This window comes from Eleutherodactylus coqui, chromosome 8, assembly GCF_035609145.1.
Source record: "Eleutherodactylus coqui strain aEleCoq1 chromosome 8, aEleCoq1.hap1, whole genome shotgun sequence".
NCBI lineage: Eukaryota > Metazoa > Chordata > Amphibia > Anura > Eleutherodactylidae > Eleutherodactylus > Eleutherodactylus coqui.
In genome coordinates, this window is record NC_089844.1 from 172371182 (window position 1) to 172515360 (window position 144179).

General features: G+C 47.3%; 1 protein-coding gene across 1 annotated transcript; it reads right to left on the bottom strand.

Annotated features, from left to right (window-relative positions):
* Window positions 1–22940: 22940 nt before the first annotated feature.
* On the bottom strand, window positions 22941–118035 carry LOC136577191 (collagen alpha-1(I) chain-like). Its single transcript, XM_066576990.1, has 5 exons — window positions 117964–118035; window positions 88868–88949; window positions 86699–87006; window positions 27074–27197; window positions 22941–26581 (listed from the first exon to the last, which is right to left on the bottom strand). Exons 3-5 carry the CDS (start codon window positions 86982–86984, stop codon window positions 24502–24504), a joined length of 2490 nt encoding a protein of 829 aa, XP_066433087.1. The 5' UTR covers window positions 86985–87006; window positions 88868–88949; window positions 117964–118035; the 3' UTR covers window positions 22941–24501.
* Between the last annotated feature and the right edge of the window lie 26144 nt (window positions 118036–144179).

The following is a 144179-nucleotide window of genomic DNA, read 5'->3' on the forward strand; positions in this document are numbered from 1 at the left end:
TACGTGATTACGTCTTGTACGTCGTGCCGTCAGAGAGACGTGCTCCAGCCACGTCCCCTACGGACTGGATTGAACCGCAAGCACGCTCCGTTACGTGGTTACACCACACGCATGATTGCCGCCCCTCTGGCAACGTCATGCGCTTCTGGTACGCCCATAATCTTCGTCCTTGCACCTATCTGCTACGATCTACAATCGGCAATAAAGGATCGCTTTACTGCGACCAGGTACCAACATATAGTGACATAATACTTACCCTTTGATGTACATAGATGCAATTAAGCATCATTAGGATGATCATTTTATAGCACATGGCTATTGTTTATAGACTTCAGCGACCCAATTGGAGGTACTTGCTAAGACCAACCCATAATGGGAGGAGTTACCCTATATATAACTGACTCAGGAAATGACCACCTTCATTCCCTAGCCTACCATCAAGGCGACGGGTTATTCTCTCCATTATGCTCCTGCTGGAGCTCTCTTTTTTTCTTTTGGATTAGGGCACTAACCATTATCTGAGGGCGCTCTGAACTAACTTGTTGGCCTTAAAATCTACTATTGAGATTTGGGATACAGATTTTGCTGCATTCCCTTGGTCCATTTTTATAAAGAAGAAGCACTTGTCTTGTTGGCATACAACTAAGACTGGGGTTAAAAGACACACATTGCTGTCTTCCCCCATAGTGCTTCAATCTCCTTTATGTTAGTGTCAGGTTGCTGCATACTTCTAATCGCATGACTATTGTGTCATAGTCCCTCAGATCTAGAAGCAGCCCGCTGAGCTTCACTAGAAGAGCAGTAGCTATTTGCATTTATAGCTAGGATTTATCTCCTTGGACTTTTAAAATAGGTCACCGATTTATCTTGGGCGACCTGTTTTGCTTTATAATCAAAGCTGAGATCCCACTGTTTACTTTAGTTTGTAAACCTATTATGATACTCTGGCATTATATCCAACCTTGTCATCTTAAGTCCTTGAGTACTATATCTCCTGATGATCCACAAAGACCGTGTGGTGAAACGCGTAGAGTCTAAAGTACTATTTTTACGTATCAACTGTGAAAAGCAGATACCATCACTGCACCATTATCCTACAGCTGTTTTCAGCAAATAGAGGAGAAAGTACAACTGTATATATATTCTCTCCTGGCTACCTACAGTTCTGAATCTGATACCTGGAGAAAATACACTCCTACTACAATATATCGAGTTCTAACCGACCCGTAGTAGCTCTGTCATAAATCGTGTATTTTGGGTGTTCCATAAAGTATCGGTGCCTGGTACCGTGTTACAGCACCTTATTAAAGATCATCCATATAGGACCTACAGAATTTATGTATTTACATAAAACTACAATTGTCCGATGTGGATCATGAAATAGATACTCACCAGACACAATTTGTATAGGGGCCGTTTGGGAATTAAAGAACCCAAAGGATCTTAATAGGCTCATACATAATTATAATCAAAAGAGCCTTCATAATTTTCTTTCTTGTACCTCTGGGTTCTTTTTTGATCCTTGTCTCAGTGGAGTGTCTGTCATTTTAGACAAAAATTACCCATTGAGTGTCATAATCCAGGTTACCACAGGTACCACGACGATCAATAAGTGGTCTACTATACCTGGTCTATGTATGTTTGTCAGTGTTGTGCCCTTATTCCGCATTTTTTAATCTTATCTTAATAAAATTATAGTTTTAGTATAAGTCACGTCTGTGAATTGGGCCTTATTCTATTAGTTTGACTTTAACTGCCTACCCTCTGAGAATTCGTTAATTGACCATTCATGGCAGGTTTCCTCTCACGAAATATTTGCACGTCTGAATGGGTATCCGAAGCAAATTCTGTCTTCTCCGAAGAAGGCTACACCCCCAGTCCTGATAACATCTCTATTAAACCCACTTTCAAAGAGCTAACAAAAGTATACAAAGAATACGTTAGATGTTGGTGGGAGATACAAGGTTTGTCCAAATATGAAGAACACAAGATCGTACCAAGAGGTTTGAGAGTTTCTGTGTTGCCTCCAGTTCGCTGCCGCAGCCCTGAATTTCTCAAAAAATGGGAGACTGAAGCAACTAATTCATCGCTCAGACTCATCAACCTCTTACTAGAAGAGGAGAAAATCACCCTCGTTAAAAATCAGAAACAATTAGAGGATCTTATAGAAAAATCAAAAATTTTTTTTACAGACCCTGAGTATTCTTCTCTAGAAAAAACCCTACAAGATAACATCTCGAGGTATACTCAACACATAAAGGACAGAAAACATTCCTTGTTTATGAGAGACCTTGCAGACTTTAGGGAGAATCGGGCTTATTTTGGTACAAACAAATACTCGGGAACAGAGCCAAGTTCCTCAGAGACGGAACAGTCTGATACTGAAGGCACTAGATCTCGCATACTAAATTATTCACGTCCCAATCGAGTTCGTAACAAAGGTCGAGGTAGGGGACGATCACATCAACAACCATCTCAAGATCTTCCTATCTCACAATATTTTTTACGGGGGCGCAGAGATCAACCCCCGAATTACTGACGGTATCCGATATGCCTGAAAATAATCGGGCTATTGCCGGTAATTCATCAGTTGACGACAAAATGAAAATTGTCAATCTATCTACTCATGTACTCACCAGTCACGAAACCACAGTACTGAAGAGGGGGCTGTCCTTTGTCCCGACGACCCGCTTCCAACCGTTCGTCTGGGCAAAGGACATCTCCCTCTTCGTTAGTAAACTACGCTTGAAAAAATACTTTTCTATCCAAGATGAGAAATTAGCTAATGATCTTGGTCTTGACAAATCTGATATGCCAGCAGTTAGAATCCTTCAGAGTCTTGAGGATGAGATGACGATGCCTTTAACAAATACCGACTGTAAACTCCGCAATAAATCCAATCCACCCGCCATCAATTGTCCAGAATTGGATTTATTTGAAAAATTGGTTCTGAGGGACTTGAAGAAAATTAAGCCTGAATACAGTAAAGCCCTAAATATGACGAAATCAGAAAAGTCAGCTTTGAGAGATCTTGAAAGTAATGAAAATTTGGTGATCAAACAATCCGATAAAGGGGGCAACGTAGTCCTATTAGACAGGAGTAAGTACATCCAAATGTGTATGGATCTTCTAGGTGACAACTCCACATATGCCATACTTAGAGATGATCCAACACATGCGTTTCAAACAGCCCTTAACAGAATTCTGCTTAGGGGTAAAGAATTGAAGTGCATTAGTGATGCAGAATTTAAATTTATGACTCCAGCAACTCCGAGAATAGCAGTCTTTTATGCTCTACCTAAGATCCATAAGGGCACCAGCCCACTGAAAGGACGTCCAATCGTATCCGGCATTGATAATATCACCCAGAATTCCAGTGTTTATTTGGATCGCATGCTGAGACCATTTGTCTCAGCACTCCCATCATTTGCACAGGATACGATGGACGTCCTACGTCAAATTGAAGGAATCACAGTTAGTCCGGGTACATGGTTGGCAAGTCTTGATGTCGAGGCACTTTACAGCTCGATCCCTCATCAGGTGGGATTACAAGCTATCACTCATTTTTTATCCCAGAGAGGGATACACTTTCAGGTCCAAAAGGAATTCATTCTACAACTGTTAGAATTCGTGCTGACACATAACTACTTCCTTTTTAACAGGAAGTTTTTCCACCAGCTCAGGGGAACCGCGATGGGGACGCCATGTGCCCCCTCTTATGCCAACTTGCTCCTGGGCCGGTGGGAAGAAAAGTGTGTCTTCTCCACCGAAAATTGTGCTTGGTCGACATATATCCTGTCTTGGATAAGATATATTGACGACATACTTATTCTATGGACTGGTTCTGAAACACAATTTTTTGAGTTCGTCACCTGGCTTAACAACAACGATCTCAATTTGAGATTTACAGCTGACATTAATAAAACGTCCATGACTTTCCTCGACATAACTATTGAAATCCAACCAGATGGCAAGGTCTCAACCAACCTGTACCGTAAAAGTACAGCTACCAATAGCCTACTTTCTTGGAACAGCTTCCACCCACAACCCCTTAAAAAAGGTATCCCCAAGGGGCAGTTCCTGAGAATCAGACGGAATTGCTCGGAAGAAAGTACCTTTAATATTGAATGCCAAAAACTAAGGGGTAGGTTCCTACAAAGAGGCTATCCCACCCATATTTTGGATCAAGCAGAACATTTTGCACGCAATTGCAATAGAAATGAGCTGCTAATTCCAAAAACAAGGAATGAGACGGCAGAAATGCGGATTGTGGGAACCTACAATACTAGAAGTAAAAAGATACTAGAGATACTGCAAACTTACTGGGATGTCCTCCAAAATGACAAGGATATTAGCACCTTTATTCCAACATACCCGAGAGTGACTTATCGCCAGGGTCGTAATATCAAGGACCACGTAGTTAAAAGCTTTCTAAAACCGTCAATACCCCAAAGTAACTGGCTTTCGCGTTCTATCCCTAACAGCACCTTCACATGTGCCAAATGTCTAGCATGCAAATTCATCAAAAAAGGAAGTACCTTCATGTCAACTACAACAGGGACAGAATACACTATACGAGATTTTATTAACTGTCTCTCTACCAATGTTGTCTATATCATCACCTGTGTTTGCCAGAAACAATATATCGGGAAAACGAGGCAGCAATTCTGCCGAAGGATCCTGGCACACGTAGGCAACATTGGTAGAAAAGAAGCAACTTCAGTCTCCACTCATGTTCTGGAACAACATGATGGTGACGCTAATTGCTTGAAGTTTCAGGGGATGGAAACTGTGAAGTCGGACGGTAGAAGAGGCGATATAGACTCACTGCTTCTGCAAAAAGAAGCGGGTTGGATTTATAGGTGCAATACTGTCCAACCTGCTGGTCTCAATGAACAACTTTTGTTCAACTGCTTTCTCTGAGGAAGATCGCTGTCGCTATATTGCGTAGCTTCGGCCTATATATTCCACTCATGCATGTGCAAATGTTTCATTATCGGTGCATCATAACATCATACGCTTTAATTGAGCCTTCATCCTTTATCATGCATCAATGTGCATCCTTAAGCAAATTTAAATATGTGTGTACAATATCTGTCTATAGTAAAAGGCAAGACACTAGAACATACTCATAATTATTGCTTTAATATGAGATCTCAGTGTGCTAACGATTCGTTGTTTCAATAAAGACTGAGTCTTTATACACCATATAAAGATATGAACTTTTTTCATCAGTATATACTCTCTATCAATTCTCCCCCTAGGGGGCTTTTACAAGCTACTTTAGCAAAACAAATGCCTACCTTGAAGGTCGCTATTTATACACCTTATGTACAATTCAAAGCTGAATATGTCACTAGGATCAAATAGCCATTTATATCTGGTTCCGTAGTTATTCTACACTATTATGCCGCACTACCGGCAATAGTCCTGACGTATATCAAGTTCTGGCAGTAGCGCAGTAACATAGGCACGTCTACTGACGTAATGGCGTCACAGGCACCCCTCCACCATGCCTGTATTGAGACGCACCGCAACCACGTCCCCTACGGACTGGATTGAACCACAAGCACGCTCCGTTACGTGGTTACACCACACGCATGATTGCCGCCCCTCTGGCAACGTCATGCGCTTCTGGTACGCCCATAATCTTCGTCCTTGCACCTATCTGCTACGATCTACAATCGGCAATAAAGGATCGCTTTACTGCGACCAGGTACCAACATATAGTGACATAATACTTACCCTTTGATGTACATAGATGCAATTAAGCATCATTAGGATGATCATTTTATAGCACATGGCTATTGTTTATAGACTTCAGCGACCCAATTGGAGGCACTTGCTAAGACCAACCCACAATGGGAGGAGTTACCCTATATATAACTGACTCAGGAAATGACCACCTTCATTCCCTAGCCTACCATCAAGGCGACGGGTTATTCTCTCCATTATGCTCCTGCTGGAGCTCTCTTTTTTTCTTTTGGATTAGGGCACTAACCATTATCTGAGGGCGCTCTGAACTAACTTGTTGGCCTTAAAATCTACTATTGAGATTTGGGATACAGATTTTGCTGCATTCCCTTGGTCCATTTTTATAAAGAAGAAGCACTTGTCTTGTTGGCATACAACTAAGACTGGGGTTAAAAGACACACATTGCTGTCTTCCCCCATAGTGCTTCAATCTCCTTTATGTTAGTGTCAGGTTGCTGCATACTTCTAATCGCATGACTATTGTGTCATAGTCCCTCAGATCTAGAAGCAGCCCGCTGAGCTTCACTAGAAGAGCAGTAGCTATTTGCATTTATAGCTAGGATTTATCTCCTTGGACTTTTAAAATAGGTCACCGATTTATCTTGGGCGACCTGTTTTGCTTTATAATCAAAGCTGAGATCCCACCGTTTACTTTAGTTTGTAAACCTATTATGATACTCTGGCATTATATCCAACCTTGTCATCTTAAGTCCTTGAGTACTATATCTCCTGATGATCCACAAAGACCGTGTGGTGAAACGCGTAGAGTCTAAAGTACTATTTTTACGTATCAACTGTGAAAAGCAGATACCATCACTGCACCACTATCCTACAGCTGTTTTCAGCAAATAGAGGAGAAAGTACAACTGTATATATATTCTCTCCTGGCTACCTACAGTTCTGAATCTGATACCTGGAGAAAATACACTCCTACTACAATATATCGAGTTCTAACCGACCCGTAGTAGCTCTGTCATAAATTGTGTATTTTGGGTGTTCCATAAAGTATCGGTGCCTGGTACCGTGTTACAGCACCTTATTAAAGATCATCCATATAGGACCTACAGAATTTATGTATTTACATCAAACTACAATTGTCCGATGTGGATCATAAAATAGATACTCACCAGACACGATTTGTATAGGGGCCGTTTGGGAATTAAAGAACCCAAAGGATCTTAATTAGAGATGAGCGAACACCAAAATGTTCGGGTGTTCGTTATTCGGAACGAACTTCCCGCGATGCTCGAGGGTTCGTTTCGAACAACGAACCCCATTGAAGTCAATGGGCGACCAGAGCATTTTTGTATTTCGCCGATGCTCGCTAAGGTTTTCATGTGTGAAAATCTGGGCAATTCAACAAAGTGATGGGAACGACACAGCAACGGATAGGGCAGGCGAGGGGCTACATGTTGGGCTGCATCTCAAGTTCACAGGTCCCACTATTAAGCCACAATACCGGCAAGAGTGCCCCCCCCCCCTCCTAACAACTTTTACTTCTGAAAAGCCCTCATTAACATGGCATACCTTTGCTAAGCACCACACTAGCTACAACAAAGCACAATCACTGCCTGGATGACACTCCACTGCCACTTCTCCTGGGTTACATGCTGCCCAACCGCCCCCCCTCCCCCCCACAGCGCACACCAAAGTGTCCCTGCGCAGCCTTCAGCTGCCCTCATGCCACGCCACACTCATGTCTATTTAGAAGTGCGTCTGCCATGAGGAGGAACCGCAGGCACACACTGCAGAGGGTTGGCACGGCTAGGCAGCGACCCTCTTTAATAGGGGCGGGGCGATAGCCCACAATGCTGTACAGAAGCAATGAGAAATAGAATCCTGTGCCACCGCCATCAGGAGCTGCACACGTGGGCATAGCAATGGGGAAGCTATGTGCCACACACTATTCATTCTGTCAAGGTGTCTGCATGCCCCAGTCAGACTGGTAATATGCACCTTAACAGTAACCGCGTTGGTGGTAATGTGGTGGTGACTGCGGACCTAGTAGTACGGTTGTATTTTGTTGGTTTTCGGAATGTGGCCAGGATTAAGTGGGCCGTGGCGGGGGGATGGTGTGGGGGCTCTCTTGTTGTGTCGGTAAAGGTGAAATTCTTGGACTGCCACCAGACGAACCAATGCAAAGGCATTTGCCAACAATGTTTTCCCTGTTGGAGGAGGAGGGGGATGTTTTTGAGGCACTACGTGTCCTCTCCACGTGTCCGTGGTTATATGCACCTTAACAGTAACCGCGTTGGTGGTAATGTGGTGGTGACTGCGGACCTAGTAGCACGGTTGTATTTTGTTGGTTTTCGGAATGTGGCCAGGATTAAGTGGGCCGTGGCGGGGGGATGGTGTGGGGGCTCTCTTGTTGTGTCGGTAAAGGTGAAATTCTTGGACTGCCACCAGACGAACCAATGCAAAGGCATTTGCCAACAATGTTTTCCCTGTTGGAGGAGGAGGGGGATGTTTTTGAGGCACTACGTGTCCTCTCCACGTGTCCGTTCCATGTCAGCAATAGTAGCACTCAAGACAGGCCCCAGTAACAATTCCGAAGCAGCAGTATAGCGGGAGCGCAGTCTTCGTTCCATGTCAGCAATAGTAGCACTCAAGACAGGCCCCAGTAACAATTCTGAAGCAGCAGTATAGCGGGAGCGCAGTCTTCGTTCCATGTAAGCAATAGTAGCACTCAGGACAGGCCCCATTAACAATTCTGAAGCAGCAGTATAGCGGGAGCGCAGTCTTCGTTCCATGTAAGCAATAGTAGCACTCAGGACAGGCCCCATTAACAATTCTGAAGCAGCAGTATAGCGGGAGCGCAGTCTTCGTTCCATGTAAGCAATAGTAGCACTCAGGACAGGCCCCATTAACAATTCTGAAGCAGCAGTATAGCGGGAGCGCAGTCTTCGTTCCATGTAAGCAATAGTAGCACTCAGGACAGGCCCCATTAACAATTCTGAAGCAGCAGTATAGCGGGAGCGCAGTCTTCGTTCCATGTAAGCAATAGTAGCACTCAGGACAGGCCCCATTAACAATTCTGAAGCAGCAGTATAGCGGGAGCGCAGTCTTCGTTCCATTTCAGTAGCCTTAGTATAGCCAAGGCACAAGTTACATTTATGTAGCTAAACTGTAGGCCAACCCCACACACCTTTCTGTACCATGAGTGCAGGCGAAGAACATAGAAATTACTATGATTACACTGTAGGTGAGGGCCCCAAAAAATTGGTGTACCAACAGTACTAATGTACCTCAGTAAAAATTGGCCATGCCCAACCAAGATGGCAGGTGAATCGCTTTGGTTAATGTGGCTTAAGTGGTAACTAGGCCTGGAAGCAGCCCAGTGAACTTGAAATTGGTTCAAGTTAAAGTTCCAACGCTTTTAAGCGCATTGAAACTTATAAAAATTGTTCTGAAAAATTATTTGAGTGAGCCTTGTGGCCCTAAGAAAAATTGCCCGTTCAGCGTGATTACGTGAGGTTTCAGGAGGAGGAGCAGGAGGAGGAGGAGGAGGAATATTAGACACAGATTGATGAAGCAGAAATGTCCCCGTTTTGGATGGTGAGAGAGAACGTAGCTTCCATCCGCGGGTGCAGCCTACGTATTGCTTACGTATCGCTGCTGTCCGCTGGTGGAGAACAGAAGTCTGGGGAAATCCAGGCTTTGTTCATCTTGATGAGTGTTAGCCTGTCGGCACTGTCGGTTGACAAGCGGCTACGCTTATCTGTGATGATTCCCCCAGCCGCACTAAACACCCTCTCCGACAAGACGCTAGCCGCAGGACAAGCAAGCACCTCCAGGGCATACAGCGCGAGTTCAGGCCACGTGTCCAGCTTCGACACCCAGTAGTTGTAGGGGGCAGAGGCGTCACCAAGGATGGTCGTGCGATCCGCTACGTACTCCCTCACCATCCTTTTACAGTGCTCCCGCCGACTCAGCCGTGACTGGGGAGCGGTGACACAGTCTTGGTGGGGAGCCATAAAGCTGGCCAGGCCCTTAAAGACTGTTGCACTGCCTGGGATGTACATGCTGCTCGATCCACGCACATCCCCTGCTACCTTGCCCTCGGTACTGCGCCTTCTGCCACTAGCGTTGTCGGCTGGGAATTTTACCATCAGCTTGTCCGCAAGGGTCCTGTGGTATAGCAACACTCTCGAACCCCTTTCCTCTTCGGGAATCAGAGTGGGCAGGTTCTCCTTATACCGTGGATCGAGCAGTGTGTACACCCAGTAATCCGTCGTGGCCAGAATGCGTGCAACGCGAGGGTCACGAGAAAGGCATCCTAACATGAAGTCAGCCATGTGTGCCAGGGTACCTGTACGCAACACATGGCTGTCTTCACTAGGAAGATCACTTTCAGGATCCTCCTCCTCCTCCTCCTCCTCCTCCTCCTCCTCAGGCCATACACGCTGAAAGGATGACAGGCAATCAGCCGGTGTACCGTCAGCAGCGGCCCAAGCTGTCTCTTCCCCCTCCTCCTCATCCTCCTCATGCTCCTCCTCCTCCTCCTGTACGCGCTGAGAAATAGACAGGAGGGTGCCCTGACTATCCAGCGGCATACTGTCTTCCCCCGCCCCCGTTTCCGAGCGCAAAGCAGCTGCCTTTATGGTTTGCAGGGAATTTCTCAAGATGCATAGCAGAGGAATGGTGACGCTAATGATTGTAGCATCGCCGCTCACCACCTGGGTAGACTCCTCAAAATTACCAAGGACATGGCAGATGTCTGCCAACCAGGCCCACTCTTCTGAAAGGAATTGAGGAGGCTGACTCCCACTGCGCCGCCCATGTTGGAGTTGGTATTCGACTATAGCTCTACGTTGTTCATAGAGCCTGGCCAACATGTGGAGCGTAGAGTTCCACCGTGTGGGCACGTCGCACAGCCGTCGGTGCACTGGCAGCTTAAAGTGATGTTGCAGGGTGCGCAGGGTGCGCAGGGTGGCAGCGTCCGTGTGGGACTTGCGGAAATGTGCGCAGAGCCGGCGCGCCTTAACGAGCAGGTCTGACAAGCGTGGGTAGCTTTTCAGAAACCGCTGAACCACCAAATTAAAGACGTGGGCCAGGCATGGCACGTGCGTGAGGCTGCCGAGCTGCAGAGCCGCCACCAGGTTACGGCCGTTGTCACACACGACCATGCCCGGTTGGAGGCTCAGCGGCGCAAGCCAGCGGTCGGTCTGCTCTGTCAGACCCTGCAGCAGTTCGTGGGCCGTGTGCCTCTTATCGCCTAAGCTGAGTAGTTTCAGCACGGCCTGCTGACGCTTGCCCACCGCTGTGCTGCCACACCGCGCGACACCGACTGCTTGCGACATGCTGCTGCTAACACATCTTGATTGCGAGACAGAGGAGGAGGAGGAGGAGGAGGAGGGTGCTTTAGTGGAGGAAGCATACACCTCCACAGATACCAGCACAGAGCTGGGGCCCGCAATTCTGGGGGTGGGTAGGACGTGAGCGGTCCCAGGCTCTGACTCTGTCCCAGCCTCCACTAAATTCACCCAATGTGCCGTCAGGGAGATGTAGTGGCCCTGCCCGCCTGTGCTTGTCCACGTGTCCGTAGTTAAGTGGACCGTGGCAGTAACCGCGTTGGTGAGGGCGCGTACAATGTTGCGGGAGACGTGGTCGTGCAGGGCTGGGACGGCACATCGGGAAAAGTAGTGGCGACTGGGAACTGAGTAGCGCGGGGCCGCCGCCTCCATGATACTTTTAAAGGACTCCGTTTCCACAACCCTATACGGCAGCATCTCAAGGCTGATGAATTTTGCGATGCGGACGGTTAACGTTTGAGCGTGCGGGTGCGTGGCGGCGTACTTGCGCTTGCGCTCCAACAGTTGCGCTAGCGACGGCTGGACTGTGCGGTGCGAGACATTGGTGGATGGGGCCGAGGACAGCGGAGGTGAGGGTGTGGGTGCAGGCCATGAGACGGTCGTGCCTGTGTCCTGAGAGGGGGGTTGCATCTCAGTGGCAGGTTGGGGCACAGGGGGAGAGGCAGGGGTGCAAACCGGAGGCGCTGAACGGCCTTCGTCCCACCTTGCGGGGTGCTTGGCCATCATATGTCTGCGCATGGTGGTGGTGGTGAGGCTGTTGGTGTTGGCTCCCCGGCTGAGCTTTGCGCGACAAAGGTTGCACACCACTGTTCGTCGGTCGTCAGGCGTCTCTGTGAAAAACTGCCAGACCTTAGAGCACCTCGGCCTCTGCAGGGTGGCATGGCGCGAGGGGGCGCTTTGGGAAACACTTGGTGGATTATTCGGTCTGGCCCTGCCTCTACTCCTGGCCACCGCACTGCCTCTTGCAACCTGCCCTGCTGATGCCCTTGACTCCCCCTCTGAAGACCTGTCCTCCTGAGTAAGCGTTGCACACCAGGTGGGGTCAGTCACCTCATCGTCCTGCTGCTCTTCCTCCGAATCCTCTGTGCGCTGCTCCCTCGGACTTACTGCCCTTACTACTACCTCACTGCAAGACAACTGTGTCTGATCGTCATCTTCCTCCTCACCCACAGAAAGTTGTTGAGACAGTTGGCGTAAGTCCCCAGCCTCTTCCCCCGGACCCCGGGAACTTTCGAATGGTTGGGCATCAGTGACGATAAACTCCTCTGGTGGGAGAGGAACCGCTGCTGCCCAATCTAAGCAGGGGCCCGAGAACAGTTCCTGGGAGTGTTCCCGCTCCTGAGCAGGTGTTATTGTAGTGGAGTGAGGAGGCTGGGAGGAAGGAGGAGCAGCAGACAGAGGATTCGGATTGGCAGCAGTGGACGGCGCAGAACTGCGGGTAGACGATAGGTTGCTCGAAGCACTTTCTGCCATCCAGGACAGGACCTGCTCACACTGCTCATTTTCTAATAACCGTCTCCCGCGTGGACCCATTAATTGGGCGATGAATGTGGGGACGCCAGAAACGTGCCTCTCTCCTAATCGCGCAGCAGTCGGCTGCGACACACCGGGATCAGGAGCTCGGCCTGTGCCCACACCCTGACTTGGCCCTCCGCGTCCTCGGCCGCGTCCACGTCCTCTAGGCCTACCCCTACCCCTCAGCATGCTGTATTACCAGTGATTTGATTTCACAGGCAGGAAATAAATTGGCGCAAGACTGCAGGCCAAATATAATTTTTGCCCTTTTTGGAAAACGAAAGGCCCCACTGCCTCTAGTGAATGAATTATCTAAGTTTAATAACTGTGCTGTGTCCCTGCTAATGTGTCACAGAACGTGAGGGTAGCAGAGTTATTATAACTCTTGGAGAGCAGGTATTTTTTTCCCAATTAAGGAAAGCAAATGGCGAAGCCAGCAGTAAAGCGTAGCTGGGTGCGTATGATTTAGCACTGTTCTTCACGCAGCTCACACGTCTCCACAGCCCTTAGGACGGACAGAGGCTGGACAAATATATTTGTTTTCAGTTTTTTTCCACCAAAAGGCAGCACTGCGTATATTCAATGAACATGAGAAGTTTAATAACTCTGCTGTGTCCCTGCTTATGTGTCACAGAACGTGAGGGTAGCAGAGTTATTATTACTCTTGGACAGCAGGTATTTTTTTTCCCAATTAAGGAAAGCAAATGGCGAAGCCAGCAGTAAAGCGTAGCTGGGTGCGTCTGATTTAGCAATGCTGTTCACGCAGCTCACACGTGTCCACAGCCCTTAGGACGGACAGAGGCTGGACAAATAGATTTGTTTTCAGTTTTTTTCCACCAAAAGGCAGCACTGCGTATATTCAATGAATAATAACTGTGTTGTCGCCCTGCCTATACAATTCTTTCCCTGCAGTATCAATGGAGGGTGCAATGGTCTGCAGAGGCGATTTTGAGAAGCAAAAAAAAATGCAGCACAGCTAACAGCAGCCTGGACAGTACTGCACACGGATAAATATGGCCCTAGAAAGGACCGTTGAGGTTCTTGAAGGCTACACTCACTCCTAACACTCTCCCTGCCTATGCAGCACTTCTGTCCCTAATGCCAGGTGCAACGGTCTGCAGAGGTGATTTTGAGAAAAAAAAAATTGCCACTGCTAACAGCAGCCAACACACAGCTATCAGTGGCCCTAATAAGGACCTTTGGGGGGTCTTGAAGCCTACACTAACTACCAATTCTTTCCCTACAGCAGCTCCGGTACAAACAGCACTGTCCCTCATCTAACTCACACGGCATCTGAGCCGAACCGCGGGAGGGGCCGACTTTTATGTTCGGGTGACACCTGATCTTCCCAGCCACTCACAGCAGGGGGGTGGTATAGGGCTTGAACGTCACAGGGGGAAGTTGTAATGCCTTCCCTGTCTTTCAATTGGCCAGAAAAGCGCGCTAACGTCTCAGGGAAGGAAGTGAAAATAACCAGAACACCGCATGGTGTTCGTTACGAATAACGAACATCCCGAACACCCTAATATTCGCACGAATATCAAGCTCGGAAGAACACGTTCGCTCATCTCTAATCTTAATAGGCTCATACATAATTATAATCAAAAGAGCCTTCATAATTTTCTTTCTTGTACCTCTGGGTTCTTTTTTGATCCTTGTCTCAGTGGAGTGTCTGTCATTTTAGACAAAAATTACCCATTGAGTGTCATAATCCAGGTTACCACAGGTACCACGACGATCAATAAGTGGTCTACTATACCTGGTCTATGTATGTTTGTCAGTGTTGTGCCCTTATTCCGCATTTTTTAATCTTATCTTAATAAAATTATAGTTTTAGTATAAGTCACGTCTGTGAATTGCACATGACCGGATAGGAATTACGGATTCCGCATGCGTCTGATCCGCGCTAATATGCAGATCAATCGCATTGGATTACACAATTCCGCCCACATTAGCGGGTTGGAATTGCGTAATCCACTTGCAGAAAAGAGAACGCAGCAGGTTCTATTTTACCGCGGCTATCCCCAACATAGAGCCCATTGTGCTCCATGGTCGCGGATATACCCGCAGCCCATACGCAACTACGTTGTATACGGGCTGCTGGTACCCGCGTCATCGCTAAGCGAGGGTTCGGGAAATTCAAACAACAAAAAAGGTGTACTGCGCATGACCGCCTGTGTGAGTACGCAGTTATGCGCAGTACATTACGCAGCCATACGCAGGGTCACAGCCCCGGGAACGCTTGCCTTCATGCATTTCCAGGAGCAGCTTGTTGAGCGCCTTCTGTGTGAGACCGCCAGCTTACGGAGACTCACGGAACGCCACTTTTTACACCCCATACCCGCTATTGAGGTCACTAAATACCCCCAAAAAGCATGAGAGGAGGGGGGATACACGGTTTTATTGCCCCATGGGCCCATTTCAACCAGCCTCCGTAATTACCCCTGTCTTCGGAAATACTACACAGTTCACATTATTACTTTTATCTAAGATTTGCGAACGCCGAAAAGGGCGCGGAGTGTGTGTGTGTGGGTTTAAGGAGTCAATTTTTATTCCGTACAAATAAGCAATGGGGCCTGCAATTTATTCAGTTGTGCCCTGAAATCCAACGGGTGTTCCCTCCTTTATAGGCCTTGCCATGGGTCCTGTAAGTAAATTAGGGCCACAATGGGTATGTTTCTGAACACGAGACAAACGAGGGTATCCATTTTGGGGTGAACGTCTTCATTCCTATGTACACTGTACAAAAAAACTGTTTTTAAATTTAAAAAATTGCCAAAAAAATTGAAAATCGTTACTTTTTCCTTCTGCTTTGCTTAGATTCATTCAAATACTGTGGGGTCACAATACACAGTACACCCCTAGATGAATTCGTTAAGGAGTCTAGTTTTCAAAATGGGGTCATTTGTGGAGGTTCTTTATAGTTTTGGCCGCTCAATGGCTCTATAAGTGGGCAATGGGGCCTGGAATTTATTCCGTTGTAGCCTGAAATCCAACGGTATTCCTTTCATTGTAGGCCTAGCCATGGGTCCTGTAAGTCTATTAGGGCCACAATGGGTATGTTTCTGAACACGGGACAAACAGAGGTATCCATTTTGGGGTGAAAGCCTTCATTTATATGTGTGCTGTACAAAAAAAACTGTTTTTATATTGACGCAATAGCCCAAAAAATGAAAATCGTAATTTTTTCCTACTGCTTTGCTTAGATCTATTCAAAAATTCTAGGGTTAAAATACACAGTACACCCCTAGATAAATTCGTTAAGGGGTCTAGTTTTCAAAATGGGGTCATTTGTGGGGGTTCTCTATGGTTTTGGCCGCTCAAGAGCTCTACAAGTGGGCAATGGTGCCTAAAAGGACTTCAAGCAAAATCTATGTTCTGAAAGCCACTGATTACTCCTTTCATTTTGGGCTCCGTTGTGCATCCAGACATAAGATTAGGGCCACAATGGATATGTCTCTGAACACGGGACAAACAGGGGTATCCATTTTTGGGTGCAAGTCTTCATTCATATGTGTGCTGTACAAAAAAAGCTGTTTTTAAAATGACAGAATTGCCGAAAAAACAAAAATCACAATTTTTTCCTTTTGCTTGGCTTGAATTCATTCAAAAACTGTGGTGTCAGAATATGCAGTACACCCCTAGATAAATTCCTTAAGGGGTCTAGTTTTCAAAATGGGGTCATTTGTGGGGGTTTTCTATGGTTTTGGGCACTCAAGAACTCTACATGTGTGCTATGGGGCCTAAAAGGACTTCAAGCTAAATTTCTGTTTTGAAAGACACTGACTACTCCTTTCATTTTGGGCCCCTTTGTGGACTCAGATATAAGATTAGGGCCACAATTGGTATATTTCTGAACACGGGAGAAATAGGGGTATCCATTTTAAGGTGTAAATCCTCATTTTCATGTAAACTATAGGAAAAAAATATGTCTTTAAAATGACAGATTTGCAAAAATATGAAAGTTAACTTTTTTCTCCTCTAAATTGAATTAATTCCTGATAAAAAACTGTGGGGTCAAAATACTCATGACACCCCTCAGTGAATACACTAAGGGGAGTAGTTTTTAAAATGGGGTCATTTGTGGGGTTATCTATTATTCTGACACTCATGAGCCTTTCCAATCTTGGCTTGGTGTAGGAAAACAAAGTGTTCCTCAAAATGCTAAAAAGTAATGTTAAATTTGTACGTCTCCTAAATGGTTAAAAAAACCGAAAGTTTTTCCAATGTTCGCCCAAAATAAAGTAAACGGGTGAAAATATAAATCTTAGCAAAATGTTCTATATTATGTTTGTACATATTTAAGATATTGCAGTTGGAAATGTGAAAAAAATGACGATTTTTTCAAAATTTTCCCAGTTTTGGCGCTTTTAATAAATAAACACAAATTCTATCGGTCTATTTTTTCCGCCTAAATGAAGTACAACATGTGGCGAAAAAACAATGTCAGAATCGCTTGGATATGCAAAACCTTTCTGGTGTTTTTCCATGTTAAAGTGACACATGTCAGATTTGCAAAATTTGGCCTGGTCATTAAGGCGCAAACAGGCTTGGTCACTAAGGAGTTAAGCCCAAAACCAGGCACCGTATATTTACAGTGTCTAGTCCTAAATGGGTTTAAAGAACATTTGATTTGAGTAGGGGCTAAGCTGCCGGATCTGAAAAGGCTATGTCAAACTCATGGACAGTCAGTTCAGTCTTTGTTTCTGTCTCAACTGGGAAAGATATAGTTTTTGGGAATGTCTGTAGGAGTTTTGTCTAGGAAGCAAGTCTTAAATTTATTTCTGTGGACTAGTTTTGGGTCTTTTTCATCCTGAGCAATTCAGTATAAGTCTTTGTCAGGGAACTGAAGATCCATAATTGTATAGGGTACATCTTCCCAGTGAGTATCTCATTTTCTCAACTGTTGCTTTTTCTTGAGCCATACTTTTGATCCCTTCTCTATGGGTTCTCCCTTGGCATGATGATTAAAGTCTTGTTCTTGTTTCCTTCTAATGTCCTCCATAGAGGTATCTACTATTTCTGGGGCCTCCTTTAAATGCCTCTGATGGTCATGAACCCAGTCAGTAGTGTGCAAGGGATTTAGATCATCCATTACTTATATTCCTAAGGACAGGTCAGCAGTAAGTTTTCTTCATCGCCTGAACATTATACCTCGTGTATCCAGTCAAACAATGTTCCGTGTTGTTATAGTGTAAATTAACTTAGGCAGAATATTAGGCCAATCACTTTTCTTGGATGTCCCATAGACCCCTGCATAAAAAAATGCTGCGAATTTCGCAGTGAAAAAAAAACTGTAGTGGGTAGTCACCCTCAGGCTTATGGAGTAGATCTGAAGATAGGTAGAGGAGTAAAAGGCAATTTCAAATCTCTACATCACAGGAGAATTTGGGAGTACAAAATGTTTAACTACCTTTGGCATTTTCCAGAATTAAGTGAATGTCAGAGGGGACTTTCTACACCAGTGGAGAATAAAAAAAAATCTGTAGCAGAGATAACACGCTGGCCTGGTGACCCCCTAACACAAATTCAGAGGCCATAAAAGGGCTCAAGTGCCTGCTCATATATATGTATACATGCATGTTTTTTCAGATCTACTCCATAAGTCTGAGGAAGAACTCTACGTAGGTTTGAAAGCTCGCTATAACAACATGGATTTTGCTAGCCATTAAAAAGGTATCATATCTACAAAATTACTTGGTTTCTCTTGCTGAGAACAATCACACTCTGCTCTATTGGCTAACATGGTACCAAACTTTTTTTTGTTTTGAGTAGTATTTTAAACACTTCAGCGAAATGTTTTAGATGATCCTCATCGCTTTTTGATTATGACATCTTGATATAAGAGCACTGTCTCAAAGTTCTTGTGCCCAAAGCACCTCTCTATTAGGCACTGGAAAGTGCCAGGAGCATTACAAAGTCTAAAAGGCATGCTGTTAAACAGCCCCATTGTTGTCATTAAGGTTGTTTTCTCCTTGTCTTCCTGGTCTATTGTCACTTGCCAATATCCACTAGTAGGTTCAGGGTCAAGAAATAAGCAATTGAACCTAAGGCCGTAAAGGACTCCTCAATTCTAAGTAGCGGGTCACCATATTTATGGGTGAGGTTGTTTAACTTTTACTAGTCCATGCAGAACCTGATGCTTCCATCTTTTTTCTTTACAAGTACTAATGATGCTGCCCACAGGCTATGACTTTCTCTTATGACATTGGCTTCTTTCATCTCTTTAATTAGTTTCTCAGCTGGCTGGTACATGGCTTGTGGTATAGGTCTGTAATTTTTCTTTATGGGGGGGATTAGATCCAGTTAGAATGTTATGACAGACATCTTTAGCTCTCTCAAAATCTGAGCCACTCTTACTACTACTCCTACCATTGGAGTTGATGTACAAGCATCCCCAATTTGTAGTTCTGTCCACCACGGGGCATTAGGTTCGTTACTGGTCCTTTGGGTATGCTGTGTGGTTTGTAGGACCTCTGCACTCAAGGGGATCAAGACATCCTCAGCGAGTAGGAGTGAGATCTGCGCCACTGGGTAGTACTTCTTCAACTGTACTGTGTATTTGCCAGTATTCAGCATATGGATGGGGACTCTTCCGGCAGAGACCATCCCCACACTTCTGGCTGCCATGATAAAAGGGTACTCCTCCAATTTGATTGGCTCCACAAGTGCTTGGTAAACTTTTCCCTGTAAACCTGGTTTGGCACTATATCAAGGTCTCAGTCCTAGGTTGCAGGATTACGGGTCGTCTGTCACATACCCATGAATGTCCGACTTGACCCATCATATTTGTAAACTGCTGCTGAGCGGACAGGGCCTTTTGGCCTTTTGTAGAGCTCTTTGCTGTGCTTGAGAGGTAGATGGTACAAAACTCTGTAGGGTTTCCAGCATCTCATTATAACAGTTCCTGAGAACATTCATGCCTAGGATTACAGCTGGATCATCTTTTTCTAAACGTCCCCTAAGAGGATCGCTTGATTGGGTAACTCTGCTCTCCTGGCCAATACAGTGGCCTCCAAGTATCCTTCAAGGGGACAGCTTGTCTGTTGGTAGCTAATACATCTAATATTTTTTCTGGTAGTTGCATCAATTCCTTAGCAAACCAATATTTTTGGAATATGTCTCTTCGAATGGTGGTGACTTGAGATCGAGTATCCAGTAGGGCTGGATCTGGTATGCCATTAAAGTATACGGTAACCTCTGGGAATGGTCCCTTATACATAGAGAGTCATCTGGGTGTTTCTGGACCTAATCTTCGTGCACCCGAGGGACTTCTAGCAGTTTTTCTTGATATGCCCTCTCTTTTGGCAAAACTTGCAGATCCTGGGTCCTGGCCCATCTTGTCGTACTTCAGTTTGTCTTTTTGCTGGAGGGGTTTGTGATCTCTGCGGGTGGAAGGTGGGTATCTTGTTAGATCAACAGTCAGTCTTCACTTTCAGTTCTTTCACTTTCTGGCATGTTCTTCTGTACTGATTGCTAAAGGAGTCATCCATGTCAGTTTGAGACTGACCCGACTGCAAAGCTAGAACATGCTTTAGGGGTTTAACTTGAGTGTGATCTTCTCGCCAATAAAAGGGGATTTCTGATGCCTCTTCTATCTTGGCCAGAACCTCGTGGCCCAGAACCTGGATGGACAATTCTTTGAGGGTCCAAGAAAAATGCATCTGCATTTTGGACAGACAGCATCCTTAATTGTCTTCTCGCTTCATCTGTGGATGCTCTTTCCACAAATTGCTCACGGAGCATCTGATCTGCCCCTGTGGCTTCTGTAGGGTTAGCCTGTATCACCACCTTCATGCTCTCTTGTAAGGATTGTGCATATTCCCTCAGGGTCTCGTGTGGCCTCTGCTTTTTGTCAAAGAATTGCTTTTTCACCCCTGAGGCTCAACTGGTCTCAAACATACTCTGCAGCCTGTCAAAAAAAAAATGGTCCACTGTTTTTATGTTTTTTTGGCCATGATTTGACTTCAGAAGCTGCAACTCCTTCAAGTTGGCCCACCAACATTTCTAATATTTACTTGTTGGTAATTGAACACAAACGATACTTCGCCTTCATCCGATGCTTAAATTCACAGAGGTTGTGTATTTTTGCTGTAAAAGGGCATGGTGATTGCCATCATGGGAGGTGGAGCAGTTGTAGAAGATTCAGCAGCACTACTCTTCTTGTTATCACTTGAGTCAGACATTTTCTTTACTACATCTGTGAAGAGACATTTCTTCCATGTACATAGAAAATGGCAGTTTCAATTTAATATGGCAGTCAGCAAAGTTACAGAGTCCCTATATCCTGTTCATGATGCCACTTTTTGTAGAAATGGCGGTTGGTTATGGCGACGCGGGTCTGCTTTCTTCCTTCTATACTGTTGGCTATTTCCCAGCATCTACCTGGCAGCTTCTGTAAAAATGGCCTCATAAATGGATGTTGCGGAATATGTTTACTATACCCATTAATGTGTTCATGACGCCAGCGCTTTACAGTGCAAAATGCAGTGGGTGATGAAAATGATGAATAAATCACACCAAGCCAGGGATCAGTAAAATATACATAATTAATTATTCTCTTTTGTTTTTCCTCTTTTGTACTGGAGATGATAACCGTAATTATATGTGAGTACAGTACATTCAATCCACAGCAATTATACACTTTTAACAGATCCACAAACTGGTAATCTATATGTATGGACTTTACTTTTACAGCCCTGCAAATGGGGGTCTCCTGACATAAATAGTCTCCAAGGAAATCCCAATAAGGAATGTTGTATAGCAAGGGGGTGTTGATGGTACTTATCCCTCTTCAGTGATTGCTTGGTCTCTTTCCCTCCAGGGCTCAGCACAATTACTCCACTGAAGGGAACTGTAAATCACTGCAGGGTGTGGTAGCTCTCCTGTCTGGTTTCTGTCCCAACAACAGCTACCACTGCCACTAACTCTCTTCCCTATCCGACAACTGCATCCCTATGACAACTCTTACAGGCACTCGCTACTATACTTCTATTTCACCCTATTACAGACTACCGAGCTATCATTATTCTATTGACACTCTCTCCTATACGATCATCGATTCTCTGCTGCACACACTGACTGACAGCTGACTGTACATTCACTAACCGATCTATTTCACTATGTCTCATCTAACTCTCTCTCTCTATTCTCCTGCTGGCTCCTTCACACTGCACTCTCTGGTACATTAACTATCTTCCTCTCTGTCTAGCAGTCGACTAACTGACATTAGTTTCTATCTTTTCACAGGGATGACAAACCTAACTCCTCTCTCTGTTCTCCTCTGACTGGACTAACTGACACCCTCAGCATATGCACACTTCTTATTTCTCCTCCAGTTCAGGCTCTGGTGTCTGCAGGCAATGGGCTCTCCCATGATAGGTGTTGGGTATAGTCCAGGAACCCCAAAGGATATGTTGCCGAGTTCCAAATTATTATTGTATATCCGTCCAGAAGGAATCAATGAGACACAGACCATTCTCTGTATTCCCAAGAATTCTAAAATTTATTGTAAGACATAGACCTTTATGGAAAAAGAAAGAGAATGGCTTTATGCCAAAGCTGTATACAAGTCATTTCTCATTGATAGAAAGTGTAATTATGACAACTAAACATTTGATTGAAAAACAGACAAACAATACATTTTCTCACTAAACTTCAAGACATAACAACTGATACATGAGCCTGAGAATCCTCTGTACTAGTGATGCTGGCTGCACGCCTAGAAAATTTGTAAAAGGGAATAGATCTAAAAGGGCAATAACATTCCTAAAGGAAACACTAGATAGTTTGCAAAGAGAATTAATCTGAAGCTTATAAGATGGCTGACTGGAGACAAGATGGATAGTTGAAGACCAAATTCCTAACATAGGCATCCACACTCCTGTTGCCTCACCGTTTAGAGACATCGACTAATCAGAGCCCGAAGCTCATTCCTGCATCTGACCAATCAGAGCTAGAGATGAGCGAACATGCTTTTCCGAGTTTGATGCTCGTTCGAGTAGTAGCATACTAGATGGTGCTCGTTACTTTAGCAAGCACCACGCCGTGTTCGAGAAAAATGCTAGAGTCTCCATTGACTTCAATGGGGTTCGTTACTCGAACAGAGCTCTCGAATATTACGAAAGGCTTGGCTCAAATAACGAGCACCCGAGCATTTTGGTGCTCGCTCATCTCTAATCAAAGCTATATCTGTCAGCAGCAAATGAGGTATAATGGGTTTCCAGGCAGACTATAACTAGCTCTCTGTAAGGGTGACTACCCACTACAGTTTTTTTTTCACTGCGAGATTCGCAGCGTTTTTTTTTCTGCAGGGGTCTATGGGACTTGTAATGTTAAATCGCGGTAAATTGTGACTTTGCGCAATCGCGATTTTAACATTACAAGTCCCATAGACCCCTGCTGAAAAAAAACGCTGCAAATTTCGCTGTGAAAAAAAAACTGAAGTGGGTAGTCACCGTGACAGGGCTTATTAACCTGCCATTTAACCCCTGCTTGCCCAGGGATTTTTGCATATGTTGCAAAATAGAACAAACGCTCTGTAGGATCCATTTTTGGGCCACTACATGTGTAATCTCGGCTGAACCAGATGAGAGTATTTGGTATACTTTTTGTGCCTTAAAGCAAGCACTTTGGCATACACATTAAACAAAGGGCACAAATTGTGGTGAAATGTGGTGAAATGTGGTGAAATGTCTTCCATACCTTGGGCCCAAAAATGGTCCACCTTATGAGCTCAGGTTGAGCGAAGTACAGTAATCTCTTCCGAATTCACTCAAGAACCATTAACATTTTTAATCCTCAGTGCGTGTAAATAAAGCCTGCCATGGCAAGCAAACCAAGTCAACCATGTGAAGGGTTTAACAAAAAGCCTGTAAGCTAATATGAGGCCCCGTTGTTGGAGTCCCGCCAGGCATCAACAAGCACAGTCTTTATTTCTAGAAGTGCAGCCTTCTTTGGCCACCCTATAGTTAAAATCCCTGTAGCATGAAACCCAGGGTGTATAGTAACCAAATGCAATTGACAACCCGACCTTTAACCAGAATCATTGGACTATGGTTGTCCCTAAACCACCCATACACCACGTTTCAGACAACAACATTATCCTACTTTAAGTAACGGACCTTTGTCCAAAAAAAAAGGCAAAGTCCTGAAACCTATAAAAAAAACTTTGACCCCTCAAAAAATTTACACCACAGAGAACATTAAAGTCTGGACACAACAATTTTGAACTGAATTTTTTTTATTCAGAAAAGATCTGAACAAAATAATGGGCATCATGGCCAACTCTTCAAAGGCTAAATTAAAATAATGGATGCGGCCTGCACTTTTACAGTCCTACCCCAACTGGCCAGGCCTCTGGCTGCTGGATAGCTGCAAGCCCTGGCCAGTTCGATGTGGGGCAAGCCTCTAGGCTTGCAGGTTCCGCAGGCTAAATGGCCCCGCTTGTCTCCTGGCCCTCTGTGATAGGCCTCCTGTGCCCATCATTATCTGCGGGTGCCCTGTATACTCCAAGCCTGTGCTGGTGAATGGCATACCCTAAGCTTGGGCTGGGGTACAGCATACCCCAACTGGCACTGGGGGACTCCTTGCCCCAGCTAGGGCAAAGGGACGCCATTCCTCAGCTGGGGCTGAGGGACGCCATTCCTCAGCTGGGGCTGAGGGACGCCATTCCCCAGCTGGGCCTGAGGGATGCCATTTCCCTGCTGGCCTGAGGAACGCCATTCCCCTGCTGGGCCTGAGGAATGCCATTCCCCAGCTGGGCCTGAGGAACGCCATTCCCCAGCTGGGCCTGAGGAACGCCATTCCCCTGCTGGGCATGAGGAACGCCATTCTCCTGCTGAGCCTGAGGGATGCCATTCCCCAGCTGGGTCTGAGGGATGCCATTCCCAAGCTGGGCCTGAGGGATGCCATTCCCAAGCTAAGCCTGAGGGACGCCCTGCCCCAGCTGGGGCTGAGGGACGCCATTCCCTAGGTGGAGCTGGGGGACGCCATTCCCCAGCTGGGCCTGAGGGACGCCATTCCCCAGGTGGTGCTGAGGGACCCATTCCCCAGGTGGGGCTGAGGGACGCCATTCCCCAGCTGGGGCGGAGGGACACCATTCCCCAGCTGGGGCGGAGGGATGCCATTCCCCAGCTGGGGCTGAGGGATGCCATTCCCCAGCTGGGGCTGAGGGACGCCATTCGCCACCTGGGGCTGAGGGACGCCATTCCCCAGCTGGGGTTGAGGGACGCCATTCCCCAGCTGGGGTTGAGGGACGCCATTCCCCAGCTGGGGTTGAGGGACGCCATTCCCCAGCTGGGGTTGAGGGACGCCATTCCCCAGCTGGGGCTGAGGGACGCCTTTCCCCAGCTGGGGCTGAGGGACGCCATTCCCCAGCTGGAGCTGAAGGATGACATTCCCCAGCTGGGGCAGATGAATGCCATTCCCCGGCTCGGGCTGAGGGATGCCATTCCCCAGCTCGGGCTGAGGGACGCCACACCCAAGCTGGGGCTGAGGGATGCCACACCCAAGCTGGGGCTGAGGGATGCCACACCCAAGCTGGGGCTGAGGGATGCCACACCCAAGCTGGGGCTGAGGGGTTTCCATACCCAAGCTGGGGCTGAGGGATGCCATTCCCCAGCTGGGGATGAGGGACGCCACTTCCCAGCTGGGGCTGAGGGACGCCATTCCGCAGCTGGGGCTGAGGGACGCCTTTCCGCAGCTGGGGCTGAGGGACGCCACTTCCCAGCTGGGGCTGAGGGACGCCATTCCGCAGCTGGGGCTGAGGGATGCCATTCCCCAGCTGGGGCTGAGGGACGCCATTCCCCAGCTGGGGTTGAGGGACGCAATTCCCCAGATGGTGCTGAGGGACACAATTCCCAAGCTCGGGCTGAGGGACGCCACTTCCCAGCTGGGGCTGAGGGACGCCATTCCGCAGCTGGGGCTGAGGGACGCCATTCCCCAGCTGGGGCTGAGGGACGCCATTCCCCAGCTGGGGTTGAGGGACGCAATTCCCCAGATGGTGCTGAGGGACGCAATTCCCAAGCTCGGGCTGAGGGACGCCATTCCCAAGCTCGGGCTGAGGGACTCTATTCCCAAGCTGGGGCTGAGGGACGCCAATCCCCAGCTGGGGCTGAAGGACGCCAATCTCCAGCTGGGGCTGAAGGACGCCATTCCCCAGCTGGGGCTGGGGGTCGCCATTCTCCAGCTGGGGCTGAGGGACGCCATTCCCCAGCTGGGGCTGAGGGACACTGTTCCCCAGCTGGGGCTGAAGGACGCCAATCTCCAGCTGGGGCTGAAGGACGCCATTCCCCAGCTGGGGCTGAGGGATGCCATTCCCCAGCTGGGGCTGAGGGATGCCATTCCCCAGCTGGGGCTGGGGGATGCCATAGACTATTTGGGGGCTGGTGTACTCCAGCTGATGGTAGGGATGAGCAGCATCAGCCACAGGGAGGTGGGGGTGGGCACCAACAGCGACAGGGGATGGAGTGGTAGCATGAGAATTGGGACTGGTAGGAGGTTCCTGAGCGCCACTGCAGATTTGGGGGAGGGGTGTGTAAGTATCCCACAGCGGGGAGGAGAGGGAATGTCGGCTGGTGAGCATACCCAATGCCTGCTCAGCTCCGGCTAAACTCTGGGGCTCTGGCTGCTGGACTGCTTCAAATAGCATCTCAATGGCCACCCTCATTTTTGAGATGAGACGCTCAGGCAATTTGCGGAAATTGTCCGCAAGTCCCCGGCAGAAGCGGTCTGCCCAATCCTCTTCACTCCTTGTCCGTAGGTAGCCCAAGATAGCCAGCTCTGCCTGCAGATTAGGAGGAGGAGTGGGCAGGACTGGCAAGTTTGCTTGAGGGGGGGCACTGGGTTCGAGCTGTGTCGGTGATGAGCCAGCCAGTTTCTCCTCCTCCGCTGCCCCCTGCAGAGGAGCCTGACCTGACTCCACCCCCACAGTGATGCCCACCCCCAGCTCCTGCTCCTCTGTGACATCTGGACTGGACTCTGAGATATTGCTGGATGACCTAATGGGAAAATGGAAAAAATGAACAATATTAAAGTTTCACCAAAAAAAAAAAGAGAGTCAAGCAAGCAAATAGTTCACCAAGTGGAAAATATAATTATTTGGCATGGGTAGACTAGCCATGCTAGCTGGCGGATTATCATTTTTCAAACACGTGAGCTATTAAATGGATAGTATATAAGAAAGGTATGAATGTGGCTGTTTATATTCACACCATTTGCAGGAGCTAGTTCAGAGGCCACAAATCGGCACATAATGTGACCGATTACTTTCAGTGGCTGCACGCACGGCTTGCCTACTTGCAGCAGCCAAAAATATCAACCAAACCAATGAAACTTTTTATCCTTTAGTTTTTACAGGGATATGTGGAGACAACAGTGGAAGTGCCTGCAAGAGACATTCGGACATGTACAGATTAGAATGACGACAACAGTGTGCAAAAGAGTCACCTTCCAAAGCCCCCCCCCCCACCCAAATTCCCTATTATACTTACGGGGACGGATTGTCGATCAGGGGAAAGAATGACGGAGGTTTTCTGTTTCTTCTGCGCTTGGCTCTATCCTGCGATTGGAAAAAACGATGTTTCTTTTTTTCCGAGTACAAGATCCTCATGTAAGCTACAATCAGGTGTGCATTTGTTCCCCACAAAAAAAGACAACACATTATTAGTCAAAAAATGAAACATTAATACCGGTCTATGTTTTAATATACTTTAGCAAAAAATAATATTCCAACAAAGAAACCAAACATCAACCTTCAGGGGTAAGGTAAAGAGCAAGTGCATATAGGTGCTGGCGACAATGAGAAAAGGCACACCAAAAAGGTTCCCGGAGCACTAATAAATTGGAGTGACAACCGAATGCGAGTACAAAGTGGCCCAAGTGCAGCCACGCAATAGATGTAGTAAACACTGTTTGGGTCACAGAGGTGCTTTCTAGATGTCAGACACTGCAATAGGTTAATCATATACTGATCATGGGAAAAGACATCACCCAAAATATACTCACCATACTTTTTGCGGATGTGCCAGTCTCCTAGCGGGAACTACACATGCTTTGGCGCACCTGCTTCCATAAGGCTGGGTGCACACGGGGTGGAATTTCCATATCATGTTTTCATGGGGATGTTATTTTTTGGTCTTTTGCAGGAATGCTCTGGCACTATAAATGTCTGCCGGGCCAGAGGAGACATTCACTGGAGACTTTTAAACATCCTTCACACAAGCGTGAAAATCACACAAAAGTTTTGCGCACAAAAAAATAGCGAGAATCACTGCCGAAAAATCGTATGAATGGATGATTTTCCGTGATCAAGTTCCAACCTGCAGCCGCGTTTTTTCACCCATTCAAATGGCCTGCTGTGAAGTTTTGTCAAAACTGCTGATCAGAATTCCCAGGGTCGACAGAAATCCTTCTAATGATTTATAATGGCTTAAATGAGGCACCTGTCTTTTTTCCTCAGCCTTGGACGCAGCTAAACGCCCTTCCCATCAAAGATCCAAAGATAGGGCAAAACATATATTTTGGCAAAGCAGGGAATTTTGGTCGCAAACTTCAGTTGCTGGTGTTCTATCTTTTTAGGCACAATTTTTTTTGCGCGACTGAAAATTGTTCGTCTGAATTAGAGATGAGCGAACTTGATATCCGTGCGGATATTAGGGTGTTCGGGATGTTCGTTATTCGTAACGAACACCATGCGGTGTTCGGGTTACTTTCACTTCCTTCCCTGAGACGTTAGCGCGCTTTTCTGGCCAATTGAAAGACAGGGAAGGCATTACAACTTCCCACTGCGTCGTTCAAGCCCTATACCACCCCCCTGCAGTGAGTGGCTGGGGAGATCAGGTGTCCGCCTGATATAAAAGTCGGCCCCTCCCGCAGCTCGCCTCAGATGCCTGGTGAGTTAGATGAGGGACAGTGCTGTTTGTACCGGAGCTGCTGTAGGGAAAGAATTGGTAGTTAGTGTAGGCTTCAAGACCCCCAAAGGTCCTTATTAGGGCCACTGATAGCTGTGTGTTGGCTGCTGTTAGCAGTGGAAATTTTTTTTCTTTCTCAAAATCGCCTCTGCAGACCGTTGCACCCGGCATTAGGGACAGAAGTGCTGCATAGGCAGGGAGAGTGTTAGGAGTGAGTGTAGCCTTCAAGAACCTCAACGGTCCTTTCTAGGGCCATATTTAACCGTGTGCAGTACTGTCCAGGCTGCTGTTAGCTGTGCTGCATTTTTTTTTTGCTTCTCAAAATCGCCTCTGCAGAGCATTGCACCCTCCATTGATACTGCAGGGAAAGAATTGTATAGGCAGGGCCACAACACAGTTATTATTCATTGAATATACGCAGTGCTGCCTTTTGCTTGTAAAACAAGTGAAAATAATTCTATTTGTCCGGCCTCTGTCCGTCCTAAGGGCTGTGGACACGTGTCGGCTGCGTGTGCAACGTTTAAAAATCAGACGCACCCAGCTACGTTTTACTGCTGGCTTCGCCATTTGCTTTCCTTAATTGGGAAAAAAAATACCTGCTCTGCCAGAGTTATAATAACTCTGCTACCCTCACGTTCTGTGACACATTAGCAGGGCCACAGCACAGTTATTAAACTTCTCATGTTCATTGAATATATGCAGTGCTGCCTTTTGGTGGAAAAAAACTGAAAAAAATTGTATTTGTCCTGCCTCTGTCCGTCCTAAGGGCGGTGGACACGTGTCGGCTGCGTGTGCAACGTTTAAAAATCAGACGCACCCAGCTACGTTTTACTGCTGGCTTCGCCATTTGCTTTCCTTAATTTGGAAAAAAAATACCTGCTCTGCCAGAGTTAATAACTCTGCTACCCTCAAGTTCTGTGACACATTAGCAGGGCCACAGCACAGTTATTAAACTTCTCATGTTCATTGAATATACGCAGTGCTGCCTTTTGGTGGAAAAAAACTGAAAACAAATCTATTTGTCCTGCCTCTGTCCGTCCTAAGGGCTGTGTGTACGTGTCGGCTGCGTGTGCAACGTTTAAAAATCAGACGCACCCAGCTACGTTTTACTGCTGGCTTCGCCATTTGCTTTCCTTAATTTGGAAAAAAAATACCTGCTCTGCCAGAGTTATAATAACTCTGCTACCCTCAAGTTCTGTGCCACATTAGCAGGGCCACAGCACAGTTATTAAACTTCTCATGTTCATTGAATATACGCAGTGCTGCCTTTTGGTGGAAAAAAACTGAAAAAAATTGTATTTGTCCTGCCTCTGTCCGTCCTAAGGGCGGTGGACACGTGTCGGCTGCGTGTGCAACGTTTAAAAATCAGACGCACCCAGCTACGTTTTACTGCTGGCTTCGCCATTTGCTTTCCTTAATTTGGAAAAAAAATACCTGCTCTGCCAGAGTTAATAACTCTGCTACCCTCAAGTTCTGTGACACATTAGCAGGGCCACAGCACAGTTATTAAACTTCTCATGTTCATTGAATATACGCAGTGCTGCCTTTTGGTGGAAAAAAACTGAAAACAAATCTATTTGTCCTGCCTCTGTCCGTCCTAAGGGCTGTGTGTACGTGTCGGCTGCGTGTGCAGCGTTTAAAAATCAGACGCACCCAGCTACGTTTTACTGCTGGCTTCGCCATTTGCTTTCCTTAATTTGGAAAAAAAATACCTGCTCTGCCAGAGTTATAATAACTCTGCTACCCTCAAGTTCTGTGCCACATTAGCAGGGCCACAGCACAGTTATTAAACTTCTCATGTTCATTGAATATACGCAGTGCTGCCTTTTGGTGGAAAAAAACTGAAAAAAATTGTATTTGTCCTGCCTCTGTCCGTCCTAAGGGCGGTGGACACGTGTCGGCTGCGTGTGCAACGTTTAAAAATCAGACGCACCCAGCTACGTTTTACTGCTGGCTTCGCCATTTGCTTTCCTTAATTGGGAAAAAAATACCTGCTCTGCCAGAGTTAATAACTCTGCTACCCTCACGTTCTGTGACACATTAGCAGAGACACAGCACAGTTATTAAACTTAGATTATTCATTCACTAGAGGCAGTGGGGCCTTTCGTTTTCAAAAAAGGGAAAAAATTATATTTGGCCTGCAGTCTTGCGCCAATTTATTTCCTGCCTGTGAAATCAAATCACTGGTAATACAGCATGCTGAGGGGTAGGGGTAGGCCTAGAGGATGTGGACGCGGCCGAGGACGCGGAGGGCCAAGTCAGGGTGTGGGCACAGGCTGAGCTCCTGATCCAGGTGTGTCGCAGCCGACTGCTGCGCGATTAGGAGAGAGGCCCGTTTCTGGCGTCCCCACATTCATCGCCCAATTAATGGGTCCACGCGGGAGACGGTTATTAGAAAATGAGCAGTGTGAGCAGGTCCTGTCCTGGATGGCAGAAAGTGCTTCGAGCAACCTATCGTCAACACGCAGTTCTGCGCCGTCCACTGCTGCAAATCCGAATCCTCTGTCTGCTGCTCCTCCTTCCTCTCAGCCTCCTCACTCCACTACAATGACACCTGCTCAGGAGCGGGAACACTCCCAGGAACTGTTCTCGGGCCCCTGCTTAGATTGGGCAGCAGCGGTTCCTCTCCCACCAGAGGAGTTTATCGTCACTGATGCCCAACCATTCGAAAGTTCCCGGGGTCCGGGGGAAGAGGCTGGGGACTTCCGCCAACTGTCTCAACAACTTTCTGTGGGTGAGGAGGACGATGACGATCAGACACAGCTGTCTTGCAGTGAGGTAGTAGTAAGGGCAGTAAGTCCGAGGGAGCAGCGCACAGAGGATTCGGAGGAAGAGCAGCAGGACGATGAGGTGACTGACCCCACCTGGTGTGCAACGCTTACTCAGGAGGACAGGTCTTCAGAGGGGGAGTCAAGGGCATCAGCAGGGCAGGTTGCAAGAGGCAGTGCGGTGGCCAGGGGTAGAGGCAGGGCCAGACCGAATAATCCACCAACTGTTTCCCAAAGCGCACCCTCGCGCCATGCCACCCTGCAGAGGCCGAGGTGCTCTAAGGTCTGGCAGTTTTTCACAGAGACGCCTGATGACCGACGAACAGTGGTGTGCAACCTTTGTCGCGCAGAGCTCAGCCGGGGAGCCAACACCAACAGCCTCATCACCACCACCATGCGCAGACATATGATGGCCAAGCACCCCACAAGGTGGGACGAAGGCCGTTCAGCGCCTCCGGTTTGCACCGCTGCCTCTCCCCCTGTGCCCCAACCTGCCACTGAGATGCAACCCCCCTCTCAGGACACAGGCACTACCGCCTCATGGCCTGCACCCACACCCTCATCTCCGCTGTCCTCGGCCCCATCCAGCAGTGTAGTTCAGCGCACCGTCCAGCCGTCGCTTGCGCAACTGTTGGAGCGCAAGCGCAAGTACGCCGCCACGCACCCGCACGCTCAAACGTTAACCGTCCGCATAGCAAAATTCATCAGCCTTGAGATGCTGCCGTATAGGGTTGTGGAAACTGAGTCCTTCAAAAGTATCATGGAGGCGGCGGCCCCGCGCTACTCAGTTCCCAGTCGCCACTACTTTTCCCGATGTGCCGCCCCAGCCCTGCACGACCACGTCTCCCGCAACATTGTACGCGCCCTCACCAACGCGGTTACTGCCACGGTCCACTTAACAACGGACACGTGGACAAGCACAGGCGGGCAGGGCCACTACATCTCCCTGACGGCACATTGGGTGAATTTAGTGGAGGCTGGGACAGAGTCAGAGCCTGGGACCGCTCACGTCCTACCCACCCCCAGAATTGCGGGCCCCAGCTCGGTGCTGGTATCTGCGGAGGTGCATGCTTCCTCCACTAAAGCACCCTCCTCCTCCTCCTCTGTCTCGCAATCAAGATGTGTTAGCAGCAGCATGTCGCCAGCAGTCGGTGTCGCGCGGTGTGGCAGCACAGCGGTGGGCAAGCGTCAGCAGGCCGTGCTGAAACTACTCAGCTTAGGCGATAAGAGGCACACGGCCCACGAACTGCTGCAGGGTCTGACACAGCAGACCGACCGCTGGCTTGTGCCGCTGAGCCTCCAACCGGGCATGGTCGTGTGTGACAACGGCCGTAACCTGGTGGCAGCTCTGCAGCTCGGCAGCCTCACGCACGTGCCATGCCTGGCCCACGTCTTTAATTTGGTGGTTCAGCGCTTTCTGAAAAGCTACCCACGCTTGTCAGACCTGCTCGTAAAGGCGCGCCGGCTCTGCGCACATTTCCGCAAGTCCCACACGGACGCTGCCACCCTGTGCACCCTGCAACATCACTTTAAGCTGCCAGTGCACCGACTGCTGTGCGACGTGCCCACACGGTGGAACTCTACGCTCCACATGTTGGCCAGGCTCTATGAACAGCGTAGAGCTATAGTCGAATACCAACTCCAACATGGGCGGCGCAGTGGGAGTCAGCCTCCTCAATTCCTTTCAGAAGAGTGGGCCTGGTTGGCAGACATCTGCCATGTCCTTGGTAATTTTGAGGAGTCTACCCAGGTGGTGAGCGGCGATGCTACAATCATTAGCGTCACCATTCCTCTGCTATGCATCTTGAGAAATTCCCTGCAAACCATAAAGGCAGCTGCTTTGCGCTCGGAAACGGGGGCGGGGGAAGACAGTATGCCGCTGGATAGTCAGGGCACCCTCCTGTCTATTTCTCAGCGCGTACAGGAGGAGGACGAGGAGCATGAGGAGGATGAGGAGGAGGGGGAAGAGACAGCTTGGCCCGCTGCTGACGGTACACCGGCTGATTGCCTGTCATCCTTTCAGCGTGTATGGCCTGAGGAGGAGGAGGAGGAGAATCCTGAAAGTGATCTTCCTAGTGAAAACAGCCATGTGTTGCGTACTGGTACCCTGGCACACATGGCGGACTTCATGTTAGGATGCCTTTCTCGTGACCCTCGCGTTGCACGCATTCTGGCCACAACGGATTACTGGGTGTACACACTGCTCGACCCACGCTATAAGGAGAACCTGCCCACTCTCATTCCCGAAGAGGAAAGGGGTTCGAGAGTGTTGCTATACCACAGGACCCTTGCGGACAAGCTGATGGTAAAATTCCCAGCCGACAGCGCTAGTGGCGGAAGGCGCAGTACCGAGGGCAAGGTAGCAGGGGAGGTGCGGAGATCGAGCAGCATGTACATCCCAGGCAGTGCAACAGTCTTTAAGGGCCTGGACAGCTTTATGGCTCCCCACCAAGACTGTGTCACCGCTCCCCAGTCAAGGCTGAGTCGGCGGGAGCACTGTAAAAGGATGGTGAGGGAGTACGTAGCCGATCGCACGACCGTCCTCCGTGACGCCTCTGCCACCTACAACTACTGGGTGTCGAAGCTGGACACGTGGCCTGAACTAGCGCTGTATGCCCTGGAGGTGCTTGCTTGTCCTGCGGCTAGCGTCTTGTCGGAGAGGGTGTTTAGTGCGGCTGGGGGAATCATCACAGATAAGCGTACCCGCTTGTCAACCGACAGTGCCGACAGGCTAACACTCATCAAGATGAACAAAGCCTGGATTTCGCCAGACTTCTCTTCTCCACCAGCGGACAGCAGCGATACGTAAGCAATACGTAGGCTGCACCCGCGGATGGAAGCTACGTTCTCTCTCACCATCCAAAACGGGGACATTTCTGCTTCATCAATCAGTGTCTAATATTCCTCCTCCTCCTCCTCCTCCTGCTACTCCTCCTGAAACCTCACGTAATCACGCTGAACGGGCAATTTTTCTTAGGGCCACAAGGCTCACTCAAATAATTTTTCTAAACAATTCTTAAAAGTTTCAATGCGCTTAAAAGCGTTGGAACTGTAACTTGAACCAATTTTTCGTTACACTGGGCTGCCTCCAGGCCTAGTTACCACTTAAGCCACATTAACCAAAGCGATTAATGGGTTTCACCTGCCCTCTTGGCTGGCCATGGCCAATTTTTGGGATGTACATTAGTACTGTTGATACAGCAATTTTTGTGGGCCCTCGCCTACAGTGTAATCAAATTAATTTTTAGCCCACCTGCATTAAGCACGACATTACTACCTCAGCTGTGTTGGGCAATGCAATGGGATATTTTTGTGTACCGTCGGTGGGTTCCAGGGAGCCACCCATGCTGTAGGTGCACACGGAGTGTAACCTACATGTGTCCACTTGTAAAGAACCCCAGTCTGACTGGGGCATGCAGTGTGGGCCGAAGCCCACCTGCATTAAGCACGACATTACTACCTCAGCTGTGTTGGGCAATGCAATGGGATATTTCTATGTACCGCCGGTGGCTTCCTGGCACCCACCCATGCTGTCGGTCGACAGGGACTTCACAATAGGGAGTTGTACCTGCCTGTGTCTATGAATTAAAAAGCCCGGTCTAACTGGGGCATACAGACACCTTGACAGAATGAATAGTGTGTGGCACATAGGTTCCCCATTGCTATGCCCACGTGTGCAGCTCCTGATGGCGGTGGCACAGGATTCTATTTCTCATTGCTTCTGTACAGCATTGTGGGCTATCGCCCCGCCCCTTTTAAAGAGGGTCGCTGCCTAGCCGTGCCAACCCTCTGCAGTGTGTGCCTGCGGTCCCTCGTCATGGCAGACGCACTTCTAAATAGACATGAGGGTGGTGTGGCATGAGGGCAGCTGAAGGCTGCGCAGGGACACTTTGGTGTGCGCTGTGGGGGGGAGGGGGGGGCGATTGGGCAGCATGTAACCCAGTAGAAGTGGCAGTGGAGTGTCATGCAGGCGGGGATTGTGCTTTGTTGGAGGTAGTGTGGTGCTTAGCAAAGGTATGCCATGCTAATGATGGCTTTTCAGAAGTAAAAGGTGTTGGGAGGGGGGGGGGGCACTCTTGCCGGTATTCTGGCTTAATAGTGGGACCTGTGTACTTGAGATGCAGCCCAACATGTAGCCCCTCGCCTGCCCTATCCGTTGCTGTGTCGTTCCCATCACTTTCTTGAATTGCCCAGATTTTCACACATGAAAACCTTAGCGAGCATCGGCGAAATACAAAAATGTTCTGGTCGCCCATTGACTTCAATGGGGTTCGTTGTTCGAAACGAACCCTCGAGCATCGCGGGAAGTTCGTTACGAATAACGAACACCCGAACATTTTGGTGTTCGCTCATCTCTAGTCTGAATGTTTCCAAAAGAAACCATTGGTTCTCATAGTTGCGGTTTTTTCGTGCGGGTAATTTAGCCTCGCAAAATTGCTCATATGAGCAAGGCTTTATAGTGGACGTCAAGAAAGGCGCAGCTGTGCGTATAACTATGCAGAGTAACTTTAGCCAAAAGATCATTTTGTTTTTGGAAAACCAGAGCAAAATATGGGGGCGTAGTAGCTGTCAAAACACCTGCGAAATACAGCGCAAGACAGATTTTCACTGTGCTGCTTTTTTTGCGATGAAAAAGCCGATTCACGCTTGCATCTAGCACCCTTCCCATGGCTTAGAATGGCAATTAAATGCCTAATTATGGCGAGCTCTGTTGTTTCCCCAGTGTTGGAGGCAGCAAAACACACTCCCTTTTCTTGCAGCTCCCATAGCAGCCACCAGTGTTTTTCTGTGAAAAGATAGGGCAAGACCTATCTTTTTGACAGCGTCAAATTTCGGTTGCCGATTTTGGTCACACATGTGCTGTTTTTCCAGTCCAACGTTTTTGCACTGCTAACGATCATTTGTTTGAATGAAAGCATTAGAATCCAATGCTTTGGATAGTCACAATTTTCAGCCGATGATTTTTCATGGCTAATTAGACACATAAAATCGCTCATGTGAATAAGGCCCTAGGCCTCGTTCAGACAAACAATTTTGCATTGCTAAGTTACCCACCCAATAATATTGCGACTATTAGAACCAATGGATTCCTGTGGAAGCATTCAGAATAGAGATGAGCGAGCATACTCGTCCGAGCTTGATGCTCGTTACTCGAGACGAGCACCACGCGGTACTCGAGTCAATTCCATTTCCTTCCCTGCATGTTTAGCGCCATTTTCGGGCCAATAGAAATGCAGGGAACATAGTAACATAGTTCGTTAGGGCGAATGAAGACAATGTCCATCTAGTCCAGCTTGTCTATCCTCCTATGTTGATCCAGAGGAAGGCAAAAAAGGCATTACAACTTCCTCCTGTGACGTTCCAGCCCTATCCTACCCCCCTGCAGTGAGTGGCTGGTGAGATCAAGTGACCGCCGAGTACTTAAAGCTGTCCTGCCAACGGCTCGCCTCAGACACACACTGGGAGAGATCAGGGACAGTGCTGCTGCTGCTGCTATAGGGAAAGTGGTAGTGTAGGTTCCTGTCTTCAAGAACCCCAACAGTCCTTCTTAGGGCCACATCTGACCATGTGCATTACTGTTGTGGCTGCTGGGAGCAGTTTTGCACCCAAATTGTTTTTTCCATCTCAGGCTGTGCAGGCTATTACAGCTATAGCGTTCTCAGTCTGCAGTCAATTATACAGAGTATAGGAACAGTGCCGGTGAGACAGGGACAGTGGTAGTGTAGAATCCAGTCTACAAGAATCCCATCGGTCCTTCTTAAGGCTACCTCTCACCGTGTGCATTCTACAGGGTGTCTGGTGGGAGTTGTAGTGCATCACTATTGCAGAACCAGACGTTTTTGCAGCCTTCCATATAATTTTTTTCTGGATGCAGTTTGCGTTACAGTACTGCTGTCAGCCTCCAACTGTACGCCCATAATTCCATAATTTTTTACACCGGTCTGTATCTGCCGTGAACTTCACGCACAGCGTATGGCCACAGCCACTAATAGAGGGAAAGTCATATACACGCTATATAGCCTGTATTCTTTTTCAAAAAAATGTTAAAAAAAGCTCCTTCGTTGGGCTACCTCTGACTGTCTGAAATTTACTGGGTGTCTGGTGGGAGTTGTAGTGCATCACTATTGCACGGCTAGACCTGTTTGCAGCCTTCCGTATTCTTTGTTTCTGCCTGGAGTTAGCATTACATAACCGCTGTCAGCCTCCAACAGTACGATAATAATTCCATAATTATTTATACCGCTCTGTGTCTGCCATCAACTTCACGCACAGCGTACGGCCATAGCCACAGATAGAGGGAAAGTCATATGCACGCTATATAGCCTGTATTCTTTTTCAAAAATTTTTTTAAAAAAGCTCCTTCTTATGGCTACCTCTGACCGTCTGCATTTTACAGGTTGTCTGGTGGGAGTTGTAGTGCATCACTATTGCAGAGCCAGACCTTTTTGCAGCCTTCCGTATAATTTCTTTCTGGCTGCAGTTTGCGTTACATTACCGCTGTCAGCCTCCAACTGTACGCCAATAATTCCATAATTTTTTTCCACCGGTCTGTGTCTGCTCTATTTGTTATCCACCATGCTGAGGGGTAGGGGTAGGGCTAGAGGACTTGGCGAGCGAAGATGCGGAGGTCCAAGTCAGGGTGTGGGCACAGGCCGAATTACTGGTCCAGGTGAATCACAGCCGGCTGTTGCTGGATTAGGAGAGAGGCAAGTTTCTGGGGTCCCCAGCTTCATATCACAATTTATGGGTCCACGTGGTAGACCTTTATTACAAAGAGAGCAGTGTGAGCAGGTCCTGTCATGGATGGCAGAAAATGCATCCAGCAATGTATCGACCACCCAGTCTTCTATGCCGTCCACTGCTGCAACTCTGAATCCTCTCGCTGCTGCTCCTCCTTCCTCCCAGCCTCCTCACTCCATGAAAATGACACATTCTGAGGAGCAGGCAGAGGTGACTGACCCCACCTGGTTTGCTAAGCCAACTGAGGACAGGTCTTCAGAGAGGGAGGCAAGTGCAGCAGCAGGACAGGTTGGAAGAGGCAGTGGGGTGGCCAGGGGTAGAGGCAGGGCCAGAGCGAAGAATCCCCCAACTGTTTCCCAAAGCACCCCCTCGCGCCAAGCCACCGTGCAGAGGCCTAGGTGTTCAAAGGTGTGGATGTTTTTCAGTGAGAGCACGAACGACCGACGAACAGTGGTGTGCAACCTGTGTCGCGCCAAGATCAGCCGGGGAGCCATCACTACCAGCCTCACCACCACCAGCATGCGCAGGCATATGATGGCCAAGCACCCCACATGGTGGGACGAAGCCCGTTCACCGCCTCCGGGTCTCACCACTGCCTCTCCCCCTGTGCCCCAACCTGCCATTCAGATCCAACCCCCCTCTCAGGACACAGGCACAAGCGCCTCCCGGCCTGCACCCACACCCTCACCTCCACTGTCTTCGACCCCATCCAGCAATGTCTCTCAGCGCAGCGTCCAGCTGTCGCTAGCGCAAGCGTTGGAGTGAAAGCGCAAATACGCTGCCATGCACCCGCACACTCAAGCTTTAAACGTGCACATTGCCAAATTGATCAGCCTGGAGATGCTGCCGTACAGGCTTGTGGAAACTGAGGCTTTCAAAAACATGATGGCGGCGGCGCTCCCACGCTACTTGGTCCCCAGTCCCCACTATTTTTCCCGGTGTGCCGTCCCAGCCCTACACCAGCACGTCTCCCGCAACATCAAACGTGCCCTCACCAACGCGGTTACTGGGAAGGTCCACTTAACCACGGACACGTGGACAAATACTTGCGGGCAGTGCCACTATATCTCCCTGAGGGCACATTGGGTGAATTTGGTGGAGGCTGGGACCGAGGCAGAGCCTGGGACCGCACAAGTCCTACCTTGACCAAGAATAGCGGCTTCTACCTCGGTGCTGGTATCTGCGGCGTTTTATGCCACCTCCTCTAAACCCTCCCTCTCCTCCTCCTCCTACGCAACCTCTACCTCTCAATTAAGAAATTTGAGCAGCTCGGCAGCCCTACACACGTACCATGCCTGGCCCACGTCTTCAATCTGGTGGTTCAGCGGTTTCTGAAAAACTACCCGCACTTGTCTGACCTGCTCGGCAAGGTGCGCCGCGTCTGCGCACATTTCCGCAAGTCCACCACGGACGCTGCCACCCTAAGGACCCTGCAAGATCGGTTTCATCTGCCAGAGCACCGACTGCTGTGCGACGTGCCCACATGGTGGAATTCTACGCTGCAAATGTTGGCCAGGCTCTATGAGCAGCGTAGAGCAATAGTGGAATACCAACTCCAACATGGGCGGCGTAGTGGTAGTCAGCCTCCCCAATTCTTTACCAAGGAGTGAGCCTGGATGGCAGACATCTGCCAGGTCCTCGGAAACTTTGAGGAGTCTACCCAGATGGTGAGCGGCGACGCTGCAATCATTAGCGTAACCATCCCACTGCTGAGGAGTTCGCTGCAAGGCATAAAGGTTGGCGCTTTGTGGTTGGAACAGGAGACGGGGGATGACAGTATGTCGCTTGATAGCCAGACCACCCTCATGTCTATATCTCAGCGCGTTTTGGAGGAGGAGGAGGAGGGGGAGGAGCAGGACGAGGAGAAGGGGAAGAGACAGCTGGGCGCACTGCAGAGGTTTTCCATGTTGCTTGCCTCTCATCTGTTCAGCGTGTATGGCCTGTGGAGGAGGAGGAGGAGCCTGAAAGTGATCTTCCTAGTGAGGACAGCCATGTCTTGCGTACTGGCACCCCGGCTGACTTCATGTTAGGCTGCCTTTCTCGTGACCCTCGCGTTAGACACATTCTGGCCAACACGGATTACTGGGTGTACACTCTTCTTGACCCACGGTACAAGGAGAACCTTTCCACTCTTATTCCCGAAGAGGAAAGGGGTACGAGAGTGATGCAATACCACAGGCCCTGGTGGACAAAGTGATGCTAAATTTTCCATCTGACAGCGCTAGCGGCGGAAGGCGCAGTTCCAAGGGCCAAGTAGCAGGGGAGGCGCGGAGATCAGGCAGCATGTTCAGCGCAGGCAGATGAACACTGTACAAGGCCTTTGCCAGCTTTATGGCTCCCCAGCAAGACTGCGTCACCCCTCCCCAGTCAAGGCTGAGTTGGAGGGAGCACTGTAAAAAGATGGTGAGGGAGTACATAGCCGATCGTACATAGCCACCGTCCTCCGTTATGCCTCTGCTCCATACAACTATTGGGTGTCAAAGCTGGACACGTGGAACGAACTTGCTCTGTATGCCCTGGAGGTGCTGGCTTGCCCTGCCACTAATGTCTTGTCAGAGAGGGTGTTTAGTGCAGCTGGGGGAATCATCATGGACAAGCGTACCCGCCTGTCAACTGCCAGTGCCGACATGCTTACAGTCATAGAGAGGAACAAAGCCTGGATTTCCCCACACTTAGCAGCGGAACCTAAGGAATCTTTTCGCTGCAACCGGAGAAAAAAACATTCTCTATCACCGTAAAAAAAAAGGGGGAATTAGCTTTGTCAATCTGTCTCTGACATTAGTCCTCCTCCTGCTACTCCTCCTCCAGAAACAACATGTCATCGCGCTGAACGGCCAATTTTTCTGTGGCCCAAAAGGCTCATCTACCAAAATTTTTTTACAATTTTTTCAACAGGGCTGCCTCCAGGCTCTGTTACAAATTAAGCAGCAGTGTGGAGCCTGGCTGCTGAGCTAGATGGTGGTCTGAGTACAGAGCTCCCTCTCAGCGGTGCCTTCCAGGGCTAAATACAGCAGCTACAAGCAGCGCAGATGGGGAAGATTACAAGGGAGAGAGGAGGGGAACCCTCAGGAACACCCCGATCGCAAAAGGGACAAACAGATATGCAGAAATACCTTAAAGAACGGAGCGCACCCTCCCCCCCGCTCCCAGCTAAAGATGGTGTCGGCCCGGGAACCTGCAGCATCTGCAGCAGCTCACAGTAAGGCAGAGGAGGAGGGGGGGTCATCAGAGGAGGAAGAGGGAGAGAATGTCTCTAGAGCTTTTATGAGAGACTTATTCTCCCAAGCCCTACTTCCACTCAAGTCAGATCTCACAGAGATCAAGGAGGACCTGAAGCAAATGGGGTGACGTGTAGAGGACTTAGAATCCACCTCTGCCTCCATTATCTCACACTCATGTGAGATGGAGAAAATCATAAAAGAACAGCATGAGCAGCTTAACAAAACCCTGATAATGCAGGAAGATCTGGAGAACAGGAGCAGGCGCAGCAACGTGCGCATCAAAGGGCTCCCTGAATCCTGGGCTACTGACTGCCTCCACAAAGTTGCAACAGAGATTTTCACCTCATTATTAGGAGCAGAAAGAGCCGCAGCTATTAACATTGAGCAGATACACAAAGCCCTGCGCCCTTTACCCCCTGCATCAGACCCCCCCAAGGGACGTGGTCTGCAAACTGCTCATGTTTCCAGATGCTGTAGCAATACTGAGAGCAGCAAGACAGCAAAAAGATCTTCGCTATGCCGACACCCCTATACAGCTATACCAGGACTTAGCGCCCTCAACCCTGGCGAAGCGCTGGGCACTGCGTCCGCTCCTGGAAATATTAAGAGAGAACGGCATAAAATATGCCTGGTTGTTCCCGTTTGGGCTGGGAGTTACTTACAAAGGTTGCAGGCTCAATGTACGAACCCCAGAAGATCTGCAACAGCTATGGCAACTAATAGAGGTAGAACCCGTACAGCTTCAAGGATGGTTACCTTTGCCCGATTTACCAAGATTCCCCAGCCTAGCTGTGCAGGAGAATTAGCAGACTGTGAGCAATCCGAAATCGCCGAAGAATAGAAGGAAAAAATCACAAATTAAGCAGCAGTGAGCTGCATCTTTCAAAAAATATTTATGTGTTTCACCTGCCCTCTCGGTTGATAAATTTTTCAGAGATACACTGGTACTCTTGGTACACTAATTTTTCAGGCCCACGCCTACACTCGTATCCAACTAATTTTTCCAGCCTTCGCCTATGCTCATGGTACCCCAATGTTTCAGAGGTTGGCCTATACTATTACTAGAGAAATTTTACTGGGGTCTGCCTGCCTATGCTTAGGCGACAAAAAAGATAGAGGGGTCTGCCTATACAGCTGCCAATTAAATGTTACAGGGGTCTGCCTATACTGCTGCCACTTAAATGTTACAGGGGTCTGCCTATACTTCTACCACGTAAATGTTACAGGGGTCTGCCTATACTGCTGCCACTTAAATGCTACAGGGGTCTGCGCATACTGCCGCTACAAGAATATCACTGGGGTCTGCCAATACTGCTGCTACAAGAATGTTACTGGGGTCTGCCTATACTGCTGCCACTTAAATGTTACAGGGGTCTGGCTATACTTTTGCCACGTAAATGTTTTAAGGGTTCTCCTATACTGCTGCCACAAGGATGTTACTGGGGTCTGCCTATACTGCTGCCACTTAAATGTTACAGGGGTCTGCCTATACTGCTGCCACTTAAATGTTACAGGGGTCTGCCTATACTTCTGTCACTTAAATGTTACAGGGGTCTGCCTATACTGCTGCCACAAGGATGTTACTAGGGTCTGCCTATACTGCTGCCAGTTAAAAGTTACAGGGGTCTACCAATACTGCTGTCACAAGGATTTTACTGTGGTCTGCCTATACTACTGCCACGGAAATGTTACAGGGGTCTGCCTATACTGCTGCCAAAAGGATGTCACTGCGGTCTGCCTATACTGCTGCCACAAGGATGTTACAGGGGTCTGCCTATACTTCTTCCACATAAATGTTACAGGGGTCTGCGCATACTGCCGCTACAAGAATATTACTGGTGTCTGCCAATACTGCTGCTACAAGAATGTTACTGGGGTCTGCCTATACTGCTGCCACTTAAATGTTACAGGGGTCTGCCTATACTTTTGCCACGTAAATGTTTTAAGGGTCTTCCTATACTGCTGCCACAAGGATGTTACAGGGGTCTGCCTATACTTCTGCCACGTAAATGTTTCAGGGGTCTTCCTTTGCTGCTGCCACAAGGATGTTACTGGGGTCTGCACTTACTGCTGCTACAAAAATGTTACTGGGGTCTGCCTATACTTCTGCCAGTTAAATGTTATAGGGGTATGCCTATACTTCTGCCACGTAAATGTTACAGGAGTCTGCCTATACTGCTGCCACAAGGATGTTACTAGGGTCTGCCTACACTGCTGCCAGTTAAAAGTTAGAGGGGTCTGCCTATACTGCTGCGACAAGGAAGTTACTGGGTTCTGCCTATACTGTTGCCATGTAAATGTTATAAGGGTCTGCCTATACTGCTGCCAAAAAGATGTTACTGGGGTCTGCCTATACTGCTGCCACGTAAATGTTACATGGGTCTGCCTATACTGCTGCCACTTAAATGTTACAGGGGTCTGCCTATAATTCTGCCACGTAAATGTTACAGGGATCTGCCTATACTGCCGCTACAGGAATGTTACTGGGTTCTACCAATACTGCTGCTACAAGAATGTTACTGGGGTCTGCCTATACTGCCTGTTCAAGAATGTTACTGGGGTCTACCAATACTGCTGCTACAAGAATGTTACTGGGGTCTGCCTATACTGCTGCCACTTAAATGTTACAGGGGTCTGCCTATAATTCTGCCACGTAAATGTTACAGGGGTCTGCCTATACTGCCGCTACAGGAATGTTACTGGGGTCTACCAATACTGCTGCTACAAGAATGTTACTGGGGTCTGCCTATACTGCCTGTTCAAGAATGTTACTGGGGTCTACCAATACTGCTGCTACAAGAATGTTACTGGGGTCTGCCTATACTGCTGCCACTAAAATGTTACAGGGGTCTGCCTATACTTCTGCCACGTAAATGTTATAGAGGTCTGCCTATAATGCTGCCACAAGGATGTTACTGGGGTCTGTCCTTACTGCTGCAACAAGAATGTTACTCGGGTCTGCCTATACTGATGCCACTTAAATGTTACAGGTGTCTGCCTATACTGCTGCCACATGGATATTACTAGGGTCTGCCTGTACTGCTGCCGGTTAAAAGTTACAGGGGTCTGCCCTTACTGCTGCCACAGGGATGTTACTGGGGTCTGCCTATACTTCTGTGACATAATTGTACAGGAGTCTTCCTATACTGCTGCCACAAGGATATTACTAGGGTATGCCTATACTGCTGTCACTTAAAAGTTACAGGGGTCTCCCTATACTTCTGCCACGTAATTGTTACAGGGGTCTGCCTATACTGCTGCCACAAGGATGTTACTGGGGTCTGTCCATACTGCTGCCACTTAAACGTTACAGGGGTCTGCCAATACTGCTGCTACAAGAATGTTACTGGGGTCTGCCTATACTGCTGCCACAAGGATATTACTGGGGTCTGCCTTTACTGCTGCCACTTAAATGTTACAGGGGTCTGCCTACAATTCTGCCACGTAAATGTTACAGAGGTCTGCCTATACTGCCTGTACAAGAATGTTACTGGGGTCTGCCAATACTGCTGCTACAAGAATGTTACTGGGGTCTGCCTATACTGCTGCCACTTAAATGTTACAGGGGTCTGCCTATACTTCTGCCACGTAAATGTTACAGAGGTCTGCCTACACTGCTGCCACAAGGATGTTACTGGGGTTTGTCTTTACTGCTGCTACAAGAATGGTACTCGGGTCTGCCTATGCTGATGCCACTTAAATGTTACTGGAGTCTGCCTATACTTCTGCCACGTAAATGTTACAGGGGTCTGCCTATACTGCTGCCACATGGATGTTACTAGGGTCTGCCTGTACTGCTGCCAGTTAAAAATTACAGGGGTCTGCCTTTACTGCTGCCACAGGGATGTTACTGGGGTCTGCCTATACTTCTGCCACATAATTGTACAGGAGTCTTCCTATACTGCTACCACAAGGATGTTACTAGGGTCTGCCCATACTGCTGTCACTTAAATGTTACAGGGGTCTGCCTATACTTCTGCCACGTAAATGTTACAGGGGTCTGCCTATACTGCTGCTACAAGAATTTTACTGAGGTCTGCCTATATCGCTGCCACTAAAATGTTACAGGGTTCTGCCTATACTTCTGCAACAGAAATGTTACTGGGATCTGTCTATACCATTACTACAAAAATGTTACAGGGTCTGCATATACCTCTGCTACAAAAATCGCTCTTGGGTCCGCCTTGCTTCTGCTACATAAATGTTACAGGGGTCTGCTTATACTTCTGCTACAGAAATGTTACTGGGGTCTGCCTATACTTCTCCAGAAATGGTACTGGGGTCTGCCTATACTGCTGCTAAAAAAATGGTACTGGGGTCTGCCTATGCTTTTGCTACATAAATGTTACAGGGGTCTGCTTATACTGCTGCTACAGAAATGTTACTGGGGTCTGCCTATATTGCTGCTACAAAAATTGTACTGGGGTCTGCCTATGCTTCTCCTACCTAAATGTTAGAGGTGTCTGCTTATACTGCTGCTACAGAAATGTTACTGGGGTCTGCCTATACTTCTACTACAGACATGTTACAGGGGTCTGCCTATGCTACTGCTACATAAATGTTACAGGGGTCTTCTTATACTGCTGCTACAGAAATGTTGCAGGGGTCTGCATATAGTTCAGCTAAAGAAATGTTACTGGGATCTGTCTATACTGTTACTATAGAAATGTTACAGGGGTCTGCCTATACTTCTTCCACATAAATGTTACAGGGGTCTGCGCATACTGCCGCTACAAGAATATTACTGGTGTCTGCCAATACTGCTGCTACAAGAATGTTACTGGGGTCTGCCTATACTGCTGCCACTAAAATGTTACAGGGGTCTGCCTATACTGCTGCCACGTAAATGTTTCAGGGGTCTTCCTTTGCTGCTGCCACAAGGATGTTACTGGGGTCTGCACTTACTGCTGCTACAAAAATGTTACTGGGTCTGCCTATACTTCTGCCACTTAAATGTTACAGGGGTATGCCTATACTTCTGCCACGTAAATGTTACAGGGGTCTGCCTATACTGCTGCTACAAGGATGTTACTAGGGTCTGCCTACACTGCTGCCAGTTAAAAGTTACAGGGGTCTGCCTATACTGCTGCGACAAGGAAGTTACTGGGTTCTGCCTATACTGCTGCCATGTAAATGTTATAGGGGTCTGCCTATACTGCTGCCAAAAAGATGTTACTGGGGTCTGCCTATACTGCTGCCACTTAAATGTTACAGGGGTCTGCCTATACTTCTACCACGTAAATGTTACAGGGGTCTGCCCATACTGCGGCCACAAGGATGTTACAGGGGTCTGCCTATTCTGCTGCCACTTAAATGTTACAGGGGTCTGCCTATAATTCTGCCACGTAAATGTTACAGGGGTCTGCCTATACTGCCGCTACAGGAATGTTACTGGGTTCTACCAATACTGCTGCTACAAGAATGTTACTGGGGTCTGCCTATACTGCGTGTACAAGAATGTTACTGGGGTCTACCCATACTGCTGCTACAAGAATGTTACTGGGGTCTGCCTATACTGCTGCCACTTAAATGTTACAGGGGTCTGCCTATACTTCTGCCACGTAAATGTTATAGAGGTCTGCCTATAATGCTGCCACAAGGATGTTACTGGGGTCTGTCCTTACTGCTGCAACAAGAATGTTACTCGGGTCTGCCTATACTGATGCCACTTAAATGTTACAGGTGTCTGCCTATACTGCTGCCACATGGATGTTACTAGGGCCTGCCTGTACCGCTGCCAGTTAAAAGTTACAGGGGTCTGCCCTTACTGCTGCCACAGGGATGTTACTGGGGTCTGCCTATACTTCTGCGACATAATTGTACAGGAGTCTTCCTATACTGCTGCCACAAGGATATCACTAGGGTTTGCCTATACTGCTGTCACTTAAATGTTACAGGGGTCTCCCTATACTTCTGCCACGTAAATGTTACAGGGGTCTGCCTATACTGCTGCCACAAGGATGTTACTGGGGTCTGTCTATACTGCTGCCACTTAAACGTTACAGGGGTCTGCCTATACTGCTGCTACAAGAATGTTACTGGGGTCTGCCTATACTGCTGCCACAAGGATATTACTGGGGTCTGCCTTTACTGCTGCCACTTAAATGTTACAGGGGTTTGCCAACAATTCTGCCACGTAAATGTTACAGAGGTCTGCCTATACGGCCTGTACAAGAATGTTACTGGGGTCTGCCAATACTGCTGCTACAAGAATGTTACTGGGGTCTGCCTATACTGCTGCCACTTAAATGTTACAGGGGTCTGCCTATACTTCTGCTACGTAAATGTTACAGAGGTCTGCCTATACTGCTGCCACAAGGATGTTACTGGCGTCTGTCCTTACTGCTGCTACAAGAATGTTACTCGGGTCTGCCTATACTGATGCCACTTAAATGTTACAGGAGTCTGCCTATACTTCTGCCACGTAAATGTTACAGGGGTCTGCCTATACTGCTGCCACATGGATGTTACTAGGGTCTGCCTGTACTGCTGCCAGTTAAAAATTACAGGGGTCTGCCCTTACTGCTGCCAAAGGATGTTACTGGGGTCTGCCTATACTTCTGCCACATAATTGTACAGGAGTCTTCCTATACTGCTACCACAAGGATGTTACTAGGGTCTGCCCATACTGCTGTCACTTAAATGTTACAGGGGTCTGCCTATACTTCTGCCACGTAAATGTTACAGGGGTCTGCCTATACTGCTGCCACAAGGATGTTACTGGGGTCTGTCTATACTGCTGCCACTTAAATGTTACAGGGGTCTGCCTATACTTCTGCCACGTAAATGTTACAGGGGTCTGCCTATACTGCTGCTACAAGAATTTTACTGAGGTCTGCCTATATCGCTGCCACTACAATGTTACAGGGTTCTGCCTATACTTCTGCAACAGAAATGTTACTGGGATCTGTCTATACCATTACTACAAAAATGTTACAGGGTCTGCGTATACCTCTGCTACAAAAATCGCTCTTGGGTCTGCCTTGCTTCTGCTACATAAATGTTACAGGGGTCTGCTTATACTTCTGCTACAGAAATGTTACTGGGGTCTGCCTATACTTTTCCAGAAATGGTACTGGGGTCTGCCTATACTGCTGCTAAAAAAAATGCTACTGGGATCTGCCTATGCTTTTGCTACATAAATGTTACAGGGGTCTGCTTATACTGCTGCTACAGAAATGTTGCTGGGGTCTGCCTATCTTGCTGCTACAAAAATTGTACTGGGGTCTGCCTATGCTTCTGCTACCTAAATGTTAGAGGTGTCTGCTTATACTGCTGCTACAGAAATGTTACTGGGGTCTGCCTATACTTCTACTACAGACATGTTACAGGGGTCTGCCTATGCTACTGCTACATAAATGTTACAGGGGTCTTCTTATACTGCTGCTACAGAAATGTTGCAGGGGTCTGCCTATAGTTCAGCTAAAGGAATGTTACTGGGATCTGTCTATACTGTTACTATAGAAATGTTACAGGGGTCTGCGTATACTTATGCTACAAAAATGTTACTGGGGTCTGCCTATACTTCTACAGAAATGGTAATGGGGTCTACGTATACTGCGCCTACAAAAATGGTACTTGGGTCGGTCTATACTTCTGCTACATAAATGTTGTAGGGCTCTGCCTATACTGCTGCTTCAACAATGTTAGAGGGGTCTGCGTATAAATAATAAAACATTGAACAGTATTTAAAAACACACTAACGAAAAAATATAGAAACAATCTTTAAAAATGTACACATGTTAATTTTAAATAGGTGCCTTCCGGCGAAAGGAAAACAAGTGTTTAAATCAAGAACTTTGGATTATTATTATTACTTTTTTTTAACACTGTAGATATGAATGCCCTTCATTAAGGACATAACGCTACAATTATTTTGTTTTTAAAACGTATAAAGGTTAAAAGCAGATGGATTATAAATGGTCGATGGATTAAACATGGCAGCTGGGTTATTATCATAAGAGACAGGAGCCTGAAAACTGGGTTGCAAAGGATATGATGGTCAAACAGGGGCTGTTCCTTGTATGGGGTTTGGCTGGTTATCTGGGGGCACACTATGAAAATTATTGTTGTTCTGGATTGCAATCTCCTGCTGGTTATTTGACAGTAAACACATAAGGTTTATCAGCTCTGGCATACCCACTTCTGCCAACACAGTGCTCTGCTGCCCTACAGCTGGAAGGCATTGTTCTGCCATCAGGTTCTCCTCTCTTTGGACATCTTCTAATATAGATAAGAATTTGTCATCTGGAACATCCAGCTCCTTCTGTCTTTGTATCTTGCGGACTTTTCTGGGACAAGAAGACCAACATGGATGGTTTGGAAGAAGTAGGACCAATAAAATATTAGGATGATGATCATCTAGACCTGGCCCCCCCTAAGGGTTGAAGTTTGGAAGGTAATGGTTGGCATGCTGCCAGTGGAATAATGAAGGCTTCCATCTTATTGGTACTGATAATTACATATTTTAGTTTACAGCTGAGGTAGGATTAAAGCCGACTATAGAACACAGCATCCCTGGAGGTCTGGGGACAGAGTTACAGCAGGCACATATCCTTGGTGGAAGCAGGCCAGATGAGATCCACATACTCCCAGACTGATTCTGGACTGATGAAGCCTTTACTTGTGATCATCTTTGGTAATTCCTGACAAAGATGAGTGGTATAGCCAGAAACTTGCATTGCAAACACTTTGAAATGCTTAATAGAAAACATATGTGGGGGGGCGTGGCCTGGACGGCTCTAATGGCGGCTGCTTTTTGCTGAGCTCCGTTTGGAACATCAACCCAAGCAACTTCTAAGCTACAAGGAAGATCCCAGAGGATCTCAAACTTACAGAAAAGGTGCCGGAGGAGCTGCTGCACGCACCGATGAGCAGGAGAAGACAAGCCAGAACGGGACCCAAGAGGCTGACTGACTTATTCCCGGCGCGCGGCGCTGAAGGGGAGCCGTCAACGGAGGACAGAGCACTGAGCGGTGAGGAGGCAGGGGCGGCGGGAGGGGGGGACCTTGCTCCTGACAGCGGCGGGAAGCGGGCTTCCCCCGGCCCCTCGCCCCAACAGCATTCCAAAATGAATAAGAAGAATAAAAATCAGTGCACACACACAGCTCCACAAGAGCAAGCTCCTGCGGAGCGGCAGGAGCAGGAGAGGGACATGTCAACTCTGCAGAGCGCAGTGGAGGGGGAAGGGGGGGCTCACCGGCTCAGCGCCATCTTCCTCCTATTCCCCACTGTGTAAGCAGCACCAACAACCCCTCCAAGTTGCCCTAGAGGAGGAAAATGTTAACACAGACTCCCCTAGTACAAGCCCAGAAAAGAGGAGACCAAGGAGAGAGGAGCCTGGCCAGAATACGCCTATGTATCATAAAATCACTGGAGAAGCTGCATTAGACCCCATACTAAATATAGCTTGCTCCAGTCAAGCCACTTCTGAATTTTTTATCAGAGACATGGTACTTGCATTAATGGGATCCCTCAAAAATGACTTATCAGCGCTCAACACACAAGTAAGCTCAGCAATTAACGGCCTGGGTGAGAGAGTTGATCATTTAGAAAACAAGACAGGCGAGATAACAAACTCTCACAATGAACTCATCAACGCCCATTATAAATTAGAGGAAGAGGTGGAGATGCTGAAAAACAAAATGGCCGACATGGAAGACCACAATAGGCGCAACAATATTAAGTTCAGAGGGATCCCTGAAGAAGTGAGTCCAGAGAAACTTAATAGCTATGCACAAGATATTATTAAGGCGCTATTGCCAAATTCCACACCAGAAGAAATCATACTAGATAGAATACATAGGCTCCCCAATCCCAAAAGTCTACCAGACAACATCCCCAGAGATGTGATAGCCAGAGTGCATTTTTATCACATTAAAGATGAACTGATGCGAGTCTCCAGGAACCTAAGAGAACTCCCGCAACCTTTTAACAACATTAAATTGTTCTCGGACTTTTCACAAATTACTATGCAAGCTCGGAAAAAACTCTCCCCTATAACGGCAATACTGAGAGACAATAAGATCCCATACAGGTGGGGCTTTCCAACAAAGCTATATGTAAACAAGGAGGGCTCCCCCAACATCATTACTTCATTCGAAGAAGGCGCATCTTTGCTAAAAAAATGGGGCCTTCCAGCACCACAAGGAAATGCTCCCTCCCATGTACCCAGGGACTGGTCACATAAACAAGCCTCCAGACCCGAAAGACAGCCTCCGGCCCACCGCTAGGGCATCCGGCATAACATTACCTCGGATAGAGGTCTTCAGAAAATTGAAGGGGTGCCATCCGTCCAGAGGCCGAAACTCAAACAAACCCTTTCAATGGCCTTTATTTGCAGGGCCATGGCAGGCCCTAAGATCTACAAAGGTCCTTTTTTGTTATACTCTCACGGGAATTCAACCCAAACATTGAGAATCCAAAGCATTATTTCGTTGATAAACCTTATCCTTTCCCACAACCTACTTCCCACCAAGATCCTACCACAAGAACCACAACTCACCAAGTCTTCATCCAACCTAAACAAACCTAACCAGCCAAGAAACGTCTGGGGAATTCACAAGACACCACCAGCTTACAAATCCATGCATAAATGGAGTTAAATCTTCTATCAATAAACGCCAGAGGCCTCAACTCCCCCTATAAGAGATCCGCACTATGGAGAGAAGCATTGGCCTCCAGGGCGGACATACTTTGTGTCCAGGAGACCCATTTTGCAAACGACAGGGCCCCCAGCGCGTCACATCGCAAATTCCCGAAGATTTTTCATGCTAACGCCACCAGGAAAAAAGCAGGAGTACTAGTCGCAGTTAGAGACTCTGTGGACTTTCATCTTATAAAAGAAATAGCAGACGAAGAAGGAAGATATCTAATTTTGATCTGCAAAATAAGAGACATTCTTATCACTCTGGTTAACATCTACGCCCCAAATTTTAAACAACTCAGATTCCTTAACAGAGTGATGAGGAAGATCAAGAATGAGCAGAAAGGTGATTTGATCATATGCGGGGACTTCAATCTTATTGCAGATAAGAAGGTGGACACCAGCTCTTCAGATAGACGAAGAGGCCCTACTCTATTGCCTTGGATCCAGAAGACAGATATGTATGACTCATTTAGATGTTGCAATGCAGGCTCAAGGGAATACACCTACTATTCATCTTGTCATAGATCCTTCTCCAGGATCGACATGTTCCTGGTGGATTTTCAAATTCTTAAGAGAGTGCAAAAAGCAAATATAGGCGTAACATCCTGGTCGGATCATGCACCGTTCACATTAAAATTAAAACTAGACACCCAGGTTCCCCTCTACGGAAACTGGAGAAACAACACATTTTTAATGAAAATGCCAAAATTTCAGGAGAAAATACACAACGCACTCAAAGAATATTTCGAGTTCAACGATTCCCCAAGAGCATGTCGATTCAATTTATGGAACGCTCATAAATCTGTGATTAGGGGTGTGATGATCCAGCAGGGGTCCATTTACAAAAAAAGAACAGGAAAAATTACTTAAAGATACCCTTTCAAAACTAGCCACATTAGAAAAAGAACTCCAAGATTCACCATCCCCGGGTAAACATGACATGCTAATAGAAACAAGATTAAAGGTTAGAAACATTCTTACAGACAAGCATGAAAAAAATCTGAAACACTTAAGATCCACATACTACATGAGTAACAACAAATTCACGCGCGTAACGGCCAACAGAGTCAAACAAAAAAGGATTAAAACAAAGATCCCCTACATAATAGACCCATCCTCAGGTAACAAAATATCCAACCCGCTAGAAATAGCGGAAATATTTAGGAAGTTTTATGAATCACTGTATAACCTTGACAGGGAGTCTTCCACTTCGCAACCTACAGAGGAGGAAATAAATTGTTTTCTGTCCTCCATCCAGCTGCCAAAACTGAGCGAGTCCCAACAGGATAAACTAAACGCACCTATTTCCCTACAAGAAGTATTACAAGTTATTAATAAATCCAAAAGGGATAAAGCCCCGGGACCGGATGGTTTTTCATCCGAGTACTACAAAACATTCCAAAAACAATTGGCACCCCACATGCATGACGTCTTTAATCAAGCTATGCAAAAAGGCCATCTCCCCCAAGAGATGTTGCAAGCAAATATAGTCACATTACCAAAGCCAGGCAAGGATACCTCATCTCCTGTCAATTTTAGACCGATATCATTACTTAATAATGATACCAAATACTACGCATAAATTTTAGCCCTACGACTCCTTGAGGTAATCCCAGACCTAATTCATAGTGACCAATCGGGGTTTGTGAAGGGAAGACAGACATCGGACGCCACTAGGAGACTGCTGGACGTGTTGGGGGAGGTGGAGGCCTGTCAGACGCCTTGTCTGCTCCTTACTTTGGACGCGGAGAAGGCGTTCGACAGGATCCACTGGGGTTACGCCTTTTCGGTGTTGAGGAGGTTAGGTTTCGGGGGAACATTTTTTGGGGCGATCCAAGCCTTGTACGGAAACCCCACAGCAAAAATTCTTATCAATGGAGTTATATCAAACACATTTACGATTACGAATGGAACTAGGCAGGGGTGTCCTCTTTCCGCCGCCTTATTTGTATTATCAATGGAACCCCTGGCCGAGGCAATTCGCATGGAGGCCAACATCAGGGGCGTCCCCTTGTCCTCCAGACAGCATAAGGTGAGCTTATTCGCAGATGATGTCATCTTAATGCTAACCTCCCCCATTGAGTCTCTAAGAATAGCTTACGACCTACTACAAAAATTTGGGAAGATCTCATATTATAAAATAAACCCTACAAAATCCAAGATATTAGCCTTTAATATACACCCAGAACTCCAGTCCCAACTTAAGAAGGAATTCCCATTCGCGATGGAATCCAAAGATATACAATACTTAGGTATATCAGTGACATCGCCGGTGAGGAACATAATGAAATCTAACATTACGTCCTTGATAGAGGAGATTCAGGGCGACCTCCGGAAATATGGTGGGGCGGAATTCGCCTGGGTAGGGAGAATTGTACTATATAAGATGCTAGTCTTGCCAAAAATATTGTATAAGTTCCGCACACTAGCAATTAATTGTCCCTCCAATCTTCTTAAGGAGCTACAAAAGCAGATGATGACGTTCATTTGGGGAGGAAAAAGACCAAGAGTAGCGGCATCTATTATGTACAGTCCTAGAAGACACGGAGGAATGGGAGTTCCCAACTTAACTGCATATTATAAAGCAAACATAATCTCCCAACTAAGAGCACGGTGCATACCACAACCAGGGATTAGCTGGCCAAACGTAGAGCAAAGCATAATGGGGAAGAAATCCCTTAAAAACCTTCTTCTAGCGACAAGTTTAAATCCCAATATCAGACCAACAAAAAACCTTTCGATCAACACAGCATTAACCACATGGAAACTTTTGATACAAAAATCTGGGAAGCACGCCCCCAGAAGATTAGTTCCCCTCCCGATAGACATACTAGAATATTGGTCAAAAAACCTATGCGTACGTACGTGGTCAAATAAAGGCATTAAAATAATTTCAGATTTAATGGAGGAAAATGGAACAACCATGAAACCATTTTTATCTTTACAAAAAGAATTTGGTCTCGCAGAGAGCGAGTTCCTAACATACTCCCAAATCCGTGGAATCCTAGCATCAGTAACCTCTTGGAAACTATATTTACCATCCTATCTATATAGCTTTATTTTCAATCCCCCACCGTATAAATTAAAGCTTAAAAACATTTACGAAGTGTTCTGCGGGGAGGCAGAATGCGACCCCAACCCACAAAAGAAAATCCACATTCTGAACTGGGAGAGAGAACTGGGCCAATCGTTTCCAACAGAAAAATGGAACATTGCTCACCAGTGGGCCATTAAAGCATCCTCAAGCGCATCATTGTTAGAGGTCCATAATAAGGTGATAACCAGATGGTATAGAACACCAGTTAGGCTTTCGGACTTCTTTGCAGAAGTGTCTGACAGATGTTGGAGAGGATGCGGAGGCCGTGGTTCGCTCCTCCACATCTTTTAGGATTGCCCCAGTATCCAAACATTATGGAAGGAGTATTTCACTCTTTTCAAAAGAGTCACAGGAGTGGGAATGCCACCCATACCTGAATTGGCAATCCTACTACTGGGAATAAATGAGATCCCAAGGGAAGTTATAAAATTGGCGTCGCACAGTCTTCTTTCCATTAAACTATTAATCACGAGGAACTGGAGAACGGCCCACGTACCTTCAGTAACTCAGCTAACCCAACTACTCTCCGAACATTGCATTTATGAAAAAATATTTGCTTACAGAAACGATAAAGTCAAACAATACGGGGAGCCTTGGAAACCCTGGCTGAACCATACCCAATTAAATAACTTCCAGCCTCAATATACAACATGCTAACACCCGGGAGGTTCATGAATCATCAGCACAACAGGATACACCAGAAAAATTCTTGGCTTCAACATATAATAGCTAGACGCTGAGTTGTGGATCAAATCACCTGACAGCACCCCCCCCACACACTTCCCCCCCCCCCTTTTTTCCTACTCCACCCCCTTAGCATTTATCTCTAATGTTCTATTATGTTCCAGTTTTTTTTCAGTAGATGTAACACAATACTAGAATCAAGAGACATATCTACGAATAAAGCTTATAGCATTTTGATTGTTAAACGCAAGGAACTTTATGTTAAAAGATTTGCATATGTTTGAATGTAAAGTCATGTTGATATCCAATAAAAAACTTATTGAACACTAGAAAACATATGTGTCATGTACCGGACACAGAAGAGGGAGAGGGGGGACGACACCTATCGATCCCACCTTAGTCCTTGATCACTCTAGCGGTATTGTAAGCCTGGAGTCGTTAGAATTCAGGCTGATTTGTACCTGGCTTTCTCGGGGTTTCTGCACGCATACGAAGCAAAAGCTCAAATCACCACCTGATCCGTTCCAACGCACTCCAGAGCTGTACAATACCCATAAACAGCTGCCACCACCACCAATGCTCACGGACATTGGATCTGATCTATAAATTATTAACACAATCTTCGGAGTATTGTGGTTCGTTGTTAAAACGGACAAGGCTTGAATAATAAATTGTAGTTTTATTCTAGAAAAGGGCTAGCAGTGCAATATATACAGAATGTACAAAGGTATACAAAGAAAAAGGTTGTTACATGGGAGAATAAGGAATACAGTATGAATACACACTCAGCAGATTTAAAATAAAACAGGAGAAATTAAAAGAAAGTTACCAGATTTTGGGATACACGGCCCAAGGGGGTCTGGGCGGCGGAGAGCCAGAACATAGGAAAGTCCATATACCACAGTATAGCTCCGTGGATCGACAAATGGGACCTGAGGGGGCCCACATTTTAAAGAGTCCCTAGTACACACCTCCTCTCCGCCCCTACTGAGGTCATACAGAGAATGGAGGGTTGGTCTTGTAGGAACTCTGAGGAATCATATTTATTTATGTTTGGTCATATCTCGTCAGGAGAGCCTCTGATCGTGAGGACATGCCCGCCATATTTCCGTTTATGATTTTAGCTACGTGTGAGTACCAAACGGACAGGCGCAATCCCAACCAGTGATGGGGTTATGTAATTTGAAAGGGTTCCTGAGCACTTAACGCACCGTGAGTGGATGCGTTTTGTCCGTCTGGGACACACGATTTTGAAAATCTAAATCCGTCTGGGACCTTCACACGACCAAATGTTCTTATTAAAGATTTCCTTAATATGGATTCTTTCGGCCCCGGCTTGTCTGGAAGAGGAAATTAATACAAGAAGGGTTTTCCTAAACCTAATTAACACCTGCTGAGTCAGCATCCTCATGCTAATACCACCCAACACATACAGGTGGGAGAGAGAGAATGTGGGGGTTATTTACAGCACAGCACAGCTCTTGTCCAGGCAGGTGAGACAAGGCTTTTCCTACATGCACATATTGACAGGCTGGGGAAAAAGCTGCAAAACCTGTCGCTCCTTTCCACCTATTCAGGGATTATCTAGTAGATACCAAATGGATTGCTGAATATAAGGCAAGGTACATAGAACAAAATGGCTGATGGCCTAACGACTCTGGGTACAAAATCTGATACCTCATCACACCTCCCCTTTTTAGATGGGCCACGGTAACTGATCTTTACAGATCACTTCCAGATCCCGTCTCTGTCACTTCATCTCGACGGGACAGTCCGTCCGCGTTGCCATGTTCACTTTCCTTCTTGTGCTGGATAGTGAAGTCGTAGGACTGCAGTGCCAGGCTCCAGCGGAGAAGCTTGCCATTTTCTCCGGCCACACGGTTCAACCAGCTGAGTGGATTGTGATCTGTGATTACCGTGAAGTTTCGCCCGTACAGATATGGTTGTAACTTCTGGAGGGCCCAAACAATGGCTAAACATTCCTTCTAGACCGTGGCATATGCCACCTCTCTAGGCAGGAGCTTACGGCTGAGGTAAAGCACAGGGTGTTCTTTTCCCTGAGCATTGATTTGGCTGAGGACAGCCCCAAGGCCATAAACTCTGGCATCAGTTTGCACCACAAACCTCCGGGTGAAGTCTGGGGCCTGCAGGACCGGAGAGCTGGACAGAGCAGTCTTTAGGGCTGCAAAACGACCGCTCGGATTCTGAGGTCCATATTTCAGATTGAGATGAGGAGGAGTTCTGACTTTTAGTGCCTAGAATATCCTTTTCATTGCTAGCAAATACCCTTCTTGTCTCAAAAAATAGTAGCTTTTCCACATAGCTGTTGTCACTTCCACTTTTGTTCTGTGGCTTTACTTTTGTCTATTGGCTCATATTCGTATTTGAAGGTTTGATTTTGCCCATGAAGGCAAAATTCAAGGTGGAGGCGCGGAACCGAGCCTGACCCTGGGCCCACTAACGTGCTTCCCACACAGACTATAGCGGGTCCTGGTCATGGTCTCTTGGCCTTGTAATGCCACCTCCTCCTCCTGCTTGGGGTCAGGGATCAGCACTGGGCATCATGTATTTTCTCCCGTGTTACCACAGTTATCTGAGACACTGGTTTGGGCCAAGAGGAGCGTAACTGCATTGATGAGACCTTCACAGCTGTACTAGCATCGGAGTCTGCTCTATGCCCACGATTGCTGAGGGTGTGTGCAGAGGCCTATGTCCTCGGCACAGTGAAAGTCTGGCATGTTTGGGCACTATCATTTCTTCATGTTTATTATTGTCTTTGGGCTCATTCGGCTCGCCTATGTTGTGGGTGCACAAAGACTTCCCATAGCGGTGATTTATCTGTCCGGCACAAAGTCACTGACTGACTTGGGTAGGGTGCATAGCGCAGATGGCTTTCCCCTTGCGGTGTCGATAGAGCTAACCGACACCTGGACAGAATGAATACTGTGTGGGCACATGGACTTCCCATTGCTATGTCAGTCGCAGCACCTTGGGTCTCACAAGGTGTTTGCTGGGAGCAAGCCTGGCCACGGGCCCGCTCACATCCTTTCAACACAGGCTACAGCGGGTCCTGGTCATGGTTTCTTGGCCTTGTAAGGCCACCTCCTCCTGCTTGGGGTCAGGAGATCAGCGATGCGCATCATGCATTTTCTCTCGTGTTACCAAAGTTATGTGAGAAACTCGTTTGGGCCAAAGGAGAGGACGGAGCTTTACTGCATTAATGAGACGTTCACTGCTGTACTAGCAGCATTGAAGTCCGCTTCATGCTCGCGATTGCCTAGGCCAATGATGGCGAACCTTTTAGAAACCAAGTGCCCAAACTGCAACTCAGAACCCACTTATTTATTGTAAAGTGCCAACATGTCAGGCGGCGGGTCTTATCACGACGTATGATTTTTACCTCCGTCGTTCTTAAAAGGACAAGGCTATTTCAAAATAACCCCCCCCCCCCAGAGCAGCCCCAGCGCTAATAGTGACCCCCCCCCCCCCCCCAGAGCGGCTTTAGTGGTTATAGTGACTCCGCACAGCGGCCTCAGCGGTGATATTGACACTGCACTGTGGCCCCAGTTGTAATAGTGACATCCCGCAGTGGCCTCCAGTAGTAATAGTGACACCACACAGTGGTCTCAGTGGAAATAGTGACATCCCACAGTGGCCCCAGTAGTAATAGTGACATCCCACATCAGCCCCCAGTAGTAATAGTGACATCTCACAGTGGCCCCAGCGGTAATAGTGACACCCCACAGCGGCCCCAGCAGTAATAGTGACACCCCACAGTGGTCCTCAGTAGTAATAGTGACACTTCACTGCGTCCCCAGTAGTAATAGTGACATCCCACAGTAGCCAGTAGTAATAGTGACATCCCACAGTGGCCCCTGTAGTAATAGCACCCCCCCCCCCCCCCCACACACACACACACACACTTCCCCTGCTTGGCGCTGTTGCTGCCACTGCTCCCAGGAGCACACTGTGACGTGCTGCCGGACACCTCTTCCCCTCCCCTGCTCTTGCGGAACCAAGTAGGAGACGTTAAAGGAGGGGGGAAGAGGATCCCGGCTGCACACTGACATCACAGTGTGCGCCGGGATCAGCGCCCCCCAGTAGCGCTGCTGAATGAATACCAGCAGGGGAGCTGCGGCACCCCTGCCGGTATTTACTAATGTGGTGAGCGGCCGACGGCGGCGAGTGCCAGCTGGGAAGCCTCTGAGTGCCACCTCTGGCACGCGTGCCATAGGTTCGCCACCACTGGCCTAGGCTGTGGGCCGAGGCCTATGTCCCGGGGGAACTGCAACTGCGCCAGGTTGGGCCTGTGGAACTTTTTCCTGGCTAATCCAGTCTTTGCAGTGGTGAAAGAAAACGTAACCGATTTAATGAGACCTTCACAGGTGTACTAGCATCGAAGTCCGCTTCATGCCTACGATTGCTGAAGCTGTGGGCCGAGGCATATGTCGTCGGCGCAGTGTAAGTCTGCCATGTTTGGCCACTCTGATTTCTTTATTGTTCATGACTTAGGTTGCGAAGGACTCACCTATGCTGTGGGTGCACACAGACTTCCCATCGCGGTGTTTGACCTGTCTGGCACAAAGTCACTGACTGACTTGGGTAGGGGGCAGAGTGCAGATGGCTTTCCCCTTGCGGTGTCGATTGAGCTATCTGACACCTAGACAGAATGAATACTGTGTGGTCACATGGATTCCCTATAGCTATGTAACTCATGCCCACGTTTGCAGCTCCTGACGGAGGTTGGCACTTTATTGGAATGAAGATCGAACGTCAATTTCTTATTGATTCTCAACAGCATTGTGGGCTATCGCCCCCCCCCCTCCTTTTAAAGGAGGTCGCTACCTGGCCCTGCCAACCCTCTGCAGTGTGTGCCTCCGGTTCCTCCTCATGGCAGACGCACTTATAAATAGACATGAGGGTGGTGTGGCTATGAAGCGAGCATGTGGCATGGGGGCAGCTGAAGGTTGCGCAGGGACACTTTTGTGTGCGCTGTGGACGCTGGGTCGTGCGGGGGGGTTGGGCAACATGTAACCCAGGAGAAGAGGCAGCGGTGTGACCTGCAGGCAGTGATTGTGCTTGGTTGGAGGTAGTGTGGTGCTTAGCTAAGGTGTGCCTTGCTAATGAGGGTTTGTCCGAAGTAAAAATTGTTGGGGGGGGGGGGCACACTCTTGCCGCTATTGTGGCTTAATAAAAATGAGACCTGGGAGCCTGAGATGCAGCCATGCATGCTGCCCCAGCCCTGCCCTATCTGTTTCTATGGCGTTTCCATCACTTTTGTAGGTTTTCCAGATTTTCACAAGCGAAAACCTAAGAGGAGTATCGGTCATATACAAAAATGCTCGAGTCGCCTATTGACTTCAACTCGAGCAACGAGCACCCAAGCATTTTGGTGCTCGCTCATTTCTAGTATCTATCTATCCATCTGCTATCTATTTATGCATCTGCTATCTATCTATCCCCTATCTATCTATCCATCCATCTCCTATCTATCTATGAACTGCTATCCATCTATCTATCTATCTATCTATCTATCCATCTCCTATCTAATTATCATTCTATCTATTTCTCCATATCTATATCTGTCTGTCTATCCATCATCTATATATCTAACTATTAGAGATGAGCGAGCACACTTGTCCGAGCTTGATGCTCGTTCGATCAGTAGGGTGTTCGAGATGCTCGTTACTCGAGACGAGCACCATGCGGTATTCAAGTCAATTCCATTTCCTTCCCTGTGTGTTAAGTGCCATTTTCTGGCCAATAGAAATGCAGGTAAGGCATTACAACTTCCTCCTGTGATGTTCCAGCCCTATCCCACCCCCCTGCAGTGAGTGGCTGGCGAGATCAAGTGACCACCGAGTATTTAAAGCGGTCCTGCCCGTGGCTCGCCATAGACACACGCTGGCAGAAATCAGGGACAGTGCTACTGCTGCTATATGGAGAGTGTAAGGCTACTGTTAGCATCTTCAAGAATCCCAACAGTCCTTCTTAGGGCCACATCTGACCGTGTGCATTACTGTTGTGGCTGCTGGGAGCAGTTTTGCACAATTTTTTTTTTCTCATCTCGGGCTGTGCAGGCTATAGCGTTCTCAGTCTGCAGAATATTATACAGAGTATAGGGGCAGTACTGGTGAGGCAGGGACAGTGGTAGTGTAGAATCCTGTCTAAAATAACCCCAACGGTCCTTCTTAGGGCTACCTGTGACCGTGTGCATTTTACTGCCTGGCTGCTGGGAGTTGTAGTGCATCACAATTGTAGAGCCAGACCTTTTTCCAGCCCTCCGTATAATTTTTTCTGGCTGCAGATTGCATTACATAACCGCTGTCAGCCTCCAACTGTACGTCAATAATTCCATAATTTTTTACACCGCTCTGTGTGTGTCGTCAACTTCACACACAGTGTGCGGCGACAGCCCCTGATAGAGGGAAAGTTATATAGACGCTATATAGCCTGTATTCTTTTTGCAAAAAATTTAAATAAAAGCTCCTTCGTTGGGCTACCTGTGACCGTGTGCATTTTACTGCCTGGCTGCTGGGAGTTGTAGTGAATCACTATTGCACGGCTAGGCCTGTTTGCAGCCTTCTGTATTCGTTGTTTCTGCCTGGAGTTAGCGTTACATAACCGCTGTCAGCCGACAACTGTACGCCAATAATTCCATAATTATTCACACCGCTCTGTGTCTGCCGTCAACTTCACGCACAGCGTACGGCAACAGCCACTGATAGAGGGAAAGTCATATGCACGCTATATAGTGTATATTCTTTTTCAAAAACATTTTTAAAAAAGCTCCTTCATTGGGCTACCTGTGACCCTGTGCATTTTACTGCCTGGCTGCTGGAAGTTGTAGTGAATCACTATTTCATGGCTAGGCCTGTTTGCAGCCTTCTGTATTCGTTGTTTCTGCCTGGAGTTAGCGTTACATAACCGCTGTCATCCTCCATCTGTACGCCAATAATTCCATAATTATTTACACCGCTCTGTTTCTGCTGTGAACTTCACGCACAGGGTACGGCGACAGACACTGATAGAGGGAAAGTCATATACACGCTATATAGCCTGTATTCTTTTTCAAAAAATTTTTAAGAAAAGCTCCTTCTCATGGCTACCTCTGACTGTCTGAAATTTACTGGGCGTCTGGTGGGAGTTGTAGTGAATCACTATTGCACGGCTAGGCCTGTTTGCAGCCTTCCCTATTCTTTGTTTCTGCCTGGAGTTGGCGTTACATAACCGCTGTCAGCCGCCAACTATACGCCAATAATTCCATAATTATTCACACCGCTCGGTGTCTGCTCTATTCGTTATCCACCATGCTGAGGGGTAGGGGTAGGGGTAGAGGATGTGGACGTGGACGCGGGCGAGGACGCGGAGGTCCAAGTGAGGGTGTGGGCACAGGCCGAGTTCCTGGTCCAGGTGAATCGCAGTCGGCTGCTGCGGGATTAGGAGAAAGGCAAGTTTCTGGGGTCCCCAGGTTCATATCACAAGTTTTGGGTCCACGTGGTAGACCTTTATTACAAACTGAGCAGTGTGAGCAGGTCCTGTCGTGGCTGGCAGAAAATGCATCCAGCAATGTATCGACCACCCAGTCTTCTATGCCGTCCACTGCTGCAACTCTGAATCCTCTTGCTGCTGCTCCTCCTTCCTCCCAGCCTCCTCACTCCATGAAAATGACACATTATGATGAGCAGACAGACTCCCAGGAACTGTTCTCAGGCTCCTGCCTTGATTGGGAAAAAATGGTTCCTCTCTCGCCTAAGGAGTTTGTCGTGACCGATGCCCAACCTTTGGAAAGTTCCCGGGGTCCAGGTGATGAGGCTGGAGACTTACGGAAACTGTCTCAAGAGCTTTCATTGGGTGAGGAGAACGATAATGATGAGACGCAGTTGTCTATCAGTGAGGTACTAGTACGGGCAGTAAGTCCGAGGGAGGAGCGCACAGAGGATTTGGAGGAAGAGCCGCTGGACGATGAGGTGACTGACCCCACCTGGTTCGCTAAGCCAACTCAGGACAGGTCTTCAGAGGGGGAGGCAAGTGCAACAGCAGGACAGGTTGGAAGAGGCAGTGGGGTGGCCAGGGGTAGAGGCAGGGCCAGAGCGAAGAATCCCCCAACTGTTTCCCAAAGCACCCCCTCGCGCCAAGCCACCTTTGCGAAATTGATCAGCCTGGAGATGCTGCCGTACAGGCTTGTGGAAACGGAGGCTTTCAAAAACATAATGGCGGTGGCGGTCCCACGCTACTCGGCCCCAGCGCCACTATTTTTCCTGGTGTGCCGTTCCAGCCCTACACCAGCACGTCTCCCGCAACATCAATCGTGCCCTCACCAACGCGGTTACTGGGAATGTCCACTTAACCACAGACACGTGGACAAGTACTGGCGGGCAGGGCCACTATATCTCCCTGACGGCACATTGGGTGAATTTGGTGTAGGCTGGGACCGAGTCAGAGCCTGGGACCGCACACGTCCTACCCACACCCAGAATAGCGGGTCCTTCCTCGGTTTTGGTATCTGCGGTGGTCTATGCCACCTCCTCTAAACCCTCCTCCTCCTCCTCCTCCTTCTATGCAACCTCTACCTCTCAATTAAGAAATGTGAGCAGCACATCGCCAGCAGTCGGTGTGGCGCGGCGTGGCAGCACAGCGGTGGGCAAGCGTCAGCAGGCCGTGCTGAAACTAATCAGCTTAGGAGAGAAGAGACACACGGCCGCCGAACTGTTGCAGGGTCTGACAGAGCAGACCGACCTCTGGCTTTCTCCCCTGAGCCTCCAACCGGGCATGGTCGTGTGTAACAACGGCCGTAACTTGGTGGCAGCTCGGCAGCCTCACACATGCGCCATGCCAGGCCAACGTCTCCAATCTGGTGGTTCAGCGGTTTCTGAAAAACTACCCACACTTGTCTGACCTGCTCGGCAAGGTGCGTCGCATCTGCGCACATTTCCGCAAGTCCACCACAGACGCTGTCACCCTGCGGACCCTGCAACATCGGTTTAATCTGCCAGAGCACCGACTGCTGTGCGACGTGCCCACACTGTGGAATTCTACGCTCCACATGTTGGCCAGGCTCTATGAGCAGCGTAGAGCAATAGTGGAATACCAACTCCAACATGGGCGGCGTAGTGGTAGTCAGCCTCCCCAATTCTTTACAGAAGAGTTGGCCTGGTTGGCAGACATCTACCAGGTCCTTGGAAACTTTGAGGAGTCTACCCAGATGGTGAGCGGCGATGCTGCAATCATTAGCATCACCATTCCCCTGCTATGCCTGCTGAGAAGTTCGCTGCAAAGCATGAAGACTGACGCTTTGTGGTCGGAACAGGAGACGGGGGAAGAGAGTATGTGTCTTGATAGTCAGAGCACCCTGATGTCTATATTGCAGCCCGTTTTGGAGGAGGAGGAGGAGAGGAAGGAGCAAGAGGAGGAGGAGGGGGAAGAGACAGCTGGGCCCACTGCAGAGGGTACCCATGCTGCTTGCATCTCATCTGTTCAGCGTGTATGGGCTGTGGAGGAGGAGGAGGAGGATCCTGAAAGTGATCTTCCTAGGGAGGACAGCGATGTGTTGCGTACTGGTACCCTGGCACACATGGCTGACTTCATGTTAGGCTGCCTTTCTCGTGACCCTCGAGTTACACTGCGGATTACTGGGTGTACACCCTGCTGGACCCACGGTACAAGGAGAACCTTGCCACTCTCATTCCCGAAGAGGAAAGGGGTTTGAGAGTGATGCAATACTACAGGGCCCTGGTGGACAAACTGATGGTAAACTTCCCGTCTGACAGCACTAGTAGCAGCAGGCGCAGTTCCGAGGGCCAAGTAGCAGGGGAGGCGCGGAGATCAGGCAGCATGTTCAGCGCAGGCAGGGGAACACTCTCCAAGGCCTTTGCCAGCTTTATGGCTCCCCAGCAAGACTACGTCACCACTCCCCAGTCAAGGCTGAGTCAGGGGGAGCACTGTAAAAAGATGGTGGGGGAGTACGTAGCCGATTGTACCACCATCCTCCATGATGCCTCTGCTCCATACAACTATTGGGTGTCAAAGCTGGACACGTGGAACGAACATGCGCTGTATGCCCTGGAGGTGCTTGCTTGCCCTGCCGCTAGCGTCTTGTCAGAGAGGGTGTTTAGTGCAGCTGGGGAAATCATCATGGATAAGCGTAACCGCCTGTCAACTGCCAGTGCCGACATGCTTACACTCATAAAGATGAACAAAGCCTGGATTTCCCCAGACTTCTCTTCTCCACCGGCGGAGAGAAGCGGAACCTAAAGATTCTTTTCACTGTAACCGCAGATAAAAGCACTCTTCTCTATCACCGGGAAAAAGGGGCATTTGTCTTTGTCAATCTGTCTCTGATATTAGTCCTCCTCCTGCTCCTCCTCCTCCATAAACAACATGTCATCGCGCTGAACGGCCAATTTTTCTGCGGCCCAAAAGGCTCATCTACATCTACTAATGTTTTTACAATTTTTCTAAGTTTCAAAAGTATTGAGACTGTAACATGAACCAATTTTTTCAACAGGGCTGCCTACAGGCTCTGCTACAAATTAAGCAACAATGTTTATGGGTTTCACCTGCCCTCGCGGTTGATAAATTTTTCAGAGGTACGCTTGTACTCTTGGTACACTTATTTTTGGGACCCACGCCTACACTGTTATCCAACTAATTTTTCCGGCCTTTGCCTATGCTCATGGTATCCCAATGTTTCAGAGGTAGGTCTATACTATTATTACAGAAATTTTACTGGGGTCTGCCTGCCTATACTTCTGCTACAAGAAAGTTACAGGGGTCTGCCTATACTGCTGCCACTTACATGTTACAGGGGTCTGCCTATACTTCTGCCATGTAAATGTTACAGGGGTCTGCCAATACTGCTGCCACAAGGATGTTACTAGGGTCTGCCTATACTGCTGCCACTTAAATGTTAGAGGGGTCTGCAAATACTTCTGCCACGTAAATGTTACAGGGGTCTGCCTATACTGCTGCCACAAGGAATTTACTGGGGTCTGCCTATACTGCTGCCACGTTAATTTTACAGGGGTTTACCTATACTGCTGCCACAACGATATTACAGGGGTCTGCCTATACTGCTGCTACAGAAATGTTACAGGGGTCTGCCAATACTGCTGCTACAGAAATGTTACAGGTGTCTTCCAATACTGTTACTACATAAATGTTACTCGGCTATGTCTATACTGTTACTACAGAAATGTTGCTGGGGTCTGTCTATACTGTTACTACTGAAAATTTACAAATACTGGGCTCTCTCTGTACTGCTGCTACGGAAATGTTAATAGGGGTCTGCATATACTGCTGCTACACTAATGTTACAGGGGTCTGCCAATAGTGCTGCTACATAAATGTTAATAGGGGGTCTGCGTGTACTTCTGCTACTAAAATGTTACTGGGGTCTGCCTTTACTCTGGCACGTAAATGTTACAGGGGTCTGCCTATACTGTTACTACATAAATGTTACTCGGCTATGTCTATACTGTTACTACAGAAATGTTGCTGGGGTCTGTCCATACTGTTACTACAGAAATGTTACTGGGGTCTCCCTAGACTTCTGCAACATAACTGTTACTGGGGTCAGCTTATGCCTTTGCAACAGGAATTTTACAGGGGTCTGTGTATACTATGGGTGCACTATCCATCCATCTATGTATCTATCCATCCATCTATCCATCTATGTATCTATCAATCCATCTATCTATCCATCTATGTATCTATCCATCCATCTATCTATCCCTCTATTTATCTATCCATCCATCTCCTATCTATGTATCTATCCATCCTTCTCCTATCTATCCATCCATCTCCTATCTATCCATCCATCCATCTATCTATGCATCTCTCTATCCATCTCTCTACCCATCTATCTATCCATCCATCTATCCATTTATCTATCCATCCTTCTATCCATACATCCATCTATCAATCTATGTATCCATCTATGTATCTATCCATCCATCTATCTATGTATCTATCCATCCATTTATCTATGTATCTATCCATCCATCTATCTATCCATCTATCCATCTGCTATCTATCTGCTATCTATCTATGTATCTATCTATCCATCATCCATTATCTATCCATCCTGTCTTACCTGCTCAAGATTTGGCAATTCTACAACCTCATTAGCATACAAACTAAGCAAACTGAGACAGTGTTGAGGTAAAACAAATATAAAACATGAGTTTATTTACTCTTTAGTATATAAATGTAAGTGAAACTGCTAATTAACATATAAAGCATACAGATCACATGGGTAACAAAGATAAGCATCAATACATCACCGGATATTGTAGCATCACTCCGCAATCGGGGAATCTCCACGTACGATTGGTAGGAGGAATCCGGGAAAACGCCAGCACGTCTGCTAGACAACAAGTTGAGTCCCAAAGCTGCACAGAAGATCACCCCCCTTTTATACTACTTTTTCATTATGTGACATATCCGCTTCTGCGTAGTTATGAGTATATATGTCATTCTTATATAACTAATCAAGCTTTACGCATGCTCCATAGTACTCTGGCAATAATTTATCTCATGGTTTCTCCATGAGATAATAAACATCTGCAGTCTATTACTTTACAACATCTGGTGACTATGAGTCATTCTAGCTAGTTTTATCTGGAATATGCTGCTTTTCTGCAGTTCTTTTCAGGCCAGTTCAAAAGTTTATTGAACGTAGAACACAAATGGAAAGTCACAGGCAACTATTTAATGGTCACTACCTACCTATACCTTTACTATACACAATCTCTCACTCAATCGTGTCCCACACGTATCACACACCCATCTATCTATCTATCTATCTATCTATCTATCTATCTATCTATCTATTTATCCATCCATCAATTTATCTATCTATGTATCTATCCATCCATCTACTAGTCATCTATCTCCTAGCTATCTATCTGCTAGCTATGTATCTATCTACCTATCATCTATCTATCTATGTATCCATCCATTATCTATCCATCCATCTCCTATCTATCCATCCATCTATCTATCCATTCATCCCCTAACAATCCATCTATCCATCCATCTATCCATCTGCTATTTATCTATCTGCTATATATCTATATATCTATGCGTCACCTATCTATCCATCCATCTCCTATCTATCTATCCATCCATCTCCTATCTATCTATCCATCCATCTCCTATCTATCTATCCATCTCCTATCTATCTATCCATCCATTATCTATCTATCTATCTATCTATCTATCTATCTATCTATCTATCTATCTATCCATCTGCTATGTATCTCCTATCTATCTATCTATCTATCTATCTATCTCCTATCTATGTATCCATCTCCTATCTATGTATCTATCTATCTCCTATCTATGTACCTATCTATCCATCTATCTCCTATTTATTTATAACTATCTATCTATCCATCCATTATCTATCCATCTCCAATCTATCTATCTATCTATCTATCTATCTATCTATCTATCTATCTATCTATCTATCCATCCATCTCCTGTTTATCTATCTATCCATCCATCTCCTATTTATCTATCCACCTATCTATCTATTCATCCGCTATCTATCTATGTATCTATCTATCCATCCATCCATCCATCCATCTCCTATCTATCCATCTCCTACCTATCCATCCATCCATCCATCCATCTCCTATCTATTTATCATTCTATTTATCCATTATCTATCTATCTGCCAACTATCTATCTATCCATCGATCCCCTATCTATGTATCTATCTATCAATCTCATATCCAGCGCTGCGGAATAAGTTGGCGCTATACAAATAAAGATTATTATTATTATTATTATTATCCATCCCCTATCCATCCATCTCCTACCTACCTATCTATCTATCCATCCATCTCCTACCTACCTATCTATCTATTTATCCATCAGCTATCTGTCTATCTATCTGCCTATCTATCTGCCTATCTATCTATCTGCCAATCTATCTATCTGCCTATCTATCTATCTATCTATCAAAAAACATGAACCACCCCAAGGCTACTCTCGCATGCATTCAGAAAACGCAGCTTGTAATCATGGCATTTTTACCGGAAGTTCGAGCATCGTCACTGAACACATGGCACAGTGACATATCCTTTGCAACCCAGTTTTCAGGCTCCTGCCTCTAATGACAATAACCCAGCTGCCATGCTTGGTCCATCGACTATTTATGTTCCATCTGCTTTTAACCCTTATACGTTCTAAAACCAAAATACCTGTACCGTTATGTTCTTAGTGAAGGGCATTCATATCTAAAGTGTTAAAAAAAGGAATAATAATAAATAATCCAAAGTTCTTGATTCTAACAGTTGCTTTCCTTTTGCCGGAAGGAACCCATTTAAAATTAACAAGTGTATATTTTTAAAGATTGTTTCTATATTTTTCGTTAGTGTGTTTTTAAATACTGTTCAATGTTTTTATTGTTTATACGCATACCCCTTTAACATTGTTGTAGCAGCAGTATAGGCAGATCCCTGTAACATTTATGTAGCAGAAGTATAGACAGACCCCAGTACCATTTTTGTAGGTGCAGTATACGCAGACCCCGTTACAATTTCTGTAGAAGTATAGGCAGACCCCAGTAACATTTCTGTAGCAGCAGAATAGGCAGACCCCTGTAACATTTACGTGGCAGAAGTATAGGCAGACCCGGTAACATTTTTACAGCAGAAGTATACACAGACTCCTGTAACATTTCTGTAGTAGCAGTATAGACAGATCCCAGTAACATTTATGTAGCAGAAGTATAGGCAGACCCCTGTAACAGATCCGTAGCAGCAATATAAGCAGGCCCCTGTAACATTTATGTAGCAGAGGCATAGGAAGACCCCTGTAACAAGTCTGTAGTAGAAGTATAGGCAGACCCCAGTAACATTTCTGTAGCAGCAGTATAGGCAGACCCCAGTACCATTTCTGTAGTAGAATTATAGGCAGACCCCAGTAACATTTCTGTAGCAGCAGTATAAGCAGACCCCTGTAACATTTATGTAGCAGAAGCATAGGCAGACCCCAGTACAATTTTTGTAGCAGCAGTATAGGCAGACCCCAGTACATTTCTGTAGAAGTATAGGCAGACCCCAGTAACATTTCTGTAGCAGCAGTATAGGCAGACCCCTGGAACATTTACGTGGCAGAAATATAGGCAGACCCCAGTAACATTTTTGTAGCAGAAGTGTACGCAGACCCCTGTAACATTTCTGTAGTAACAGTATAGACAGATCCCAGTAACATTTCTGTAGAAGAAGTATAGGCAGACCCCTGTAACATTTAAGTGGCAGCAGTATAGGCAGACCCCAATAATATCCTTGTGGCAGCAGTATAGGCAGACCCCAGTAATATTACGTGGCAGAAGTATAGGCAGACCCCTGTAACATTTAAGTGGCAGCAGTATTGGCAGACCCCAGAAACATTCTTGTAGCAGCAGTATTGGTAGACCACAGTAACATTCTTGTGGCAGCAGTATAGGCAGACCCCTGTAACATTTAAGTGGCAGCAGTATAGGCAGACCCCAGTAACATTCTTGTAGCAGCAGTGTAGGCAGACCCCTGTAACATTTAAGTGGAAGCAGTATAGGTAGACCCCAGTAACATCCTTGTGGCAGCAGTATTGGCAGACCCCTGTAACATTTACATGGCAGAAGTATAGGCAGACCCCTGTAACATTTACGTGGCAGAAGTATTGGCAGACCCCTGTAACATTTACGTGGCAGAAGTATTGGCAGACCCATGTAACATTTAAGTGGCAGCAGCATAGGCAGACTCCAGTAACATTTCTGTAGTAGAAGTATAGGCAGTCCCCTGTAACATTTACGTTGCAGAAGTTTGGGAAGACCCCTGTAACATTTACGTGGCAGAAGTATAGGCAGACCCCTGTAACATTTCCGTGGCAGAAGTTTGGGCAGAGCCCTGTAACATTTACGTGGCAGAAGTATAGGCAGACACCTGTAACATTCTTGTAGCAGTAGTATAGGCAGACCCCTGTAACATTTAAGTGGCAGCAGTATAGGCAGACCCCAATAATATCCTTGTGGCAGCAGTATAGGCAGACCACAGTAATATTACGTGGCAGAAGTATAGGTAGACCCCTGTAACATTTAAGTGGCAGCAGTATTGGCAGACCCCAGAAACATTCTTGTAGCAGCAGTATTGGTAGACCCCAGTAACATTCTTGTGGCAGCAGTATAGGCAGACCCCAGTAACATTCTTGTAGCAGCAGTGTAGGCAGACCCCTGTAACATTTACGTGGCAGAAGTATAAGCAGACCCCTGTAACATTTAAGTGGCAGCAGTATAGGCAGACCCCAGTAACATCCTTGTGACAGCAATATAGGCAGACCCTTGTAACATTTACATGGCAGAAGTATAGGCAGACCCCTGTAACATTTACGTGGCAGAAGTATTGGCAGACCCCTGTAACATTTACGTGGCAGAAGTATTGACAGACCCATGTAACATTTAAGTGGCAGCAGTATAGGCAGACTCTAGTAACATTTCTGTAGTAGAAGTATAGGCAGTCCCCTGTAACATTTACATTGCAGAAGTTTGGGCAGACCCCTGTAACATTTACGTGGCAGAAGTATAGGCAGACCCCTGTAACATTTAAGTGGCAGCAGTATTGGCAGACCCCAGAAACATTCTTGTAGCAGCAGTATTGGTAGACCCCAGTAACATTCTTGTGGCAGCAGTATAGGCAGACCCCTGTAACATTTAAGTGGCAGCAGTATAGGCAGACCCCAGTAACATTCTTGTAGCAGCAGTGTAGGCAGACCCCTGTAACATTTAAGTGGAAGCAGTATAGGCAGACCCCAGTAACATCCTTGTAGCAGCAGTATTGGCAGACCCCTGTAACATTTACATGGCAGAAGTATAGGCAGACCCCTGTAACATTTACGTGGCAGAAGTATTGGCAGACCCCTGTAACATTTACGTGGCAGAAGTATTGGCAGACCCATGTAACATTTAAGTGGCAGCAGTATAGGCAGACTCCAGTAACATTTCTGTAGTAGAAGTATAGGCAGTCCCCTGTAACATTTACGTTGCAGAAGTTTGGGAAGACCCCTGTAACATTTACGTGGCAGAAGTATAGGCAGACCCCTGTAACATTTCCGTGGCAGAAGTTTGGGCAGAGCCCTGTAACATTTACGTGGCAGAAGTATAGGCAGACACCTGTAACATTCTTGTAGCAGTAGTATAGGCAGACCCCTGTAACATTTAAGTGGCAGCAGTATAGGCAGACCCCAATAATATCCTTGTGGCAGCAGTATAGGCAGACCACAGTAATATTACGTGGCAGAAGTATAGGTAGACCCCTGTAACATTTAAGTGGCAGCAGTATTGGCAGACCCCAGAAACATTCTTGTAGCAGCAGTATTGGTACACCCCAGTAACATTCTTGTGGCAGCAGTATAGGCAGACCCCTGTAACATTTAAGTGGCAGCAGTATAGGCAGACCCCAGTAACATTCTTGTAGCAGCATTGTAGGCAGACCCCTGTAACATTTACGTGGCAGAAGTATAAGCAGACCCCTGTAACATTTAAGTGGCAGCAGTATAGGCAGACCCCAGTAACATCCTTGTGACAGCAATATAGGCAGACCCTTGTAACATTTACATGGCAGAAGTATAGGCAGACCCCTGTAACATTTACGTGGCAGAAGTATTGGCAGACCCCTGTAACATTTACGTGGCAGAAGTATTGACAGACCCATGTAACATTTAAGTGGCAGCAGTATAGGCAGACTCTAGTAACATTTCTGTAGTAGAAGTATAGGCAGTCCCCTGTAACATTTACATTGCAGAAGTTTGGGCAGACCCCTGTAACATTTACGTGGCAGAAGTATAGGCAGACCCCTGTAACATTTACGTGGCAGAAGTTTGGGCAGAGCCCTGTAACATTTACGTGGCAGAAGTATAGGCAGACGCCTGTAACATTCTTGTAGCAGCAGTATTGGCAGACCCCAGTAACATTCTTGTAGCACCAGTATAGGAAGACCCCTGTAACATTTATGTGGCAGAAGTATTGGCAGACCCCTGTAACATCCTCGTGACAGCAGTATAGGCAGACCCCTGTAACATTTACGTGGCAGAAGTATAGACAGACCCCAGTAACATTCTTGTATCAGAAGTATAGGCAGGCAGACCCGAATAAAATTTCTGTAGTAATAGTATAGGCCAACCTCTGAGACATTGGGGTATCATGAGCGTAGGCGAAGGCCGGACAAATTAGTTGGATAAGAGTTTAGGCGTGGGCCTGAAAAATAAGTGTACCAAGAGTACAAGTGTACCTCTGAAAAGTTTATCAACCGAGAGGGCAGGTAAAACTCATAAATATTTTTTGAAAGATACAGCTCTCTGTTGCTTAATTTGTAACAGAGCCTGTAGGCAGCCCTGTTGAAACAATTGGTTCATGTTAAAGTATCAATACTTTTGAAACTTTGAAAAATTGTAAAAACATTGGTAGATGTAGATGATCCTTTTGGGCCGCTGAAAAATTGGCCGTTCAGTGCGATGACATGTTGTTTCTGGAGGAGGAGTAGGAGGAGGAAGACTAATGTCAGAGGCAAATTGACAAAGCTAAATGCCCCATTTTCCTGGTGATAGAGAAGAGTGCTTTCATCTGTGGTTGCAGCAAAAAGAATCTTTAGGTTCCGCTGCTCTCCGCCGGTGGAGAAGAGAAGTCTGGGGAAATCCAGGCATTGTTCATCTTTATGAGTGTAAGCATGTCGGCACTGGCAGTTGACAGGCAGGTACGCTTTTCCGTGATGATTCCCCAAGCTGCACTAAACACCCTCTCTAACAAGCCAGCACCTCCAGGGCATACAGTGCAAGTTCGTGCCACGTGTCCAGCTTTGACACCCAATAGTTGTATGGAGCAGAGGCACCACGAAGGACGGTGGTACGATCGGCTACGTACTCCCTCACCATCTTTTTACAGTGCTCCCTCCGACTCAGCCTTGACTGGGGAGTGGTGACGCAGTCATGCTGGGGAGCCATAAAGCTGGCAAAGGCCTTGGAGAGTGTTCCCCTGCCTGCGCAGAACATGCTGCCTGATCTCCACGCCTCCCCTGCTACTTGGCCCTCGGAACTGCGTCTTCTGCCGCTAGCTCTGTCGGATGGGAAGTTTAGCATCACTTTGTCCACCAGGGCCCTGTGGTATTGCATCACTCTCGTACCCCTTTCCTTTTCGGGAATGAGAGGGGAAAGGTTCTCCTTGTACCGTTGGTCGAGAAGGGTGTACACCCAGTAATCCGTGTTGGCCAGAATGCGTCTAACGCGAGGGTCACGAGAAAGGCAGCCTAACATGAAGTCAGCCATGTGTGCCAGGGTGCCAGTACGCAAGACATGGCTGTCCTCACTAGGAAGATGGCTCCTCCTCCTCCTCCACAGGCCATACACGCTGAACAGATGAGCGGCAAGCAGCATGGGAACCCTCTGCAGTGTGCCCAGCTGTCTCTTCCCCCTCCTCCTCCTCCAAAACGCGCTGAGATATAGACATGAGGGTGGTCTGGCTATCAAGCGACATACTGTCATCCCCCGTCTCCTTTTCCAACCGCAAAGCGTCGGCCTTTATGCCTTGCAGCGAACTCCTCAGCAGGCATAGCAGCCCATTAGCTTTTCCTATTTATGACATAATCAATGCTCGTGCTAAATTTCAAGTTTCTATTACATTGGGAAGTGAGAGAATTAGATTCTGTATGTAAAATTTAGATGCTAATTTTTTTGCGCTTGGAATTGAATAATCGAGTTGTGGCCTATTAACTTTTCCTATTTATGCTCCAGGACGTGCAGCACGAATGTCAGCTGTTTATTACAGCTGACACCCATGGGCAATAGCTGCAATCCGCCGTACGGCCGATCGCAGCTTTTAAACCTTTAAATTCTGCTGTCATTTCTGACAGCGGCATTTAAATCCCCCGAACGATGTTTGGGGGTCCCATATGCCCCCCCCCCCTGCGTTGAGATCGGGGCAGTAGAGCAGGTGTCATGGCTGCCGGGGCCCTTCTGAAAGGCCCCAGGGCTGCCTTGAGAGACTGACTATCAAGCCATCTCTGTGGGGTGGCTTGATAGGCTGCCTGTCAGAATGCAGTATGACAAAATGCTTTAGCAATCAAAAAAGAAAAATACATGTTTGGTATCGCCGCGTCCGTAGAAGTCCGATCTATAAAAGTAGCATATGATTTGCCCTGCATGGTGAACGTCGTCCAACAAAAAAATAAAGAATACCAAAAATGCACTTTTTCAGTTACCTGTCTCCCAGGAAAAAACATAATAAAAAGCGATCAAAAAGTTGTATGTATTCACAATTGGTACTAACGGAAACTACAGAACATCTCACAAAAAATGAGCCCTTGCGGAACTACGTCGACGGAAAAATAAAAAGTTATTGCATAAGATTGCGGCAGAAAAAAAATGTAATGTCTTCGAAAAAAAAAAAAAAAGAGTAGTAAAGTAAAAAAAACCTATACAAGTTGGGGGGGAGGGCGTGGCTAGGCATGGAAGAGTGAATTCGCAGGCTCCGGAGCTCCGCTGCCGCTAAACTTTTGCCATCAGGGAAATACACCAGGAAACAACCCCACGGAGGATGACAAGAGTGGGGAAACGTAGGGCAAGCCAGCCGCAGACCCACGGATCCCCATTGAGCAAATTCCTGCACGGGACAAGCGCCAGAGCAAATAGAAAACTCGCTGGCATGACGCCGGGTCTCAACGAGATGCCCGCACCGCACCCGCCCGGAAACTCAGGGGCTCCCTCCTCACCTTCATACAGGGGAACAGAGAAGCTGCCTGTAACAAAAACCTTAGGACAACAAGGGGAACCCAGCCAGCTGCAGTGCAGAGGCACAGGCGCTCCGTATCTGGATGCTGTAAGCGCAGAGAAGCGCCTCACCACCCCGGCGCCGGGTCCACATGTGAAGCCCGCAGGGGACTTGGAGGTATCGGATCCAAGCATCGCCGGAGCAAGTAAACTCCCTGCCAACAAGACTTCGAGGGGACTCTGGCAGCTTACGGTACAGCCAGTCGGGGATGCAGAAGCCCCATCTTCAAGCACCAAAGGTGCAGAGAGATCCCCCGCCCTTCCAACATGGCGCTAAGGCAACACGTGACGCCAGGATTACAGACTGTCGGTGGCGCAGGAACCCCACTCCCAGGAGGGACACCAGAAACGGTCAGTAGAGGGATTAGGGCAAAATACTCAGAAACAATCCAGGAGCCCCCTGCACTCCCTATATACCACACAGGGGGAAGTGAAGCTTATGAAATCTCCAGACAGGGGCACAATACCACTACAAAGGCCAGCAGGGATGGTCCTGAGGCACCCCCTCCCAACCAACAGAAGTCTCCATGGCCATAATTTAGGCAAAGAGAAGTGGGGCTCACGAAACCCCCAGACAGGGACACAACTTCAGCGCAAAGACCAGTTTATACGGGTTGGAGGCTGCCCCCATCCAACCTACGAAAGACACTCCATCCACAATTTCAGAAGAGCAGGTCGGCACCATGGCCTAACACGCAATCGCCATCCACTGAACCGGTTAACGCAGGAGTCAATCATACGACACCAGGCCCTCTCTCTCCACAACCACTCATTATGACGACCTCTAAAAGCCTAACGATGCCGCCTGCAGATGACTCTCAAACACTACAAGCCCTATGGGTTATGATTTGTGCCTTACCCACCAAGACAGCTCTAGAGATGCAATTGCGACGTATAGAAGAGAAACACGATAAGACCATCGCCACAGTGAATCACTCAGTACAGGCCCTTACAGAGCAGGTTACGGCCCTAGAAGAGAACCCCGAGGTCTCGTCTACGGACTTTCAACAGCTCACCCTTGCAGTAGAAAAACAACAGAAACAGCTCAAGGACCTGACCTTTCACCTCGACGACATCGAGAACAGAGGCCGCCGTAACAACTTAAAGCTAAGAGGCCTCCCAGAAGAAATACCCTCAGACGCACTTTACGAATGCGTAATGGCCATTTTCAACAAACTGCTGCAGCGTCCGGAAGACAGAACAATAGAACTGGACAGGGTACACAGAGCAGAACACGGAACTCTAACCTGCCGAGGGACGTAATTTGCCGAGTGCATTTTTACAGACAAAAGGAGGAAATCCAGCGACTGGCCTGGGAAAGAGGCCCAGTCAAATTCCAGGGTGCCGAGATCACTATCGTGCCAGACGTGTCCAGATTGACCCTCAACAGCCGGAGGCTGATCCGCCCCCTGCTCGAGGCAGCTCGTAGAGCGGACACGACGTACAAATGGGGTCACCCTTTCCATTTGATCCTCCGAAAGTGGGGTCACATCTACATAGTCAGATCACCGACAGACCTGGAGGGGGTGTTCAGGTTCTTAGAGGTCCCAGCAGTCCCAGTTCCAGATTGGACTGAGCCCATGGTCTTTACCCCGACAAATCCATGACTCAAAAGATCCCCATGATGCGGGCTCCAACAGCACAGGAACAGAATCCGGCCGATAGAACCCAAACATCAAACCTGAGACTTAATGTTTTCGTCGTTGAAACTTTTTCAGTAGACACTCTCTCTTTGAAATAGTTTCCCAGTTGGTGGTCCATACCGTGCCATACCCTCCCACACTTTCCCATATTGTTAGTTTTTTTGTCTGCGGCGATCCGGAGCTCCCAGGCAGGATTGCAAAGAAAAGTAGCATACTACAAGAAAATAATATTGTTTCTATAGTGTTTTATATTTCTAGCTAACAATATTGGAGTTCAACAGCGGCTCCTCTGATTCGCTGCACTTCCACGCTTTCCCCAGTAGGGTATCAGGGGTCCTGCTTCCACCCTTTGGTTTCGGGGTGACAGGCTCCCTGAATAAAATATAGGTACCAGCCACTAGGTTGGGTTAAGGTTTGTTTGTTCTTGCCTTGTTTTCCCTAGTGTGTCGCGTGTTTCCCAACTGTTCTCCTCCCTCCCCCCACCTCTCTCTCTCCTATTCTTTTCTTCTTTTGTCTCTTTCCTTCTTTCTTTCTCCTTCTTTAATAATCGCAGGGTCCTCTGACAAAAATGAAATAGATTCCAATAACCTCTCGATATTCTCAATTAACGCGCAGGGTCTGAACACACCAGAGAAACGGTCCTCCATCCTCCATCTTCTATGGAAGAAGAGAGCACAGGTGGCCTTTATCCTCGAAACCCACTTCCGCACGAACGCCTGCCCTAGGTTCTCAGACACCCGAATGCCTACCACAGTACAAATGCGGAGTCCAAATCCAAGGGAGTCTCAATCCTACTCGCCAACACCATCCCATGGGAGCCACAATTTATTCTCCTAACTCCAACCAGGTGTCCTTTCTTGAAAGGATCCTGGAGGACCTGGACAAATTCAAAGAGGGTACCCTGGTGCTAGTGGGAGACATCAATGCCCTCCTAGACCCACGGCTAGACACATCCAAAGGCTCTGACAGTCTCTCCTCGTCCGCACACCGCAGGATTAAAAGAACACTCCACAAGCACCAACTTCTAGACGCTTGGAGGGTACTGCACCCCACCACCAAAGACTACACATTCTTTTCCCACCCACATAACAAATACTCTAGAATTGACTACTTTCTCCTCCAACACTCCACCCTGTCGTCCTTAGTCTCAGCAACAATCCATAACATCACCTTTTCAGACCATGCCATGATCACACTAACGTTAAAGTTACCCTCTCTGTACAATAGAACATGGCACTGGCGGTTTAATGAATCGTTCCTTCATGACCCGCTGATTTCAAATGAAATCCGTAAAGCCTTAAGAGACTACTTTGACCACAACAACACATCAGATGTAGAGCCACTAACAATCTGGGAGGCACACAAATGCGTAATTCGGGGGCTTTGCGTTAGCCTTGGCTCTCGTATTAAGAAAGAGCGTTCTGCACACCTTAGGTGGCTGCTGGATCAGATCCAGATGCTAGAGTCCACCCACAAATCTACTCACGACAGCGCCAGAGGAACTGAGCTGATCCAACTTAGAGAGAAGGTCCGCTCACATTGCATGGGACAGGCCAAAGCGTGTCTAGCGAAATGTAAATGTCACTTTTATGAATTTGGAGACAAACCCAGCCTTGCGTTAGCTCGGGCACTGCGTACCACAAGAGCCAGAACCTATGTCCCGCATATCACTTCCTCCAATGGCCATACACGGTACTTACCTACAAACAAATATCTGAAGCGTTCCAGTAATACTACCACTCCCTTTACAACCTATCTCCACCACAGTCAATCCAGAATAGAGAACAAAAGAGAGTTGCTATCCGAGAATATCTCCAGCACTCGAATCTACGTAAATTCCCCCAAGAGGCAATAGACATGATGGAAGCACCAGTCTCCCCAACTGAACTAGCAGAAGCGCTCGCAGACTCTCGGCCTGAAAAAGCCCCAGGTCCAGATGGGCTTACCTTAACATACTATAAGAAATTTGCAGAAACCCTGTCCCCCAACTTCATCCAGGCATTTAACTCCATAACCACGGGGAGTAAAATACCCAGAGACACCTTTACAGCGCATATCGCGGTTATCCCTAAGGAGGGGAAGGACCCATCACAATGCCAAAGCTACCTCCCAATCTCCCTGCTGAATGCCGACCTGAAACTGTTTGCTAAAATTCTTGTGAACAGGATCTCCCCTTACCTTCAGACAACAATTCACAAAGATCAAGTCGGCTTCGTTCCATTAAGAAAAGCGAGGGACAATACAACTAAAGCCATTAATCTAATACATCTAGTACGCAAACTTTCTATCCCAGTATGCCTATCGTCCACAGATGCAGACAAGGCATTTGACAGGGTGGAATGGGACTTCCTGTTCGCAACCATGACCCACATGGGAATGGGGCCGAACATGATGCATTGGATTACAAGCTTATATTCCCACCCAACTGCGTCAGTTAGGGTAAATGGTCAACTCTCAACACCATTCACTATCTCAAATAGCACCAGGCAGGCTGCCCTCTATCCCCCTTGATTTTCATTCTATGCCTACAGCCATTACTAACGCGGATCCGAGCCAACCCAAACATTCGTGGGATCACTGCGGGTGACACAGACCACAAGATAGCGGCCTATGCAGACGATCTCCTATTTTTCATCTCTGACCCGCGAATCTCCTTGCCAAACCTAATGTCCGAGATCAACCAATACTCCACACTGTCTAACTTTAAGATCAACTATCACAAATCAGCAGCGCTCAACGTCTCTCTTACACAACCCCTAATAAACAAGCTTAAGGACTTCTTCTCATTTACATGGGCAAGGGACCACATTCACTATCTGGGGATCAACTTAACACCAAATAGTGAGGACTTATACCCGGCCAACTTTCCACCCCTATTAAATAAGATCAGATAGGACCTTAATTCCTGGACCAAAGGCACATTTTCCTGGTTTGGCAGAGGGGCAATCATTAAAATGAATATTCTTCCCAGAGTCCTGTATTCTTTCCTGGGCAGGAAAGGCTTCCCGGATAGCGCGGAATACGCTGTCCACACCGAAAAAAGAGGGCGGCATGGGACTCCCAGATTTTGTGAAGTACCACTAAGGAAGCCCATCTGGTACGTATCATAGACTGGCACCGGCACTCAGCACTCAAGCAATGGGTCACCATCGAACAAGCTGCGTCTCCAGTGCCACTGGTGGTTCTTCCTTGGTCTGGCAGCACAGGCTCCATGGATCTGGCGCTCCATCCCACTATCCGTCCTACGTTGTCGATTGCCACCAGAGTACTTGCAAGGGCAGATATATTCCCCAGGCCTTCCCCAATGTTTCCGGTCCTAGGCAATCCAGAATTTCCACCAGGCAGTGAGAATGGAGTATTTCGTATATGGCCTACAGAGGGCAGATTTAGGGCAGAACAAGATGGCCAGTGGCTCTCGATGGAAACGTTAAGAGGAACTACTGTCCCAGCACCACTCCCAACTTGGCAGATGCTACAGTTGAGACATTTCCTACAGTCCCTACCTCACCCTAACGCATTTACCCGCCCAAAAACACAGTTTGAATCAATCTGTAGTGAAGAGGGCCCCTCTGGACACACCCTATCCAGACTATACAACATCTTCAATACACAGCTGGATCCCTCTCCCCCAAGATACATTGAGAAATGGGAAGAGGAGCTGGGAATCAATTTCACCCCGGAGGAAAGAGACAGAATCTTCACCATCACACATTCTTCATCAATATCCATCAAAATACAGGAATATGGATTTAAGATTCTCTCCAGATGGTACACGGTGCCCTCCCACCTACACAAAATATTTCCGTCGGTCTCTCCCCTATGTTGGAGATGCGGAGCGGAGCAAGGGACTATGTTACACATCTTCTGGGAGTGTCCGGTGCTGGCGGGCTTCTGGTCAGAGGTCTGGCAGATTACTTCCAAATTTACCCATTTCTCTCTACCAAAATCCCCGGCTCTATACCTCCTGCATCACAGTGACATTCCGTTGGCTGCCTACAAAAAAAATCTGTGGTGAACTTTTGGTGGGCGCGGAGAGGTCTTTTATTGCCAGACTCTGGAGACAGACAGCCCCGCCCTCACTGGCACTGTGCCTAAACACAGTTAATTGGATTATGGAGATGGAGGACCTTTCTGCATCACTTAAAGGGGTTGTCCCGCGAAAGCAAGTGGGTCTATACACTTCTGTATGGCCATATTAATGCACTTTGTAATGTACATTGTGCATTAATTATGAGCCATACAGAAGTTATCAGAAGTTTTTCACTTACCTGCTCCATTGCTAGCGTCCTCGTTTCCATGGAGCCGTCTAATTTTCAGCGTCTAATCGCCAAATTAGACGCGCTTGCGCAGTCCGGTCTTCTTCTTTGCTGAATGGGGCTCCGTGTAGCTCCGTGTAGCTCCGCCCCGTCACGTGCCGATTCCAGCCAATCAGGAGGCTGGAATCGGCAATGGACCGCACAGAAGCCCGAACGGGGGGGGGGGGTTGAAAAAAAAACGTTTCGGCGTGGGACAACCCCTTTAAGGGCACACAAGAAAGGTTTCGGAGAACATGGTACCACTGGGTAGTGTTCCAGTATCAATTGCTCCTTAACCCCCAAACTAATTAAAGGGGTTGTCCCGCGCCGAAACGGGTTTTTTTTTTTTTAACCCCCCGTTCGGCGCGAGACAACCCCGATGCAGGGGTTAAAAAAACCACCCGCACAGCGCTTACCTGAATCCCGGCGGTCCGGCGTCTTCATACTCACCTGCTGAAGATGGCCGCCGGGATCCTCTGTCTCCATGGACCGCAGGGCTTCTGTGCGGTCCATTGCCGATTCCAGCCTCCTGATTGGCTGGAATCGGCACGTGACGGGGCGGAGCTACACGGAGCTACACGGAGCCCCATTCAGAAAGGAAGAAGACCCGGACTGCGCAAGCGCGGCTAATTTGGCCATCGGAGGGCGAAAATTAGTCGGCACCATGGAGACGAGGACGCCAGCAACGGAGCAGGTAAGTATAAAACTTCTTATAACTTCTGTATGGCTCATAATTAATGCACAATGTATATTACAAAGTGCATTATTATGGCCATGCAGAAGTGTATAGACCCACTTGCTGCCTCGGGACAACCCCTTTAACTTACTCCCTTTCATATACCTACGCTCTCTGTTATTTCCGCTACTACTCGCTATATTCTTACCCGCATTCTCTCTCTTCACCCCTCATGTGTCCTGTTTTGTTTAGTTAGATAGTCTCGAATATAACTAAGAGTACATAGAGGTATGAAGCCCCACATAGTGCTCAATGGAAAGGACTACAGATGAAGCCTAGAAGACCGGCAAGTTCTGATTTTTAGTAAGCTACCTCATGTCATGTTTTTATGCATACATAGAAAATGTTTCCCTGTTTTTTCTAATCTTTTAACACTGAGGCTTTTCTGAAATGTGTATTTTATTGATTTCTGAAAGTCACAACCCAATTGTTATTGAATAACTGACTGCAATAAATAAAGAATTTATAAAAAAAAAACTATACAACTTTGGTATCGTAGCAATCGTACTGACCCATAGAATTAAGTTATTATGTCGTTTTTTTTTTAAAGTTTGTGCGCCGTAGAAACAAGACGCATTGAAAATGGCGGAATGTCGTTTTTTTTTCATTTTACTCCACTTAGAATTATTTAAAGGTTTTTCAGTATAATATATGGCACATTAAATAGCATCAATGAAAAATACAACTTGTCCTGCAAAAAACAAGCCCTCATATAGTGATATCGATGGATAAATGAAGGAGTTACGATTTTTTTAAAGGGGGGGAGGAAAAAACAAAAATGGAAAAGAAAAGGGGCCGCGTCATTAAGGTGTAAAAGTGAGGAGATTCTATGTCACCTCTATGTTTTTATGCTGAGGAGAATCTACTTCACCTCTATTTGTTTATTCTGAGGAAAATATACATCACCTCTATGTGTATTTACTGAGGAGAACCTACCTCACCTCTATGTGTATATACTGAGGTGAATCTTCCTCACCTCTGTGTATGTACTGAGGAGAATCTACCTCACCTCTATGTGTTTATACTGAGGAGAATCTACCTCACCTTTATGTGTTTATAGTTAGGAGAATCTACCTCACCTCTATGTGTATATAGCGAGGAGAATCTACCTCACCTCTATGTGTATATACTGAGGAGAATCTACCTCACCTCTATGTGCTTATACTGAGGAGAATCTACCTCACCTCTATGTGTTTATACTGAGGAGAATCTACCTCACCTCTGTGTGTATATACTGAGGAGAATCTACCTCACCTTTATGTGTATATACTGAGGAGAATCTACCTCACCTCTATGTGTTTATACTGAGGAGAATATACCTCACCCCTATGTTTATATGCTGATAAACAAACAAAAAATAGGAGAGCGCTCAGGCTAAAATAGCATTTTGTATATAAAATATACACCCTGAGTATTATCCACTGGACAGTGGAGAGCTCCAGGTTCCCCAAAGAAATGCCGGACACTGTATAGTGCCCAGGATAATGAATCACTGTTGGTTAGCTCCATAAAAAACAATCGTGAGGGTAACTCAAAAAACAAATTTGGGACCTGCGCTAAACAAAAACTCTGGGTGAAATTCTAGATGCAGAAAGAGAAATTGCTTACTAAAGGAGGGATCTCCCTGCCAGGTGACCCCTCATAGATGTAAAGGAGCCCGTAGATATAATTCTCTTGGGTATCTTTTATCCAATTGGATCCTCCCGAAAAGTTTCTCCAAATTTGCTTGATCTTGCACGATGTTTATTGTTACAGACAGGACAGACCAATTTCAAAACAAACAGAAACTAGACATATACCAATGTCAATGCGGGTAAAACTGACAGGCTGTTGCAACACGTTTTGGCCTGCTGTGAGGCCTTTTTAAAGCATGTTTTTATTACACCATGTACATTTATTTATATAGGGTCTGCTCACATCTCCTCCGGCACGCTGACCGCGCCTCCTGGTCGCTTGGTGACGTCACCAGTGTTGGCCGCTGCATGTCGAGAGACACGCGTCTCTGTGGTATATACTGAAAAGAATCTAACTCACCTCTTTGTGCATATACTGAGGAGAATCTACCTCACCTCTGTGTGTATATACTGAGGAGAATATACCTCACCTCTATGTGTATATACTATGGAGAATTTACCTCACCTCTATGTGTATATACTATGGAGAATCTACATCACCTCTATGTGTATATACTGAGAATTACCTCACCTCTGTGTATATACTGAGGAGAATCTACCTCACCTCTATGTGTATATACTGAGGAGAATCTACCTCACCTCTATGTGTATATACTGAGGAGAATCTACCTCACCTCTATGTGTATATACTGAGGAGAATCTACCTCACCTCTATGTGTATATACTGAGGAGAATCTACCTCACCTCTATGTGTTTATACTGAGGAGAATCTACCTCACCTCTATGTGTATGTACTGAGGAGAATCTACCTCACCTCTCTGTGTATATACTGAGGAGAATCTACATCACCTCTATGTGTATATACTGAGGAGAATCTACCTCACCTCTATGTGTATATACTGAGGAGAATCTACCTCACCTCTATGTGTATATACTGAGGAGAATCTACATCACCTCTATGTGTTCATACTGAGAACATTATAACGGACCTCTTTGTGCATATACTGAAATGTTGTAAAGTACATAAGGAAGCTGCCATGGGCTGCAGGGATGGAAGATGCGTTTAAGGCTAAGAAAGGGCTGCCACTACCAGTCTGAAGTTAAATTTGAATAAAAGGGGTGTTACCTTTAAGGGGAAAAAGTAAGTTGAATGGGAGGGGTGGCACATTCTGAAGAGGGACATCAGTAAATGCAGCCTGAGAAAAATCTAATGCTCCTCTATGTGTATACGTATTTTATTCCTCGATCCCTCTGAATTAACCTTGACTTCACGAAAATCCTCCATGAGAGCAACAGGTAAACACTTGTAACCAATTAACTTGGGTGAAGCCAGGTAGATCAACTAGTATAATTATATAATGAAATTAATGCCCATAACAGATCTATCAATAACCAGGCTTTGTGTGCCTTCATTTAATTAGTAAAGCACCTTTGAAACCCATAATTGTATTGTAGTGTAAACACCTTTTTTCAATTAGCTTTTGGAAATGTCATTAACACAAAGACTCATTTATTTTTTCACCCTGCACTGTGGATGGTGAATGGTACAATTGTCTGTGTTATTAGTTACATTGTGTTTGTCTATAATTGTGACTTAGATATTATTAGACCACATTTAATTAGTGATGAATGTAGAAATCCAGGGGTTCACTTAATTTTTTAATGCAACTATAGTCCTAAGAACAATAATTGAGCTACTTCTGTTACTCATAGATGTGGAAAAACATAGTGGATGTGAGTTTTGGCTACTGTCATTGTTTTGATTTCAGTCTCAGACCCCGATTTGTTACAGTTGATTATACTGAATGATGTGCATCTGCATTATTACTATAGGACTGGAAACATTGATTGGATTCTATCTAAACACTTGTGCCATGGTGCCAGATGTTTCTCAACCATAAGGTGATCCCAGACAGATCGTAAGTCATTCTTACCTTTCTGGAGACTCCGCGTCAGGTCGTGGCTGACTTGACGTTCGTTGATGTCCTGTAAAACCTGCACAGTTATCCTTTGTCCTTCTGCGATAGTATAATAACTTATAATGCAGTCAACCACGTCCTTTGCTGATTTTTCATCCAACAGGCTGGAGGGTATTTTCCGATATGGGGGTGGTACATCGATAGATGACAGTTTCCTTTTGAAGCTTTTGAGTGACTCTTTGCTTATATTCTCCAGTGCATGGGTCAGGATATCTTTTATCACTTCTGTCATATTTGTCATACGAGACAAGAGTCTGTATACCCTGTTATAGGGACACAATATATTTTGATACGATTAGGATACTGCAAAGTAAAGACCCATACCCCATGCCTTGTAGGAGAGAAGGGGCGACATGAGCTTGAAGGGCAGAACCCTAAAAGAGGTGGAACCTGGCATAGGTTCACAGAACCCATAGACGAAGCTAACCAATGGAGGGGCATCCCTTCTCTATCCTCCAGTTTGAAAATAACCAGAGATGTACTTACTTTTCGATGAACCCCCAGGATGCAGCGCTGCAGTCCTTGTGATTGCTGTGACAGATGATGGCACAGGAAATCAGGTGACCACTGCAGCCAGTGAGAGGCTAAAGGATCATGTTCTTGAATTCCTGGTATTATGATGCTCAATATGTGAGCACCAAAGTCAGGAGAACAGGCAGTGACATTGCAGCAATCACTTGATTTACTGTGATATCATTTTCACAGGAATTACCAGGACCACAGTGGGCGGCAGCATTGGATCCTGGCGGCCACAGAAGAGTATATCTCTGTTGATTATCACACAAGGGAGCCTATTGTAAAGAGCATGTCTAGTAACCAGAAAACCCCTTTAAGATAAATACACAAACCTACCAAATGTAGTTGGACATGAGAGCAAAAACAGACGTTTTATTTATTCCCATATGTTAATACTTAGTGGGTCTCCTTTGGCCCTAATGACATTGGAAACTCTCCATGGCACACTTTCTACCAATGTCTGATACACTTTTGCTGGTATTTCCCTCCATTCATCCTGCAAACATCTGGCGAGTTCTCTCTCAGAAGATATATGCCGTTCATATTTCCTGACCCAACATTCCAGTTCATCCCAGAGATGTTTAGGAGGGGATCAGGTTGGACTCTGAGCAGGCCAGCCCAATCGTAGAGCATCCATATCCTGCATCCAACATAAATGTCAACAGGTTCAAAGGAGCCCCACTAAGTATTACCATATGGGAAAAAATACTATTTCTGATTCTTGCTTAGGTGTCCAGTGACTTTTGGTAGAATATTCTAGATATGTAGAGAACAGTCCGAGACCCCACCAGACCAATCCCATTGGATTAGATTGATGAGCTTCTCTCAGTGTACATTTTAGTATAATCGCCCATAGTCCACCTATGTTATATCAGCCTGCTAGCGGCTACATAATAAATGCTGTATATCAGTCAGTGCCATATAATTGACACCAATAAACCACCATTGGCTAGGAGGAGAAGGTTATGTCAGGTCGTTATCCTACTGACAATTTAGATTTAATTCATTTTCTACTTTTGCAGTTTTCATGTACATAACATGATACGCTGATACTTGTAGACACTTTTCAAAGTGTGCTGTGTACTTTGTGAGTCAGCAGTGATCTCATTCTCCAACTTTATTATAAGGCTGTAGGCAGATAACAGATCATACTATTGACAATAGGTGATGTGGAAAGCTTACCTCCTACCCTCCCTGCACAGTGACTTCTGCAGAAACCACAGAACATGCCCACAACACTCATATAAGACGTTCTTTGACCACAACATCTCAGGGACCTGGGCTGCCTTTGACCCTCCATTGCAGCTAATTACTGGACATGTTGCTATGCAGTAAAGGCTACAAGAGTTATGGAGACAGCCAAGCCAGTGACTCTGTCAGTGTCAAAAGAGCACCACATATTTACCAGACCACCACTCCATCTCTTAGCTGATAGCATCAGGATCAGTGATAACCACTAGGGAGGTCCCTGACCACATGCCCCTGAATCCTCCCTATAATTTGGCCTATGTTCACAATGCCAGCTCAGATAAAGGAGGTCAGAACCCTGTGCTAACCATCTGGAGGGTAAAGATGTAGGCAGAGTGGAAGTAAAGAAGAATTAATCACCTAATGGGCAGCAGGTCAACGTCATAGTATTAGAGCAGCTCCCGCTACACCATCCTTCAGTGGAATCTTCTAGGCCGAACCACTACAAATGAAGAACATAAAACACAATGGATTTTCTTGATAATTGCATAAATCCCCCAAATTCTATATTCCCATTGCCATTTGTCCCATTTCTATGGATATTTTATAACATTCTTAGCAGGAAAGTAGTCCTATGTAACACCACAGATAACACAGTGAATCTTTTTATTATAAAAGTAAAATACATAACAGGTAGAGATGAGCGAGCACACTCGTCCGAGCTTGATGCTCGTCCGAGTATTAGGGTACTCGAGATGCTCGTTACTCGAGTCAAACATCACACTGTACTCGCGTCAATTCCATTTCCCTTCCCCGCATGTTTAGCGCCATTGTTTAGCCAATAAACATGCTGGGAAGGCATTACCACTTCCTGCTGAGACGTGCCAGCCCTCTGCACGTCTTAAGAAACAGCAGAGTGTATAACGTAGCTGTGGGGGACTGGGAGGCGGGGTGAGTTAGGTAGGGGGAAGGAAGCGACCAGGGAGGGGTGATGCAGTAATAGGAAGTAGAGAGGGAGGAAGAGGAGGAGCTCAGTGCTCTGAAGAAAGAAGAAGGGAGAAGACGTACTAGGACAAGGCTGCAATCAAGAAAGAAGATGGAACATCTCGTACAGCTAATTAAGGATGCAGTGGCCACCCAGGGCCCCCAGTGGATCGTGAAGATGGCTGAAGAACTTGGAGCAGCGGCGGCACCGGGGGGGGGGGGGAGAGCAGAAGAAGAACTCCCGGCAGAGAACAGCGGAACGGAGCCGCGGGGAAGACCGCAGAGGAGAAGGCACCCGCCAGCCAGATTGAGCCCCAGCCCGGCGGCGAAGAGGGGAGGCCGGAACAGCAGCCCGAGAATGGCGGGAGCAAGCGGGAGCGGAGTGGCGCGGTCGCAGCGCCCGGTGGACGCAGCCAACCGGAGGGAGCGGAGGAGCGGGGACGAGGTTGGACCGGAAGTCGGCGGGTTTCCTACCAGGAGAGGAGTAGCGGGCCAGAGGTCGGGTAAGTCCGGCGCGGGAGGGGGGAGTCCCGTGGCTGTGCAGGCGAGCAGAAAGGGTAAGGAACGCGGTCCATGTGTCTTCCTCAGCAAGCGAAGGGATCCGCAAGCAAGAAGTAGTCCCGGCAGGAGGCCTGCACTACAGAGAAAGGCCGCAGGGGGCTACGGGAGCGAGTCCCTATTCAGCCCAGAGGATGTTAGTGGAAGCGAAAGAAGACAGAAGAGAGCTGGAGGGAAAAAGAGAGGGAGGAAGCAGGTAACTAGGGAAAAGGTTAGGGGGTTAGATAGAGCGGAGGTACAGGAGAGTGAGGATAGTGAAAGTAGCGTAGCATACACAGCAGACAGAGAGGGGGCATTGGCAACAGCCCCTTTGCCTGCGGTTAGCAGGGTGGGGGAGGGGCAGCGAATTTTCGCGCGGCGGCAGGCGGCAGCGGCAGTAGGAGGAGGCAGCGGATCGCAGAGCGGCGCATGTGCGGGCGCTCACCGGGCAGCTCGGCAGCGGAGCAAGCAAGTTGGCGCGGCACGGAAGAACATACAGCGGGACAAGGCAGGTCTCGAGGGGCAATGGCGCGCAGCCGCACAAGGGGGGGTGGAGCAAGTTGGGTCCGCCTTGAGAGCGCGTGTCTGCACAAGCTCATCAGCGTCGGCGTCTCCAGAAAGCGATCGTCAGGAAATGAGGCTCCCTTTATCAGGCAAGCACGGTAGGACAGAAGCGGTGGTTGGATACGCTAGGCGCAGCGGCCGGGAGCGGGGCGACCGGGCTACACGGGATACCTCATCTCTTTCACAGGCTTCTTCCGCAGACAATGTATATTCTGCCCGCAGAGTTAGACACGACTTGGCATTTTCGGCTGCTAGGGCATTCAATGCACAGAGCCAGAGGAGCCGTGGTGTCACCCAGGAATTGGGACCGTAGCGACACACAGGCCAGAGGCGGGACCGTCGATCAGCGCCACCCGGCCCGAGCTTCCCCTTGGCAGGGCCAGAGGGAAACAAGGCGGGTGAGTCACTTTACAAAAATGTTTGGGATGTTTCCTTACCAAGGAATGATAAGAGTAATGTGGAGTTTATGGTTGCGCTTAAAGCGCTGGTACATCGTTTTGAGGTGGACAAAGGGCTACGAGGCCCGTTGGAAACTGGTGGTTTGTCTCACGCACCCGAGAGCTCGCAGAGAGAGGCGAGTCGTAGGGGCGAAGAGTTGTGTAGTGATGGTTTGAAATTCGCAGACTCGTTGTTCTGCGGGGTAGCCCCTTTAGGGGTGGGCTTGGCTGAAGATGTGACGGAGAAAATCAGAAACGGTCTATACGTTGATATATGGTCACTGCTGTCGGTGGAACATGTTGCCGTGGACAAAGAATGGTTTTCAGAACGCGGAACGGACAAGAAAGCGAAAGTAGCCAAAACCTTTGGAAATTGGCTACAGGCGTTTTTGATTCTTGCACACGTGACATGTCAACATTGTCCTCAGAAAGGCCCGGAACTATTCGTTTATATAAATACCATCCACAGTGCATATAAACTGCACGGTGGATCTGCGTGGTGGCGATACGACGAGGATTTTAGGCGTCGTACCTCCGGTTTAAAAGATATAAGTTGGGCCACGAAAGCGACAGACGTTTGGATCCAGCTTATCTTGTCACAAAAACCAGTCAGGCCGTTTTTTCAGGGAACCGCCACAGTCGCCAGTGGACAACAGGCGCCTGTGGCCCAGAAACCGGCTGGTTCTTGTTGGGCCTTCAACGAAGGCCATTGTCGATTCTACGCCTTGTGCAAATTTCCCCACGAGTGCTCAGTATGTGGAGGATTACACTCTGCCACACGGTGTTTTAGATGTCAGAAGACAGCTGCTACACCAGGGGTGTCCGGCGCAGGAGCGAACCACGGTGAACGTCAGGTACCTGGAGCAGTGGCTCGTCAGGTACCACAAGAAGCAGGAGTCAAAACTAATTAGATCCGGTTTTACGGAAGGTTTCCCGATACCGCATAACCCGGTTTGTTCGCTTAGGCTCAGCGGTAATTTAAAATCGTCTCGAGACAACAAAGAGTTGGTGATGGAGAAGTTACTGAAGGAGGTTGAATTAGGCCGGATGGCGGGCCCATTCCAGGAGCCCCCATTCGGGAATTTGCGGGTTTCACCTTTGGGGCTGGTCCCGAAGAAGGAACCGGGCAAATTCTGACTTATCCATCATTTATCTTTTCCGGCGGGAGACTCGGTCAACGACGGGATTTCAAAGGAGCAAGCGGCGGTGTCGTACGCATCTTTCGATCGGGCAGTGCATTTAGTGCGGCGGGCGGGAGCTGGCGCTCTGCTAGCCAAGGCCGACATTGAGTCGGCTTTCCGTTTGCTTCCAGTACACCCCGATTGTTTCCACTTTTTAGGGTGCAAAATGGACGGTTGCTATTTTGTAGACATGTGTTTACCGATGGGATGCTCGATTTCCTGTTATTATTTTGAGGTGTTCAGTTCTTTCTTAGAATGGATGCTTCGATTCGAGACGGGCATCTCATCGGTTTTGCACTACCTCGACGATTTTTTATTTGTTGGGCCCCCCGACTCTGGAGTATGCGGATTTTTATTGGCATCTTTTCAGAGGCTGATGAAAAGGGCAGGTGTTCCTCTGTCGGCAGAAAAAACGGTTGGTCCGACGTTATCCCTGGAGTTCTTAGGTATCGAGATCAATACAAAAAACATAGTTTTTCGTTTACCGGATGACAAAATCGCACGTTTACGGCAAATGGTAGAGACGGTTAGTACGTCGCGGAAAGTTACACTGCATCAAATGCAGGTGCTACTGGGACTGCTGAATTTTGTGTGTCGGGTCATCCTGAGAAGGTACAGGTCCATAAAATGGAAGAATCTGTCTCAAAATGGCCGCTAGATACAAAATGGAGCATTACAAGATGTAAATAAGCTTGTGCGTAGTGAAACAATAATTCAAGCAGAAATAACTTTAGAGCAGGATATTCGGTGCAATGTCTAATGATTTGTTTTTATTTTTCCGAGAGCCAAGCCTGAAAAAATCGTTATCAGAAGAGACTCTCCCACGTCCTGAGCTTTGGGAAAAGAGCAAATCGTGCTGATAAGACGCTGCGAACATCCAAACTCACAAGGGAGGAATAATCATTTGAAGGACATTTCACATATTTATTCTCACTGCGCTGATTGTTGAACAAAGCACAATTCTTGATGTTTTTCTAACCCAATAAGATTAACCCCATGACTAATGACATATTCCTTTCCTGTATTAGAACTATACTTAGTCAATAAGCGCTCAGTGTACGCGCCTTAAGCAGAGTGGGCTGTATACTTGCCGCGGCTCATCTCTATGTATCTGTGGGAACTAATTACTATAAATCATATAGTTTTTGGCCTCCCTGATGCATCCAGGTACGAACTAATTTGGAACCCAAGGCTTGAAAGGTTAATGTGACCGGTCATGTGTAACGGTCCTTAACAATCCCAATGGGATGCGCGTTCTCGAGGCGTTTGTCGTTGGCGACAAAAGGGGCAAGGGAGCCTCATCATTTTGTCAGGGTGACAAAAGTAATGAGGGCGGACCTGCACATATGGAAGGTTTTCCTCGAAACTTTCAATGGGCAGGTCATTTGCCAACGGGAAGAAGTTGACAACGAGGAGCTGGGTTTAGTATCAGACGCATCCGGAGCGTGCGGTTTTGGCGCAATTTTTGGTAACAAGTGGTGCAACTCCTCGTGGCCGGAAGCCTGGATCGAAAAAGGATGGACGAGAAACATAGCATTGCTCGAAATTTTCCCTATCATGGTCGCCATTGAACTATGGGGCCCGGCTCTGGCTGATAGAAGCATCTGTTTTTGGTCTGATAACCAGACGGTAGTGAGAGCGGTGAATAAGCAGTCTTCTGCCTCGGTGTTGGTATTGGCAGCACTACGCCATTTGGTTTTACGTTGTCTACAGCATAACATTAAGTTCAAAGCGAACCATGTCCCAGGGCACTTGAATAACATGGCTGACGCTCTTTCTCGATTCCAGATGACGAAATTCAGCGAGCTGCACCCGACTGCGGACGTCGAGGGGGTATGTTGCCCTGCTTTCTTGTGGGAAATAATAGAAAGGAGCTCCTGAATTTGGTCCGTAAGTCGGTAAGCGAAGCCACTTGGAAGTGATATAAGGCGATTTGGAAGCGATGGATCGCGGCCGCCGGGGGCATTTTTCTGGAAACGGAACAGGCTAGAGCGGTAACTTTAGATATACTAGCGAACCTGCGCGGTCAAGGAGCGTCGGCGGATGCGGCTAAAAAACACGTATCGGCGATTGCATTTTCGTGACAAAGGATTTTGTTTTTACACAAATACTGAAGGGTTGAAAGAAAGAGAAGTATTCTCGGGATGGGAGACGCCCGATCACTTTCGAACTGCTCTGCGCGATGATGAAGGTCATGGGGTCAGTATGCATGAACAAAGAAGAAACAACGCTTTTTAGAGTGGCTTTTTCTCTGGCATTTTTTGCAGCCTTACGGCTGGGGGAACTGGTCTCGGCGAGTAAAAATAATCCAGGAGGTCTTCAATTTTCGGACGTGTTGGTCGGGAGCGACAATATTAAAATTTGTATTCGTAAATCGAAAACGGACGCTTACGGAACGGGGGAATGGCTTCGGATAGGAGGGCTGGGGACAGAGTGGTGCCCAGTACTGTTGATAAAAGACTTTATGGCACGTCAAAGCGGGGACGGCCTGCTGTTGGTGAACGCGTCGGGATCTCCGTTAACGAGGTACCAGTTTTCTGCGGTAATGCGGGCATGTCTTAAAAATCTGGGTTTCGTGCCAAGCGAATTCGGTTCCCATTCCTTTAGAATCGGAGCTGCCACGTCGGCGTTCGTTTGCGGTTTGCGGAGTGAGGAAGTAAAAAGGGTGGGTAGATGGAAGTCGGAAGCATACCGGTCCTATGTAAGGCCGGATTTGAGGGTATTGTAAGAATGGTTAAGAGGTTGATGTTGGGGACATTTTTTCCCCTGTTTTCTTTGATTTTGTTCTACAGGTTCAAACTGGACAGTGTGGGTGGTTGGCCACTCGTATATATTTTGGGCAGAGAAAAGGGCCAAAGCCAGGCCGATAGGTGCTCATCTGGGACAACCAGACGTAAGCGTGCAATGGCACGGCATACGAGGTTTAAAATGGACCGGGCTGCTCCATGAGGTGCTGCAAATCAGCAGGCGGTCACCAGACAGAGTAATATTGGTAATCCACGCGGGTGGAAACGATCTAGGGAAAGTAAAAGTTGGAGAGTTGTTGGCACTAATGAAGGAAGACTTATGTCATTTCAAAAAGTTTTTTAATGAAGTTATTTTAGTCTGGTCGGATATCGTAGCCAGAAGGTTCTGGAGAGAAGGGTGGGATATGGAGGCAATAGAAAGAGCGAGGAAGAACGTGAATTTTAAGATGTCGAAGTTTGTTCAGTCAATAGGGGGTGTAGCAATTAGGCACTAGGAGTTAGAAAAGAGAGAGATACAGTTGTTCAGAGGTGACGGTGTACACCTTAGCGATATTGGCACCAACACGTTTTTGTCAGGTTTGCAGGACGGGGTGGAGGAGGCGTTGTGGCTGGCATGTGGGGGGCGGAGTGCAGCATAGGGATATGCTGCATCCTTCGTGGCGGTAAATTTCTTTCCATGCCAGCAATGGATGGAAGGGCTGTTCAGGCCCATCATGGGGCTTTCTTACGCCTGGTTTTCGCGGTTATATCTTACAAATTTTCAAAGCAGTTTTAAGCGGCATGGAAGACGAAAAGTTACAAAGTTGGTTAAAAGAGAATTTTAATAAAGCTGTGGCCTACCCACATAAAACGCCAGCAAGTTGTTGTGTTTCTTTTCATAGATAGTGGGGAGCTAAATTGATGGGAAGGGGAGTCCTCCCAGTCACAGCAGTGAGTGGCTGGGCCGATCAGGTGACCGCCGAGTACTTCAGCTGGTGCCGCCCGTGGCTGGCCTCAGATGCATGCTGGCAGAGGTTAGGGAAAGAGCTGCTGAGATAGGAAAAGTGTCAGTGTAGGGATTAGGTTGCAGTTAAGCAGGGATCCTGACTACAAGAACCCAACAGTCCTTCTTCGGGCTACTCCTCATTGTGTGTATTACTTTTGTGGCTGGCTGGGAGAAGTAGTGCACCAATTTGTATTTTCAAGCATTTAGGCCCGTACAGAGCATTTCACATCTACCATTCTCAGTTTGCAGTGCATTAGGCAGAGTTCTCATCACTAATATTCCTTGGGCCTCTGCAGAGCATTTCACATCTACCTTTATCTGTCTGCAGTGCATTCTCATCGCTAAACAGTACCCTAATATTCCCTGGGCCCCTTGCAGAGCATTTCACAGTTACATTTATCTGTGTGCAGTGCATTCGGCACAGTATTCATTGCTAAACAGTACGCTAATATTCCCTGGGCCCCCTGCAGAGCATTTCGACTATACCTTTCTTTGTGTGCAGTGCATTCTGCAGAGTTCTCATCGCTAAACATTACCCTAATATTTCCTGGGCCCCTGCAGAGCATTTCATAGATACCATTCTCTGTGTTGGGTGAAGTAGCCACAGTTATCAGCACTGTCCACTGGCTTTATAGTCTTCTGCCCCTGTGCAGAGCGTCTCACAATATCCTTTCCAAGGGCTTGAGAAAGGTTTCAGTGGAAACCGAAACGTCGCCAGTCTGACTTCTATGGAGGAATAAAAGTTACTTTCTATCTTTATTAAAAATTATCAGCTGCTGCCTGGTCACTTCATATATTTAGCTGCGTTTGGTCTTGGATCCGGACCACACCAGGCTCTTGCAAATTTCTCCTCATATCCACAACAGATGATCTTCTGGTGGAAACCGGAGTGTTATTCTTTCAACTCTGGTGAGTGCTGTGGTTGCATTTAATTTTCTTTGGAGTAGCTGCAGTTATTAGCACTGTCCACTGGCTTTATAGTTTTCTGCCCCTGTGCAGAGCGTCTTACAATACCCTTTCTTTGCGTGCGGTAAAGTAGCCGCAGTTACCAGCACTATCCACTGGGTTAATAGTTTTCTGCCACTCCATACAGCCTCTCTTATCTACAAGTCTCTGTGAGCGGTAAATTACCCCTAGATATCAGCACAAGACAGCGGTTTAATTTTTTCCTGTGACAGCATAGAGCCTCTACAAGTCTCTGTGTGCAGTGGATTATCCCCAGTTCTTAGCGCTATACAGTGGGGTAATTTATTTGGGCCCTGCTGTATCCTTTATCCGACATGATGAGGAGTAGGGGTAAGGGTTGAGGACGTGGACGTCCAAGTGAAGGTGTGGGCACAGGCCGAGGTCCTGGGCGGAGTAAAACTCTGCCATGTTTGGGCACTCTGATTTCTTCATGTTTACTACTTTCCTTGGTTTTCATGGGCTCGCCTATGCTGTGGGTGCACAAAGGTTTCCCAGCGCGGTGTCCAGCTGTCTGGCACAAATACACTGAATGACTTAGGTAGGGTGCAGAAGGCTTTCCCATTGCATTGTTCTGCTATCTTACACATACACAGAATGAATTGGGCAGAAGTGTGGGCAAGGGCTGAGGTTCTGCGCGGGGTGGAACTCTGCCATGTTTTTGTCATTCTGATTTCTTCATATTTAATACTGTCCCTGGGTGGCAGGGGCTCACCTATCCTATGGGTGCACAAAGATTTCCCATTGCAGTGTTTTAGCTGTCTGGCACAAATACACTGAATGACTTGGGTAGGGGCGCAGAAAGCTTTCCCATTGCGTTGTTCAGCTAACTGACACCTACACAGAATGAAGTGTGTGGGGACACATGGATTTCCCATAGCTATGTAACTCACAGCACATTGGGTCAACCAGGTTGAGGCTGGGACCGAGCCTGACCCTGGGCCCGCTCACGTGCTTCCCACACTGAGGATTGCGGATCCTACCTCGGTCACAGTTTCTCAGGCTTATTATGCTACTTCCCCCTTCTCCTCCTTGGGGTCTGGGGATCAGCGCTGGTGGGCATGTATTATCTCTCATGCTACTAATTACTTCAGTTATCCAAGATACTGGATTGCAGCATTCACCGGAAGCATTAGTGATTTAATGAGACTTTCACAGGGTCACTGTATACCTGCGGTGGCTACTTTTGCGACACCTCGTGCTTCAAATATTTGGTGTTAGTATGTGCTGCTGCATTGTGGAGATGTGTAGAAGTGCTGGCACCTGAGTCCCCTTTATGCCCACGCTAGCGTCTCCTGACAATTTTGTGATGGAGGTGGCACGGGATTAGAATTATGATCATACGTCAATTTATCATCAATTCTCATCAGCATTGTGGGCTATCGCCCCACCCCCTTTCAAAGAGAGTCGCTCCCAGGCCCTGCCAACCCTCTGCAGTGTGTGTCTCCAGCTTCTCATCGCAGACACACTTATAAATAGACATGAGGGTGGTGTGGCTATCAAGCCAGCGTGTGGCATGAGGGCAGCTGAATGCTGCATAGGGAAAATTTTGTGCACGCTGTGGAGGCAGGCTCGTGCGGGGTGCTGGACAGCAATGCCAGCATGTAACCCAGGAGAAGAGGCAGCGGTGTCAAGGCGGTGATTGGCCTTGGTTGCAGCTAGTGTGGTGCTTAGCTAAGATGTGCCAGCGTGTGTGCCTTGCTGCTTATGGTCTGTCCCAAGTAAATTGTTAGGGGGGAGGGGGGGTGACCGCCAGACTCTTGCCCACACACTGGCTTAATAGTGCGACCTGGGAGCCTCAGATGCACCCATGCATGCTGCCCCTGATGTTCCCTATCCATTTCTGTGATGTTTCCATCACTTTCTCAGGTTTTCAGGTGTTTCACACAACCTCCCCCATGCGGAGCATCGGTCACCTTGAAAAATGCTTGAGTCTCCCATTGACTTCAATGGAGTTCGTTACTCGAAACAAGCTCTCGAGCATCACAAAGCTCAACTCTAGTAATGAGCACCCGGGCATTTTGGTGCTCGCTCATCTCTAATAACAGGACATAATAACAATAATAGCAAAATAATAGAAACATTTGCCAAATACAAACGCAAGAAGCATATATACATATTTACAAAATAACAGAACAGAAATATTTGCAAGAAATAATAGCCAAACATATATACATATTTTCAAAATTTTACAGAAACAGTAGAAGAGTGAAAACCAGTCCGGCCGCATCCCCAATCACACATATCCCATTTATACAACCAAATTTACATAACAAAACATCTAAAAAAATACAAGACAATCTATCCCATAATCCCGTAGTGTTGCATATTCCAACCTACTAAATAGAGAAAAAAAACACACATTAGTAAAACAAGATCCACCCCCCCCCCCCACACACACACACCTTTCTTTCCTCTTTCTCCCTAAACTACACACGCATCACCCTCTACCCATCTCCTGGTCCACTGCCAGTCATACCTGTAAACATTTATATTTTTTTTTATAACACAATACTAACCCCCCCATGAAAACATTATACCATTCCCACAAAAATCAAAACATAATACCCTCCACGAAAAAACATAATAGCACCCACAAAACATATGATACCACCCAAAAAAAACATAACACATAATACCACCCACAAAACCATATAACGCATAAAAATCCACAGCCTAAATATATAGAAAAAACTGACAAAACATAACCAATACCTTCAGCCCTGGTTTAGGTCCCGTAAGCCTTTTATTCAATTTTTAACTTAAAATGAAACAAAAAGCTAGGGTGAAACAGTTCTCCATGCTAGGGAACCCCAAAGCAAAAACCCCTCCAAAGGAAGGCTGCTTGAGCCCTACCTAACCTTTCAAACTCCAGAGAACACACCTTCACCAGGTCACCGAGAATGTTCCTACTTACCTCGTCCTCGAGGAGGATTTTATGATGCGTCGATACTAAACACTGTGCATTCCACGTGTAATACCTAACCCCTAGACTTACTAAAAATAAAGTGCAGCGGTCCCTGCCACCCAGATCTCTGAATGCTCCATACCACCACTCGGTGTAGGTAAGGGCAGCCAGCCAAGGCCAACCGATGGAAGCCCCGACACTCTTGTATACCTCTGTATTAAAGGGACAATGAAGCAAGAAGTGGTCCATGCTCTCCAAAGTGTTGCCACATGCCTCCCGGGGACAACCCCTTTCCTTGGTGTTCCTGTGCTTCAAGTTGTCCCCCACATACAGCTTACCATGGAAGCAGCGCCAGGTCAAGTCCCAATACTTTGAGGGGATTCTTATTGAATTTAAAAGAAACAAACCCACCCTCAAATCCCCACCTAGGCAGTCTCTGAGGGCCAAAAGACTCTGAAAGCGGGTGGCCAAAACCCTCTGGTCCAGCACACGCCTGGCCAGCATCCTGACTTCCCCCACGGTCAGACCCATTAGCGTAAAACCTTCAGAACCGATGCAACGTATGACGAAAGATGTACGTGCGGTGTACAAAAGTCCTTCACATGCCCTCCTGTCTCCCACTCCTGGAAGAATGGTTGAAACCATCCCTTAAAGGAGGATACCCATGGAGGAGCCCTCTCTTTCCAGAGGTTTGCGATATTAACTTTCAAAAAGGTATTTACGAGCAATACCACTGGGTTGACCATACCCAACCAGCCTAGTCTCCTTGTACGGTAAATAACCTCCCTCTTGACTGGGTTCAACCTATTCCCCCATAACAGCTGGAAGAACAGGCTGTAGACCCGTGACCAAGGAGATTCCTTGCTCTGAAGAAAATCCTCAAAGGACCGTCTTATTTCCGCTTCTTTCAGGAGTGACAAATTCAACTTCCATAAACCTTTGCCCATCCGAGGGGTCTCTGTGACATTCAGAGAAAAAAGAATCATACAGTGGTCAGAGAACTTCACCTCCACTACCGATAACTGTGAGGAGACGGCTTTCTTCTTTAAATAAAACCTATCTATCCTAGACCTGCAATAACTACCTTTAAAACCAAAGACCACTTGCCGGCTTGTTAAAAGGTAAGGCTTAATTCTCATAAAGAGGTCTTTGCGTCCCCACTTTGACTGGGGTCCATAGATGTTAATTAGACACAACTCTTGACCTCCCATGAGAACATCCAAGATCAGGCACCTCCCCATTTCCAGCTCGATAACCCATCTGCATTCTACCTGTGCGGTCCTAAAAAGGACCGCCACCCCGCTATACGGCTCAGCCGCAAGAGACCAATAGGAGACCCCGCACCTCCACTCACGCTTTGCTTTGTACATGACTGACAAATCTGTCAGCCTGGTCTCTTGCAAAAATAAAATGTTAGCTTCAACTCGGCTGAGAAAATCAAAGGCCGCAAACCTAGCCGCATCTGACTTAATGCTGGCAACATTAATGGAGGCCAGCGTCAACAGGGTGAGTGCCACCATCATTGGTTATCGAGCTGGATGGCTTTCCTCTTACCCTTCCCCTCCTTCCTGTCGGAAGAAGAGGTCTCCCCTTTGTTTTTCTTTAGTGAAACTGAGACATCCATATCACCACTCTCATCATAACCTTCACCTTCTGGCTACAGGGTAGCCCCCTTCCCAGAGGAAACCAGATCCCCCACAGAAAGAGACCCAGCGTCCCCCGGGGTTCCTTTCTCATAGATACCTGCCACCACCTCCGGCACCTCACCGCCAGCCTCTCCCCCTGGCAGGGAAGAGGAGGTATTATCGAGGGCTTGGTACCAGTTAAAGAGGTCGACCACAGGGGAACCGATTGTGCCTTCCTTTGGTATCTGCACCAGAGTGAGTGGGACCGAGTCATCCCACTCTAGAAAGGAAGAACCTCTATTTTTCTTTTTTGTTCTTCCCTTACCCTTTTTTTTCTGCTTTTGCCATTTATCGTTTTCCTCATCCGCATTGTCTTCACAGGAGGATCCGGCAGAACTGGCAGCCACCTCCTTTCTCTCCATCCTTCTGGTTTCCTCATCCACATCGCTATCACTTGGGGCCTCAGCAGCTCGACTCCCCTCCTGCCGGGGCTGGCCAGGCACCTCCTCCCTGTTTCCACTGGCTTCTCCCCCGGAGCGACGGGCCCGCTGACCCTCTGACTGAGCTCGGCCGATGTTGGCAAAGCATAAAGGACAGCGACTGAATGGGTGCCCTAAAGCACCACACAGGTTACACCGAATGCTGCCACAAGATGAGGATGGGTGGTCTCTGCCCCCATACAGCGCACGCACCTTACACTGTGCGCTAAAATGTGTGGGGTCCCTGCACCTGTGGAAACCCTCTGGCTGCCCCTGGTAGAAAACTAGAATTCTGTCCCTTCCCAGGAACGCAGAAGAAGGGATGTGGGTATCGGAATTACCTGCATATTTCAACTTTACCATGAAAGTCCAGGCCCCTGACCAGATACCGTGTGCGTCCCAGTTTTTCTGGGGAGGATGGAGAATTTCCCCATACCTGCCCATCCAGGTCATAATGTCAACATAAGAGAGAGACTCGTTACTAGTCAGAACGGTCACTCTCTTAGTGTCATTCTGGCAGGAAATTGCTTGAACCACAAAATCCTGCCATTTGGGCTTCGTCTGAGCCAGCTCGTATTTTGACCAGAAGAGCTCAAGGCCCTCCGGTCTCACAAAGCTGACATCAAACAGGGAGGTCCCGAAGGGGTGTATCAGGGCGAAGATGTCACTCACCCTGAATTCCATCCCGAGGAGAAACTCCCTCACCCTAGTACGGCCAGGGCAAGCATCACTGCCTCCCCATCGGAGATGGACTACATTCCTTCTGGATCCCCCTGTCCAGCTGTAGGAAGCGACCATTCCTCTTCTCCCTGCCTTTGCTCTCGGAAGGCCCTTGTGCCAAACCTATCTATCCAAAAAGATAGGTCGCGCTTTTCATCCTCTATAGTGACCGACAGCTCTCCTCTCTTTAAGGCAATAGAAACAGCTCATGTGACCTGGGGTCCCTGAAGCAGGGAGGTGAAGGTCCCCCACTTACCCCAGCGGCAACACTCGCGTAGCTCCTAGGAGCCGTCACTGCTGGGGTGACAGCTGGACCAGGGCCCCCACTCCTCCCCAAACCACCAGACACTCCACCCTCACTTGTGACATTTGTACATTTATTATCACCTTTATCTCCCTCAGATACTCCTCCACCAGCAGACACCTCAACGTTTAATCCTGTATTATTTAGATTCCCCACACATCCAGACTCTCCCTCGCGCACACCACTCGCGATCATGTTGCTCCCTTCATCCGTTTCACACACCTCCATGCTTTCCATTCTCTCGCTCATCATTCTTCCCGTTCTTTGCGACCAAACTGGTAACGGCTCACCTCTTGGCCGGATGAGTAATGGATATCTGGCGGCCTGGAGGGCCCTCAGCAGCCCCCCCCCATGCCTGCGGGGGAGCAACCCAGGGTCGGCTTCTTAAATGTAGTCCCCATTGAACCACCAGACTCACCCCCCTCCTTAGTACTGGGGGGGGAACGGGACCTCCAGTTGCACACTCAGGAAGACCTTTGGCTCCGCCCCCTGCCATCATACTCCGCGTAACCCTGGCAAAAGAATTCCGCAGGAAGCTTTTATGGGAACGCTGAAGGGAAACGGACCCTCCAGATGCACTCTCTATCTCCATATTTATCATAGATGCTTCTTGTATTGGGTAACCACTTTTTGGGAGGGTCCACCGCAGCGCCCTATTTGGGGCAACGCAACGCGGATGCCCCCCCCCCCCCAACTTTGCGGGATGCCTGGGATCACCCGACGCCTTTTTTGACCTTTTACCTGGGTCATCCGACGCTGAATGACTCACACTTGCTGTCAGACACCACCAGCTTCTACCCATCACCCCTCCTATCATTACCAACCGCGGGGGTGTTTGGATCAGGATGCCTAGCACTCTCACCCTTTCTGTGCACTGAACCCACATTAGCAGAGTCCATGCTGGGTCGGACACGGGGGCTACCCATGCAGCTACCTTCCTCCCCTGTGTCAGAGGCTTGCCCTGGGAGGCTGACGTACCTGTACTCCACCTGGGTGATCTTTTTGCCACTTTTCTTCATTTCAGCCTGGGAGTCTCGTTCAGGAAGGTCATTGCCAAAACAGAGACCCTCCAGGCCTCCAGAGGATTCCAGGTGTCTTATGTACGCCATTAGTCCCCCCCCCCCCCCCCCCCCACCAGGAGGCTGTCCTCACCCTCTTCCCCAGAGGAGTCCGAGCTTGAAATAACAGTAGTTTGCCCAGCTGGAAGGTCACTGCAAGGGACTGCTGACTATCCGCTGTCTGCAGTTCTCCAGCAGGGGCCTGCTCGATATTGGACACTGCGTCCTTTATATCATCACAGACCCCAGCCACAGCCATCTGAGACCCTTCAAACCGGTCAAAATTCCCCAAATTCTCAGCAAAGGGACCTGCACCCTTAAAGATGGCCGCCCTCCTCTAAACCAGGGCGAGGATCTCTCTCTTTAATTCCTGGATGGCCTGGTTGTATTGGGCCCTCCTTGACCCACCTGAAATGTTGGCCAGGAACCTGGCTGCCTTTAACTCCTCCTGGGTCCCTGAAGCGAGCCTGGCAGCAAAGATGGTAACGTCCTCCTGGGGCTGCAGTGTTCTCTTAGGACAGATAATGTAGTAGTCACCTGCAGTCCTATGTGATTGTTCCCAGCAAGAGAAACCAAGTAATCTTGTAGATATGATACCTTTTTATGGATAACAATAATACATGATGCTATAGCGAGCTTTCTGGCCTCTTCGGGGTCCATCCTGAGAGGTTGGAAAGCTCGCATTAAAATCAGGTATTTTTGTTATTCATTAAAAGGTATCATACCGGGGGCGTGGCTAAGAGAGGCGCCAGAACGGACGCTTTAGCTTAAGGCTCCATTCAATGCAGGCTCAAAAAGCAATTATAAAACAACAGAAGACGGGGGAAAACATCATAAAAGGATGTGGGAACTTACTGAGAACCCAGCGATGTCGAGGAGGAGGACGTCCAAAGCAAAACCAGCGAGACTGGAGGACTTTCTCCCGGCACGCGGCACCCTCTCTAACATGGCGACGGGAGAAGATTCGTCTGGCGACCCTGCGCTGGAGGAAGTGCCGGAGGCTCTGACCGATGCAGAAGCAGGTGAGCCGCGGGATACAGAGGAGGTGTTAGACACAGCAGTGAAGCCCGCAGGCACTTCAGAGACAGCAGCAGCAGTTAATGATAGTACAGAGGTCGGGGACAACACCAAGCAGACTAAGCAGACTAGGGGACATAAGATGGCGCTGGACACGCTGTTACTGTGTGCCCCATCCCCCACAGGCAGTCCAGAAAAACAGAGACAATAAATGACTGATGAGAGCAGTCCAATTAGCCAAGATGACTATATCAATGCAAAAGAGAGTGGCTTGGCAAACCTGTCAGCCTCAAACAAGCCTGCCTCAGAACTTTACATTAAAGAGATTGTAATGGCATTACATGAAACCATACAATGTGACTTAAAGAGTTTAACTTCACATGTCGACAGTTCAGTTCAAGAAGTCAAGGACCGCATGGAAAAAACAGAATCAAAAATGGGAGAACTGGTCAAATCCCATAATTCTCTGATAGATGCCCACTACGACCTGGAAGGGTCTGTAGTCAAATTACAACAAAAATTAACAGACCTAGAAGATAGGAACAGATGTAATAACGTCAAATTGTAAGGCGTCTCCGAAAAAGTATCAAACGCCGAAATCGCAGGCTTTGTGATACGCTTTCTCTGAAAGATTCTTCCAGATATTCCAGACCAAGGATTAAAAATAGATCGGGCTCACAGGCTGCCCCTCCCGAAATTCCTCAAAGCAAACACCCCCAGAGATATCATAGTGCGCATACATTACTACAGCACTAAGGAGACCCTTATGAACACCGTCAGAAAACTTAGGACACTCCCTAGCCCTTATTCCGATATACGAGTTTACATTAATTTATCTCAGGCTACTATGGAGGGAAGAAGAAGCTTTGCGGATGTGACATCAGCCCTGAGAGATGCAAACATTCCTTATAGATGGGGTTTCCCTACAAAAATTATTGCTACTAGAGCAAATTCAACCCACATACTTCACAACCCCAACTCGGCTGCAGAGACCCTGAACGCATGGGGCATCAAAGTCTCAAATCGGGACAAGATCACTGCTGAAAAATCCCCCCCGACAAATCCAGAAGACCCTGATGGTTTGACCGATCAAAAAGTCTTTCTTCCCGCTCCATTAAATGGAACTTAATTCTTACATCCCGTCTTAAAACAAGATATTTTGAGCTATCTCGTTACGGTGACTTTACTCCCCAACCGAACCACAGGCACAAGCTTGTGCAAACGATTACCCGAAGTTGTTAATTTTCTCACCTGGCTATTTATGCAACAAACCTTCACTCATTTAAGAGCACCCCTTGCTTGCTCGACCGATATGTTGTTTTTGTGTTTCTTGTTTTTTGGCAGACACTTATGGATTCTTCCACCTCCTTGCCTCCTCACGTAATTCCGCATCCACAGGAAAATGGCTACAAAACTGATGTCATTAAACGCCAATGGCCTGAACACTCCCTTTAAAAGAAGTTCGGTGTGGAAGGAGGCATGACGCTTAGATGCAGAAATCGTATGTATCCAGGAGACACACTTGCTGAATTCAGACAGTTTAAGAATGACCCACAAAAAATATCCCCAGATTATATACGCCTGTGCCCCCAAAAAACATGCAGGCATTTTAATAGCGTTTAAAGATACAGCCCCCTTTAAGATAGATAAACAAATATGCGACCCAAAAGGCCGATTTATAGTATTGGTAGGAACACTAAAAAATATGCAAGTAACGATAACCAACGTATATGCTCCTATATATATATATATATATATATATATATATATATATATATATATATATATATATATAACCAACATATATGCAACTCAAAGCAAATACATTTTCTAAACAAAATCATAAAAATAATAAAAAAAGAGTAGCTAAAGGCTCAATTATCATAAACAGTGACTTTAATTTAGTACCAGAAAGAAGCATAGACACCACAAACCGCGAGACGAGAGGAGGAGCGCCCTTGAGTGAATGGATAAAAAGCAATGCACTCTTTGACACGTTTAGATGTCTTAATGCTTCCGCCAGGGATTACTCCTTTTTCTCTGCACGTCATAGATCTTTCTCCCGCATAGATTTGTGCCTTGCAGACAAATCTCTTATTACCTCAGTAATTAAATCCGAAATATGCACAATAACATGGTCAGACCATGCCCCAATAACGACCTCCCTTGCATTTGAAAAAAATCGACATATCACCAAACTGTGGAGAAATAACACATATATAATGAAAATACCTAAATTTCACAAAGACATACAAGAGGCACTCGACGAGTATTTCACATTAAACACAAACAAGGTCAGCCCAGAAATACTTTGGACAGCACACAAAGCCTACATGCGGGGCATCCTTATCAAGATAGGCGCCAGATATAAAAAAGAAAAGTTATCAAAAACGGAAATGCTGGGGCGTGGCTTGGAGAGGCACCGGAACGGCAGCAAATCTTTAGGCTCCGTTTGGAAACAGGCACTTCTAGCCATAAAAAGCACTGTTGGAGGTGGAAAACCGCAAAAGCAGATAAACGAACCTACCAGGACAGCATGTCAGCAAGAAGGAGAGGCTCGAAACCAGTGCCGACAAAGCTGGAGTCCTTCTTTGTGGCACGTGGGTCTCCCTCTGTAATGGCCGCACAGGAGATCGTGCCCTGCCGGGAGCAAGTGACTGACAGCTGCTCTGCACTAGAAACCACAGCAGAGGAGACTGCATCTGACAGCTCTGCCGGAGCGACCGGAGGCTCTCAGCACACATCAGCTATACCGAAAGGCACAAGAGAAAGGTCAGTGAATGGGGGGAAAAACATTGCCAAGGGACCCCCTGCACCCAAAATGGCGCTGACCACGTTGCCACACATAATGAGAACCCCCACAAGCAGCCCAGAAAAGCAGAAGCTGAGAATATCTCAGACTGCTGAGAGTGATCCGGAGGCTGAACACTTATATGTGATAGCGGAGGAGAGAGAAACAGATAACCCTGCTGAGGCAGCCGGAGGCTCACAGTATAACACAGCCACAACGGGAGGCTCAAAAGACAGAGCAGTGAATGGGGGGAAAAACAATGCCAAGGGGGCCCTTACACACACACTAAGAACCCCCACAAGCAGCCCAGAAAAACAGAGGCAGAAGATGTCTCAAAATGCTGAAAGTGTTTCAGGAGCTGATTATCTCCATGAAAAAGGAGACCACAAAGAATTAGATAACCTCACTGCATCAAACAAACCGGTGACTGAGCTGTATATAAAGGAAATAGTGTTGGCGCTGAGAAACACCATACAAGCAGACATTTCAATGTTAACCTCGACAGTAAACTCCTCCATTCGGGACATTAACAACAAAATAGAAAAACATGATAAAAAACTGGAGGAAGTGGTGGGCTCGCATAACTCATTAATTGACTCCCACTACGATCTAGAAGAAAAAGTTAACAAACTGCAACTCAAACTATCCGATTTAGAGGATAGAAATCGACGCAACAACGTCAAAATAAGAGGGATACCCGAAAATGTCTCCAATGCGGAAATCGTAAACTACATTACACGATTTATGCAGACCATGCTTCCCAACACGCCAATGCAAGAATTCAAGATAGATAGGGCCCACAGATTACCGCGCCCAAAATTCCTTAAAGAGGAATACCCCAGAGACATTATAGCTCGAATTCATTATTTTGGCGCAAAAGAAGCCCTAATGAACGCAACAAGAAAGATCCAACCCCTGCCAAACCCATACTCTGAATTGCGAATATTCGCTGACCTATCGCAATCCACCTTGGAAGCGAGGAGAAGCTTCGCAGCGATCACTGCCTCCTTAAGAAAAGCCAATATCCAGTACAAATGGGGATTTCCCACAAAAATTATAGTTACAAAAGAAGGAAGGACCCATATCCTCCAAGACCCTAAATCTGCGACAGACACCCTAAACTCTTGGGGAATTACACTGCAAAATTTATCCTATACAAACGCCAACACAGAAAAAAACAGACGCCAGCATCACACCAGCCGGAGATCCTCACCCCCGGAATGATTCAGAAGACCTCACCTCCAATAGATACAAAACAACGTCTCATGAAGTGCCTGCTCAAGACAGCTGAACTTTTTCTCCCCCCACCGAAAAATGCAAGTTCTAACTTGCCCTGTATTTGTCAGTTTAATCCTCAACATTCTGACTCTCACGCCAAACGCATCCGTGTGTTCTGGCCCTATACAAAATGAGGATATTGTTTGGTTCTCTTTTTTTTGTTATTTTGTTTCCTCAGGCATTCGCGCATCACAGGAATTCCCAAGTCTCCAACTTTGCCGCCACCCACCATCCACATGGCGGTGAAAGTCCTATCGCTTAACGCCAACGGCTTGAACTCGCCATTCAAGAGAAGATCTGCGTGGAAAGAGGCAATTATGCAAAATGTTGACATTATGTGTATCCAGGAGACCCACTTGTTAGAAGTAGATAAAAGCAGAATGTCCCATAGAATGTTTCCGCAGGTCTTATTTGCTTGTGCCCCAAAAAAACAGGCGGGTGTGATGGTGGCATTCCGAGACAGAGCTCCGTTCACCATCGATAAACAGATTGGTGACCCGAAGGGTCGCTATTTAATCTTAGTAGGTTCCCTTAGGAATACAAAAATAACCTTAGTAAACACATATGTAACAAATTCAAAGCAAATTAATTTTCTTAACAAACTCAAAAAAAAAATTAACCAAGTAGCGGAAGGTCCAATAATGATAAATGGTGACTTCAACCTAGTACCTGATAGAGAACTCGACAGTACAAACCCAAAACTTAAAAGAAATGCCACCCTGGGAGAATGGCTACACAAAAATGCGCTTTATGATACGTTCCGGTGCTCCAACGCCTCTGCAAAAGAATACTCACACTATTCAAATAGACACAGATCCTTCTCGCGCATAGACTTATGTCTAGTTGAGAGGAAACTCTTAGCATCAATACAAAAAGCGGAGGTTGGGACGGCTACTTGGTCTGACCACGCACCAATCATAACAACACTGAATGTAAGGGGCCTTGGAGCACCGACTAAATCATGGAAGAACAACACTTATTTAATGAGCATTCCCAAATACAGGGAAAAAATACAAGAAGCATTAACTGAATACTTTAAATTCAATGCCATCCCACAAACAGACCCAGCAATGGTGTGGACCGCCCATAAGGCATACATAAGAGGAATTTTAATAAAACTAGGCTCCAAATACAAAAGAGATAAAACAAAAAAAACAGATGAAATTCTAACCCAAATACAACTGAAGGAATCCCTTTTAAAAGTTTCCCCAGACCAAAACACACATACCGAATTACATAAATTGAGACTGGCCCTACGGAAAACATTACTAGGGGATTTTGACAGAGAAATTACTGCTCAACGAGCGGACAGCTATTCAGCAATTAATAGGCCATCCAAATGGATGGCAAATCTGATTAAAAGAAAAACAATAAAAGCAAATATTCCCTACATTTGGAATTTCCAGGACAAAAAACAAAAACTATCGAACCCCAAACATATTGCAGACAATTTTTGCTCTTTCTACAGCAAACTTTATAACTTAAAAAATGATCCCCAAACAAAACAACCAGACAAGGAATCAATCAATGCTTTCTTGCAAAAGGTTAACCTACCGAAGCTATCATCCTTACAAACGGACCTCTTGGACGCCCCGTTCTCTGTCTCGGAAATAATAGACACCATAGCATCCCTAAAGAACCAGAAAGCCCCTGGGCCGGACGGGTATTCAGCAGAGTACTATAAAAACTTCTTACCTCAACTTTCAACCCATATCACTAACACATTTAACAAGATCAAAGAAAGAGGCTTCTTCCCACAAGAGATGCTGCAGGCCACAATTGTAGTCCTACCAAAACCTGGAAAGGAACCAAATACACCAACTAACTTCCGTCCTATATCATTACTTAATACCGATACTAAGATCTACGCTAAAACGTTGGCCCGTAGAATGGTGGACATACTCCCAGACATAATACACTCTGACCAAATGGGGTTTGTAAAGGGGAGACAGGCCTCGGACGGCACACGGAAAATTCTAAATCTAATACATTCAATAGAAACATCTAAGGTGCCGTCAATAATGCTGGCCCTGGACGCCGAAAAGGCATTTGACCGAGTCCATTGGGAGTACATCTTTGAGACAATGAAAAAATTTGGTTTTGGAGAAAACACGATAAGTGCCGTCCGGGCCCTGTATTCAGCCCCCACAGCCACTGTTTTGGTGGATGGTACCCTGTCGGTCCCCCTATCAATCTCGAATGGCACAAGGCAGGGTTGCCCATTGTCTCCTATTTTGTACGTGCTGGCTATAGAGCCACTAGCAGAACTAATTCACACCTCCTCTGAAATAAAGGGAATTCCAATAAATCACAGACAATACAAAATAGGATTATTCGCTGACGATGTCATTTTGACACTGACCCGCCCCCTAGAATCTTTAAGAATGGCATGTAAAATATTCAACCAATTTAGTAATGTATCTCTATACAAGTTGAATATAGACAAGTCCCTTATTCTAGGTCTGGGGGTATCTACAAACCTAGAAAATGCAATACGGGCGGAATTTCCCTTTGAGTGGAAAAAAAAAGGCATACCCTACTTGGGAATAACGTTGACACCATCCACCAGAGACATAGAACTAGAAAATTACCCCAAACTGCTTAACTCCACCCAGAAAGTAATTGACCATTTATCAGGTTTAAAACTGTCGTGGATGGGCAAGATCACATCCTACAAAATGAAAGTCCTCCCACTAGTCCTGTACCATTTTAGAACCTTACCACTTATTATCTCCAAGCTTACAATTTCTAAACTCCAAAAACAACTAAACAACTTTTTATGGAGTGGAAAGAAACCACGTTTAGCCCTGTCAATATTAGCACTCCACCGGAAAAAGGGAGGAGCGGGAGTACCAAATCTAAGGGCATACTACGAAGCTAATATACTAAACCAAACTAGACAATTAATCAGGACCAACAACACAGTAGGCTGGCCCAATGTAGAAAAAAGCTATATAAATGATCTACCTGGACAGGCACTAATGCTTGCTACTTCAATAGACGGTTTAATATTCCCAAAAAGCATAGACACCCAACTTAAAAACATTCCCCCTACATTACAAGCCGCGATCCAAACATGGAAAGAACTTACTAAAAAAATAAGCATATCCGATGAAACGGAATTTCCTCGCATACCTATCGAGACACTCAATCTATTTTTACCTAACTGTGATATGAAACCGTGGAGCGTTAGAGGAGTCAGATACGTAGAGGACTTAACATCCAAGAGAGAAATTAAAAGCTTTACAGAAATAAGTACTGTCTATGGCCTCCCGCAGAGCGAAAAATTTACATACTTTAGAATCTGCTCTCTCTTAAGAGAGAAACCCTTACACAAAGTAAAACTACCGACCACAATCATTAAGAAAATTCTCACAAACCCTCTCGAAGGTAAATCGGAGACAAGAGACTATTATGACATACTAACCAACAACAAAGCAATGACAAAAAAAACATACATGTCGAACTGGGAACTAGAACTCAAAGAAAAGATACCTCTGGATCAATGGTCCAGCTCGAATACGTTAATGACAAAATCCACTATGGGACTTAACATACTAGAAGTACAAACCAAAATTAACCTAAGATGGTACTACAACCCATCACTTTTATACAATAGATCGAACCTGGGAGATGGTTTGTGCTGGAGAGGCTGCGGCCAAAAAGGCACATTATCACACATTTTTTGGTCCTGCCCAACACTAAAAGTATATTGGGAAAACATAACCATGTTCTTACAAAGCACATTGAAGTGCTACATACCTAAAGACGCCAAAATGTATATATTGCTGATGGGCTTGGAAACGTTTCCTAAACAGATAAGATATGTACTTGCTCACTCCCTAATGACCGCCAAATCCATAATAGCAAGACACTGGAAAAATCCATTACCCCCAGACATAGAAGAATTTAAAAGACGTATGGACGAACAATATATTTTTGAAAAATGGTTGGCGTTCCGGAATAAGAACACCAAAAAATTTAATGAGACCTGGGAGACTTGGAGAATATCCTTAAAAAAGTAACAGTTGAATCACACAGATGCGTGAAGCCTTGTTACTGAGTTTGTTCATATGTTATATGTTCGTTGCAAAATATGTGTGGAATACAGGTTGTCAGAGGAACACAACGATTACGCTAAGTGTAAGTTATAGAAAATAGTACATGACTATACCATAACCACAATATAAGAATGTGCAATAAAATCTCAATAGAGTACTACCCTATATAGCACAGAGTGGTTACCATACCAGTTACATATTTTGATTGTAAAGTTGTGGAATGTTACCAATTGTTGTAGTAAAGTAACTTAATCAAAATACTAACACAAATAGCACAGTCTGAATCTGATACTAAATATTCGTTGATTATGTGCAAATCTCTTATGCTACTATGTACCAATGACTTGTATGTTTGTTAAAATTAATAAAAAAATCTAATGTTTAAAAAAAAAAACGGAAATGCTGCTGACCAAAATCCAAAGTTTAGAAAAGCAATTATAATCCTCAACATCCCAACAATAGTACAACGACTTATTCAAAACTAGATTAGAATTATATAAAGTTCTACAAGGGGACCATGATAGGAAAATTACATCCCATCGAGCCAACGTATATGCCTCTCTCAACAAACCCTCAAAATGGATGGCCAATTTGATAAAAAGAAAAACAAAAAAAACAAACATCCCGTTTACTTGGAACTTCAAAAAAAAGGAACAAAAAATAACCCACCCAAAACAAATATTAGAGGCATTCCGCTCCTTCTACAGCAAATTATATAATCTTAAAGACGACTCACAACTCACCCATCCCAGGGCCGCAGACATAGAAGAATTTCTGAGCAAAATTAACTTGCCTTCAATAAATAAAACCCAGGTCGATAGGCTAAACTGCCCAATAACAACGACTGAAATAATGGATGCAATATCCTCCATGAAACAACAAAAGGCACCTGGGCCTGATGGGTTTTCGGCTGAATATTATAAGCTGTTCTCAGGATCTCTGTCTCCCTGCCTAGAGAAGACTTTTAACTCAGCTATGGAGAAAGGGAGTTTTCCTGAAGAAATGCTCCAAGCTACAGTAATAGTATTACCCAAACCCGACAGGGAGCCAGATGACCCAGCAAATCTTAGACCGATATCTTTGCTCAATACAGATGTCAAGGTTTATGCAAAAATATTAGCAAACAGGTTGCTTGACGTGCATTCTGATCAGGTCGGATTTGTAAAGGGGCGGCAGGCCTCGGACGGCGCCAGAAAACTCCTTAACCTTATCCACTCTTCAAAAAATACAAAATCACCAACAGTAGTTATGGCCCTAGACGCGGAAAAAGCTTGCGACAGGGTTCACTGGGGTTACACATTCAAAGTCTTAGAAAAATTTGGCATGGGAGGAGAAATGATTTGCGCCGTCCTGGCCCTGTACTCCTGTCCGACAGCAAGGGTGATGGTAGATGGGGCTCTTACTGAGAAATTCCAAATAACAAATGGAACACGCCAGGGGTGCCCGCTTTCCCCGATCCTGTACGTCCTCATGGTGGAGCCGCTTGCCGAACAAATAAGATCCTCCATCAAAACAAGGGGAATTCCTCTTAATGCCCGTCAGCATAAAATCGGCTTGTTTGCTGACGACATCGTCCTAACCCTGTCCCACTCTCTAGAATCTTTGAGAGCTGCCTACCAGATTCTAGGACAATTTAGCGATATCTCATATTACAAACTTAATGTTGATAAAACAACAATACTAGGCATAAATGTCCCAAAAGACCTAAAACACATAATCCAGACGGAGTTCTCCTTCAAGTGGGAAGCAGATAGCATATCGTATTTGGGAACACTAATGACAGCAAATACAAATAAATTAGAAACAATAAATTTCACACCCCTCCAAGAAACAATTCAAAAGGAGCTCAACTATCTATCAAACATAAACCTGTCATGGCTGGGTAGGATCATGACATATAAAATGAAAATATTGCCGAAGATCCTATACCTTTTTAGAGTGCTACCAATCCCCATATAAAAAAATACACTCAAGAAACTACAAAGACAACTCGCCATATTTGTCTGGAGGGGAAACAAACCACGATTAGCCACACCAATCCTAGCCTTACATCGGAAAAAGGGAGGAGTAGACCTGCCTAATCTAGAAGCATATTTCAAAGCAAATATCCTAAACCAAACTAGAAACTGGATAAGAACAGAAAATGTAATGACCTGGGTGGGCATGGAAACAGGCTTCATCAACTCCAAAAAGGGGAGCACGTTACTACTAGCAGCCTCCCTCAAAGTTATGTCAAAAAATCCAGAAGTACAAATAGACCTAAAGAATCCACCCCCTACCGTTATAGCCTCCCTGGAATCCTGGAAGGAGTATACTGAGAAAATGGCAACGTATGACACCCATATAAAACCCAATATACCACTTGAGATACTAAGCCTATTCAATACAGACCTAAAACTTGACGCGTGAGAAAAAAAAGGGATAAAAAAGATAGACGATTTAACAAAGGGAGATGAGCTGTTGCCCTTTGAGACCATACACTCAAAATATAACCTGCCCCAAAAGCACCTCTTCAACTATATTAGAATAAAAGCCTTTCTAAAGAAATCGTCTATCCACAAAACAAAAATCCCAGCCGCAGTCCTAGGAAAAATTACAACAACCCCCCCATTAGGGAAATCGGACACCAGATATTTCTATGATGTCTTAACAAGCAATAACATCCTTTTCCAAAAAAAAAATGCACATGCTCAACTGGGAAAAAGAATTGGGAGAAAAAATACCAATTGACACTTGGGAAAAAGTTTACAAAATGGCATGCGGCTCCGCCAGGGGCTTAGGCACCCTAGAAACACAACTAAAAATAAACTTAAGATGGTACTACACCCCTTGTCTACTAGCCACCAGACTTCATAATTCCGACAGCAATTGCTGGAGAAACTGCGGACAGAGAGGCACCCTCACTCACATTTTCTGGTCATGTCCTATAACTATTGGGGTCCAATCCTCAACCTATTGGAAGTCTCATTAAAGTCCCGCATAGAAAGGAAAGCTAAACTAATACTACAATTTCACTGTGAAAGTGCCCCAGAAATATTAGATTAGATAATCTGTTCTATTATTAAAATATAACTTTTATTATAGGACTTTATTTAAAATACGCTAAATCACACCACCAAATGGCCCAGCACACATCAGGAAACTAGACGAACATAAACATACAAACACCCAAAGAACATACAGGACAGGGGGTAGGTATATCACCTTATCGTGGTGATCCGCTATACCGATGTTAATTACCGTTCCCTTAATAGATTTACAGGTACGGTTATATTACTATTTATACAGTGGTAATAACGGTATAAATTTTATTTCAGAAGGCGAAGGATGATAGACAAATAATATTTAATCGACGCGTTTCTACGGCCCTGATGTAATAAGTGAGCCGATTCATCAGGATCAAGACGAATAGCCTCTGTCTTTTGTACTCAAATGCCCCAAATGAAGAATGGTTCGTAGGGCTTATAACACTTATATGTAGTTAGTTCGTGATTATTTCTATTGTCCTTCTAGAGGTAGAGGTGGTCGGCGCCTGCGACCGATAATACCACTGATTTATACTGTATTTAACATAGTGGTATATTTGCCTGGGCACAGAATTGCCTGAAGTGTTTCTAGTACTTGTGATGGAGTAGTTCAGAGGGTTAAAGAGTGTAACTCAATTATATGGGGATATCCCCTCTTTTTGCGATCAGAGCCGATGTTAGCACTTACACCAAATATGTGGATGATGTGGTATTTGATGCTTATACACACATCTCCAAAGTGTTTATGCCCAATGGCTAATGATCGCACTGTTTAATATATCAGTGTAAGAGTGCTCTGTTTTTAGGCTAGGAGGACTGATAGTCATCAGAGCATCCACTTAAGATAGTACAGATAAAGCCCTGAGAAATTCAGATAACATATGTCTCAGTTTTGGGCAATCTGTGCTTATCTAGTTGGAAGTCCGGACGTGCATTCACGCCCTAGAGTTGGTAGAAACTATACTTGATTGTAGCCTCCAGCAAGAGCCCTGCACTCCTCAAACACCTCAAACACCTCTATGTCTGCACTTCACGGTGTCTTAGCCCTTACTGACATCCCTACTACTACTATTGATTGACTTGAATACCTATCCCCCTAATATTAGATACCTATTGGGACATGCCTTGATGACGGCCAAATCCCTCATAGCCAAACATTGGAAAAACACTACCCCCCCCCCCCCCCCACACACACACACACACGTTTGGAGAGTTGAGTGACCGAATGGCTGAACGAGTTTTTGAAAAGTGGTTGGCGTTGAGAGACAACTCTCTTAGAAGACATAAGGAGGAGTGGGGAATGTGGAGGTAAAATAAAAAACAGAATCTACAAGAAGCAATTTTAGTGCCAATTGTTTAGTTTTATTAAATGTCTCTGTCTTGTTTTCAGAAAAAAAAAGGTACACCGCTGTTAAATGTTTTATTATTATTATACAAAAAATGGGATTTGAACATTTTATACTACGCTTTGTATAAACAGAAGAAATATCAGAGTTTTGTCAATCTAATGTTACTTTATTACCACACAATTCTGTTTGAACTCCGTCTGTAATCCCAAATAAAGATTCAATATTTGAAAAAAAAAGGTATCATATCTACCAGATTACTTGGTTTCTCTTGCTGAGAACAATTAGTTTGCTCTACAGGCTAACACTGGACCATGCCTCCCCCCTCCACCTCCACCTCCGCCCATGTTTGTCCTGAATGCCGCCATCTCTACATTAAATTCTAGACCGGGTGCTCTAGGGTGAGAGCTGCTCCTTGAGGCTACAAGGAGGGTCTGGAGCAGGGGGCACCCCACAATGTCACAGCGGAGAATGCGGATGATCATAAAGGATTTGTTGGCTTTACCTGCACCCTCCAGGACTGATCGCGGGATGCCACCATGCAGCGTTTAGGCTTTGTCTCACTTCTGTAATTTTATCCCCCCCCGCCTCCTTAGACAAGGAAGTTAACTTCCGCTTTTACGTTTTCTCTAAAGTTCTTTTAACCCCTTAGTGATGGAGCCAAATTTTGAAAATCTGACGTGTCACATAACATATTATAACTCCATAAAGGTTTTGCATATCTAAGTGATTCTGACAATGTTTTTTCACCACATATTGTACTTCATATAGGTGGGAAAAAAAGACTGATAGTATTTATGAATATTTATTAAAAGTGCCAAAATTGGGAACATTTTGAAAAATTTGTCATTTTTTCACATTTTCAACTGTAATTACGCAAATATGTCCAAACATACTGTACAAATTTTTGCTAAGGTATATATTTCCATCAGTTTACTTTATTCTGGACGCACATTTGAAAAACGTACATGTTTTTTTTTAACCATTTAGGAGACATATAAATTTAACATTACTTTTCAGCATTTTGAGGAACACTTTGTTTTCCGGCACCAAGCCAAGATTTGAAAGGCTCATAGGTGTCAGAATGATAGATACCCCCACAAGTGACCCCATTTTAAAAACTACAACCTTTAAGGTATTCACTGAGGGGGGTCAGGAGTATTTTTACAGCACAGTTGTTTTTCAAGAGTTAATGCAATTTAGAAGAGAAAAAATAAAAATTCACATTTTTGCAAATATGTCATTTTAAAGACATATTTTTTTTCTATAGTGCCCATGAGAATAAGGAGTGACACCCCAAAATGAATCCCCCTGTTTGTCCTGTTTTCAGAAACATACCCATTGTAGCCCCAATCTGCTTACTGGACACATGGTGAAGCAGGGGGATAACTAGAGGCTCATGGGCCTGGGTGCAAAAGTTTAGCTTGGGGCCCCATTTCCAGACCCGTCCAACCACCACTCCTTTTCACGGCTACTCCTTGTATATCACTTTTATCTACATTACTGTGTTTTTTTTTTAATGACCCATCAATGGATCATTAGTAGAGATGAGCGAACCTACTCAGCCACGCACCTTTTTCGCCCGAGCGCCGCGATTTTCAAGTACTTCCGTACTCGGGCGAAAAGATTCGGGGGGCGCCGTGGGTGAGTGGGGGGTTGCAGCAGGGAGTGGGTGGGAGAGGGAGAGAGAGAGGGCTCCCCCCTGTTCCCCGCTGCTACCCCCCGCTCCGCCACGCCCACCCCCCTGCCCCCCGGCACCCCCCGAATCTTTTCATCCGAGTACAGAAGTACTCAAAAATCGCGGTGCGTGATCAAGTAATTACTCGAAACGAGTATATTCGCTCATCTCTACTCGTTAGTAATCAGGGGTTTTAGCAGGTTTTTAAAACATCCAGAACACAAGCCTCAAGGCACGCTTTGCTTCCCCAAGAAAGAAAAAAATAATATTATATTAAAAAAAAAATATTATATATATATATATATATATATATATATATATATATATACACACACACACACACACATTCATTGGAGACAGCATAATAACAATATATACAATAGAGACAGCATAAGCTAACTTTTATAACATGTTAGGGCTCATGTCCACAACTAGGTTTTCACCACGTATTATGTGTGCGTTGCGCACACACACGTGTTGCGCAGTGAACGGAGTCAGTGAAAGCCAATAGACTGCGTGTAGATATGCAAAAGAAATAAATCCCAGCATGCTCTCTTTCTCTGCGTACCACGCAACGTGAGCCCTGTATACTTGTATGATACGCTGCCCATACACATTACATTGTTTCCATACGCATTGTCACTCTAAACAGAGTGGTGAAATCAAAAAAAGAATCCCACTGTGCATGCGCAGTGCCACACAAAGCTATATGTGGTCCCTGCCGGCAGCGTGCATGGCTGAGAAGTGTGTGATAAGGATGCAATGATTTTTTGGGGTTTCACTTCTCCACTTTTCAAAAGCCATAACCTTTATATTTTTCCACCAACATGACAGTATGAGGGCTTGTTTACTGCGTGGCGAACTATAGTTTTTATTAGTATCTTTTGGATGTACATAAAATGTATTGTAAAACTTTTATTCACTTTTTTTGAGGCCTGGGAGAGAAAACACATCAATTCTGCCATTTTTTACGGCACTAATCATGCAGCATAAATGGCATTATACATTTTTCTGTGGGTCGGCATGATTACAACAATACTATCTCACAGAACGCTCCTCGTTCTCCTCCCACAACTCCCCATCATAAAGATCACTCCTCGTTCTCAACCACTCCACAGGACGCCCCTTGTTCTCCCCCCCCCCCCCACCCCATCACACAGGACACCCCTTCTTCCCCCCACACTCCCAATTACACAGAACACTCCTGTTTCTCCATCACACAGAACATCCCTTGTTTCCCCTCCACACAAAACACCCCTTGTTTCCCCCCCACACTCCCCATCACACAGAACACCCCTTGCCCCCCCCCACACACAGAACACCCCTCGTTCCCCCCACACACTCTCCATCACACCCAACACCCCTCGTCCCCCCCCACTCCCCATCACACAGAACGCCCGTTCCCGCCCGCACACACTCTCCCCATTACACAGAACACCCCTGCACCCCCCCCAAACTCCCCATCACACAGAGCACCTGTTTCCCGCCCCACACACACACTCCCCATCACACAGAACACCCCTGTTCCCCCCCACACACACTCCCCATCACACAGAACACCCGTTTCCCCCCACACACACACTCCCCATCACACAGAACACCTGTTTCCCCCCACACACACTCCCCATCACACAGAACACCCGTTCCCCGCCCCACATACTCCCCACCACACAGAACACCCGTTCCCCCCCACACGCTCCCCATCACACAGAACACCCGTCCCCCCCCCCACACACACTCCCCATCACACAGAACACCCGTTCCCCCCCCCACTCCCCATCACATAGAACACCCGTTCCCCCCCCCACACACACTCCCCATCACACAGAACACCCCTGTTCCCCCCCCACTCCCCATCACACAGAACACCCCTGTTCCCCCCCCCCACCCAATCACACAGGACACCCCTTCTTCCCCCCACACTCCCAATTACACAGAACACTCCTGTTTCCCCATCACACAGAACACCCCCTGTTTCCCCCCGCACAGAACACCCCTTGTTTCCCCCCCACACACTCCATCACACAGAACACCCCTTGTTTCCCCCCCCCCCACACACACACAGAACACCCCTCGTTCCCCTCCTCACTCCCCATCACACAGAGCACCCCTGTCCCCCTCCACACTCCCCATCACAAAACTAGACCCCTTAACAAATTCATCTAGGGGTGTACTGAGTTTTTGACCACATTTTTTTGCAAACATTATTATAAAGCAAGTGAAAAATAAATACAATTTCATTTTTTTTTCATAAATTTGTCATTTTAATGATAGTTTTCTTTTTCTTTTAAGCAGGGAAAACTGGGGAGATGCACCCCAAATTTTATAGCGTTAATTGTTCTGTGTTCAGCAATACCCCCATTATAGCCCCAATCTGCATACAGAACACATTCCTAGGCCTATAATGGAGGGATCACCTATTGGATTTCACGGCGCAACTAAATAAAAATGACTCCCTAAAATACTCCCCCACCCCCCTCCTTTTGGCGTTTCAGAACAATAAGTTATAGGGCGGCATCAGTGAAAAAGAAATTAAAAAGTAACATTAATAATGTAAAACGGTATGATAAATTCCAAAGCAGGGGTAATTACAAAGGCCAGGGTGGGATGAACACATGGGGCAATAAAATCTCGTATCCCTCCTCCTCCCTTGCTTGGTGCAGACCCGACACTTTTTTTGAGCGTATTTTTTACCCGGAGTTTCAGGGATGGGGTGCATAAAATGGCGCTCTGTGAGCCTTCGCACCTCCTCCGATTGCAATGCATCTTGTTACAGTGGTCTCAAATAAAAGATGTTCAATGAGCTCCTCCTGGAACTGGAGGAAGCTCAGCGTGCCCCCAGATGACTTACAAACGACGTGCGCGTTATAGGTAGCGATCTGTATTAGGTAGATCGCTACCTTCTTATACCACAACCGCGTCTTTCGTTTTACGAGGTATGGCTGTAGAGCCTGGTCGGACAAGTCGACCCCCCCCCCATAAATTTGTCATAGTCCGTCACACAGACCGGTTTTATTTTCTGCGTTGCAGCCCCCCTCTCCCTTACCGCAACGCAGGCGTCTGTGTGCACGGTGAACAACATATATACGTCTTTTTTGTCGCACCACTTTATGGCAAGCAAGGGGTCGTTTGCCAGAACGTAAGACACTCCTCTGTCTACGCGTCTGGATGCCAGGGATTGTGGGAATCCCACCCTATTTTTGCGCACCTTTCCGCAGGCACCTGTGTCTGCGTCATGTAATGTCTTATAAAGGGGGATGCTGGTGTAGTAGTTGTCCGTATATATGTGGTACCCTTTATTTAAAAATGGGCCCACGAGCTCCCACACGATTTTCCCACTTACGCCGATATTTTCAGGACAGTTGGGGGGATTTAGGTGGCGGTCTCTGCCCTTCTAAATAAAAAAATCTGATGCATATCCGGTCGCGCTCTCACAAATTTTATAAAGTTTGACGCCATATCTAGCGCGTTTCGATGGAATGAATTGGCGAAGGATAGACAACCTTTAAAACTCATAAGAGACTCGTCCACGGCCAAATTTTTCTCAGGGGTATAAATGGTTTTAAAAGATTCTTTTAATAAAATAATAAGGGGCTAGCGGACCAAAAGGACCGTATAGAGGATTTTTTAACGAGTCCCATTAAAAGGACAATTCCCAGAAATTTTTTTAGTCCTGGGATATTTAGAGGGGTCCATGTCCTAGAATATACCGACGTGGGGTGCGCGGTAATATACTGTTCGGCATAGGTGTTTGTCTGCCGGACAATAAAATCCAGGACGGCATCAGTAATAAATAAATTTAAAAAATTTAATGGGGTAAACTTGTCGACGTCCGCATTGATGCCAGGCGTGGCGGTAAATGCAGGGCAAAAATATATCTGCGGAACTCCACGCAGTGGCAGGCGCCGCAATACTTGGCCCTGCTGCCCCAACAACTTCCTCAACCTCAATAGCGCTAGAGACGTCGCTATTAAAAAAAACCCTACTCCTCCGACTCACTGGTAGCATCGCTACCGGAACTTGAAGCGAAGAGCAGCGCGTACGCTTGCTCAGCGCTGTAGTGCCTACGATCCATTTTAGAATTTTTTTTTAAATGGATGTAGAAAAAAAAATGAAAAAAAAAAATAATGTAACCCCCGAAAAAAAACGGACGTGGGTATACCGGGGTGATTAGAGTATGAGGGGCGGCGAAGACAGGATGATGAGGTAGGCAAAATAAAATTAAAAGTAATTTCCCCCCCAAAGTTAAAAAAAATGGACGTGGGCATAGCGGGGTAATAAGGGTACGAGAGGCGGTGATTATGGGATGACGGCGGGGTTTTTTCAGGTTTTTTCACTGTCTATATTGGACACGGTTTTTCACAGCTATCTCTCTCCTTTCACAAATCTCTCTCAATGACAGGAGAGAGATACGCTGGACTAATCGATATTTATTAAACAAATGACATGGATGGCTGTAATAGGTGTATCACAGCCACCCATGTCAGCAGGGACCAATCACTTTAGTCCCTGCAGGTTACTATGCCAAAGGCAACTTTGACATTAGACTCTACTGCGCATGCGCCATTTTGGCGGTGCATACGCAGTTTTGCCGTTATTTTCAGCACTTTGGGGGGCTTTGGGGACTTTTGGGGACTATTTTCATCTCCCCTCACGGATCCGATCCATGAGGGGAGATGAAACTTTACTACTACTTTTTGAAAACTTTTCCGTGATCGCCGCTATCCATGGAATAGCGGCGATCACGGAAGCGGGGACCTCTCACCGCGGTCCCTGCTGACATCTACTGGTGCCCAGCTATCTGTATATAGCCGGGCGCCAGGAGATTTCAAATCTCTCAGGCGATCCGGGCTTTTGCACATGTGCCGCCATTTTTCATTGGGGCGCATGCGCAGAAGCCTGCGGCAATGGCAGATCGCTGTGGAACATCTCGGAGGACGGGGGTGAGTATTTTCACCTCCTCTCATGGATCCGATTCATGAGGGGAGGTGAAACTTTTACTTTTTTGAACTTTTTCGTGATCGCCATTTACCACTGGTAAACGGCGATCACGGGTTCGGGGACTGGTCACCGCGGTCCCCGGTGGCATCGCCTGTCTCTCGGCTACCTGCAGGTAGCCAGGATACGGGAAATTTTAAATTTCCCGGTCGGCGATGGCTTCTGTGCATGCGCCGCCATTTTTCTCCTGGTGCACATGCGCAGAATACGGCGGAGGGCCGGGGACATCGGCGGGGACAGTCGGGGACCTCGGTGAGTAGTTTCAGTGCCTCTCATGGTTGCGATACATGAGGGGAGCTGAAACTCCATCTTTTTTTAACTTTTTATTTACTTTATTGCGATCAACGCTATCCATTGGATAGCACCAATCGCATTGCCGGGGGGGATTGCCCGTAGCCTGGGATGACAGCTCCATGCTGTCGGCTACCTGCGGGCACCGACAGCATGGAGCTGTCGGCTACCAGCGGGCACCGACAGCATGGAGCTGTCACGTCCAGAGCCTGAGGGGCATTAAGTCTAAGAGGATGCATAATTCCACGTCCTCTAGGATTAAAGCCCACTCAGGCAGGCCGTCACTAAGGGGTTAAAGTGACAGTACAGCTGTAATAGGTAACATTTGTGAAGTATGATGCTTGTTATGGAGGGGCTTTACAGCCGTTCAGTTGCACATGTAATGCTTTACTGAATGTATGATGAAGAATAATGTGACCAGAACATTCAACAGTGTTAGGGTGCCCACCCACTGGGGTTTGCGATTTCCGTGCGTGAAAAACGCCGCGTTTTCGCGGCGTTTTCGCGGCTTTTCCATTAATTTCCATTGACTTTCATGGGTGCATTAGGAGAAAAATAAGGACACATATGCAACTGACAGTTCCTATGTTAAAAAACGCAACGCAACGCAAAACGCCAGTGGACAGGAGTACATTCAATTCTAATTGCTCTTGAGAAAAAACGCAAAACGCAGAGAAACACAAAACGCCAGTGGGTGGGCGCCCTTATTTGGAAACAATGCAAACGTTTACTAACATTTGATTAATGCTATAACTCAGTTCCTACCATATGAATAGGCTGTCCTTAATTATTGTACACACAATATAGAATTATCACAGTCAGTAAATGGTTTACCCTGGCCGGGGGCAAATAGTTTCACAGATGCTGGTTGAAAGTAGCAGTCTCCTTGAAGTAGCTTAGTCTTGCAGAAATGTTTGTTAAGTAAATGACTAAATCCGCTAACTGAAATATGGTGTCACTGTCCCCTTATCAAATTATTAGCACAGGACCTTTTGGGAAGCTATATAGTGAAGTCAGAATAATCTATTTTGCTCGTGATGAGCCTGGGGGATTATGCTCACAATTACACACCACTAAAGCTTAAATATCCAGATATTGTCTATCACACTATCTACTCTCGCTCGTGGTCTCTCTCCTGATGACAGCTTGGTACTTGTGGTCAGTAATTACAGATGACGTTTGCTTTGATGATTGGCAGATCTCCCTCTGGCACTTACATTGCAATAACTGGGTAATGCCACTCCAGGTGTCTGAGTTGTGCTATTTCTCTCTAGCACAGGAAAACTCAGCAATCAAGCTGCAGCGGGGAAGCTCACTCCCCACAAGGCACTTTGCAGAAACTATTGAGTCACACCAAAGCTCGGGAATGGTACCCGCCTTTTATATTTAGCCCATTGGCTAATCAACAGGCAGCTCTGGTTAATCCACAGTAGCAAAGCTGTGACCTTCCAGCAATAATATATACATATGTATACTTAACCCCTTACACACCTGTAATAAAGCCTCCCTATGGCTCCCTGTCAGTAAGCATTTCCAATGTGAAGGCATGTCTTCTTTTCAGTGCCACCTATTAGAAGGCAGAATTCCCAAGAGTCAATGTCAGACCTTTTAACAATAACTGGGAATATAGGCTAAAGCCTGAGTCTTTTCCAGAAGAGTAATATAACCATATATAGAGACTGTTTCAGGGTTTTAGTTACTCAGCGGTGTGCGGTAGGTTGTTGGCTTGTCTGGGGGAGAAGCCTATGATGTAGGCCAGGAAAGGTATGGCTTCTCCTTAGGGAGAGCACCTAGTGTGGAGACTTATAAGGTCATCCATGCTCCTCTGGGAAATTTATGCAAATGTTAAATGGAACAATGCCTCTACAGTGACACCTATTGGAAGGCAGCATTGCTTGTTAAAAGGTCTGACATTGATTTTCTGGTAGGGAGAAAACAAAGGTTAGTGCATCAAGAGAACACATATGACAGTGGCATGGCAATGGAAGCACGCAGGCCTCAGGATTACATTTTACATAGAGTCCTGTGATGGAGATCAGAAGCTACTTGTGGATGAAACATCATAGTCCCAGGTTGACAGCCTAAACTACAGGGTAAAACTTTGTCCCCAGGTACTGTGTGGGGTGCACATGCCATTAATATTTCTGCACCAGCTGTTTTATCATCATCGTTCAGACTGTGAAATAACAATAGCTCCAACTAATCCCAATAGGAAAAAGAGTTCCGAGTAGTCCGTCAGGGTATAAATCCTAGTTGCAAACTTGAAAACTGGCCACTGAGGTAGTGCAGTGACCGAGGCGCAGGGCCCACAGCTGGGGAGATAGCTGGGTAGCTGTTAGGAATGTCACAGTGGCACTACTATCTCCTCCCCTGAGGGATGTGTGCAACCCTTTGCCAAGGGCCTGGCAGACCTCTAAAGGCAACGCTAGTGATGCGGTTACTTGTATAAATCTCTGTAGTGGGTATTTGTCACGAGTGACGCCACCATTCCAACCACTGCAGTGAACTCCGACGATGGTGCAATAAATAGACTAAACCAGGAATGGTTGGCTTTAGGACAACTTCTATCTGTGATGAGGCAGGGGGGCTACTCAGGACATCTTCTCTCACTCTCTCTACGGGCCAACACTCACTGTTTAGTTGTCTGTCAGGGCACTCTCTCAATCCTTCCATTGTAGCTTCCAGATTCTAGACCAGTGATGGTGAACCTTTTAGAGACCAAGTGCCCAAACTGCAACCCAAAACCCACTTATTTACCGCAAAGTGCCAACACGTCAGGGGGCGGAGCTTATCATGATGTATGATTTTACCTCCGTCGTTCTAAAAAAAAGGACCGGGCCGCTTCAAATCAGACAGCGTGCAGATTTTAACTGCTTTTTGAATGCAGAAATACTGCAGAATGTCCTTAGCGGAAAATACTGTGGAAAATTCTGCAGCATTTCTGCATCCAAAAAGCTGTCAAAATCTGCATGCTGTCTATTTTGGAACAGCCCGGCCCATTTCTGCCGCATATAAACATACCCCAGCGATAATAGTGACCCCCCCAGCAGTAATAGGGACATCCAGTGGCCCCCAGTATATTAGTGACAACCCCCCCCTCCCAAACAGTAATAGTGACACCCCCCAGAGCGGCCCCAGCAGTAATAGTGACACCCCCCCCAGTGGCCCCCCAGCAGTAATAATAGTGACACCCCTCCCCCCAGTGGCCCCCCAGCAGTAATAATAGTGACAGCCCCCAGCAGTAATAATAGTGACACACCCCCAACGGTCCCACAGCAGTAATAATGCCCCCCCTCCCCCACAACGGTTCCACCAGCAGTAATAATGCCCCCCAGCGGTCCCCCAATAGTAATAATGCCCCCCCAGCGGTCCCCCAACAGTAATAATGCCCCCCCCCCCTCAGCGGTCCCCCAACAGTAATAATGCCTCCCCAGTGGTCCCCCAGCAGTAATAATGCACCCCTCCCCCCCCCAGCGGTTCCCCCAGCAGTAATAATGCCCCCCCCCCCCCCGCCCCATATACTTACCCCTCCTCCTCGTGGAAGCGTTGCTCCTCTTCTGCCTGAGCGCTGGTGCACACAAACGTCAGTGTGCTGCCGGATGCCTCTTCCCCCTGCTCTCGCGGAACCAAGTAGGAGACGTCGGGGGATGACGGAGGAGGATCCCGCCTGCACACTGACGTCACACTGTGCGCCGGGATCAGCGCAGATAGCAACGCTGAGTGAATGCCTGCAGAGGAGCTGCAGCCCCTGCAGGCATTCACTAATGTGGTGAGCGGCCGATGGTGACGCGTGCCAGTGGGGAGGGCTCTGCATGCTGCCTCTGGCACGCGTGCCATAGGTTAGCCGCCACTGTTCTATACCAACTGGGGATAAGACGGGGTGTTCTCCATTTTTAGTACATGGAAATATCGCTCTACTTCTTCCTTGGATAGGCCTAGGTGGGACTTTTTCCTCTCTCTCACACTCTTCTTAAAACAGATTGTAATCTACAGTTAGGGCGCCTGCACACGGGCGGAAATCCCGCGGCGGGAGGGACAGATATGTTTACTTTGGGCCACTAGAGTAGTCTCTCAGGATGTGGTTCTTGTTATATAACAGATAACTTGTAATCATTCAGACTGCAATGTCTTTAGCCCTGGAAGTGAACAGGAAGTCATTCTTGAGTGCTTCTTTGCAAACGTCATCGTGTAAATTCACATTCATCATCGGACAAATCAAGCTGGGTATTTGGTGTTATCAACATTGGTCGTTTAGCCGTTGACACTTGAGGCGTATTCTTCATCAGGTTTATCAAAGGTCTTAGATACCAAATCATGGGGTTGGTGATGTCAAAGGTTGAAGTATCTTCTGGTTCTGAACTTGAATCAATAGTTGTGGCTTGCTCTTCATCTTGAATTAAAGGGGTTGTCCGGCCACACAGGGTAAGAATTTGTTATAATGCTGCTGCTTCCCTTTCAGTAACCATGGTAACACACAGCATTCAGGGGCTCAAACCGGCAGGCAGATCAGCTGGAATGTCAGTTTATTACTTTAGAATCTGATCTTCACAGCAGCTTTCAAAGATGGCGCCTCTGTGCTGCCTTCCCACAATGCCCTGCGTTCACTCTCCCTCTTCTGTGTGTGCGCTCCCGATGGCAGTAAGAGGCATGAAAAGGCAGGATTCCTGGCCTCGCTCCTGCCCCGTCATAGCCCCGCCCACCTCTGTTGAGCTGATCTACAGTCTCTCCCCGACGAGGCCCCGCCCCCTGCTGCAATATACTTAGAGGGGGCGTGGCCAGAGGAGACTGCGTTATACTCTCATGGTTCAGGATAAAATCCTACTATGAGAGTAAACAGCAGCACAGTGTATAGTGAATGGAGAGGGGCGGGGGAGAGCCCAGAGAGAACTCTCCTGCACCCCCCACCACCCTGCAAGGCGACCCACTCCACAGGCGCCCCCCCCCCATCACCACAAGTTACACTGACAGACACCCTTCCCCCACAACAAGTAACACTAACAGCCCCCCAACCAGGAACCCCCCCCCCCCCACACACACACACACCGACAGCGGGTGTCAGCACCCCGACCCCAACCGGTTGTCAGCACCCCGACCGGTTGTCAGCATCCCGACCGGTTGTCAGCACACCGACCCCGACCAATTGTCAGCACCCCGACCGATTTTCAGCCCCCCGACCGGTTGTCAGCACCCTGACCCGTTGTCAGCACCCCGACCCCGACCGATTGTTAGCACCCCGACTGGTTGTCAGCACCCCGACCGATTGTTAGCACCCCGACTGGTTGTCAGCACCCCGACCGATTGTTAGCCCCCCGACTGGTTGTCAGCACCCCGACCGATTGTCAGCACCCCACCCCCGACCGATTGTCAGCACCCCGACCGGTTGTCAGCACCCCACCCCCGACCGATTGTCAGCACCCCCGACCAGTTGTCAGCACCCCGACCCCGAACGGTTGTCAGCACCCCACCCCCGGCGGCGACTAGTTGTCAGCACCCCGACGGTGACTAGTTGTCAGCACCCCAACACTACTATAATGTGACAGCACCCCCTGCCCCCTCACCCTGCTAAAGTAAAGTAAAACAAAAGAAAACATTTCCCCACACACACATGCCTCCACAGTGCCCCTCCACAATGACCCCCCCCTCACAATGCACTCTCCCACAGTGCCCCCTAATGATCCCCGCCACAGTCCCCCCTTACAGTGCCACAAACAGTGCCCTCCACAGTACCCCCTACACATGCTGCCCCCCAAGTGTCACTCCAACAGTGCCCTCCAAAGTAGCCCACCTCCACATGCCCCCCCATCCACAGCATTCTCCACAGTCCCCCCTCAACAGTGACCCCCAGTATCCCCCCCACAGTCCCCCCCTACAGTGCCCTCCACAGTACCCCCCTACACATGCCCCCCAGTACCCCCCCCAGTGCCCTCCAAAGTAGCCCCGCTCCACATGCCCCCCACAGTCCCCCATCCACAGCATCCCTATACAGTGCCCCTCCCACAGTAACCCCCCCACAGTGCCCCCTCCACAGTACCCTCCCACAGAGTCCCCTTCGCACTGCCGCCCCCTACACTGCCCACACACAAGAACACTATCAGCACCCCCTGCCCCTCCCCCCTACAAGTACAGTGATACCTATATATAGATAACACAGGATACACTTATCACAACAGACACAGCTGACCTCCTCCCCTCCCTGCAGGATTACACTGTGTGTGAAAAATTACTGTGACAGCCTTACGTCCAACACCCCCCCCCCCCCCCCGGTGAGGCAAATTACTGTCACAGCCCCCCTCCAACCCCACGCAACAAATTACTGTGACAACCCCCCCTCTTCCCCCAGCGACAAGTCTATGTGACAGCCCCCTCCCCCCGCCTACAGCTACAAATGTATGTGACAGTACACTCCACCGCGACAAGTCTATGTGACAGCACACCCCACAGCGACCGGTCTATGTGACAGGACACTCCACAGCGACAAGTCTATGTAACAGCACACCCCACCATGACAAGTCTATGTGACAGCACCCCACGGCCAAAAGTCTATGTATCAGCACCAAACAGTTACAAGTCTATGTGACAGCACACCCCACCGCAACAATTCTATGTGACAGCACCCCGACCCAGCAAGAAGTCTATGTGACAGCACATCTCACCGCGACAAGTCTATGCGACAGCACACCCCACTGCGACAAGTCTGTGTGACAGCACACTCTACTGCTACAAGTCTATGTGACAGAACACGTCACAGCGACAAGTCTATGTGACATCACACTCCACCGCGACAAGTCTTTGTGACCGCACACTCCACCGCGATAAATCTATGTGACAGCACACCCCATGGCGACAAGTCTATGTGACCGCACACTACACCGCGACAAGTCTATGTGACACCACACTCCACCGCTACAAGTTTATGTGACAGAACAACCCACCATGACAAGACTATGTGACAGCACCTCGACCCCTGGCAAGCAGTCTATGTGACAGCACACTGCATTGCGACAAGTCTATGCAACAGCACACTCCACTGCGACAAGTCTATGTGACAGCACACCCCACCATGACAAGTCTCTGTGACAGCACCCCGATCCTCGGTAAGAGGTCTATGTGACAGCACATTCCACCGCGACAAGTCAACGTGACCGCACAGTCCACCGCGACAAGTCTATGTGACCGCACATCCCACCATGAAAAGTCTATGTGATAGCACCCCGATCCCTGGTAAAAAGTCTATGTGACAGCAAATCCCACCATGAAAAGTCTATGTGATAGCACCCCGATCCCCGGTAAAAAGTCTATGTGACAGCACATCCCACCGCGACAAGTCTATGTGACAGCACACTCCACAGCGACAAGTCTATGTGACAGGAAACTCCACCGCGACAAGTCTATGTGACAGGACACTCCACAGCGACAAGTCTATGTAACAGCACACCCCACCATGACAAGTCTATGAGACAGCACCTCGGCCCCCGGCAAGAAGTCTAAGTGACAGGACAGTCCACAGCAACAAGTCTATGTGACCGCACACCCCACCACGACAAGTCAATGTGACATCACACCCCACCGCGACAAGTCTATGTGACCGCACACTCCACCGCGACAAGTCTATGTGACAGCACATCCCACGGCGACAAGTCTATGTGACAGCACACCCAACGGGGACCAGTCTATGTGACAGCACACCCCACGGCGACAAGTCTATGTGGCCGCACACTCCACCGCGACAAGTCTATGTGACAGCACACCCCACCATGACAAGTCTCTGTGACAGCACCCCGATCCTCGGTAAGAGGTCTATGTGACAGCACATTCCACCGCAACAAGTCTATGTGACCGCACATCCCACCAGGAAAAGTCTATGTGATAGCATCCCGATCCCCGGTAAAAAGTCTATGTGACAGCACACCCCACCGCGACAAGTCTATGTGACAGCACATCCCACCATGAAAAGTCTATGTGATAGCATCCCGATCCCCGGTAAAAAGTCTATGTGACAGCACATCCCACCGCGACAAGTCTAGGTGACAGCACACTCCACAGCGACAAGTCTATGTGACAGGACACTCCACCGCAACAAGTTTATGTGACAGGACACTCCACCGCAACATGTCTATGTGACAGGACACTCCACAGTGACAAGTCGGGTTATGGACAGATAAGCAGAAAGAAAGGTGTTTTTAGATTGCTAGGAGGAGGTATAATGTAGGAAAGCGATTCAAGATGAGAAAGTATAGTGGGAGATGTGTATTGCTTATGAACAATGTAATGCCTTTGTGTTGACTACAGCCCCTCCCTGTAATGGCGGCCACACTTGCAATGTTTAAAACCCCACATAGTGTGACTCTGCAGCAAATGTGGTGAGCCCTGCCCCCACCCTGAAGTTACTTCCCCCCCATGTGCTCACTTTCAGGGTGTGTGATGTTACTTCTGGTCCCTCCCCATCCGGGACAGGACCTGGCCCTGCCCCTTCCTCCTCCAGCGGCCATTTTGCCTCACCTGGAAGTGCTGCTGCCCCTGGCCCCGCCCCTTCCTCCGGCAGCCATCTTGCCTCACCTGGGAGATTTGTAGCTCCGCCCCTTTCTGCCTCTGGTGGCCATTTTGCTGCACTTGGGAGGCCTATATTCCCCAATGCCACTGTATCCAGTGCTAACATCATGATTGTCTGAAGTAAGGTTTGTTTGACCAGACTTTGTTACACTCCAAGATGTGGCCACTTTGGATATGTGATAAGTTCAGGGAAACAATCTTTGTGAAGATGCAGCTTGGGACATAGTAGATGACTAAGCTGGTTTATAGTGTATGGAAGATTGGAGTTGATGCATGGGGGACAGAGGCCAGGAATACATGACAGGGGATGCTCTCTCATGTTCCCAGGGGCTGTTTTCCACTGCCCGCTCCTCCAATGGATGCTCAGACAGATCATGTTATGGAAGGCTCCTACAGATGGAATAATTTCCCTATAGTCACCCAGCAAACTTTTTCACGCAATTTGATGAAGTAATTTTACTTTTTATGTGAAGAAAGAGGGTCTAAATTGCCCAGAGTAGGATGTTAATTCATCCGTACTCTTTAGTTTTTTCCCTAAATCTTTTGTATATTCTAGTGTCAGTCTACACTGAAGCTATAATTATATTCCGACAGGAGAGTGAAAGTTAAACGCTGGATGTTCCCTGAAATACTATTACACTGGGTGACGTAAAATTTTACTTGTGCTGCGCCCCCTTGTGTTAAAAAATGCTAATTGTGACCTGAAGGGAAAAAAATCTAAAGGATATTTTCGCTCAGGCTTCGCTGCATGCAATGTCACCTTGACCTACAAAGTGCTTGTTTTTGTGCCTCTTGGTTTCCCTTTTCAACTTCTACTAGTTTGAACGCAATTACTCTTTTTTTTTCCATTGAGTATTCTGGTTCAAAAGGGGGGAGTCATAGGTGATCTGGGTCATAGACGATCTAGGTGTTGTAGATCAGCTATTGTTTTTTTTAAAAAAAACAAGATAAAAAGAAAATAAATGATTTTGTGCTACAAGGTTCCGAGCCATGTGAAATAGAACATCAACACGATTATTTAGTACTAATACAGTAAGAAACTGCAGGTATGCAAACAGTTACCGGAACCTCTGTTAATAATGCATATGTTGAGCTTTTTGCAGATGGTACCAGGGTGAGGATTGATGACTCCACATCGGATAGTGGTCACACAACAAGATGTCCTAGAAGCAGAAGCTCTGCCTCCGCATGTCTCAGCACAAGAAGCGGAACTGAAGGCCCTCACTGAGGCGAGTAGAGTGGCGAGAGGTAAGACGGCAACCATTTACACTGACTCCTGGTATGCATCTGGCATAGCTCATGATTACGGCCCAAAATGGAAGGCCAGACAGTTTTTACCTTAGCAGGACAACCAATTGAGAATGGTGCAGCGGTGCAGAGTCTCATGGAAGGCCCTACTTCTACCTGACAAAGTTGAGAGTTCGCACCGATTCCTACCCTGGAGAAGCAAGAGACGACACCCTCGCCAACAGCACAGAAAAGGCAGCAGCCCTCAAGCCGTGGAAGAAGGAAGAAAGATACTGACAGCATGAGTCAGTGGTAAAAACTTTGGACATTGACAAAATTTGGACTTTGATATACTAAAGACTTTTACAGTTACAAGTCAGCAAGGAAGGAAAAGATAAATGGACTTATATGGGAGCAGCAGAAACAGGACAGCGACTTGTTCACCACAGTTCCTGTATCCCATGATGGCCCAGCTGATGGACGGAAAGACCCACCTAGTAAAGCAGCAATGATGACGACGCTTGAAAGAGGATGGGCGACTTCTGGGTTCTCTGTAGCTGCTGCATCATTTGTCCAGTTTAGCATGATCTATGCCATGGGTGAGACAGGGCAGAAGTAAATTTGCCACATCACACTTGCCGGGACCACTCTACCCATTTCAGGGATTGCAAATTGACTACGTTCAGCTCCCACTTGTTGGGAAGTATGAATACGTGCTTGTTGTTGTTGATGTCTAGGCAGGTTGGAGGCCGACCCTGTTACCAAGGCAAACAAGTAGGTAACCGCAAAGAAGCTCATGAACGAGGTAAACTGTGAATATGGGGTACCAGAAGTGATTCAGAGTCAGACAGAGGTATAAACTTCGCAGGTGAATGTAACATGTCATGTCTGCTCTGGGTGTATCCTAGGCCTTTTACATACTCTACCATCTTTAGAGTAGTGGAAAGGTGGAGAGACTTAGTGGCACGCTAAAAAGTAAGATACTTAAAAATGACGCCACTTTGAAAAGACTGTCATCCAATAGCCTTATACAGTGTTAGATATGAACCCAGGGGGGATCATACATTATCTCCCTACGAGATTGTTTGGGCTAGCCCCAAGGCTAGGTCGTTACTATCCTCAGTAGTTACAATTACAATCTGATGTGTTGACTGAGTATGTGATTTCCGTTGTTAAAGCACTAACCAAAGCCTATGCACAGGTGTTCTCTTCCAGACTCAGAGGCAGACACTGGGACACATATCTTGCAGCCTGGGGATTGGGTGCGCGTCAAGAAGTTCCCCAGGAAGCACCCTCTTGAGCCCCGATTTGATGGTCCCTACCAGGTGCTTCTGACTACTGCCACAGCTGTGAAACTAGCCGAAAGACTTACATGGATCCATGCTTCATACTGTAAGAAAGCTTCAGATCCGGGAGACCAGTCTTAGTTGTGCCAAAGACATTACTCTGGTTAGGGCTACTGAGAGAGGAGGGTGGCAACTGGAATCCTTAGTCGGAAGAATATGAGGGTATGGTTACCTTCTGGTATAACTCGTCCAATGTTCAAGTAGCCGCATATTCCTTCGACTATTGTACTGTGGTCCCGTGTGTCAGGACTCGGGGTCCGGGAAACTGGAAGTCCCTGAAAACACCCGCTGGTGTAGCAGGAAATCCAAACTAACACTGGCAGTGGTTTGCAGACACCAGCAGGTTTAAATGCTGTCAGAGCTCCCGCCCAAGCAGCTGATTGGGGCTGGGAGCCTGACAGCAGCTGAGAGCACCCAGCAGCACTGGGGAACCCGCCCCCAGCCCTGCAGGAGGCAGGACAGGAGACACGTTTGGTTGCTAAGATACCTAGGACGCGACGCGGGGCAACACCCACTGCGTCCCTAGCAACCCGGCGGCGAGGCGGAGCTCGGCGGCCAGGGGAGGTGACGAGGACCGGAGCCCCCCTGCGCCGCACAGCAACCGCACGTGTGACAGGACCGGCGGTGCGGGCACGACGGACCCGTGAACCGCCAGTCCTTACACCGTGTCTAGTCGCAAGATCCCACCGCAGGCCAGATTTATCTCAGTCCAACTGGTTATATGACTTACATACCCGGGGAATACAATATGTTTAATAGACTGGTCCTATAAACCGCGAAGTGCCTTAAATAAGAAAGATAAGAGCGGGAAATCCCTAATTAGTCGTATAACCCTCCTTGAAAATAATAAGGACAGCAGGTATTGGAAGGCTGAACTTAGTATGTTGCTTGGTTTTAATGCGGTTGTTACACTAACCATGGGAGATCCAAGCCCGGGGAACGGGGGAGACTTACAGTCTGGGGACATACCGGTACGGGAGGACAGATCCCTTAGGGAAGTTTAAAATAAGGGGTATGGTAGATGCACCCGAATGGAAGCCTTCACTTAGTCCCTTGCCCATAATTAACCCCCTCCGCCGTAAGATAAGGACCTTGACGAACATGATGATCATAGCCGACCCTACCTTTGTGGACACCTTGACAGTAGCGACTGGCTACTCTGCCCAGAATCTCTGGTTGGAGTTGATGAGGTACAATGCTAACAGGAGCAACAAGTCTAACTGTTGCGTGTGCAGTAGTGCCCGACCATACTCGGGGATGGTCCCCCTAAATCTCCCTGTAGATGCTGAAGAGTGGTTTCTTAGTCTCTTCACGAAAATTTCCGCTAATTACACTGCTTGTGAGAAGTGGAAGAAGGAATACTCTATAACTACTTAAGTGTTTTGCACTGGAGAGAGTATTACTGACTACCCTGGAAACTACACCTGCCAGGCAACTAGGCAGGGTAGAGGGAGATTTTTGGGGAACTCACCAACGGGTATTGCTCCTCCTACGGTACGATAGGAGGGGAATGGATGCAGAATCAGGTCCAGTCCTTAGGAGACGTTTACTGGCTTTGTGGAGACATGAGGTAGAGGACCCGCCTGGAAGGTAATTGGACAGGGGAGTGTGCCTTGGTAAAGCCCTTATGCTCCTCCACATCCTGTCAGGCAGCATTGAGGATAATGAGGTTACCCCCAATAGTTACTTTATCTCGATCCAACTCTGCTGTGTTCTGTGGTTATCCTGTCATGTTGGTCTATCCTTGTTTTCTGCATAGGTACGGCGGTTCCTTCCAGTCTTGTCACTAGGTAGTGTAGGGTCAGTGTTGGTGGCCTGGACGTGTTCACCATCTGGACTATCTCCAGGAGGGACATTGGTGTGGGTGAAGATTAGGGAGTCCCAGGCCGTGCGTACCTGTGCACACTACTAGTATTGTAACATTATACTAGAGCAAGAAGAGAGACCCCTGGTGGTAGTTTTGATCTACACGTGTACATTGACGTCATAGGATAGCCAAGGGGGGTACCTGACGAGTTTTAAAAAATAGAGACCAAGTTAAAACTAGATTCGAGTCCATTTTTCTGATCATTATGGTAAATAAACGTTGACTGGATTAATTATGTTTATTATAATTAGCAGCGGTTTATAAATTACACTGGAGATGCCTTATAGGGACTAGTTGGCCAATAGGACCTACCTCGACTATGACTTTTCAAAATAGAATGGCCTTAGATATGATTTTAGCTAAAAAGGGGAGTGTCTGTAAGATGATAGGGGAGACTTGTTGTACGTACATCCCAGACGACACGTGACCCGCAGGTAAAGACGCAGTTGCCATTAAGAATCTGACCGCACTAACTAAAAAGAGCTAACCTTTGGGACCAGTACTCGCCATGGATGAGTGGGTGGTAAAGGATCCTGGCACAGACGGGCGTCGCTGTTGTATGTAAACTGATTATCTTTTTCGTTCTAGTCTGCTGTGTTATCCCCTGTGTCAGAGAGACCTGTTAAACATATTGCTGGAAAAGCTGCTCCCACAATGAGTTCGCTGGATGCATCCCCAGAAGGAGTGGACAAGTCCTACAGCCCCTTGAAGACCCTAAAACGAACCTTCAACGCACTCCAGTTATAGGCTCACGCGCAGAGAACTGTGAAAATCAGATAGAGAGTTAGAGGATAGACATTTTAAGGGGGGATTGTGATAGACATGATGATTAGTCAGTGTAAAATGTCTATCGATTTGTACTAAACTAGACGTATTATGTGTGTTTTGTGACTTCAGCCTAATGTGGAACTCTGCTGCATAAGGAAAGAGTTAAATCACAGTGTTATATGTTATTGCTTGTATTCAATACTGAGTGTTTCCCCAGTCCTTTCCCATCCCCCACACAGAAACTTCTCCATACTAACTTCTGCAACAAAGAGATACATGCGGTCAAAACTGAAAGTAATAGAAGAAAGGACAAATGAGACACACAGTGGACTTCGGAGAGGGGTGGGGGATTCTATATGATCCGACAAATGAGAATCCTATATGTTACTGATGTAATCTGTTGTACGCCTATTAAAGGGCAGGTGTTATGTCTTGCAATAAAAGGGGCTGTCTGGGTGTTTCTCTCCAGAGCCATTTTGGATATGAGACTAATAACTTGTGTCTGATCTGGTTGATGATGTGTGCACACTATACAATTTGGAAGCTACAAAATACCCCGAAACCTGCTGGAGGAAACCATAATCCAGATCACAGCACAGCCCACCATGACTGGTCTATGAGACAGCACCTCGACCCCCGGCAAGAAGTCTAAGTGACAGGACAGTCCATAGCAACAAGTCTATGTGACCGCACACCCCACCACGACAAGTCAATGTGACATCACACCCCACCGCGACAAGTCTATGTGACTGCACACTCCACCGCGACAAGTCTATGTGACAGCACATCCCACGGCGACAAGTCTATGTGACAGCACACCCAGCGGCGTCAAGTCTTTGTGACCGCACACTCCTCCGCGACACGTCTATGTGACAGCACATTAAAAGCAAAAAGTCTATGTTACGGCACACCCCACAGCGACCAGTCTATGTGACCGCACACCCCACCATGACAAGTCTATGTGACAGCACATCCCACGGCCACAAGTCTCTGTGACAGCACACCCCACGGCGAAAAGTCTATGTGGCCACACACTCTACCGCGACAAGTCTATGTGACAGCACACTCCACCGTGAGAAGTCTATGTGACAGCACATCCCACCGTGACAAGTCTATGTGACAGGACACTCCACAGCAAAAAGTCTATGTGACAGCCCACCCCACCATGACAAGACTATGTGACAGCACCTTGACCCCCGGCGAGCAGTCTATGTGACAGCACACTCCATTGCGACAAGTCTATGTAACAGCACACTCCACCGTGACAAATCTATGTGACAACACCCCGATCCCCTGTAAGAAGTCTATGTGATTGCATACCCCACCGTGACAAGTCTATGTGACAGCACCACCCACCATGAAAAGTCTATGTGACAGCACCCTGATCCCCAGTAAAAAGTCTATGTGACAGGACACTCCACAGCAACAATTCTATGTGACAGCACACCCCACCATGACAAGACTATGTGACAGCACCTCGACCCCCGGCGAGCAGTCTATGTGACAGCACACTCCATTGTGACAATTCTATGTAACAGCACACTCCACCGCGACAAATCTATGTGACAGCACCCCGATCCCCGGTAAGAAGTCTATGTGATTGCACACCCCACTGCGACAGGTCTATGTGACAGCACCACCCACCATGAAAAGTCTATGTGACAGCACCCCGATTGCCGGTAAAAAGTCTATGTGACAGGACACTCCACAACAACGATTCTATGTGACAGCACACCCCACCATGACAAGACTATGTGACAGCACCTCGATCCCCGGCAAGCGGTCTATGTGACAGCACACTCCATTGCGACAAGTTTATGTAACAGCACACTCCACCGTGACAAATCTATGTGAGAGCACACCCCACCATGACAAGTCTATGTGACAGCACCCTAATCCCCGGTAAAAAGTCTATGTGACAGCATACCCCACCGGGATAAGTCTTTGTGACATCACATCCCACCGCAACAAGTCTATGTGACCGCACACTCCACCGCGACAAGTCTATGTGACAGCACATACGACCATGAAAAGTCTATGTGACAGTAAACTCCACAGCGACAAGTCTATGTGACAGTACACTCCGCAGCAACAAGTCTATGTGACAGCACAGCCCACCATGACAAGACTATGTGACAGCATCTCGACCCCCGGCAAGAAGTCTATGTGACAGCATATCCCACCGCGACACTTCTATGTGACAGTACACTCCACAGCAACAAGTCTATGTGACAGCACACCCCACCACGACAAGTCTATGTGACATCATACCCCACGGCCACAAGTCTATGTGACCGCACACTCCACCGCGACAAGCATATGTGACTGCACGCTCCACCGCGACAAGTCTATGTGACAGCACATCCAATGGCGACAAGCATATGTGACTGCACACTCCACCGCGACAAGTCTATGTGACAGCACACTCCGCAGCGACAAGTCTATGTGAAAGCACACCCCACCGCGACAAGTCTATGTGACATCACACCCCACCGTGACAAGTCTATGCGACCGCACACTCCACCGCGACAAGTATATGTGACCGCACACCCCACCATGAGAAATCTATGTGACAGCACATCCCACGGCGACAAGTCTATGTAACAGCACACCGAACTGTGACAAGTCTATCTGACAGCACACTCCACCGCGACAAGTCTATGTGACAGCACATTCCACAGCGACAACTCTATGTGACAGCACACCCCACCACGGCAAGTCTATGTGACATCACACCCTACCATGACAAGTTATGTGACTGCATATCCCACCATGACAAGTCTATGTGACAGCACATTCAATGGCGACAAGTCTATGTGACGGCACACCCCACGGCGACAAGTCTATGTGATGGCACACTCCACAGCGACAAGTCTATGTGACAGCACACCCCATCGCGACAAGTCTATGTGACAGCACCCCGATCCCCGGTAAAAAGTCTATGTGACATCACATCCCACCGTGACAAGTCTATGTGACAGCACACTCCACAGTGACAAGTCTATGTGACAGGACACTCCACAGCGACAAGTCTATGTATCAGCACACCCCACCATGACAAGTCTATGTGACAGCACCTCGACCCCCGGCAAGAAGTCTATGTGACAGCACACTCCACAGCAACAAGTCTATGTGACCGCACACCCCACCACGACAAGTCAATGTGATATCACACCCCACACCGAAAAAGTCTATGTGACCGCACATCCCAAGGCGGCAAGTCTATATGACAGCACACCCCCCAGCGACAAATCAATCTGACCACACACTCCACCGCGACAAGTCTATGTGACCGCACACTCCACCGCGACAAGTCTATGTGACAGCACATCCCACGGTGACAAGTCTATGTGACAGCACACCCAACGGCGACCAGTCTATGTGGCCGCTCACTCCTCCGCGACACGTCTATGTGACAGCACATTAAAAGCGAAAAGTCTATGTGACGGCACACCAACCGGCGACAAGTCTATGTGACAGCACACTCCACCGTTACAAGTCTATGTGACCGCACAACCCACCATGACAAGTCTATGTGACAGTACATCCCACGCCCACAATTCTATGTGACAGCACACCCCACCGCGACAAGTCTATGTGACAGCACATCCCACCGCGAGAAGTCTATGTGACAGGACATTCCACAGCAACAAGTCTATGTGACAGCACACCCCACCATGACAAGACTATGTGACAGCACCTCGACCCCCGGCAAGCAGTCTATGTGACAGCACACTCCATTGCGACAAGTCTATGTGACAGCTCACTCCATTGTGACAAGTCTATGTGAAATCACACCGCACCGCGACAAGTCTATGTGACCGCACACTCCACCGTGACAAGCATATGTGACTGCACACTCCACTGCGACAAGTTTATGTGACAGTACTCTCCACAGTGACAAGTCTATGTGACTGCACACCGCACCGCGACAAGTCTATGTGACATCACACCCCACCGTGGCAAGTCTATGTGACCGCACACTCCACCGCGACAAGTGTATGTGACCGCAAACCCCACCATGAGAAGTCTATATGACAGCACATCCCACGGCGACAAGTCTATGTGACAGCACACCGAACTGTGACAAGTCTATGTGACCGCACACTCCACCGCGACAAGTTTATGTGACAGCACACCCCACCAAGACAAGTCTCTGTGACAGCACCCCGATCCACGGTAAGAGGTCTATGTGACAGCACACCCCACCGCAACAAGTCTATGTGACAGCACATCCCACCGCGACAAGTCTATGTGACAGCACACTCACAGCGACAAGTCTATGTGACAGGACACTCCACAGCGACAACTCTATGTGACGACACACCCCACCGAGACAAGTCTATGTGACATCACTCCCCACCGTGACAAGTCTATGTGACTGCACACTCCACCGCGACAAGTCTATGTGATCGCACATCCCACCATGACAAGTCTATGTGACAGCACATCCAATGGCGAACAGTGTATGTGACGGCACACCCCACGGCGACAAGTCTATGTGACAGCACACTCCACCGCGACAAGGCTATGCGACCGCACACTACACCGCGACAAGTCTATGTGACACCACACTCCACAGCTACAAGTCTATGTGACAGAACAACCCACCATGACAATACTATGTGACAGCACCACGACCGCTGGCAGGCAGTCTATGTGAGAGCACACTGCATTGCGACAAGTCTATGCAACAGCACACTCCACTGCGAAAAGTTTATGTGACAGCACAACCCAACATGACAAGTCTCTGTGACAGCACCCTGATCCACGGTAAGAGGTCTATGTGACAGCACACCCCACCGCAACAAGTCTATGTGACATCACATCCCACCGCGACAAGTCTATGTGACCGCACACTCTACCGCGACAAGTCAATGTTACAGCACATCCCACCATGAAAAGTCTATGTGATACCACCCCGATCCCCGGTAAAAAGTCTATGTGACAACACATCCCACCGCGACAAGTCTATGTGACAGCACACTCCACAGCGACAAATCTATGTGTGACAGGACACTCCACCGCGACAAGTCTATGTGACAGACTACTCCACAGCGACAAGTCTATGTAACAGCACAACCAACCATGACAAGTCTATGAGACAGCACCTCGATCCCTGGCAAGAAGTCTATGTGACAGGACAGTCCACAGCAACAAGTCTATGTGACTGCACACCCCACCACGACAAGTTAATGTGACATCACACCCAACCGCGACAAGTCTATGTGACCGCACACTCCAACGCGACAAGTCTATGTGACCGCACACTCCACCGCGACAAGTCTATGTGACAGCACATCCCACGGCGACAAGTCTATGTGACAGCACACCCAACGGCGACAAGTCTATGTGACCGCAGACTCCTCCACGACACGTCTATGTGACAGCACATTAAAAGCGAAAAGTCTATGTGACGGCACACCCCACGGCGACCAGACTATGTGACCGCACACCCCACCATGACAAGTCTATGTGACAGCACATCCCACGGCCACAAGTCTATGTGACAGCACACCCCACCGCGACAAGTCTATGTGGCCGCACACTCCACCGCGACAAGTCTATGTGACAGCACATCCCACCGCGACAAGTCTATGTGACAGCACATCCCACCGCGACAAGTCTATGTGACAGGACACTCCACAGCAACAAGTCTATGTGACAGCACACCCCACCATGAGAAGTCTATGTGACAGCACATCCCACGGCGACAAGTCTATGTGACAGCACACCGAACTGTGACAAGTCTATGTGACCGCACACTTCACCGCGACCAGTCTATGTGACAGCACACTCCACAGCGACAACTCTATGTGACGGCACACCCCACCGCGACAAGTCTATGTGACATCACACCCCACCGTGACAAGTCTATATGACTACACACTCCTCTGCGACAAGTCTATGTGAAATCACACCCCACCGTGACAAGTCTATATGACTACACACTCCTCTGCGACAAGTCTATGTGACCGCACATCCCACCATGACAA

Coding starts and splice junctions, on each gene's coding strand:
- LOC136577191 (XM_066576990.1), bottom strand. CDS start 86,984: ATGACAAATATGACAGAAGTGATAAAAGATATCCTGACCCATGCACTG. Junction 27,198..86,698: donor GACGCGGAGTCTCCAGAAAG/GTAAGAATGACT, acceptor ACCTGATTGTAG/CTTACATGAGGATCTTGTAC. Junction 26,582..27,073: donor CTGATCGACAATCCGTCCCC/GTAAGTATAATA, acceptor TTTTCCCATTAG/GTCATCCAGCAATATCTCAG.